The 144,179-nt window shown below is 42.1% G+C and overlaps 4 protein-coding genes, 1 long non-coding RNA gene and 1 pseudogene across 7 annotated transcripts in view; 3 read left to right on the top strand and 3 right to left on the bottom strand.

Moving 5' to 3' along the window:
- LOC110486981 (RNA-binding protein with serine-rich domain 1) overlaps positions 1–2,502 on the bottom strand; it is a 6,100-nt gene extending 3,598 nt beyond the window's left edge. The window contains exons 1-4 of the mRNA XM_036941784.1: positions 2,361–2,502; positions 1,932–2,078; positions 1,508–1,675; positions 1,093–1,198 (exon numbers count right to left, since the gene is read on the bottom strand). Of these exons, the coding sequence (XP_036797679.1) occupies positions 1,093–1,198; positions 1,508–1,675; positions 1,932–2,078; positions 2,361–2,362 (423 nt within the window). The 5' untranslated portion in view covers positions 2,363–2,502. The remainder of the gene's footprint in view (positions 1–1,092; positions 1,199–1,507; positions 1,676–1,931; positions 2,079–2,360) is intronic.
- Positions 2,462–11,570, top strand: LOC118936527. 2 transcript variants are annotated; one of them, XM_036941783.1, is made up of 4 exons: positions 2,462–2,650; positions 3,260–3,986; positions 6,922–7,071; positions 9,640–11,570. In XM_036941783.1, exons 2-4 carry the CDS (start codon positions 3,330–3,332, stop codon positions 10,678–10,680), a joined length of 1,848 nt encoding a protein of 615 aa, XP_036797678.1. In that variant the 5' UTR covers positions 2,462–2,650; positions 3,260–3,329; the 3' UTR covers positions 10,681–11,570. The 2 variants fall into 2 exon arrangements, with proteins under 2 accessions (XP_036797678.1, XP_036797677.1); XM_036941782.1 differs by having other exon boundaries at positions 2,488–2,650; positions 3,233–3,986.
- A 10,861-nt stretch (positions 11,571–22,431) lies between these two features.
- On the bottom strand, positions 22,432–36,362 carry LOC110511221 (cytochrome P450 2K4-like). The gene is made up of 9 exons (XM_036941777.1): positions 36,013–36,362; positions 32,992–33,154; positions 31,787–31,936; positions 31,428–31,588; positions 30,042–30,221; positions 26,441–26,582; positions 24,884–25,068; positions 23,727–23,868; positions 22,432–23,614 (listed from the first exon to the last, which is right to left on the bottom strand). Exons 1-9 carry the CDS (start codon positions 36,214–36,216, stop codon positions 23,427–23,429), a joined length of 1,515 nt encoding a protein of 504 aa, XP_036797672.1. The 5' UTR covers positions 36,217–36,362; the 3' UTR covers positions 22,432–23,426.
- Positions 36,363–50,995: 14,633 nt separating this feature from the next.
- Positions 50,996–114,698, top strand: LOC110486987 (cytochrome P450 2K1-like). 2 transcript variants are annotated; one of them, XM_036941778.1, is made up of 9 exons: positions 91,758–92,024; positions 93,391–93,553; positions 96,517–96,666; positions 96,846–97,006; positions 105,573–105,752; positions 109,516–109,657; positions 111,023–111,207; positions 113,917–114,058; positions 114,171–114,698. In XM_036941778.1, the coding sequence occupies exons 1-9, from the start codon at positions 91,821–91,823 to the stop codon at positions 114,356–114,358; spliced, it is 1,515 nt and encodes a 504-aa protein (XP_036797673.1). In that variant the 5' UTR covers positions 91,758–91,820; the 3' UTR covers positions 114,359–114,698. The 2 variants fall into 2 exon arrangements, with proteins under 2 accessions (XP_036797674.1, XP_036797673.1); XM_036941779.1 differs by lacking the exons at positions 91,758–92,024; positions 93,391–93,553 and adding an exon at positions 50,996–51,188.
- LOC118938341 lies at positions 82,349–83,712 on the bottom strand. The gene is made up of 3 exons (XR_005035625.1): positions 83,652–83,712; positions 83,304–83,464; positions 82,349–83,139 (listed from the first exon to the last, which is right to left on the bottom strand). It is a non-coding gene; the product is annotated as an uncharacterized LOC118938341 (long non-coding RNA).
- Positions 114,699–126,593: 11,895 nt separating the features above from the next.
- LOC110486988 lies at positions 126,594–128,703 on the top strand (annotated as a pseudogene).
- Positions 128,704–144,179: the final 15,476 nt, after the last annotated feature.

Genomic DNA, 144,179 nt, shown 5'->3' with positions numbered 1-144,179 from the left:
ACACTGTCAGTGATTTATTTATAATTCAAGGCACACTTAACCAGCATGGCTACCACAGCATTCTGCAGTGATATGCCATGCCATCTGGTTTGGACTTAGTGATACTATCATTCATTTTTCAACAGGATAATGACCCAACACACCTCCAGGCTGTGTAAGGGCTATTTTACCAAGGAGAGTGGAGTGCTGCATCAGATGACCTGGCCTCCACAATCACACGACCTCAAAAAAGTTGAAATGGTTTAGGATGAGCCCGACCGCAGAGTGAAGGAAAAGCAGCCAACAAGTGCTCAGCATATGTGGGAACTCCTTCAAGACTGTTGGAAAAGCATTCCAGGTGAAGCTGGTTGAGAGAACGCCAAGCGTATGCAAAGCTGTCATCAAGGTAAAGGGTGGCTATTTGAAGAATCTCAAATATATTTAGATTTTTTAAACACTTTTGTTACTACATGATTCCAAATGTGTTATTTCATTGTTTGTCGTCACTATTATTCTACAATGTAGAAACCTGTAAAAATAAAGAACACATGCATTAGTAGGTGTTCTAAACTTTTTGACCGGTAATGTGCGTGTGCATATATCTTTATTTATCCACTGTACAACAATAATATGTATTTTTACAGCCGCAGTACCTAACCCCCTAATGTTCCTGGCTTATTTTGTAAAAGAACATGTTGTAAGCCTAACATACAATTGGTGCTTCAGAATTCACTCTAGGCCAGTTACTCTGTTAACTCCAGAACTGCCTTCTCCCAGATATCTTCAAAGAGTTCATAATTCAATACAATAATATTGACAATTCCAAGCACCCTGCAAAATTGTGAGATCATGAGAGGATACACAACTGCTACTAACCGCTAACACTGTGCTGCTCTCAGCCTGTTATTTATTTTTATTATTTACCTTTATTTAACTAGGCAAGTCAGTGAAGAACAAATTCTTATTTTCAATGACGGCCCAGGAACAGTGGGTTAACTGCCTGTTGTCAGCTCGGGGATTTGAACTTGCAACCTTTCGGTTACTAGTCCAACGCTCTAAACACTAGGCTACCCTGCCGCCCCATGTCAATAGCCGTGTCGTGTAGTCCCTCACCTTGGTCACATTTCTGGTCAGTCTTCCTAAGTGAACTTTGGTGGGCTTGGGGCTCGGGCTCCTTCTCCTTCGCTCCTTGTCATCTCCCTTCTTCTGTGTTTTGGACCTGTAGCACAATGGACAGTCATTACAAAACCATGAGAGTTTACTAAGTGAAAAGACACTATTTAAAGCAGGACAAAACTTGTAGTTTTTCCCACAACTGAACCATTTTGATCATGATAAAATGGCACTCAACCAGACCTAGGGTTCAAATAGTATTTGACATATTTCAACTACGTTCAGTGTGTGCCACTGGTTCCATTGTCCTAGACGAAGATAAAATATTTGTAGGTTTTCAAATACTATGTGAACCCAGGGAATTTCCCGATGAGCAGACACTGTTTAGGACCACAATCTATCAGCTAGTACTCACGCGGAGCGGGAGCGGCGACGGTTGTCGTGTCGGCGGCGGCCGGGGTCGGGTGACCCAGAGGAACTAGATGAGCTGGAGGAGCTGGACCGGGAAGACCCAGAGCGGCTGGTGCCAGAGGAACTAGAGCCGCTGGAGGAACCAGAGCTGGAGCCAGAGCTGCTGCTGGAGCTGGGTAGTAAGATATACATACACAAACAGGCCAGCAACAAGGGTTGTGTTCATTAGGCACACAATCGAAGGAAACTGAGCAAAACAGGGAAGTACCATCTGAAATTCGTGTCCAATTAACCTCTTGGCCCACTTTGGAACATAGGGCGTTCCAGCTTGGCTTAGCGTGAAAAGACCTAGCTAGTGTGTCCTAAAGCACTGTTTGAGGTAGTTAAAGACTGTACAGAGTCTGAAAGAGCAATGGGGGGCATCTCACCTGCTGCTGCTCCCAGTGGATGCACTGCGTCGTTTGTGGCCCTTCTCCCTCCCTCTCTCCTTGTCCCCCCCTTCCTTAGTGGCAGTCTTCTCTTTTCCCCTGTCCTTTGACTTTTCCTCCTCCTTACGCTTTGTGGGTGACGGTGCCCTAAGTAAGTGAAAAAAAATATGTAAATTAAGAACAGCATTATTATTAAGTTCCTTATCTTCAAACTCTAACTGTTTATATGTTGCGTTTATGCGACCGCCATTGCCTTCCTCCATTCATAGAACAAGCAAGGCCAGAAACGATAGCTAATTAGCAACGTTGTGCCCTGCTCTGTTTATGTAGCTCAAGCATTAAAATGTATCTAATGTAATGCCAAAATGGTCAACATTGAGAAGATCATAACATGGAATATAAATAGTTATATAAACCCAGAATACGTACATTTCGTTCGAGTCGGATGCAGGCTCAACCACTCGTTCCGCTGTGCTAAATCTGACGCGTAATGATGACGTATTCGCCTAAATGACGTTTTTCACTTTTTCACTTTGGTCAACATTCATATGAAAATCTTTAGCTAGCTATCAACCCTCGACCACTGGTTCTACCAGTAAGGTTAGCTAATAGTTACTTGTTAAAAATGTATGTTTTCCCCTAACGATTTAGCTTGCACTCTAAAGGAAACGATATGGGTCATTTTCAAATGAGCTGAAAACGTGCAGAATCGTATTGAGGTGAGTTGGCACCGCGATCAAATATTCTTAGCTAGAACTAACTCACGTTAGTTATCTATTTAGATGAAATAATTTCCTTTTTTCAGCGTTAAGGTAGGACCGTTAGGCTATGTGTTCACATTGTGGGACAGGTTTGATGCTATCTAGCTAAAATATTTACTTGCTAGACAATGGACAGTAAACTGTCCCAACGTTGATGCTAGACTGCTGGTACCGGTGGAGTAATGAAGGTAGACTACGCTACGGCTTCAAAGCTTAGTTCAGGTGGAAGTCTGGCAGAGGTTAGGATACACTGCCAGCCATGTTGTTCTATTGGCTTATGTATTATGTTTATTTAGTTTACTAAATCTAGCTAGTAATTGATGTATTTTGCCAAAAATAATCAGTCAATTTTGCCTGGAGTCCTGTCCTTCACAAGTTAAATTGCTTTTAATGTCAGTCTAGCTATCAATGTGAGGTTTCATGTGAATAAGATTATGTGATAGAATTGGTGCCATCTGTGTGATTTCTGATCAGTTTAACTACACTAGCTTAATGTATTTATGTTTGAAAGTCTAATTCCAAATGCCCTATTTACTACAGTTAGTAGTGAATTCTGTCTTTCAACAGATAGCAGTAGTCTAAGTCCCGATTGGAGAAGGGCTCTTCCAGTGGAGCAGCCTGGAGTGAGTGACCAACCATGGGCCGTCTGGACGATGCTGCCAAGCGCAAGGTGGTGGAGCTGCGGCAGGCGGGTCTGAGCTTCCGCAAGATCAAGGCGGTGCTGGAGCTGGAGAACATCCGGGTGTCTGCCCAGGCCATTTACCTGTACCTCAAGGAGTTCCAGAGGAAGAAGGTTCAGAGGGGTGGTGAAAGTGCTGCAGCCCCAGACCCACAGACCACACCTGGGGTTGGAGCAGGGAGGGGAGATGGTGTAAGCCGGGAGGGCTGGAACGACCAGCAAATACGGAATCTACTGAGGGAGGCGTCACGCCACGCAGGCTATGTTGCAGCGTCAGAGTTCGCCAAGCAGTGTCCTGGCTCCAATCCTCCTGAGGTCAGGGGTCAGGGGCCGTCTGGGACAGGAAGCGAAGGCGCCAGCAGAGGACAGAGCAACAGGACAGAGAAACCGGAGGAAGGGAACAAGAAGGAGGATGAGGATAAGGACATCCAGATTGTCAGTGTCACATCATTGGCTCAGAACTCTCAACAGAGGGGTCTTCCACCCGCAGGAGCAGCGGCTGTGACTGTGACAGGCGCCTACATGCGTAAGAGAGCCACGCCCTCGCCAGCTACTAACCCCATACTGGCAGCACGCAAAAGGCTTCTGGATAAGGCTTTGTCTCATAGAGCAAAGGTAGGCACGTCTCATAGTCGTGTGATTCACTAAGACCAAAAAGGGTGCAGAGACATCAAGTTTGAGTAGATATATACAGAAGGGGTTGGTAACTGGCGAGTGTATTTATGGGTGATTTTTTAAGTACAGAACCTTGTGTTTATTCATCCAATGGCAATTATGTCACCCTCAATGCCCAGTCCAGACTGACTGATTTTGTTTTTGGTGGGCCAAATTGAGGCCGCAAGCAATTGTATTTGGCCTACAGTTTTTTTTATATTAAAAAAATATAAAAAATATAAATTTCAGAAAAATATAAGAAAATTTGCTTCCAAATATTCAGACCAATAAATAGAGATGTGATAGTGTCTCAATGTAATGGAGGTATGTCATTATTCTGTTATTGTCAAATACAATATCAGTTTGGGATTACTTCAGGTCATTTTGCAGTGTACAAATGGATATTATTAGGCCTATGTTCCTGTACTGAGTACAGCACATTGAATTAATCAACGAGCCTCGGCATTTACAGTGCCTTGCGAAAGTATTCGGCCCCCTTGAACTTTGCGACCTTTTGCCACATTTCAGGCTTCAAACATAAAGATATAAAACTGTATTTTTTTGTGAAGAATCAACAACAAGTGGGACACAATCATGAAGTGGAACGCCATTTATTGGATATTTCAAACTTTTTTAACAAATCAAAAGCTGAAAAATTGGGCGTGCAAAATTATTCAGCCCCCTTAAGTTAATACTTTGTAGCGCCACCTTTTGCTGCGATTACAGCTGTAAGTCGCTTGGGGTATGTCTCTATCAGTTTTGCATATCGAGAGACTGACATTTTTTCCCATTCCTCCTTGCAAAACAGCTCGAGCTCAGTGAGGTTGGATGGAGAGCATTTGTGAACAGCAGTTTTCAGTTCTTTCCACAGATTCTCGATTGGATTCAGGTGTGGACTTTGACTTGGCCATTCTAACACCTGGGTATGTTTATTTTTGAACCATTCCATTGTAGATTTTGCTTTATGTTTTGGATCATTGTCTTGTTGGAAGACAAATCTCTGTCCCAGTCTCATGTCTTTTGCAGACTCCATCAGGTTTTCTTCCAGAATGGTCCTGTATTTGGCTCCATCCATCTTCCCTGTCCCTGCTGAAGAAAAGCAGGCCCAAACCATGATGCTGCCACCACCATGTTTGACAGTGGGGAGGGTGTGTTCTGCTGTGTTGCTTTTACGCCAAACATAACGTTTTGCATTGTTGCCAAAAAGTTCAATTTTGGTTTCATCTGACCAGAGCACCTTCTTCCACATGTTTGGTGTGTCTCCCAGGTGGCTTGTGGCAAACTTTAAACTACACTTTTTATGGATATCTTTAAGAAATGGCTTTCTTCTTGCCACTCTTCCATAAAGGCCAGATTTGTGCAATACACGACTGATTGTTGTCCTATGGACAGAGTCTCCCACCTCAGCTGTAGATCTCTGCAGTTCATCCAGAGTGATCATGGGCCTCTTGGCTGCATCTCTGATCAGTCTTCTCCTTGTATGAGCTGAAAGTTTAGAGGGACGGCCAGGTCTTGGTAGATTTGCAGTGGTCTGATACTCCTTCCATTTCAATATTATCGCTTGCACAGTGCTCCTTGGGATGTTTAAAGCTTGGGAAATCTTTTTGTATCCAAATCCGGCTTTAAACTTCTTCACAACAGTATCTCGGACCTGCCTAGTGTGTTCCTTGTTCTTCATGATGCTCTCTGCGCTTTTAACGGACCTCTGAGACTATCACAGTGCAGGTGCATTTATACGGAGACTTGATTACACACAGGTGGATTGTATTTATCATCATTAGTCATTTAGGTCAACATTGGATCATTCAGAGATCCTCACTGAACTTCTGGAGAGAGTTTGCTGCACTGAAAGTAAAGGGGCTGAATAATTTTGCACGCCCAATTTTTCAGTTTTTGATTTGTTAAAAAAGTTTGAAATATCCAATAAATGTCGTTCCACTTCATGATTGTGTCCCACTTGTTGTTGATTCTTCACAAAAACATACAGTTTTATATCTTTATGTTTGAAGCCTGAAATGTGGCAAAAGGTCGCAAAGTTCAAGGGGGCCGAATACTTTCGCAAGGCACTGTATGCGCTCTGCACAATTTGCCTGGGGATAGCTCCGGAAGCCCTTATACTCCAAAGTGTGATCAATGAGTTGGCCAGCTAGCTTTGATAAACCAGAACTGACTTTCTGGTTCATTAACAAATCTAAATGTAGATGTTTTTGTTTGTCAATTAGACCATGCCCATTTCAAGCTTATCTGTCTAAAAAATACGTTATTTCAAGTTGCTGACTAAGTCATTAATCCTGCTTTGTAGTATACCGCTCAGGCTTCTCACGTTCTGTTTGAAAGCCTGGGGAAGATGTCATAAGAGAAGATGATAAATAAAAGGGCTGTAGTATGGTGGAGACTACATGCTTGTGTAAATCTTTCAGAACAGTGTCATTTACATAAAAATCCAGAACCTGTTTTGCTAACATTCCACTCCTTGTACTCTTTTCTTATTTTGCATGTCAATGATTGGCAAGGAGTAGAAGTGTAGCAGAAACAGACTGGTAACCAGGCTCTAATTTACAATCCAATGATTGGCAAGGAGTAGAAGTGTAGCAGAAACAGACTGGTAACCAGGCTCTAATTTACAATCCTTTTGAAATGTTTCAGTAAAAGAAATTGCATTTGTTGTACATGTTCAGGTATTACCCCCACACGGTACACTCCGTTTCAAAATGTTTCAGTAAAAGAAATTGCATTTGTTGTACATGTTCAGGTAGTACCCCCACACGGTACACTCCGTTTCAAAATGTTTCCACTTTCTGAACCACCCTGGGTTGAAACAAATGATCGCATGAGAGGTGTTATTACTGTGGTGATCATGTAATGTAACTTTGATTGGATCTTTATTTTTCCCCAGATAAGAGACTCTTCTTATCAGTCCTACCAGCAAGTAGCAGCTCTGCTGAGAAGAGAACAGTCTAATGCTTCTGGTTCTGATGTACAGAGACCTGTGGCAGCAGATCAACCACAGTCCTATGACCCAGTCACTCAGAGGCTTACTCAAGTGGTGAGTACAAGGCGAAGGAAACTCACCATAATATACACAATTATTATAAATAGTGCCGATTCAATGTCACGAACCGGCTCGAAGTTCCTAACAAAAAGGGAGACAACGTGGAGATAAGGAATAACAAAATATATTTATTAATTGAACTAAATACAGTTAACAATGGTGTGTGTAGTCGGTAGTGTGAGTCGTTGCGTGCATAAGTGTGTTGAAAGGTGCCAAAGCAAACAAAACTGCCACAACCAAAGTCTAACTGTCTGCATGGAGAGAGTCTCAATGAATGGGGAAGAGGCGTATTTATCCAGGGACACACCCGAGCCCAGGTGTGTCCCATTTCGCTGACGACCCTCCCGGCTCCCACCGACATAGTCACAAGTAAATACAAAAAAAAGAATCTCGCTCTTCCCCTCAGCTGAGAACAAGAGAAATGAATCACACTGGGCACCACAGAAGAGAGATGATATATGGAGCTTCCCCAAAACCTACATTAACTCAACCCTAGTCTTCGTGAGGATTTGAGGTGGGTAATTACACACTGTAGCTGTCAAGGGAAAAAAGACACCCAGCACGCTGGCAGATTCCCTCAAGCCACAGATGTGCCCCGAGACAACTGCTCAGTCCACGGACACCAAACAAAATAACCATGCCCAACATATAGTGAAACACGTCACTAAGCTTAACGGAGGGAAAAGAAAAGCTATAGCTCTGGGTAGCAAGTTTCACTACCCTACCCAAATCTCCCACTGAGGTACACAGCCGATTGTGCTCACCTCAGACCGATGTCCCAACAGCATGTAGAGCAAGATTCTCCAGCCTGGGCAGGGGCCTGGAAACTAACCAATGTACTCTCTCCAACGCAGCAAACTATCCACCGCAGTGGCAAGTTTACCAAACAAAAAAGGCAACCAACACTGGGCACCAAACATTACAACTCAAAAGCTGTAACAAAAGATGCAAACAAAGTACCAACGGAGTTCACAAACCTTAACGCCACTTTCTCCCAAACACAACACCCATACTAGTAAGCCCAATGACACGAGTGTTAGTCCTTCATAATGCAGCAAAGTGCTATACGCCAAAATGTCTAGGAACCAACCTTCAGATCCCAGACGAGCCCCCACTTGTCACGAACCAGCTCGAAGTTAACAGAAAAGGGAGACAACATGGAGATAAGGAATAACAAACTATATTTATTAACAGACGTAAACTAAATACAGTTAACAATTGTGTGTGTAAGTGATTGATTGGACGCATAAATATGATGAGGGTTGTTGAAAGGTGCCAAATAAAACTGGCACAATCAAAATCTAACTGTCTGTATGGAGAGAGTCTCAATGAAAGGGGAAGAGATGTATTTATCCCGGGACACACCCGAGCCCAGGTGTGTCCCATTTCGCTGACAACCCTCCTGGCTCCGCCCACCGACATCCTATTAAGGAAAACAAGAGCAAAGAGAGAGAATTTGGCAGACAGAGTGGGAGGGTCGTCACAATCACCTATTTATCTTTAAGTTGTCTTTTGAAATGAACAGCATTACAAAAGTTTAACAGTGGTACATCTTTCAGTCTAACAAAAGGTTGAGCAAACACTCGCTTCGATCGGTTTACCTCAGGCAATGCAGTTCCACCCAACACGTGGCATGCCCTGAGTGTTTGTTCATCCTTTTGTTGGATTTCTGTTCATTTCTTGGAAAGACTATGACAGTTAGTGTTTTGTTACAGTATATCAGTAGGGAAGGTCAGGGACAGTAGTAACACATTTTGAAGTTGTTTTAAACATCTTTATTGAACACTGTTTGATTGAAAGATGTCAGAATTTCACATGAACAACTTACATTTTGTCTGCTAACTACAGGCTACAGTTACATGTATACTTTTCACAATTCTGGCTTGGACCCAAGGTCTGAACGTTACCCCAATAGCAGGGACAGTTGTAACACTGTCTTTAATGGTAAACCATTACGGGTAATTCAACAATGGTATGATTTACCAGGCTTGTCATATTGACCAGAAACTGAATAGCTGACTATATATAAAACTACATTTAGTATTAGCGTTCAAAAGAAATATATATTGTTTTTTCCTTTTTTTCTCCAAAGGTTTTTATCATAGTTGCATTGCCAAAGTTGATGTAAAGAAGTGAAATTTGATATGTTCATGTGTCTAAAAAGCTATATAATTTTAGGTAAAGGGGTAAGTTGTAACAATGAGTTACAACAACTAACCCCAGTCATGGGAGTCTTGTGAAAAAATAAAATTATTGTCATCAACTATACCAATCAAAAGGCCTTATCTTACTGATAAAATATGTGTCGATACATAGAGAATGTTCCAAAGGTCAATAATAAAAATAGAGAGGCAGCAAAAATATATTTTAAAACATGGCCTCAAAACAAATCTGTCAATGAAACCAAAGATTGATGGATAAATGTGTTTTTAAATTAAACTTCATAGTTATGTAAAGACTAACCAATCATTGGCACATGGAACAGCTTTCTAAGTAGGTTTTAATTTGATGTATTTATCCTGTTACAACTGACCCATGTTACAATGGACCTGTACTCTGCAGAGGAATTTGGATGGCCAGCAAGGAGGCAGTGTTCCCAGACAGATGTTCCAGCAGAGAGTCGGTGGCCAAGCTGTCCGCTCCCCACACCCTGCTCCTCCCCGTGTGGGCATCCGGCTCCCCAACCCCCCACCACCACCACCACCCACCTCCCAGGGTAGTAGCCCTGTCATCCGCCTCCAAAGCCCTGGGAGCCAGGGCATGAACCAGGGCCTTCTCAGGAGAGACAGGAACCCCAGCCCTCAGCAGGCAGCTCACCAGGAGGCTGGAGGGAGATGCGGGGGAGGGGGTGGTGGAGGTGGGGGTCTCCAGGAGCAGGTCCAGACCCTGGGCTCTGAGATCCACAGCCTGAGCCTGGCGGTGCGCATGCTGGTGGAGCAGCAGTACCGGCTGGAAAGGGAGCAGGTCCAGCAGACCCAGGTCCAGAAGCAGATTCTCAGCACCCTGCAGACCCTGGCCTCAAGACTGGAGGCACCCTGTACCAGCCTCCACCAGCAGCGACAGCATCCCAAAACTCCCCCACCCCCGGTCTTACCTGCCTTAGGCTCTGCCTCCTACAGCCAGGACACATTCCCCTTCAGCCAAGGAGGGTATGCTCAGTGCAGCCAGGCCCAGCCCAGCTACAACGGGATGGACAGCTCCAGCCTGGAGAACATAGAGACCTTCAAACTGTCCGGACAGAGCCCCCATGGCATCAACGGCTTCCAGACGGGCAGCAGCAGTAGTACCACCGATAGCCTCCTGCTCACACACACCCCTACATACACGCTGGCGCACACACAGCCTTACTCGTCAGCCTACACACAGCAGCCACACACTCAAACACACATGCCCTCATGCACACAGTCTTACGCCACCACATACACGCAGTCACACACACAGTCCTATAGAGGAACAGACAGTACAGACTGTCCCAGCACCAGCACAGAGGGAGCTCTCCAGGACTGCATGGCCCCCACCCAGGCCTCTGTTGACCTGGACTCAGACATCACAGTCTCCCCACAGGAAACCCAGCTCAACATCATTAAAGTGGAGGCACTCTAACATGCTGACCAGACCGTGCGTGCGCCATCGTGGGCATGTTGATTTTGTCCACCCACGCCAGACGCAATCAGGGCACGCAGGTTGAAATATCAAAACGAACTCTGAACCAACTATATTCATTTGGGGATAGGTCGAAAAGCATTAAACATTTGTCAATTTAGTTAGCTAGCTTGCTATTGCTAGCTAATTTGTCCTGGGATATAAACGCAAGCGGTGTGGTCAGCATGTAAGGCTTCAGTTCACTCGTATCCAGACTTATAGGGACAGTTCTCTAGACACAGATTAAGCCTAGTCCGAGACTTAAAAGCATGTTCAATGTATAATGGAAATTCTGGAGATGGTGCTTTAGTCCAGAACTATGCTTAAATTGGTGTCTGGGAAACCAACCACATATAGGGTTCAGTTCCATAGTTTAAATCCAAAGTTGCTTCTGCTCTGTTCACATTTGTACATTTGATTATCCAATACCTCTCCTTTAGCCAAATGCTTCATTCAGTACATGTTATGTCTTGGGTTTTTAAGGGATTTCTTGTGTTTTTGTGTCATTGTGTCATTATGTATGTGTCATTATTTTTAGAACCGTGAATATCCCCGTAGAAATGAATACCACTTCATTGTCCATTCTGAAAGGAACATTTGTCCTCGAGACTATCTACCATTTTTACATGAAACAGTTATTATCAAATCACAAAGAGCAATACAGAAGAAGCATGTCTTATCGTTTTAATAATGCATTTGGATTATGTTGCCATCAGTCTTTACAGAGCATAAAACTCTTCACCAATGCAAGGTCTCTGCTGCCTTCTGCTAGATCAGCCTTAAAGTGCAGAATGTCCTGTCTGTACAGAACTAAATGTACTTGAATAAAGTGCTACATAATATCCAACAAATTAAGAAGTTCTTCATATTTATGGCAGTGTTACAGTGGAACTGATAGCCTTTTAACTACTTTGCAAATATGAAACAAACGGACAATCATATCAGTCAAAAATATCAAATTCCCAGTCATGCTTCATAACCAACTTTACAAGACTTTTTAAAAATAGGTTATATTTTACTAAAAAATACATGACCTAAGGCATTGTTTGCAGAATATATGAATGCAGTTCAATGCATAATTAATATAATTCACCAATATATTTTTTGGTAGTCCAAAACATCTTGTTATCAGGTTGTAAATGACAGCTGGTCTGGTACATTGTTTGCTACCGCCACCCATTCGGGATGCACCGTTTCAGTTTCATTGACTCAATATTTTTTTTTACAAAAACGGACGACTAACTAAGGCTGGGAATGTCAATACAAGGGCAATGATCCCAATTCAGTCATAACGTGGCTAATATCCTGTCGTACATGTGTCAAACACAAGGCCCGCGGGCCGAATAGAACACACAAGCGAGTAAATGAGTCGAGCTGTCATTTACTTTATGAAATTATAGCCCGATGTGCTCACATTGGTGTGTCCGGTTTACAGTGGCAGCGTGGGGGGGAAGTGACAGACATGCCACAATCCAGGCTAGGCTTCTCAAATGTTGCAGTCCCGGCTTCGGGTTTTTAAAGCTTGACAATGATTAACTAAAAAACTAAACCTTCAACAAAACACAACATGAAGGAGTTACATGTAGGCCTATTACAGCAACATTTGAGCAGTAATCTGGCTACTCAACTACAATACACAGTATTTTGAGTGCTGCAGTCAACTGCACCGGGTATCCATGCAGTGCAAAAAAAAGGAATAACATCTTTTAAGTTTAAATGTTACAACAATCCAAAGCTAAGTTGTCATTTGGAGTTAATACTTTTTGATATTGGTTGCAGCATATTGTACACATCTCTGCAATCATAGTACCACGGCTAGAATAATATTATTTATCTCTGGTTTTAATATGTTAAATTGCGACAGCATCCTATGTACATAAGTGGACATTATAAAAGGCCATATTTCAGTTTGGGTTGCAGATGCACGAAGAAAACAAAAAACAAATGGGCTATGTCTGGTCCGTGATTTCATTGGAGGAGTGGGTGAGTGACCGGCTTTCCCCCCCTCATATTGTTTTTCGTTGGCTACAACTAGAGATGCTGCAGCTGTTATTTGGTTAGCTAGCTATGGTGAACTTGAACGACTGTTATCCACAGTTATCTCTTAGTTGTCAAATGTATTTGGCATCGATCAAAAGGGTGGGCAGGCCAGTTCCCATTCCGTTGTCAAAACGTGGGTAGGGACATGCTTGGATTGACAGGTAAACTGCAGAAGGACAAGCAGGCTACTATTCCCCAACTTTTATCAGGGCAATTTTGACGGCCAACTAGCTGAAAAAGTTTGAGGGCGTTTATCTAATGTTCCCTCATTAGATTTTAGCTCATCTCACTATGGCTAGCATTAGTTGTTGATGTGCATAGGTAATTGAGGGAGAGTGAAAATACAGTTTCATGGCTGTTTGATCAAAATTATTGTTTAGTTCCCTAATGTAAGAGGACTCCTGTGCTATTTACATTTTTGCAGAAATTCATTCAGTGGCTTTTGGCGAATGTGTTCAAATGATCTAAAGTCGTGCTACTGCCTGTAAACACATAGTTAAGTTCAAAGTGAATGATTGCAGGCCCTTGCAGTGTTGCCAACTCCTCAGTAAGGAAAGTAGCTATTGGCTGTCCTAGAAGTCGCTAAATGACGTCATCACATAATTTGCATAATTGGCCATGTGCATGTAATTGTGATGGACGTGATGGCTTGGGACCGGCAAGTGACCCAAAAAAGACACTCTGTCAGAGTTACTTGTTTTTATTTTTGGTTTTGAACCTTATGGTCCACTTAGGAGTCTACAACAAGTCAAGGTAAAACATAAACATTTTTAACCATAATTTTTTTACATGTTTTTGTATACAATCTAAATGGACCAAAAAGAGACAATAGAATAAAATGTCAATGGCAATGTGAGAAAATTATGGTAACTAGTCTGGCCCTAATTCAGGTTCATTGTTTTTTTTATGTAAGCCAGGGTGGGATCAGCCAGCGGGGGCTTCCCGCATGCGCGATTCATTTGCAGTCTGGAAGCAGAGGGGTGAGCATCTCCTGCTCTGACTGCAGTTGGGAGGGACTGCTGCGCGAGGACTGGACCACCTGTGAGTGCTTTGGGACAGCACCCGCTGCTCGTTGAGAAGCATCAGTCTCCAAAAGTCTCAAATAACACCATAAAAAGTCACTAGATTTGTCGCTAGATGCTTTTTGGAAAATTTGTCGCTAGAGGGTTCTGAATACTCGCTAAATATAGCGACAAAGTCGCTAAGTTGGAAACACAGGCTTATTTGCATATAGGCCTACTGTAGCTCTGATTGGCTATGGAGCACCGGTCTGTGTAGAATCCGATCCTGCACAGGACAGACGTTTTTATTCGGTTTTATTTAATGCAGTGTCTATTCATTGTCCAAACACACGGCCGCTTTCCGACTATTGCTATATTATTTTCACAAATGCCTTACTATACGTCATTCCCAAACATTGTATACATTTATGATAATGTAAAAATGACCATATCTAAGTACTCGCTTGTCAGAATATTTAAAAAAGGTGTTACAAATATTTCATGTTGCTAAATGCTGTCAATTCCACTTTAAGCTTTTAACAGTTTTGATGAAATCTTCTAGTTGAATGTTCTACATAGTGATTGCTTCCCACTGAGCGCAGACAGCAATTCAACATCTATTGCACATTGGTTCAATGTAATTTGTAATTTATCAATGGACAAGGAGAAGATTAAATTAGCCACCAGCCAGCTAGAGAACAGTTCGTAAACAACTTTACTTCAAGCAAGACTTTTTGGCTGCGTTTACACAGGCTGCCCAATTCTGGTCTTTTGCCAAATTGTTGGCAAAAGAGCTGATCTGATTGGTCAAAAGACCAAATAGTGGAAAAAGATCAGAATTGGGCTGCCTGTGTAAATGCAGTCTTTGTTTCAAGTGTCCTTTCATAACTGATAGCGCTCACGGAGAGAAAGTAGGCAGCCAGACTTCCACTCCTGCTGGTTCTAGCTAGTTAGTGTTAACCATATTTGCTACCTAGAACTAAGAAGTATGCTTGCTAGTCATATATATATATATATATATACTGCTCAAAAAAATAAAGGGAACACTAAAATAACACATCCTAGATCTGAAAGAATGAAATATTCTTATTAAATACTTTTTCTTTACATAGTTGAATGTGCTGACAACAAAATCACACAAACATTATCAATGGAAATCAAATTTATCAACCCATGGAGTTCTGGATTTGGAGTCACACTCACAATTAAAGTGGAAAACCACACTACAGGCTGATCCAACTTTGATGTAATGGCCTTAAAACAAGTCAAAATGAGGCTCAGTAGTGTGTGTGGCCTCCACATGCCTATATGACCTCCCTACAACGCCTGGGCTTGCTCCTGATGAGGTGGCGGATGGACTCCTGAGGGATCTCCTCCCAGACCTGGACTAAAGCATCCGCCAACTCCTGGACAGTCTGTGGTGCAACGTGGCGTTGGTGGATGGAGCGAGACATGATGTCCCAGATGTGCTCAATTGGATTCAGGTCTGGGGAACGGGCGGGCCAGTCCATAGCATCAATGCCTTCCTCTTGCAGGAACTGCTGACACACTCCAGCCACATGAGGTCTAGCATTGTCTTGCATTAGGAGGAACCCAGGGCCAACCGCACCAGCATAGGGTCTCACAAGGGGTCTGAGGATCTCATCTCGGTACCTAATGGCAGTCAGGCTACCTCTGGCGAGCACATGGAGGGCTGTGCGGCCCCCCAAAGAAATGCCACCCCACACCATGACTGACCCACCGCCAAACCGGTCATGCTGGAGGATGTTGCAGGCAGCAGAATGTTCTCCACGGCGTCTCCAGACTCTGTCACGTCTGTCACGTGCTCAGTGTGAACCTGCTTTCATCTGTGAAGAGCACAGGGCACCAGTGGCGAATTTGCCAATCTTGGTGTTCTCTGGCAAATGCCAAACGTCCTGCACGGTTTTGGGCTGTAAGCGCAACCCCCACCTGTGTACGTCGGGCCCTCATACCACCCTCATGGAGTCTGTTTCTGACCGTTTGAGCAGACACATGCACATTTGTGGCCTGCTGGAGGTAATTTTGCAGGGCTCTGGCAGTGCTCCACCTTGCACAAAGGCGGAGTTAGCGGTCCTGCTCCTGGGTTGTTGCCCTCCTACGGCCTCCTCCACGTCTCCTGATGTACTGGCCTGTCTCCTGGTAGCGCCTCCATGCTCTGGACACTACGCTGACAGAAACAGCAAACCTTCTTGCCACAGCTCGCATTGATGTGCCATCCTGGATGAGCTGCACTACCTGAGCCACTTGTGTGGGTTGTAGACTCCGTCTCATGCTACCACTAGAGTGAAAGCACCGCCAGCATTCAAAAGTGACCAAAACATCAGCCAGGAAGCATAGGAACTGAGAAGTGGTCTGTGGTCACCACCTGCAAAACCACTCCTTTATTGGGAGTATCTTGCTAATTGCCTATAATTTCCACCTGTTGTCTATTCCATTTGCACAACAGCATGTGAAATTTATTGTTAATCAGTGTTGCTTCCTAAGTGGACAGTCTGATTTCACAGAAGTGTGATTGACTTGGAGTTACATTGTGTTGTTTAAGTGTTCCCTTTATTTTTTTGAGCAGTGTATTTCAAGGCCTACCTTCAAACTCAGTGCCTCTTTGCTTGACATCATGGGAAAATTAAAAGAAATCAGCCAAGACCTCAGAAAAAAAATTGTAGACCTCCACAAGTCTGGTTCCTCCACAAGTCAGCAATTTCCAAATGCCTGAAGGTACCACATTCATCTGTACAAACAATAGTACGCAAGTATAAACACCATGTGACCACGCAGCCATCATACCGCTCAGGAAGAAGATGTGTTCTGTCTCCTAGAGATGAACATACTTTGGTGTGAAAAGTGCAAATCAATCTCAGAACAACAGTAAAGGACCTTGTGAAGATGCTAGAGGAAACAGGTACAAAAGTACCTCAATCCACAGTAAAACGAGTCCTATATCGACATAACCTGAAAGGCCGCCCAGCAAGGAAGAAGCCACTGCTCCAAAACCGCCATAAAAAAAAGCCAGACTACGGTTTGCAACTGCATATCGTACTTTTTGAAGAAATGTCCTCTGGTCTGATGAAACAAAATAGAACTGTTTGCCCTTAATGACCATTGTTATGTTTGGAGGAAAAAGGGGGAGACTTGCAAGCCGAAGAACACCATCCCAACCGTGAAGCAGCATCATGTTGTGGATGTGCTTTGCTGCAGGAGGGACTGGTGCACTTCACAAACTAGATGGCTGCATGAGGAAGGAAAATTATGTGGATATATTGAAGCAACATCTCAGGACATCAGTCAGGAAGTTAAAGCTTGGTCGCAAATGGGTCTTCCAAATGGACAATGACCCCAAGCATACTTCCAAAGTCGTGGCAAAATGGCTTAAGGACAACAAAGTCAAGGTATTGGAGAGGCCATCACAAATCCCTGACCTCAATCCTATAGAACATTTTTGGGCAGAACTGAAAAAGCGTGGGTGAGCAAGGAGGCTAACAACCCTGACTCAGTTACACCAGCTCTGTCAGGAGGAATGGGCCAAATTCACCCAATTAATTGTGGGAAGCTTGTGAAAGGCTACCCGACACGTTTGGCCCAAGTTAAACAATTTTAAGGCAATGCTACCAAATACTAGTTGAGTGTATGTACACTTCTGACCCACTGGGAATGTGATGAAATAAATAAAAGCTGAAATACAGTGCCTTGCGAAAGTATTCGGCCCCCTTGAACTTTGCGACCTTTTGCCACATTTCAGGCTTCAAACATAAAGATATAAAACTGTATTTTTTTGTGAAGAATCAACAACAAGTGGGACACAATCATGAAGTGGAACGACATTTATTGGATATTTAAAACTTTTTTAACAAATCAAAAACTGAAAAATTGGGCGTGCAAAATTATTCAGCCCCCTTAAGTTAATACTTTGTAGCGCCACCTTTTGCTGCGATTACAGCTGTAAGTCGCTTGGGGTATGTCTCTATCAGTTTTGCACATCGAGAGACTGAAGTTTTTTCCCATTCCTCCTTGCAAAACAGCTCGAGCTCAGTGAGGTTGGATGGAGAGCATTTGTGAACAGCAGTTTTCAGTTCTTTCCACAGATTCTCGATTGGATTCAGGTCTGGACTTTGACTTGGCCATTCTAACACCTGGATATGTTTATTTTTGAACCATTCGATTGTAGATTATGCTTTATGTTTTGGATCATTGTCTTGTTGGAAGACAAATCTCCGTCCCAGTCTCAGGTCTTTTGCAGACTCCATCAGGTTTTCTTCCAGAATGGTCCTGTATTTGGCTCCATCCATCTTCCCATCAATTTTAACCATCTTCCCTGTCCCTGCTGAAGAAAAGCAGGCCCAAACCATGATGCTGCCACCACCATGTTTGACAGTGGGGATGGTGTGTTCAGGGTGTTGCTTTCACGCCAAACATAACGTTTTGCATTGTTGCCAAAAAGTTCAATTTTGGTTTCATCTGACCAGAGCACCTTCTTCCACATGTTTGGTGTGTCTCCCAGGTGGCTTGTGGCAAACTTTAAACAACACTTTTTATGGATATCTTTAAGAAATGGCTTTCTTCTTGCCACTCTTCCATAAAAGCCAGATTTGTGCAATATACGACTGATTGTTGTCATATGGACAGAGTCTCCCACCTCAGCTGAAGATCTCTGCAGTTCATCCAGAGTGATCATGGGCCTCTTGGCTGCATCTCTGATCAGTCTTCTCCTTGTATGAGCTGAAAGTTTAGAGGGACGGCCAGGTCTTGGTAGATTTGCAGTGGTCTGATACTCCTTCCATTTCAATATTATCGCTTGCACAGTGCTCCTTGGGATGTTTAAAGCTTGGGAAATCTTTTTGTATCCAAATCTGGCTTTAAACTTCTTCACAACAGTATCTCGGACCTGCCTGGTGTGTTCCTTGTTCTTCATGATGCTCTCTGCGCTTTTGACGGACCTCTGAGACTATCACAGTGCAGGTGCATTTATACGGAGACTTGATTACACTCAGGTGGATTGTATTTATCATCATTAGTCATTTAGGTCAACATTGGATCATTCAGAGATCCACACTGAACTTCTGGAGAGAGTTTGCTGCACTGAAAGTAAAGGGGCTGAATAATTTTGCACGCCCAATTTTTCAGTTTTTGATTTGTTAAAAACGTTTGAAATATCCAATAAATGTCGTTCCACTTCGTGATTGTGTCCCACTTGTTGTGGATTCTTCACAAAAAAATACATTTTTATATCTTTATGTTTGAAGCCTGAAATGTGGCAAAAGGTCGCAAAGTTCAAGGGGGCTAACTTGGCTAATGAATGGCAAGGAGGTAAAAACAAGTTGGCTACTATTAGCAACAAACATTTCCATTCCTCTCTCTTTTAAACTATTTGGAGAATTTTGCAATTCTTCCACATCATTGTTTTGTTTAAAGTATTTTTTATTAAAGGGTGAATAGTCAATTGCATTTTCAAATAAAATAATTACTTTAGTGAGATCAGGTAAAATGGAAAACGTTTTGCAATGAAAACAAATGTTTCTTATTGGACAAATTTACATTAGTTCTGCCCAGTTTTGGCCCGTTTACTTTTGTATGGTTCCTAGTAAATACAGCCCTGATAATCCCACTGTGTTAAATTAAATATTAGTCTACATTTTCAAATGGAGCTGTTCTTTTCATTATACAGCATCTGAGAAATAAGACCACTTTATATAAAGTGCAGCATTCTTAATCTTACCTAGCCTGCACATGCAGCAGGAATTTTTCATTCGTTTGGTATCTACAATAGACTTTGTGTGCAATAACAATATCCGACTTCAGCACAGTCTTAACTCCAGGTCTTCTTATTTGAGTGTATAAAGTCTACAAACTTATCTAAGGTCCACTATATGCATGTTTTAATTATTCACATATAAAATGTGGCCTCCAACACTGAAAAACAAGTCAAATGTTCTTTATTATTACTACTGGAAACATAGTCAATATAGATATGCGGTGCCTTCGGAAAGTATTCAGACCCCTTGACATTTTCCACATTTTGTTAGGTTACAGCCTCATTCTAAAATGGATTAAATCGTTTTTTCCCCCTCAATCTACACACAATACCCCATAATGGCAAAACAAAAACAGGTTCAGAAGATATTTTCTCCTCGCTCCCCTTTTATATCACATTTACATAAGTATTCAGACCCTGTACTGAGTACTTTGTTGAAGCACCTATGGCAGAGATTACAGCCTCGAGTCTTCTTGGCTATGACGCTACAAGCTTGGAACACCTGTATTTGGGGAGTTTCTCCCATTCTTCTCTGAAGATCCTCTCAAGCACTGTCAGGTTGGATGGGGAGCGTTGCTGTACAGCTATTTTCAGGTCTCTCCAGAGATGTTAGATTGGGTTCAAGTCCGGGCCCTGACTCGGCCACTCAAGGACATTGAGACTTGTCCCAAAGCCACTCCTGTGTTGTGTTGGCTGTGTGCTTAGGCTCGTAGTCCTGTTGAAAGTTGAAACTTCGCCCCAGTCTGAGGTCCTGAGGGTTCTGGAGCAGGTTTTCATCAAGGATCGATCTGTACTTTGCTCTGTTCATCTATCCCTCAATCCTGACTAGTCTCCCAGTCCCTGCCTCTGACAAACATCCCCCCCGAAGGGATGGTGCCAGTTTCCTCCAGACATTACTTTTGGCATTCACCCCAAAGAGTTCAATCTTGGTTTCATCAGACAATAGAATGTTGTTTCTCATGGGCTGAGAGTCTTTAGGTGCCTTTCGCAAACTCCAAGCGGACTGTCATGTGCCTTTTACTGAGGAGTGGCTTCCGTCTGGCCACTCTACCATAAAGGCCTGATTAGTAGAGTGCTGCAGAGCTGGTAGTCCTTCTGGAAGGTTCTCCCATCTCCACAGAGGATCTCCAGAGCTCTGTCAGAGTGACCATCGGGTTCTTGGTCACCTCCCTGACCAAGGTCCTTATCCCCCAACTGCTTAGTTTTGTCGGGCGGCCAGCTCTAGGAAGAGTCTCTGTGCCTCGACACAAATTTGTCTCTGAGCTCTACGGACAATTCTTTCAACCTCATGGCTTGGTTTTTGCTCTGACATGCACTGTCAACTGTGGGACCTTAATATAGACAGGTGTGTGCCTTTCCAAATCATATCCAATCAATTTAATTTACCACAGGTGGACTCCAATCAAAATGTAGAAACATCGAAGATGATCAATGGAAACAGGATGCACTTAAACTCCATTTAGAGTCTTATAGAAAAGTTCTGAACACTTATGTAAATGAGGTATCTGTTTGTGGTTTAATACATTTACAAAAATGTCTAAAAACCTGTTTTTGCGTTGTCATTCTGGGGTTGTGTGTAGATTGATTTTTATTTATTTAATCCATTTTAGAATACGGCTGAAACGTAACAATGTGGAAAAAGTAAAAGGGGTCTGAATACTTTCTGAAGGCACTTTATAATACACAGCTGGAGACATTTTACACTTCTGCATTGTGATACCAAAACAATGTGCTAAATGTATAGTTTGTGTATTTAAAATCTGATATTGTCCACAATGATCAACCTAACATCTTGCAGGGAAGATAAATTGTGGATTAGCATGAAAATATATTATTGCCGCTAAGACGAAGTTATTGAATGATTTTAATGAAATATATATATATATATTCTTTTTTACAGTACCAGTCTAACCAGTACCATTCTCTAACCAGAATAGAAAGAGGAGTGAGAGGCCCCGGTGCACAACTGGGCAAGAGACAAGTACATTAGTGTCTAGTTTGAGAAACAGACGCCTCACAAGTCCTCAACTGGCAGCTTCATTAAATAGTACCCACAAAACACCAGTCTCAACATCAACAGTGAAGAGGCGACAACGGGATCCGTCCTTCTAGGCAGAGTTCCTCTTTTCAGTGTCTGTTCTTTTGCCCATCTTAATCTTTTATTTTTATTGGCCAGTCTGAGATATGGCTTTTTCTTTGCAACTCTGCCTAGAAGGCCAGCATCCCGTGGTCACCTCTTCACTGTTGACGTTGAGACTGGTGTTTTGTGGGTACTATTTAATGAAGCTGCCAGTTGAGGACTTGTGAGGTGTCTGATTCTCAAACTAGACAATAATGTACTTGTCTCTTGCCCAGTTGTGCACCGGGGGCCTCCCACTCCTTTCTATTCTGGTTAGGGCCAGTTTGCGCTGTTCTGTGAAGGGAGAAGTACACAGCGTTGTACGAGATATTCAGTTTCTCGCATGGAATAGCCTTCATTTCTCAGGACAAGAATAGATTGACAAGTTTCAGAAGAAAGGTGTTTGTTTGTCTATTTTGAGGCTGTAATCGAACCCACAAATGCTGATGCTCCAGATACTCAACTAGTTTAAAGAAGACCAGTTCTATTGCTTCTTTAATCAGTACAGCAGTTTTCAGTTGTGCTAACAATTGCAAAAGGGTTTTCTAATGATCAATTAGCCTTTTAAAAGTATAAACTTGGATTAGCTAACACATGGCATTGGATCACAGGAGTGATGGTTGCTGATAATGGGCCTACGTAGATATTCCATAAAAAATCCAGCTACAACAGTCATTTACAACATTAATGTCTACACTGTATTTCTGATTAATTTGATGTTATTTTAATGGACAAAAATGAGCTTTTCTTTCAAAAACAAGGACATTTCTAAGTGACCCCAAACGTTTGAGCGGTAGTGTATATATTTATTTATTGAGGAGACCTTTTCTAGAGCAAACTCATGGTCAGGATAACAGGAGACAGTGGTTTTATCAGAGTAGAACATGTTATGTAAAAACCCTTCAGCAGAAACATTTAAAAAATATATATTCTTAATTAAACCATGATTAATATTTTGCCGTGTAGTATCTCTAATACATCCTATGGGACAATTATCACTGAGATCATATGCAAATACTCCACTACACAAATATTTATGGGGGTTATTAGTAAGAATTAACTCAATCAATGAAGAGTTAACAGGGCCACATGGGTTTTGAGATCAATTGAGTAAGATACAAATCTATGCATATAAACGTAAATTGATCTGCAGCCAGGGATAGCTAATCCAGATTCAAATCCCCTAAAATGACCAACTCCGAGGACAGAACAGGTATTAAACATTCAAAGTATAGCACCAATAGCATCCGCGATGGCAGCAGGGGGGCAGTACATACCAGCAACAAATACATTTGTATTTTGGTTTATCGACAACCAGGTCGTCAAATTTCTTGAGAACAAAAATATTTATTTAATAAGTCACTTTCTGAGCACTTTTACAATTGGCAAATATGTGTGGAAGGTTTCGTTCAAATCAAAAAGGGGTGTTGTCAAAAAAGCAGACAGGCGGATGCAACTACCCTCAGAACGTGTTGGACTGCGTCCCAATACTCTTAGCAATACTTAGCAATACTGCAGACCGATGCTGAAAATGAAGTAAAATAGACTTCACTCTATAAAAATATGTTCCACTACCGTAGTCTTCAGTGTAATTAAATGTAAAAGATATTGGAAGGTGCCTATGAACCGATCATAAACTAAATATAATAATGTTTGTGTGTCGCGCAAACTCATTTCTGGGATTATTTATTATAATGGTACATTTAATGTGTAGTGGTTTCGATGCATTTTAGCTTTTTTGATTGAGTTTTTGCCCCACCAATATTTTCATGTTCAAATCTCAGACCCGGCTCACAGCACACAGCTGGTGAGGTGAAGGGTGGAGGGTGAACCCCACGGATGGTGTGAGGTCCAGATCATCCTCTGTTACTCCAGGAGGAGGAGAGAAACGAAAGCGCTGCAGGAGGGAGGTGAAGAAGAGGAAGAGCTCCATCCTGGCCAGACCCTCCCCAAGACACACCCTACGACCTGCGAGAGAGACCAAATATACAGAAAATAGCATGAAGTCTGTCCACAAGGCAACCTGAATTGATCTACTTCTTGCAATTAAATAATTTGTTATATAATGAAGTTAATCTACCTGCAGAGAAGGCCATGAAGGCGTCCCTCTTGACAAATCCTCCCTGCTCATCCAGAAAATGTGAGGGGTTAAAGGTGTTGGGGCTCTCCCATTCGTTATCATCCTGTAGGACCGACATCAGTAGAGGAATCACAGATGTCCCCTGCAGTAAGGGTGAAGCATAGAACCCCTTATTTTCAGAGTAAAGGTGATGAAACTTTGTTTAATAGGAATGGATTGCAACTTCAGGCAGAAATATATACATATGGCATGCCCATACTCCAATATTTCACAATAACGTGTTGTGCCGTCTTTTTGCATCCCCCAAATGTGGAATCCTTACCGATATCATAGACAGTTATGGTTTGAGAACATTCCAAGATTTGAAAGATACATACAACTCCTTTTTTTCTATATTTACAACTAAAGTCAGATATGCTGGTCTACAGAGTCTCTTGGGAAACCCAACTACCAAACCTTCCAGTGATGGATTTATAAATACATGATCTAGGTTCCCAAAAGGACTGATCTCTATAATATATAAACAACTTTTGGAAAGCTCATATTCTGAGCTAGCCATTTAAACAGTATGGTCCACAGATCTAACTCAATCGGAACAATCATTTAACTGGAACAGAATATAGATGTCACGTATACTCCCTCTCCGGCGCACTAGGTCACCAGGCTGCTCATTATTATACACACAAACCTGTCACCATCATTACGCACACCAGCACCTCAGACTCACCTGGACACCATCACCTGCCTGATTACCTTCCATATATTACTCCCTTTGGTTCCTTCCCAGGCGTTATTGTTTCTGTTTCAGTTTCATGTCTGTGCGTTGTTCGTTCTTGTTTTGTATTATGTTTCGTTTATTGATTAACTCCCTAAACTTGCTTGCCGACTCCCAGCTCACATGTTACAATAGAAAAATATGACCTTGGCATCCTGTAATCCCAACCATCAATTTATACAGGCGGGGTGGGAGACATGGTTTCCAGGTGGGGAAGGAGGATGCGGGGTTGGATAGGGACTGAAGGGGGGAATGGATTGGGCTTCTCTTTATATGCATTTCTTTTATTGTTTTTTGAACCTGTAACTTCGCTTCAGGAAAAAAGACAATTTGAAGTTGGTCACAAAATAAACACAGAGATTTGGATATCCAGGTATCTGACCTTTTTGATGAAATATCCCTGGAAGGTGACATCTCGGCTGGTGGTGTGAGGGACGGCCATGGGTGCAATGTTGGCCAGTCTCTGGGTCTCATGGATCACTGCATCAGTGTAGGGCAGGTTCTTCCTGTCCTCTACCAAGGTTTGACGACTTCCTATAACCCTGCTGATCTCCTCCTGGACCTGATCTGAGACAGAAAGGAGGGAGGGTTGGAGTTAATACAGTGAAATGTACACTGAGTAGACAAAACATTAAGAACACCTGCTCTTCTTTCCATGACAGACTGACCAGGTGAAAGCTATGATCTCTTACTGTCTCTTGTTAAATCCACTTAAATCATTGTTAATGAAGGGGAGGAGACAGGTTAACAATGGAGTTAAGCCTGAATACAATTTAGACTTCATTTAACCAGGCAAGTCAGTTAAGAACAAATTCTTATTTACAATGACGGCCTACCAAAAGGCCTCCTGAAGGGACAGGGACTGGGATTAAAAATGAGTAAAAAATAAATACAGGACAACAAACACCACGACGAGAGAAAACAACATTACATAAAGAGAGACCTAAGACAACACAGCATGGTAGCAGCACAACATGGTACTAACATTATTGGGCAGACAACAGCACAAAGGGCAAGGTAGAGACAACAACACATCATGCAGAGCAGCCACTGTCAGTAAGACAGTCCATGATTGAGTCTTTGAATGAAGAGATTGCGATAAAACTGTCCAGTTTGAGTGTTTGTTGCAGCTCGTTCCAGTTGCAGCTAGCTGCAGCGAACTGAAAAGATGATCGACCCAGGAATGTATGCGCTTTGGGGACCTTTAACAGAATGTGACTGGCAGAATGGGTGTTGTATGTGGAGGATGACGGCTGCAGTAGTGAGAGGGGGGAGGATGGAGGATGACGGCTGCAGTCTCAGAGAGGGGGGAGTGAGGCTTGAGGGTTTTATAAATAAGTTTCAACCAGTGGGTCTTGCAACATGGATTGTGTATGTGTGCCATTCAGAGGGTGAATGGGCAAGACAAAAGATTTAAGTGCCTTTGAATGGGGTATGGTGAAGGTGCCAAGCGCATCGGTCTGTGTCAAGAACTGCAACGCAGCTGGGTTTTTCACACAACAGTTTCCAGTGTGTATTAAGAATGGTCCACTGCCCAAAGGACATCCAGCTAACTTGACAACTGTCAAAAGCATTGGATTCAACATGGGCCAGCATCTCTGGAATGCTTTCGAAACCTTCTAGAGTCCATGCACCAACAATTTGAGACTGTTCCTCAGTTAACGTTTAACCTTCATTAACCAAGCCATCCTTGTCTAGTTTCATAATATATTCTTCAATCTGGGTCTTTGCCAATGTTTATAACTTGTAACACTATGAGTGCTTTACTGTTTCATGTCTGTGTGTCACAGGTGGCACATTAATTGGGGAGGACGGGCTCATAATGGCTGGAATGGAATCGGATCACATGGTTTCCATATTTTTGATACCACTCCACTCCACAGCAGCCTCCTGTGGTGTGTGTGTGCGTTCATGTGTTTGTGTTTATATAAATCCTTACCCTGTATATGGGGGTACTTGGCCATTAGCAGCAGACCCCAGCGCAGTGTTGACCCGGTGGTGTCGGTACCAGCACCAAACAGGTTACCAATACTAAATAGCAGGTTGTCGTCATGGTAGAAAGAATCCATTTTGCCAGATTCCTAACAGAAACAGACCCTCAGATGACATGAGTTATGTACAGTCAGTCTTTCCTCAACTCTTAGCCAAGAGAAACTGGCATGCATAGTATTGATATTAGCCCTCTGATTACAATGAAGAGATAAATGTGTCATGCTGTTCTGGGCAGATTAAGTTGCCCCTTCTTTTGACTGGACAATAATTAAGATAAGATCAAACTAGAGCTTGCTTTGTGGAGAGTGGTGCTTCTACACCTGCATTGCTTGCTGTTTTAGGCTAGGTTTCTTTACAGCACTTTGACATCAGCTGATGTAAGAAGGGCTTTATAAATACATTTGATTGAAAAAAAGCAGAGCATCTATTTATCATGGACAGTCCTCTTCAAATCTTTACAATCATTGAATCAATATGTTCTGACCATGAGCGTTTACAATCTAAAGTAACACCAAGGAATTTAATATCCTCAACAGCCACACCATTGATTACCAGATTCAGCTGAGGTCCAGAACTTAGGGAATGATTTGTATCAATACAATGCTTAGTTTTGGAGATGTTCAGGACCAGTTTATTACTGGCCACCCATTCTCAAACTGACTGCAACTCTTTGTTTAGTGTTGCAGTGATTTCACTAGCTGTGATTGCTGACGGGTTGAATCATCAGCATACATGGACACACAGGCTCTGTTTAATGCCAGTGGCAGGTCATTGGTAAAAATAGAAAAGAGTAGAGGGCCAAGAGAGCTGCCATGAGGTACACCACACTTTGCATGTTTAACATTAGAGAAGCTTCCATTAAGGAAAATCCCTTGGGTTCTATTAGATAGATAGTTCTGAATCCACAATATGGCAGAGGTTGAAAAGCCATGACACATAGGATTTTTCAACACGTTATGGTCACTAATATTAAAGGCTGCACTGAAATCTTTTTATTATAAATCTATTTAAACCAATCATCAGTCATCTGTGCCAGTGCATGTTCAGTGCCCTTCTCTATAAGCATTCTGAAAGTCTTAATTTGTTTACAGAGAAATAGCATTGTATTTGGTCAAACACCATTTTTTCCAACAGTTTGCAAAGAGCTGCCAGTAAGCTGACAGGTTGGCTGTTAGAACCAGGCCTGAGGACAAACACTTCTCTGGGGTCAGATTAAAGACATGACAGTTGTCAATGCCAGGAGGTTTGCCATTATTGATCGACAATAATTTCTTCACCTCACCTTCAGCCAGTCAGATGTGCAGCCAGACTTATTAGCCACTCCTTTTGCCCCATATCTATCAACTATACAGTTATTAAATTCCTCATCAATCCACGGAGCCATTTCTAAAAAATGTACATGTTTATCAATAACTAGAAGAAGCAATTTCATAAAATGCATCAAGTGCAGCGTCTGGATGCTCCTTATTAATCACATCAGACCAACAAATATTTTTTAACATAATCCACATAAGAGTCACAGCAAAATGTTTTATATTTTTTATTTTTCTTAAAACTGCATTATTGATTAAGGGCTTGTAAGTACGCATTTCACTGTAAGGTCTACACCGGTTGTATTCGGCATGTTACAAATATAATTTAATTTGAAAATAATTTGTATGATCACACACTATTTTAGTCCCATCTTTTATTATTTATTATTAGTACCCCGGCCAAACCCTAACAATGCTGGCCCAATTGTACGTCGCCCTATGGGACTCCAATCAAGGCCAGTTGTGAAACAGCCTGGAATCGAACCAGGGTCTGTAGTGATGCCTCTAGCACTGAGATGCAGTGCCTTAGAACTCTGCGCCACTCAGGAGCCCCCATCAAGAATTTCACACACATTCTCTGGATACTGACCTTTAGAACTCGGTGGCCTATAGTAGCTACACTAAAATAGGCTTTAGAGGAGGCAGGTGAACCTGCAACCACAACACTTCAATAACACAAGATCCTCTCTAAGCATTACAGGGATATGGTTCTGAATATGTACAGCAACAACTCCCCCATACGCATTCCTGTGTCTTCTGTAGATGTTATATCATTGTATTGCTAATGATGTATCAAATGAATTATCGACGTGAGTCTCATAAATGGCTAATATATGAATATATATCTGATGTTAGCAAGTTATTAATTGTATTAACCTTTCTAAGGCTACATATGTTAACTTCTTAAGGGCAGGTGGGACGGTAGTTACATCACAAATGGTCCTTTTGTTCGATAATGTCCTTTATATCAAGAAAAACTCGGTTTAGCTGGCACGCTAAAGTCAATAATTCATCCAGTTTCCCTCGTTCAAAATGCATACAAAATTAATCCCAAACATTAATAATAAACTTTTCCAAACAAGGCAAACAATGTTTATAATCAAACCTTAGGTACCCTAATACGTAAATAGACAATAACATTTTAGACGGAGAATCGTTATTGTCTTTACCGGAGAAAAATACCAAAGAACGCGCTCTCTTCCACACGCTTGGAAACACTAAAGCCAAATGGGAGTCACCTAGAAAAAATACAATTTCTGGCTAATTTTTCCAAAAACCCAGCATGAAACTCTTTCTAAAGACTGTTGACATCTAGTGGAAGCCCTAGGAACTGCAATCTGGGAGGACTTATATTAAAAGTGATAGCCATTGAAAATAGTGGTAGGCTGAATGTATTTTTTTTGGGATGGTTTGTCCTCGGGGTCGCCTACCATATCAGTTCTGTTATACACAGACATAATTTGAACAGTTTTAGAAACTTTAGAGTGTTTTCTATCCAAATGTACCAAAAAATTATATGGTTAATATAATATGGGCTATTTTTTTGCCATTTCCTGTGTAGCTTATCAGAGATAGAAATAATATGGAAAAATGACAAAAAAGCAAACAAAACAGATAATCAACACATTCTTTTAAATCTGCTTGAGGAACTGTTTTAGTGTTTGAGTCTGAGTTTACATGTGATTCTACTGATACAGAGAACTAGTTAGATCCTCCCTCAGCTGGCATTCAGTCAAACTGGTTGAATCAACATTGTTTCCACGTCATTTTAATTAAATTATGTTGAATCAACGTCGAATAGATGTTGAATTGACTTCTGTGCCCAGTGGGATGTTAGTGTTGGACAACTGAAGTTAGTTGTGTTTTTCAGCAGTAAAGTGAACCACAAGGTGGTGTAATAAGTACTATAAACCCGGCAGTTTGGTTCCTGGATACTGATTATCCGAATGTCTTGGTAACTTAGACAATATACCACTATTGTGGCGCAAAATTACTTATTTACTGTTCTAATTATGTTGGTAACAAGTTTATAACACCAGCAAGGCACCTCTGGGTTTTGTGGAATTTGGCCAATATACAAGGACTGTATACAGGCACTGCACTTAGCTGTGGTAAATTGATCATATACCACACCCCCTCGGACCTTATTGATTCATTCTATTCTGTATAGTCATACTGAGCAATATTAATTGCTATGAATGAGTGAGATGCAGATTCTGCATGAAGTCTTTATACCTCCAGGGTTTGCTTTCGGACGAGGAACGAGTCCACAAAGCCTCTACACATGTGAGGGTTCAGAGTCTCCTTCAGGCCCCTCACCAGCTCTATCACCTCCATCTTCAAATCAGCAACATTCTTTTTCAGACGTGTCAGGTTGTTTATCCACGGACCCAACCAGGGAAACATGTTGTACATCTACACAGAGATTCAGGTAGAATACACAAAAAACAATATTATATTAATTATAACACACCACAACTATGATTAGATAATTAAATACAAATGTGATGCACATAAATATGTAATTATTAGTTGTGAGCACCAATAGTGATATTCAATATTATTTGATATCGATATGAGCAAGGCATATTGTAATGTCAGTTTATTATTTTTACTATTCTGTAAAAAGAACACAATTTACAACATACTTTTCCTGCATACACAAAACTCTAACAGACCTCACAGGCTCTCAATTTAGCATATTTCATTAATTGCCTGTTGATGGTCCTATAATATAGGCCTCCCTAACTAACCAGTATGAATACAATATTAAAATACCAGAATATTCACGCCTGGCCCAACGGACAATCTGCTAACAGTTGTCTGAACTTCAAAGAGCCATGGAAGTGAACAGAAAAGTGAACATGCACAGGTGCAATATATTTTATGCAAACCGATACGATATGGAATCACAAAAATGGTACTGATAGTGATATAATTTTGTATATCGGTGCCCATCACTAGTTATTATGTAACCATATTATATATAATAATTACAATGATATAATTAATTGTACAAAATATTTTAGCAATTTAGCAGACGCTCTTATCCAGAGCGATTCACAGTTAGTGCATTCATCTTAAGATAGCTTGGTGGGACAATCACATGTCACAGGCATAGTAAGTGCACTTTTCTCAAAGTAGTTTTGAGGAAAAAGTCAGCAAAGTCAGAGCTAGAAACCTGTTGTTCAGGAACTTTTTTGGGGGGGTGGGGGCGAGAGTTTTATTTTAAGATACTTTTTGAGGAGGTAGAGTTTCAGGGGCTTTCGGAAGATGGGCAGGGACTCTGCTGTCCTAGCTTCAGGGGAAGCTGGATCCACCATTGGTGTGCCAGGACAAAGAGCTTGGACTGGGCTATGAGGATTTTATTTGATATGTTATACATCATGAATATTGTATATAATGATTTATAAGCAGCATAGTAATGGGTTATAAACGGTACAATAATGGTTTATAATAAGTTTACTGGCACATCAAGTAAAGTATAACTGAGTAAGTACATTCTAATTTGCAAGAATTCATAACAGGCGTCTGTTTCCTTGTTTTATTGATTGCACTGAGACAGACATTATTTTCTCAGAAAATACAGTAAAAACAAAATGGTCTAAATAAGCAGACTACCTGAATTGATGCAGAACCTATAAGGTGAACATTCTCATTGACCCTGTCCACCATGCCTGTGAATAGGGGGTCAGTGTATTCAAACCTGCTGCCGTAGACAATGGCAGAGATTATGTTGGAGACGGCATGATGCACAGACTGGGTGGTGTCAAATGCCTTACCTGTAATAGACAAAACATCTAATTAATTACAAAATAAGCTTTCCAGAACCCACACGATCATTTAGCAAGCCAATTAGCTATTTACTAATAATGTGGTTTAAAATAGCCTGATTTTTAACCAGGCAATTAAGCCTAGGCATCCCCTATAAATACATCATACTACTTCTACTACTAGTGAAAAGATACTGATTCTCTTACCCTCATGTTTTTCCAACACTTCGATCAGGTAGGGGACTTCCTCTAAGATTTTCTCCTCACTCCCTTTCTTGCCCATCCCAAAGTCTCTAAGGTTTGTCAGGGCAAAGCGCCTCATCTCTTTCCATGAGTCTCCATTGGTAAACAGAATCCCTGTAAAGAATGTAGTTTGTTTCCATGACAATTCAAAGTGTAATATTAATCAATAATTTTTACTATAATATGCCATTTAATAATGATTATGTACACACACATATACATATATATATATATATATATATGTATATATATATACATATATATATACATATATATATATATACACATACATACATATACATACATACATATACACATATATTCATATATACATACATACATATATATATATATATATATATATATATACATACATATATACATACATATATACATATATATATATATATATATATATAAATAATCTGCCAAGGAATCTCTGCATCCTTTCTGGTCATGATCATCTGTAACTATTTTAGACATTTATATTATAAGCAGAGGATGACAGCCTGATTTCTGCCTTCAGCATTCTAGTCTGATCTCTGCATTCACCATTCTAGTCTGATCTCTGCATTCACCATTCTAGTCTCAAATGTCAGAAATGAGTGGTATTATTAAAAATGAAATTGTCAGCTATTGGATCACTTTCAACACAGTATTTGGCAACATTGGTTGTTAAACCCAACCACTGTTTCTGCGAGGGCACTGATTGGACCAGACATGTTCTGGCTTATTCCAAACGCCAATCTATTGGATAAAGGGCAGGCTGATATACATGCAGCAAAACAGAACGGTGAATGCAGCAATCAGACTTGTTCCACCAGGCTAGAATAAGACTTTCAACAGATTGTAATGCATTTAATTTCCAACTCATCTCAACGTGTCTGAAATTGATTGTGTAGCTCAATAACGTTTATTTAAAGTAACTGTTAGGTGAAAATCTCACTTTTAAAACTTCATAATTTGTTAACTTATACCCACAATGTTGTTGACTCATCCTATGCTCATATGTGGCCAACACATACATTGGAGAACAAACACATGGATTACTGTTTAGCTTGTTCATAGACTGCTTACAGATTAAGGAAATCAATAAGACAGGTTGTAATTTGGGTGAACTATCCCTTTAAGAATGGGACATAGCCAGCAGAAGAGTAAAATATCATTACCATGTCCTTGGTTGAAATCATAGAACGCAGGTGTGATGTCCCTGTCCCCAAAGTCCTCTGCCTGGTTGACCAGCGCCTGCTTGACCGTCTTGTATCCTGCCAGAACAACCACTTTCTTGGGTCCAAAGTGAACCGTGAAGATGGAACCATATTTCTTGGAGAGCTGGACAGATAAAGTTGACATAAAGTACACCATAGACTCAGTTATGTCTCGTAATATTATATGACTAAGCACATAACTGGACACCACATACAGCTTGTTTAACATGTATCAGTCAAGAAAAAGCATGAAGACAGTGGTTTACAGTTGATGTCAGACCTAGGTTCAAATACCAGAGTACATTTAGAAAGTATTGGTGTCAAGCTCCCGCTCCCAATGTCACCGGTCTACTAACCACTGGTCCTGGCAACCATCATTATGCACACCTGGAAACCCATCATTATGCACACCTGGCAACCCATCATTATGCACACATGGTAACCCATCATTATGCACACCTGGAAACCCATCATTATGCACACCTGGCAACCCATCATTATGCACACATGGTAACCCATCATTATGCACACCTGGCAACCTATCATTATGCACACCTGGCAACCATCATTATGCACACCTTTGACTCATCAGTCACACCTGGACTTCATTACTCCCTTGATTACCTACCCTTTAAAAAGCACTCTTCTGTTATCCGTCATCAGATAGTATTGTTTATGTTTCCATGTCAGAAGTCTGGTCATGTCATTAACACCGGTCATTAACTGCACCTATGTTACAAGTGGCATGTATTTACAACTACTTGTTGTTTTATTTGATGTAGTTGTTTTTGGCTGTGTATTACAAAATACTCAAACACAAAAATATCAAATACTTAAGTACACTATGTACTTGAACCCAGGTCTGTTATAACAAGATCCCTGAAGGAATATTCCAAGGGTACATCTCGGGCGCCGAAGACGTGGATGTTGATTATGGCAGACCCCGCACCTCCGATTCAGAGGGGTTGTGTTAAATGCGGAAGACACATTTCAGTTGAATGAGTTCAGTTGTACAAATGACCAGGTATCCCCCTTTACTTTCAATATTCTAAAGTGACCTCATCTCTTTCCTTGCAACACATTGGTCACTGTCACAAAGTATTTTGTCCATAGCCTGGTTCCCAACAAAAAACAGATCTGGGACCAGGCTACTTGGGCAGGACATATCTATTGAAATACACTACAGAATAGAACACTAAACAACATTAACCAGCTAAAAGCATATACAGTGCCTTGCGAAAGTATTCGGCCCCCTTGAACTTTGCGACCTTTTGCCACATTTCAGGCTTCAAACATAAAGATATAAAACTGTATTTTTATGTGAAGGATCAACAACAAGTGGGACACAATCATGAAGTGGAACGACATTTATTGGATATTTCAAACTTTTTTAACAAATCAAAAACTGAAAAATTGGGCGTGCAAAATTATTCAGCCCCCTTAAGTTAATACTTTGTAGCGCCACCTTTTGCTGCGATTACAGCTGTAAGTCGCTTGGGGTATGTCTCTATCAGTTTTGCACATCGAGAGACTGAAATTCTTTCCCATTCCTCCTTGCAAAACAGCTCGAGCTCAGTGAGGTGGGATGGAGAGCATTTGTGAACAGCAGTTTTCAGTTCTTTCCACAGATTCTCGATTGGATTCTGGACTTTGACTTGGCCATTCTAACACCTGGATATGTTTATTTTTGAACCATTCCATTGTAGATTTTGCTTTATGTTTTGGATCATTGTCTTGTTGGAAGACAAATCTCCGTCCCAGTCTCAGGTCTTTTGCAGATTCCATCAGGTTTTCTTCCAGAATGGTCCTGTATTTGGCTCCATCCATCTTCCCATCAATTTTAACCATCTTCCCTGTCCCTGCTGAAGAAAAGCAGGCCCAAACCATGATGCTGCCACCACCATGTTTGACAGTGGGGATGGTGTGTTCAGCTGTGTTGCTTTTACGCCAAACATAACGTTTTGCATTGTTGCCAAAAAGTTCAATTTTGGTTTCATCTGACCAGAGCACCTTCTTCCACATGTTTGGTGTGTCTCCCAGGTGGCTTGTGGCAAACTTTAAATGACACTTTTTATGGATATCTTTAAGAAATGGCTTTCTTCTTGCCACTCTTCCATAAAGGCCAGATTTGTGCAATATACGACTGATTGTTGTCCTATGGACAGAGTCTCCCACCTCAGCTGTAGATCTCTGCAGTTCATCCAGAGTGATCATGGGCCTCTTGGCTATCTCTGATCAGTCTTCTCCTTGTATGAGCTGAAAGTTTAGAGGGACGGCCAGGTCTTGGTAGATTTGCAGTGGTCTGATACTCCTTCCATTTCAATATTATCGCTTGCACAGTGCTCCTTGGGATGTTTAAAGCTTGGGAAATCTTTTTGTATCCAAATCCGGCTTTAAACTTCTTCACAACAGTATCTCGGACCTGCCTGGTGTGTTCCTTGTTCTTCATGATGCTCTCTGCGCTTTTAACGGACCTCTGAGACTATCACAGTGCAGGTGCATTTATACGGAGACTTGATTACACACAGGTGGATTGTATTTATCATCATTAGTCATTTAGGTCAACATTGGATCATTCAGAGATCCTCACTGAACTTCTGGAGAGAGTTTGCTGCACTGAAAGTAAAGGGGCTGAATAATTTTGCACGCCCAATTTTTCAGTTTTTGATTTGTTAAAAAAGTTTGAAATATCCAATAAATGTCGTTCCACTTCATGATTGTGTCCCACTTGTTGTTGATTCTTCACAAAAAAAATACAGTTTTATATCTTTATGTTTGAAGCCTGAAATGAGGCAAAAGGTCGCAAAGTTCAAGGGGGCCGAATACTTTCGCAAGGCACTGTACAATGTGCCAGAGTTCATTCATCAGTTTGCTTACTGAACTTTTCAAACCAGGTGAAATAGCAAAAAACAGATCAAATCTCACAGATCAAGTCAACCTCAACATGTTTTGTTCTGAAAGCAACGGATGACTTCATCTTACCTCGCAGAGAGTGCAGTAGGGCTTCTTGAGGTCCAGCTGGAGCATGTTACCAAGCAGGGGCAGCGGCCTGGGTCCTGGAGGCTCCTTCCCCTGTTCCTCAGAGCTGGAACCAGAGGAGCGGAGGTAGAGGACCAGCAGAAACAGCACAGTACCCAGCAGTGTCACTGTGCTTGATGTCTGTAGAAGACCTTCTATAAGAGACATCTTCAGACTGAGCTCATACACCTTATACTGGGCTAAAAATACAACACACCAATGCTCCGTTATGGAACAAGTGTGTGTGCTCAGAGAACTTCCACGACAACAGAACTCCAATGAATGCTATTTGTATAACCTCCCCACACCACCCTATTTGAGCAAGATGAGAAGAGGGAGGGTACAACCTCAGAGGAGGAGCTAAACAATGCAACTCCAGCAGGTCTGTCAACATATAATTGTGAAACACATGATCTCACCTGCAGGTCATTGACAAACTCTCCATATGATTTGTGTCCTGGTCTGTCCAAAAAAGGTAATATATCGAAAGGCATTTATACGCCCGGTGAAATGGAATTAGACTGATAGACCAGATTAACACATAAACTTTATTCCATCACCAAAGGGATGGTGAGGGTTACATAGATAGAATGAGGTTAAATCTAATCATATTTGGGATTTGATTGTGTTACTAAAGATCTTCAGAAATCCCCCTCTGTTGTCTATATTCTTTGAAAACTCTGTAAATATCATATAAAAAGATAATAAATTACTGATTGACATATATTTACATCTCCAATCATATATAAGAACTTTTTAGACACTTGAAGGTGTTCCACATTTGATGTTTTATTTGTTTAGTGCGAGTCAATGATGATCAGGTAAATGGTCTGGTAAAACTATCTTCAGTGCAGATGCCATTAATAAGTACAAATTCACAGCGCCGACTCGTCCAAGTAGGAGAGGAAAGGCTGCCAGATTTGATCAAATGTTGATCATTTATTGTTCAGAATATATCTAATTCTTTCTAAGTGTACAGTGTTTGCCAATTCACTGAGACATAATTTGGTAGAGGGCGCTTCCCTCCTTTTCCAAAACAACAAGATTCGTTTTTTTGCCGAAATGAGACCGTAAGAGATTAGTTGTTTTTGGGGGTTGGTTAATCCGTTTAGGGACTCAGACACTCCCAGAATTATCAGAAGAGGGTCTGGGTCTATTGAAGTCTCCAAAACTTCAGAGAGAATCCCAAAAATTCCACACCAATAACCATGCAAGCTAGAGCATAGGGCAAAGCAGTGGAGTAGTGTACCCTGCGCAGCCTGACATTTATCACATGTAGGGGATGTATCAGGAAATATCCTATGCAGTTTAGTTTTGGAATAGTGTAATCTGTGTAATACCTTGAATTCTATGAGACGATGTCTGGAGTTAATGGAGCATGTGTGGATATACTCCAAGCTCTCTTCCCAGTCTGCCACCGAAATGTCAGTCCCTAGTTCTTCCTCCCATTTTGCCTCAACGCACTCTCAAATTTTAATATATTAATCTACCTTTGGGCAAGATGTGCTGGCCCTGCCACGCAAGCTGTTGGGAGGGGGGGGGGGGGGGTGTGACATCTACCCTCTTTCTTTCTACGTGTCCTTGTTCTGTATGTCGTGTTTTGTATTATTTGTTCTGCACCCAGAACTCTGGGTCTTGTTCCTGTCTGCTCTTTTATGTTTAGATAAGAATTGTATACCTGTCTTGTATACCTACCTATACACCATTCTTGTGTGTGTTCAATAAAAAATATTTGAAACATAAAACTATCTTCAGTGCAGACAGTGGGAGAAAGAACAGGTGAGGCTGGATCCCAATAATCCTTCTGCCACGAGGTTACAAAGGTCAGTTTACACATTCCAAAGACAGAATACATTTCCAATCTCTGTAAAAGTCTGAAAACCTCTTCTTGAATAGAGGGAAGCATAACTAACAGAAGTCACCTTCGCCCTGCATATACAGATACTTCAATTAAACAATGCTTTTTCATCATAGTCCTATATAAGTATATCATGTGTAGTCTAAGCCAGAAGTCGACCCACGATTTAATTTGCTCTCCAAAAGTTTTGTCATTTCTTTTTTAAGATTTTCAAGGATTTCGGTGGAGATCTGCTTCCCCAACCTCCCACTCTCGATGGGTTAGTATGTCTCATCTCTCCTTTAAATTGATCAAATGAGGTTCACTACCCATGGTGCTACTGACAAATCTACAAAGGTATGGCAGCTTTTCATTTAATTTGTAATCAGATCCACATCTCTGGCTTTTGAGTGACTAGAGATTATTCTTCCCGAGAACTTCATGACTCAAGCATTGCATTTGTTAATAAATGTTGACGTGGCAAATACAAAGTGTTCCAATTGCATTTGTTAATAAATGTTGAAGTGGCAAATACATAGTGTTCCATTTGCTACAGTTTAAAAAATAAATGTTTGTTGACAGAAGAAACCTCTGACACATTTTATCCACAAAACATAACTTGTGTTCTTTAACCTCAAAAGTAAACTGACTTCAAGTTGTCTTTATCAGTATCTATAGAACGTGTCAAGTAGTTTCTGTGGACACTCCCCTCAAGGTCTGAATACCCACACTTGCATCGTAAATATAATGAACAAAAATATAAACACAACATGTAAAGTGTTGGTCCCATGTTTCATGAGCTGAAATAAAAGATGCCGGAAATGTTCCGTATGCAGAAAAAGCTTATTTTTCATAAAATCTGAGCACAAATGTGTTTACATCCCTGTTCGTTAGCACCACAAATACCTGAAGCTTCCGCGGTTGTGTTCAAATGTAGGCCTTAGCACTCATTCTGATCTCATTCCTGATGATCAGTGCTTTAGTTTATTATCTTGCTGTCCAATGGTACTGAATTTGAGATGCACCCGACTGTCCACGTTGTTCTGTGCATTAGCCTTTTGATTTGAAAAGTTTTAGTGTTTGTACTAGGCTATTTGATTTAATGTATATACACTATATATACTAAAATATGTGGACACGCCTTTAAATTTGTGGATTTGGCTATTTCAGCCACACCCGTTGCTTACAGGGAAATAAAATCGAGAACACAGCCATGCAATCTCCATAAACAAACATTGACAGTAGAATGGTTCTGACTGAAGAGCTCAGTGACTGTAAACGTGGCACCGTCATAGGATGCCACCTTTCCAACAAGTCAGTTTGTGAAATGTCTGCCCTGCCAGAGCTGCCCCGGTCAACTGTAGGTGCTGTTATTGTGAAGTGGAAAGGCCTAGGAGCAACAACGTCTCAGCTGCGAAGTGGTAGGCCACACAAGCTCACAGAGCGGGACCGCTGAGTGCATAGCGTGTAAAATCCGCTGTCCTCGGTTGCAACAACTCACTACCAAGTTCCACACTGCCTCTGGAAGCAACGTCAGCACAATAACTGTCCATCAGGAGCTTCATGAAATGGGTTTCCATGGCCGAGTACCCACACACAAGCCTAAGATCACCATGCGCAATGCCAAGGCTAGAGTGGTGTAAGGCTCACTGCCATTGGACCGGAGCAGTGGAAACGCGTTATCTGTATTGATGAATCACGTTTCACTCCCTGGCAGTCCAACTGATGAATCTGGATTTGGCGGATGACAGGTGAATGCTACCTGTCCAATGCATAGTGCCAACCGTAAAGTTTGGTGGAAGTGGAATAATGGTCTGGGGCTGTTTTTGATGGTTCAGGCTTGGCTCCTTAGTTCCAGTGAAGGAAAATCTTAACGCTACAGCATTCGGCATTCAGATAATTCTGTGCTTCCAACTTTGTGGCACAGGTTTGGGAAAGGCTCTGTCCTGTTTCAGCATGACAATGCCCCCATGCACAAAGTGAGGTCCATACAGAAACAGTTTGTCGAGATCGGTGTGGAAGAACTTGACTGACCTGCACAGAGCCCTGACATCAACCCCATCGAACACCTTTGGGATGAATTGGAATGCCGACTGTGAGCTAGGCCTAATCGCCCAACATCAGTGCCCGACCTCACTAATGCTCTTCTGGCTGAATGGAAGCAAGTCCCTGCAGCAATGTTCCAACATCTAGTGGAAAGCCTTCCCAGAAGAGTGGACTGTTATAGCAGGAAAGGGGATTATTATTTTTTTTAATCAATAATGACTATCAATAATAGTCAATAATCAATAATGACAATAATGTATACATTTCAATCAGGACTGACTAATCAGAATACTATTATGTTACTGTATAGATGTATGAATTTTATTTTAATCCTAGTACTGAATATAATGTGTGTAAATATAATCAAGAATTAGAACAATGACTGTCTGTTCCTTGGTAGAAATTAATTAACTTATCGTCAGACTGGCTAGAATGCTTATCTACACAGGGAGACCTTGGCTTGGTCATAAATTATATTAAATTGGTCGGATACGATGTGGGAAGGCTTGAGATACTGCCTTTGTACCAGGGTGGGAGAAGAGATGGGACAGTTCGAAAACTAATGACGTCATTTTCAGTTTATAACCTGTGGTAAACTGTATCGTGTTCAGTACTCTCGAGAATAAACGTTACAGATTGGTTTTGAGACTGGTCTCTGTCCATTTTATGCAAATAATAGTCATACAAATTCTTAGGAGTGGACAGAGTGTTTAATTTAATTGGGTATTAAAACATATCGGAATTTAATTCCCGTAACAATTGGTCCTTCGAACCGGGATCTAAAATACCCGTCTCTGTCATCTGAAGGTCGTACGCCGAAAATCGTGCACGAGCGGGTCTGGTCCCGTTATTTAAGACCTGGCCTCTGAATTGAGGTTAAAGACCAGGCCGGTGTACACCCCAGACCGACAGGGACGGTGACTAGATCCAACAAACATTGCTTTTCCCAGTCGGCGACAAGGTCAGTAGCCTATATTCTCGATTCTTGGGGAATGATTTAAGTTCTTTGATTTGATGTTAATTTTTTTTTAGAATTAATCAATAATGGGAGCTAACTATTCCCACAGGGTTTTGTATGACCAACATACACTGGGTTTTGTATGACCGATATACACTGGGCAGGTTCGCAAAAACCTGCGGCAACGTGCACTACCGTAAATAAACTAAACTTAATCATGAGAGGCATGTTCGCCCGAGATGAATTAAATGAGGCCTCACCTCCTGGTTACACTAGTGACCATATCCCCCGCGCATCCAGCAAAGGCGGAGGTGTTGCTAACATTTATGATAGCTAGTTTCAATTTACAAAAAACAAAGACTGCGTTTTCATATTTTGAGCTTCTAGTCATGAAATCTATGCAGCCTACTCAATCACTTTTTATAGGTACTGTTTACAGGCCTCCTGGGCCATATACAGCTTTCCTCACTGAGTTCCCTGAATTCCTATCGGACCTTGTAGTCATGGCAGATAATGTTCACATTTTTGGTGACTTTAATATTCACATGGAAAAGTCCACAGACCCACTACAAAAGGCTTTCTGAGCCATCATTGACTCAGTGGGTTTTGTCCAACATGTCTCCCGACCTACTCACTGCCACAGTCATACTCTGGACCTAGTTTTGTCCCGTAAGAATAAATGTTGTGGATCTGAAGCGAACTTAAAAGCAGCATTCCCCAAGAGAGGATGGCTTTCACTTCAGCATTGATAAATTCATGAACTTCTTTGACGAAAAGATCATGATCATTAGAAAGCAAATTACGGACCACTTAAATCTGTGTATTCCTCCAAAGCTCAGTTGTCCTGAGTCTGCACAACTCTGCTAGGACCTAGGATAAAGAGAGACACTCAACTTGTTTAATACTGTATCCCTTGACACGTTGAAGAAAATAATCATGGCCTCTAAACCTTCAAGCTGCATACTGGACCCTATTCCAACTAAACTACTGAAAGAGCTGCTTCCTGTACTTGGCCCTGCTATGTTGAACATAATAAACGGCTCTCTATCCACCAGATGTGTACCAAACTCACTAAAAGTGGCAGTAATAAAGCCTCTTTTGAAAAAGCTAAACTTTGACCCAGAAAATATAAAAAACTAATCAAATCAAAGTGTATTTGTCACGTGCGCCGAATACAACAGGTGAAACCTTACAGTGAAATGCTTACTTACAGGCTCTAACCAATAGTGAAAGAAAGGTGTTAGGTAAGTAAAGAAATAAAACAATAGTAAAAAGACAGGCTACATACAGTAGCGAGGCTACATACAGACACCGGTGAGTCGGGCTGATTGAGGTAGAATGTACATGTAGATATGGTTAAAGTGATTACGCAAATATGATGAACAGAGAGTAGCAGTAGCGTAAAAGAGGGGTTGGCGGGTGGTGGGTGGAGGGACACAATGCAGATAGCCCGGTTAGCCAATGTGCGGGAGCATAGGTTGGTCGGCCCAATTGAGGTAGTAAGTACGTGAATGTATAGTTAAAGACAATATTCATATATGATAAACAGAGAATAGCAGCAGCGTAAAAAGAGGGGTTGGGGGGGGCACATAATGCACATTTTTAGGGCCTTCCTCTGACACCGCCTGGTGTAGAGGTCCTGGATGGCAGGCAGCTTAGCCCCAGTGATGTACTGGGCTGTGCGCACTACCCTCTGTAATTCCTTGCGGTCAGAGGCTGAGCAATGGACGAACCAGGCAGTGATGCAACCATGCTCTCGATGTTGCAGCTGTAGAACCTTTTGAGGATCTCAGGACCCATGTCAGGACCCATGTCAAATCTTTTTAGTTTCCTGAGGTGGAATAGGCTTTGTCATGCCCTCTTCACGACTGTCTTGGTGTGTTTGACCCATTCTAGTTTGTTGTTGATGTGGACACCAAGGAACTTGAAGCTCTCAACCTGCTCCACTAGAGCCGCGTCGATGAGAATGGGGGCGTGCTTGGTCCTCCTTTTCCTGTAGTCCACAATCATCTCCTTAGTATTGGTTACATTGAGGGATAGGTTGTTATTCGGGCACAACATAGCCAGGTCTCTGACCTCCACCCTATAGGCTGTCTCGTCGTTGTCGGTGATCAGGCCTACCACTGTTGCGTCATCTGCAAACTTAATGATGGTGTTGGAGTCGTGCCTGGCCATGCAGTCGTGGGTGACCAGGGAGTACAGGAGGGCATAGAAGTGATTTTGCTCGTCTGGTAGGCCTGCGTCACTGGGCAGCTCGCAGCTGTGCTTCCCTTTGTAGTCTGTAATAGTTTGCAAGCCCTGCCACATGAGACAAGTGTCGAAGACGGTGTAGTATGATTCAATCTTAGCCCTCTATTGACGCTTTGCCTTTTTGATGGTTTGTCGCAGGGCATAGCAGGATTTCTTGTAAGCTTCCGGGTTTAGAGTCCCACACCTTGAAAGCGGCAGCTCTACCCTTTAGCTCAGTGCGAATGTTGCCTGTAATCCATGGCTTCTGGTTGGGTTATGTACGTACAGTCACTGTGGGGACGACGTCCTCAATGCACTTATTGATAAAGCCAGTGACTGATGTGGTGTACTCCTCAATGCCATCGGAGGAATCCCGGAACATGTTCCAGTCTGTGCTAACAAAACAGTCCTGTAGTTTAGCATCTGCTTCATCTGACCACTTATTTTATAGACCAAGTCACTGGTGCTTCTTGCTTTAATTTTAGCTTGTAAGCAGGAATCAGGAGGATAGAGTTTTGGTCGGATTTATCAAATGGAGGGCGAGGGAGAGCTTTGTATGCGCGTCTGTGTGTGGAGTACAGGTGATCTAAAATGTGTTTCCCTCTGGTTTCACATTTAACATGTTGATAGAAATTTGATAGAACTGATTTTAGTTTCCCTGCATTAAAGTCTCCAGCCACTAGGAGCGCCGCCTCTGGGTGAGTGGTTTCTTGTTTGCTTATTTCCTTATACAGCTGACTGAGTGCGGTCTTAGTGCCAGCATCTGTCTGTGGTGGTAAATAAACAGCCACGAAAAATATAGCTGAAAACTCTCTAGGCAAGTAGTGTGGCCTGCAATTTATCACAATATACTCTACTTCCGGCGAGCAAAATCTAGAGACTTCCTCAGATTTCGTGCACCAGCTGTTGTTTACAAATATGCACAGACTGTTTTCTGTGAGTCTGATACTAATTACTGACAGCAATCTCTTTTGTCAAAAGGTCACTGTCCTTTCCGGCAAAGTATGGCATCAAGAAATGGGTGGCCTGTGACGCACAATCCAGCTACCCTTGGAAGATGCAAGTCTACAGTACATAGGGAAGCCGACCAGTGGAGGCCAGGAGAAGAACCAGGGGATCCTGGTTGTGCTTGATGTGACAGATGGACTGAGGGGGCGCAATGTCACGTGTGACAATTTCTTCACCTTTTATGAACTCAGCCAGCAGCTCCTGAAGAGGAAGATCACCATGGTTGGAAAGAAACTACTGGAAAGAACAAGCCTGAGCTCCCTCTACACTTCTCACAACAAGGGGAAGAGAGACCTTATCAAAGTTTGCGTCCAACCCCACCACCACTCTAGTTTCTCACCGCCCAAAGAGGAACAAGAATGTGGTCTTCCGGAGCACAGCCATCATCCTGGACTACAACCAGGATGCCAGCAATCATCCTGGACTACAACCACAACAAAGGAGGCATGGACAACCTGGGCAAGATGTTTAGTTTATTAATTAAAAAACAAGCACACATAAAACTTAAAAGCCATACTTGCACATGAATAAAATCATTGAGGATAACACACAATGAAGTCTGGGACTTATTTCCACTGTGGTCCTCTTGAGACAAGATGGCTAGACAAGATCAAACACAGTATGGCAGTGAAATAATAAAACAAAAACATAGAAGTAAAACATCTCATCATTCCAGTTACATCATAGGGATTATTCATATGGGCACAGAAGACATCAAACATATTTGTACTTTATTTTTTAAAGCTGCCCAGAGAGGATGTTGTTTTTATAGGCAGAGGCAACTCATTCCATTCTGAGGCTCCAGTATACAAGAAAGTACCTTCCCCAGCATTACTACTACCTGTATTATTACTACCTGTATAAGCACACATCAGCAACACCTGATCTGGTGCTGTGATTGTGTGCATCCCTAACATGAGGAAAGTAATCACTTAGATATCTGGGCGCAGGACCATAAATACTCCTGTAAACCAAACCTAGTCAAATCTGGGACACCCTAGCCTCAACAGGCAGCCAGTTTAGTTTCTGAAAGCAGCTCCAGCCTATGTGAGTATGTGGACTCACCTTCAATATTACCCTGATCAGCTTATTCTGGGCAATCTGGAGCTTCCCCTTCATAAGTTTGGATAAGCCCCAAACCAGGAAGTACTAGCATAATCAAAATGGCATTGAATGAGGGCAGTAGCTAGTACTTTCATGGAGTCCTTATCAAGCAGCTTGGACTTTCTAGCCAAAAACTTAGCCCTGGCATTAACCTTCCCTAGCACCTTATTGGCCATGCTCACACCTCCCAAGCTTCCATCAAGGATACATCCCGTGTAGCTAACAGAGGTTTTAGTAGTCAGCACCTCACCCCCTAACTCCACTCTGAATTCAGACGACCTACACACTTTAGGTCTGGATCCAAAAATAATTGCTTCAGTTTTCCCTAAGTGCAGAGATAGCTTATTATCTCCAAGCCATTTGCTAATGTTAGTAAGCTCTGTGCTAAGCATGCTCTCCAACATAGTTTTACTTTTGTGAGACACCAGAAGTGTACAGTCATCCGCATAAAGAAAAAGACGGCAAGAACGAGCATCTTTCATATGGTTAATATACAATAAAAACAGCAGAGGCCCAAGCACGCGCCACTGCGGAACGCCACAACTCATTGGTTTTGCCTGAGACGGTGAACCATTAACCTCTACTGATAAATAGGACTTTACCCAGCCTAGAGGGATACTGCCTCCAGTTTGGAGATTAGGAGACAGTGGTTAACTGTATCAAAGGCCTTCTGTAGGTCAAGCAGTACCATTCCACACAGATTTCCCTCATCAATCTCTTTCCTGATGAAGTCAGTCAAGTAAAGTAGACATGAATCAGTGGAGTATGTTTTTCTAAAACCTGACTGAAAATCATACATTAGACCCTGTTTGTTAACATATTCATACATTTGCTCATGTACAATTCTCTCCAGGATCTTTGATGTTACACAGAGGATAGATACAGGCCTATAATTCCCAGGGTCAGACTTTATCCCCTTCTTATATAGAGGTATAACTTTAGCTTGTTTCATGTCCCTGGGAAAGGTACCTAGTACAAGAGTGAGATTAATGAAATGTGTAATACAAGGGCCAATTTGCTCAGCAGAATCTATTAGAAACCTTGCAGGAATATTATCCAGGCCTGTGACTCTCATGCCGTCCCTGGAGGGGGTGCGTCACCTGAGTGGGTTGATTCACTGATGTGGTCATCCTGTCTGGGTTGGCCCCCCCCCCCCCCCCCCCCCCCCCCCCCCTTGGGTTGTGCCGTGGCGGAGGTCTTTGTGGGCTATACTCAGCCTTGTCTCGGGATGGTAAGTTGGTGGTTGAAGATATCCCTCTAGTGGTGTGGGGGCTGTGTTTTGGCAAAATGGGTGTGGTTATATCCTTCCTGTTTGGCCCTGTCCGGGGGTGTCCTCGGATGGGGCCACAGTGTCTCCTGACCCATCCGGTCTCAGCCTCCAGTATTTATGCTGTTATGTGTCGGGGGGCTAGGGTCAGTTTGTTATATCTGGAGTACTTCTCCGGTCCTATTCGGTGTCCTGTGTGAATCTAAGTGTGCGTTCTCTAATTTTCTCCTTTCTCTCTCGGAGGACCTGAGCCCTAGGACCATGCCCCAGGACTACCTGACATGATGACTCCTTGCTGTCCCCAGTCCACCTGGCTGTGCTGCTGCTCCAGTTTCAACTGTTCTGCCTTATTATTATTCGACCATGCTGGTCATTTATGAACATTTGAACATCTTGGCCATGTTCTCTTATAATCTCCACCCGGCACAGCCAGAAGAGGACTGGCCACCCCACATAGCCTGGTTCCTCTCTAGGTTTTTTCCTAGGTTTTGGCCTTTCTAGGGAGTTTTTCCTAGCCACCGTGCTTCTACACCTGCATTGCTTGCTGTTTGGGGTTTTAGGCTGGGTTTCTGAACAGCACTTTGAGATATCAGCTGATATATGAAGGGCTATATAAATAAATTTGATTTGATTTGATTTGAGATGACCTGGAGCCAGTGGGTCTGGTGACGAATATGTAGCGAGGGCCAGCCAACGAGAGCATACAGGTTGCAGTGGTGGGTGGTATAAGGGGCTTTAGTAACAAAACGGATGGCACTGTGATAGACTACATCCAGTTTGCTGAGTAGAGTATTGGAATCTGGTTAAATCCGATCTGACGTTATAAGCAATGTCTGATATTACAAATGCACATATTCCCTCACCGTTCCAATTCCGAACCTTCCTGACAACAGAGTAATTACCTATCTCAATTTCTGATTCACAAACAGATGAATCCAACCATGTCTCAATAAAACACAAGACACCTACCTCTGATTTGCAAACCAACAGGCGTATCTCATCGATCTTCGGTAGTAGACTTCGGATGTTTAAGTACACAAAATGTAAGCCCTTCTTCCCAAAGGCCCCATTGAATTCCCGATCCACTTGTAATTCGCCTCCCACTGCCCTGCCATCTTCCCACTGCCCTGCTTCCGGTGGCCTCTCTGTCGCCATGGAGCACCCCTCCCCAGGTGCCACTCCATCGTCCTCACCACCATGTCCCCCGTCACTCGCCTCTGGTTGCTTCCACTCTGCTGTGGTCCCCCTCCTCCTCCGGTGCACTCTCCACCCTCGGTAGGTCCTCTGGTCCCACTCCACCTTCAATGCTCACACACCCCGCGGGTACAGCACACCGACAGCAACGGTAGGCTTCATTGACCCCTTGCCCAAAGCTAGAATCGCTGCATTTTAAATGAATCCACTGCGCGCATTCCAAACATACCAAAGCTTTGCTGTTACTCTTTATCCACCGCATGGGTGCATAGTCCGTTTGATGGGGTTCGTGATAAAATGAGGTCCAGGGCATTGATGGATATCAACAGATAAGAGAAGGCATAGAGTTATAAGATCTCCACCATTAATTTGTGATTTCAGACTGGATTTTGATGATCATTTTGGTTTGTGCCAAAGTGCTATGAAAGTTTGGTATATAACATTCTTTCCAAATCCGAAGTGCTGGATGCCATTAAAAGTGTTTGCATGACTGAGAAGTTGCTGAGAATGTACTATTCTTTCATCTAAATAGCAGATGCAATTATTTCCAGTAACATTTTAAATAATTGGAGATTGGATTGGAACTTACAACTGCAGGAGGATGACTGCCCACTGGCCCCTGGTCATCTTCCATAACATCATTGATGTGTCTTACAATGCCTTCTCAATATGGAACAAGATCAACCCTACCTGGATAAGCTGTTCAGGGGCTGAATATTATAATATCCACCTGAGGCTGCAGCAGACAAGAGGAGGAGATGCCAATTCTGCCCCTCACAAAGAAGGACTTTATAAACCAATACTGTGCGCTGCTCATGAGAAATACATCTAGAAAGTCTGTGCAAACACACGTGCATACTGTCCTACATGTACTAATTAGAGTTGATTTATTAATGTTCTTTACGTATCTATTATCTTATTTCATTCATATTTATTGTTGTTGTTTATACACCTTGTGGGTAGGGGTAATGGTTTAAAAAAATGGGAGAAGACTAATATTTTGTATTTTTCATTGTACAGTATATAAGAATATATCACTATGTTGCCAAAAAAAATACTGTTATTGTTTCCCTTCAATAAAATGCATTCAAAATTACTTTCTGCACATTTCTGCTACATTCTCCAGGCTGAATGCCCACTTTAGCCCGGCCCCTCCAGAATGCAGGCACAGGTCGAACCGGGCTGTGGGGGAGCACTGGAGATCTGGTGCTTACCACTCACACCTCTCCATTAGGCTCAATGCCCACTTTCGCCTGGCACGGGCGGAAAGCAGAAACACGCTGGGCTGGCACAACCCACCCTGGCTGGATGCCTACTCTCGCATGGCACTTGCGGGGGGCTGGCCTATAGCGCTCCGGGCTATGAGCGCGCACTGGCGACACCATGCGCTTCAACGCATAACACGGTGCCTGACCAGTACTACGCTGCTTCCGGTAAGCACGGGGAGTTGGCTCAGAACTATCGCCTGACTCCGCCAATCTCCCCGTGTTACCCCCCCCCCCCCCCCTCATTCAACTGAAATGTGTCTTCCGCATTTAACACAACCCCTCTGAATCAGAGAGGTGCGGGGGGCTGCCATAATCAACATCCACGTCTTCGGCACCCGAGATGCTCCCTCGGAATATCCCTTCAGGGATCTTGTTATAACAGACCTGGGTTCAAATACATAGTGTACTTAAGTATTTTATATTTTTGTGTTTGAGTATTTTCTAATACACAGCCAAAAACAACTACATCAAATAAAACAACAAGTAGTTGTAAATACATGCCACTTGTAACATAGGTGCAGTTAATGACCGGTGCAGTTAATGACATGACCAGACTTCTGACATGGAAACATAAACAATACTATCTAATGACGGATAACAGAAGAGTGCTTTTTAAAGGGTAGGTAATCAAGGGAGTAATGAAGTCCAGGTGTGACTGATGAGTCACAGGTGTGCATAATGATGGTTGCCAGGTGTGCATAATGATGGTTGCCAGATGTGCATAATGATGGTTGCCAGGTGTGCATAATGATGGGTTGCCATGTGTGCATAATGATGGGTTGCCATGTGTGCATAATGATGGGTTGCCATGTGTGCATAATGATGGGTTGCCATGTGTGCATAATGATGGGTTGCCAGGTGTGCATAATGATGGGTTGCCAGGTGTGCATAATGATGGTTGCCAGGTGTGCATAATGATGGGTTGCCATGTGTGCATAATGATGGGTTGCCAGGTGTTCATAAAGATGGGTTGCCATGTGTGCATAATGATGGGTTGCCATGTTTGCATAATGATGGGTTGCCATGTGTTCATAATGATGGGTTGCCATGTGTGCATAATGATGGGTTGCCAGGTGTTCATAAAGATGGGTTGCCATGTGTGCATAATGATGGGTTGCCATGTTTGCATAATGATTGGTTGCCAGGTGTTCATAAAGATGGGTTGCCATGTGTGCATAATGATGGGTTGCCATGTTTGCATAATGATGGGTTGCCATGTGTGCATAATGATGGTTGCCAGGACCAGTGGTTAGTAGACGGTGACATTGGGAGCGGGAGCTTGACACCAATACTTTCCAAATGTATTTCCAATAAAAAACGTTGTCTAAATACTAATTTTGTTAGTAATTTAATTACATTGACTGGTATTTGAACCAAGGTCTGACATCAACTGTAAACCACTGTCTTCACTCTATTTCTTGACTGATAAATGTTAAACAAGCTGTATGTGGTGTCCAGTTATGTGCTTAGTCATATAATATTACGAGACATACAGTGGGGCAAAAAAGTATTTAGTCAGCCACCAATTGTGCAAGTTCTCCCACTTAAAAAGATAAGACCAAGCTGCTTACCTATTGCAGATTCAGTCTTCCCAGCCTGGTGCAGGTCTACAATTTTGTTTCTGGTGTCCTTTGACAGCTCCTTGGTCTTGGCCATAGTGGAGTTTGGAGTGTGACTGTTTGAGGTTGTGGACAGGTGTCTTTTATACTGATAACAAGTTCAAACAGGTGCCATTAATACAGGTAATGAGTGGAGGACAGAGGAGCCTCTTAAAGAAGAAGTTACAAGTCTGTGAGAGCCAGAAATCTTGCTTGTTTGTAGGTGACCAAATACTTATTTTCCACCATAATTTGCAAATAAATTAATAAAAAATCCTACAATGTGATTTTCTGGATTTATTTTCCTCATTTTGTCTGTCATAGTTGAAGTGTACCTATGATGAAAATTACAGGCCTCTCTCATCCTTTTAAGTGGGAGAACTTGCACAATTGGTGGCTGACTAAATACTTTTTTGCCCCACTGTAACTGAGTCTATGGTGTACTTTATGTAAACTTTATCTGTCCAGCTCTCCAAGAAATATGGTTCCATCTTCACGGTTCATTTTGGACCCAAGAAAGTGGTTGTTCTGGCAGGTTACAAGATGGTCAAGCAGGCGCTGGTCAACCAGGCAGAGGACTTTGGGGACAGGGACATCACACCTGTGTTCTATGAGTTCAACCAAGGACATGGTAATGATATTTTACTCTTCTGCTGGCTATGTCCTATTATTAAAGGTATAGTTCACCCAAATGACAACCTGTTTTATTGATTTCCTTAATCTGTAAGCAGTCTATGAACAAGCTAAAATAGCAATCCACGTGTTTGTTCTCCAATTTATGTCTTGGCCACAAATATGAGCATAGGATGAGTCAACAACATTGTGGGTATAAGTTAACAAATTATGAACTTTTAAAAGTGAGATTTTCACCTAACAGTTACTTTAAATACACTTTATTGAGCTACACAATCAATTTCAGACACTTTGAGATGAGTTGGAAATGAAATGCATCACAATCTGTTGAAAGTCTTATTCTAACCTGGTGGAGCAAGTCTGATTGCTGCATTCACCATTCTGTTTTACTGCATGTATCAGCCTGCCCTTTATCCAATAGATTGGCGTTTGGAATAAGCCAGAAAATGTCTGTTCCAATCAGTGCCCTCGCAGAAACAGTGGTTGGGTTTAGGACAACAACCAATGTTGCCAAATACTGTGCTTGAATTAGGCTGAACTCTGATTGGTTGAAAGTGATCCAATAGCTGACAAGTTAATTTTTAATAATACCACTCCTTTCTGACATTTGAGACTAGAATGGTGAATGTAAAGATCAGAATGGTGAATGCAGAGATCAGACTAGAATGCTGAATGCAGAGATCAGGCTAGAATCGTGAATGCAGAGATCAGGCTAGAATGGTGAATGCAGAGATCAGGCTAGAATCGTGAATGCAGAGATCAGGCTAGAATGGTGAATGCAGAGATCAGACTAGATTGGTGAATGCAGAGATCAGGCTAGAATGGTGAATGCAGAGATCAGACTAGAATGGTGAATGCAGAGATCAGGCTAGAATGGTGAATGCAGAGATCAGGCTGTTTCCACAATTCATCAAATGTTCTTACTCTAATCTGCTGCAAATAGTATAGATGTCTAAAATGTCTTAAATAGACACGGATTATCTTGACCAGATAATTTGGTACATGCTCATTATGAAATAGCATATTATAGTAATTTATTTATAATTATTACTTTGTATTGTCATGGAAACAAACTACGTTCTCTACAGGGATTCTGTTTGCCAATGGAGACTCATGGAAAGAGATGAGACGCTTTGCCCTGACAAACCTTAGAGACTTTGGGATGGGCAAGAAAGGGAGTGAGGAGAAAATCTTAGAGGAAATCCCCTACCTGATTGAAGTGTTTGAAAAACATGAGGGTAAGAGAATCAGTATCTCTACGCTAGTAGTAGAAGTAGTATGATGTATTTATAGGGGATGCCTAGGCTTCATTGCCTGGTTAAAAATCAGGCTTTTTCTAACCACATTATTAGTAAATAGCTAAGTGATTGTGTGGGTTCTGGAAAGCTTATTTTGTAATTAATTAGATGTTTTGTCTATTACAGGTAAGGCATTTGACACAGCACAGCCTGTGCTTTATGCCGTCTCCAACATAATCTCGGCCATTGTCTACAGCAGGTTTGAATACACTGACCCACTATTCACAGGCATGGTGGACAGGGTCAATGAGAGTGTTCACCTTACAGGTTCTGCATCAATTCAGGTAGTCTGCTTATTCAGACCATTTTGTTTTTACTGTATTTTCTGAGTAAATAATGTCTGTTTCAGTGCAATCAATACAACTAGGAATCAGACGCCTGTTATGAATTCTTGCAAATTAAAATGTACATACTCATTTAAACTTTACTTGATGTGCCAGTAAACTTATTATAAACCATTATTGTACCGTTTATAACCCATTACTAAACTGCTTATAAATCATTATATACAATATTCATGATGTATAACATATCAAATAAAATCCTCATAGCCCAGTCCAAGCTCTTTGTCCTGGCACACCAATGGTGGATCCAGCTTCCCCTGAAGCTAGGACAGCAGAGTCCCTGCCCAACTTCCGAAAGCACCTGAAACTCCATCTCCTCAAAAAGTATCTTAAATAAACCCCTTCTTGCCCCCCCCCCCCCCCCCCTGCCACCAGTGACTACTTTACTGAGAAAAGTGTACTTACTATGCCTGTGACATCTGATTGTCCCACCAAGCTATCTTAATATCATGTGTCAATGTGCAGCGGTTAGGACAGAGTCAGGTGCAGGACACAGAACTGAGTAAAATACATACTTTACTCGAAAATAAACAAAATATTTCCACGCGGGGAAAACACACCAGCTCACAGAAGTATTGAACACTAAACAAACAACAAACACGCACAAAACCATGTGGGAAGCAGCGGGTTAAATAGGGAATAAATATTAACATAATGGGAACCAGGTGTGTACAATCAAGACAAAACAAATGGAAATGTAGATCAGTGGCAGCTAGAAAGCCGGGGACGACGACGAAGTTATGACAGTGATGGCCCGTTGCAGGCGCACATGGGCAGGGTCCTATGTCTCCTCCGAGCGCCAAAACCATTCATCCACCGCAGGTGCCTCGATCTGACGCTGATGCCACGGTTCCAGGACCGGATGATAACCTAGTACACACTGAAACTGAGAAAGGTTAGTGGAGGAGTGGCGGAGGGAGTTTTGGGCCATCTCTGCCCAGGGGATGAAAGCCGCCCATTCTCCGGCCAGTCCTGGCAATAGGACCGCAGAAACCTACCCACATCCTGGTTTTAACTCTCTCCACCTGCCCATTACTGTCAGGGTGAAACCCTTAGGTCAGGCTGACCGAGACCCCCAGACGTTCCATGAACGCCCTCCAGACCCTCGATGTGAACTGGGGACCCGATCAGACACTATATCCTCAGGCACCCGTAGTGCCGGAAGACGTGTGTAAACAGGGCCTCTGCAGTCTGTAGGGAGACCGGAGGGAGACCGGGCAAAGTAAGGAGACGGCAGGACTTAGAGAACTGATCCACAATGACCAGAATGGTGGTGTTTCCTTGTGACGGAGGATCTGTCACGAAATCCACCAATAGGTGTGACCACGGCCATTGTGGAATGGGTAGGGGTTGTAATTTCCCTCTGGGCAGGTGTCTAGGTGCCTTGCACTGGGCGCACACCGAGTAGGAGGACACATAAACCCTCACGTCCTTAGTTAAAGTGGGCCACCAGTACTTCCCACTAAGACAGCGCACTGTCCGACAGATGCCAGGATGACCAGAGGAGGGTGACATGTGGGCCCAACAGATCAATCGATCACGGACATCAGACGGAACGTACAGACACCCAACTGGGTGGGAGTTGGCTCCGCACGTAACGCCCGCTCGATTTCCGCGTCAACATCCCATACCACCGGTGCCACCAGGCAAGAAGCCGGAAGTATGGGAGTGGGATCCGTGGACTGCTCCTCTGTGTCATACATCTGGGACAGTGTGTCTGCCTTAGCGTTCTGGGAACCTGGTCTGTAGGGTAGGGTGGAAACAAAACGGGTGAAAAACATGGCCACCTTGCCTGGCGAGGGTTCATTCTCCTCCTCATTCTCCTACTCCAGATTGCGGTGGTCAGTCCAAATAAGAAAAGGGTGTTTTGCCCTTCAGAGCCTTGACAACAGCCAACAGCTTCCGGTCCCCCACATCAGAGTTTTGCTCCGCTGGGCTGAGCTTCTTCGAAAAGAAAGCACAGGGGTGGAGCTTTGGTGACGTACCCGAGCGCTGAGACAGCACAGCTCCTATCCCAGCCTCGGACGCGTCCACTTCTACTATGAATGCCAAGGAGGGATCAGGATGAGCCAGCACGGGAGCTGAGGTAAACAGCCTTCAGGTGACGAAAAGCCCTGTCCGCCCCAACTGACCACTGCAGTCGCACTGGTCCCCCCTTCAGCAAGGTGGTAATGGGAGCCGCTACCTGACCAAAGCCCCGGATTATCCGGTAGTAGTTGGCGAACCCTAAGAACCTCTGCACCTCCTTTACCGTGGTTGGGGTCGGCCAATTACGCATGGCTGAAATGCGGTCATTCTCCATCTCCACCCCTGACGCTGACAGGTGGTACCCTAGGAAGGAGACGGACTGTTGGAAGAACAGACATTTCTCAGTCTTGACGTACAGGTCATGCTCCAACAGTCGACCAAGCACCTTGCGCACCAGGAACACATGCTCGGCATGTGTAGCTGAGTATATTAGAATGTCATCTATATACTGTACACCACTACACCCTGCCCGTGCAGGTCCCTGAAAATCTTGTCTACAAAGTATTGGAAGACTGATGGAGCATTCATCAACCCGTACGGCATGACGAGGTACTCATAGTGCCCAGAGGTGGTACTATGCCGTCTTCCACTCATCCCCCTCCCGGATACGCACCAGGTTGTAAGCGCTCCTGAGATCCAATTTGGTGAAGAAGCGTGCCCCATGCAATGACTCTGTCACACTGGCTATGAGAGGCAGCGGGTAACTATACTTCACCGTGATCTGATTTATACCTCTATAGTCAATGCAAGGGCGTAAACCTCAAGCCTTCTTCACAAAAAAAACCTCAAGGAGGCAGGTGAAGTGGAAGGCCGAATGTATTCGGAGACATACAGTATGTTTCCATAGCTGCCGTCTCCTCCTGTGACAGAGGATACACGTGACTCCTGGGAAGTGCTGTGTCTACCAGGAGATTTATCGCACAATCCCCCCGTCGATGGGGAGGTAGTTGAGTCGCCTTCTTTTAACATAAGGCAAGAGCCAAATCGACATATTCAGGGGGGATGTGCGTGGTGGAGACCTGGTTTGGACTCTCCACCGTAGTTGCACCTATGGAAACATCTATACACCTCCCTGAGCACTGATGTGACCATCCCTTGAGAGCCCTCTGTTGCCACGAAACAGTGGGGTCATGATAGGTCAACCAGGGAAGCCCCAACACCACAGGAAACGCAGTAGAATCGATCAAGAAGAGACTCTCCTCATGACCCTCCTACGTTATCATACATAGTGGAGCCATGACCTCCTAAATCAGGCCCGACCCCAAAGGACGACTATCTAAGGCATGTACAGGGAAGGGAACATCAACAGGAACAATAGGGATCCCTAATCTAAGTGCAAATTAACGGTCAACAAAGTTCCCAACTGCGCATGAATCTACTAGCGCCTTATGCTGGGAATGCGGGGAAAACGAAGGAAATTCTATACATACACACATGTGCTCAATAGGGAGCTCTGAGTAAGTCGGTTGCCTACTCACCTGGGATGATCCACCAGTGCCCTGCCTGCTGCCTCGACTCCCTGGGGAACCTCCCCAGCACCGACCAGCAGTGTGCCCTCTGCCGCCACAGGTAGTGCAGGAAACGGCCCCCCTTCCAGTCACCCTGAGAGCAGCAACTCCGAGCTCCATAGGTGTAGGATCGGAGGTGCTGGGGGATGGAATGGACGTACCCCGATCCGGACGTCCGCGGGTGGCCAACAGGTTATCCAGCCGGATGGATAAATCCACCAGCTGGTCGAGGGTAAGGGTGGTGTCCCTGCAAGCCAGCTCCCGACGAACATCCTCACGTAGACTACACCGGTAATAGTCGATCAGGGCCCTCTCATTCCATCCCGCGCTGGCAGCCAGGGTCCTGAAGTCCAGTGCGAAGTCCTGTGTGTTCCTCATCCCCTGTCTGAGATGGAACAAGCGTTCCCCCGCCGCGCTCCCCTCAGGTGGATGACCGAAGACCGCCCGGATGCGGCGGGTGAAATCCTCATAGCGTACCAACGCTGCGTCTATTCTGGGTCCAGGTGACGTCTACACTGGGTCCAGGTGACGGAGGGGTGGACAGCGGTGTGGGTTGGGGTGAAGTTGATTGGGGTGTGGGAAAACCCCCTCTCTCCCATCGCTTCATGGTGTGCAGCACGCGATCCATGGCTGTGCCAAGATTTTGGAGCATTGTCGCGTGCTGCTGGATATATATTTTATTAATTATATCATTGTAATTATTATATATAATATGTAATCACTAGTGATGGGCACCGATATACAAAATTATATCAATATCAGTACCGTTTTTGTGATTCCATATCGTATCAGTTTGCATAAAATATATTGCACCTGTGTATGTTCACTTTTCTGTTCACTTCCATGGCTCTTTGAAGTTCAGACAACTGTTAGCAGATTGTCCGTTGGGCCAGGTGTGAATATTCTGGTATTATAATATTGTATTCATACTGGTTAGTTAGGGAGGCCTGTATTACAGGACCATCAACAGGCAACTAATTAAATATGCTAAATTGAGAGCCTGTGAGTTCTGTTTGAGGGTTTTGTGTATGCAGGAAAATAATGTGTTCTTTTTACAGAATAGTTGTCACAACTTCCACCGAAGTCGGCTCCTCTCCTTGTTCGGGCGGCGATCGACGATCGACGTCGCCGGCTTTCTAGCCATCGCCGCTCCATTTTTCATATTTCCATTTGTTTTGTCTTGTTCCATACACACCTGGTTTTCATTCTCTAATCACACAGCATGCATTTAGTCCTCTGTTCCCCTCCGTGTGAAATTGATTTTATGTTATGTGGGTGTTGTTACACGCCATACTTTTTGTCTATGTTCCGTGTTTGGGCACATTTATGTACTGTTGTGCTTTCGTTGGACCGGAATAAAAGTGCGCCTGTTCACTACACTCTGCTCTCCTGCACCTGACTTCGCCTCCAGTACACACACTCAACAATAGTAAAAATAATAAACCGACATTACAATATGCCTTGCTCATATCAATATCAAATAATATTGAATATCACTATTGGTGCTCACAACTAATAATTACATATTTATGTGCATCACATTTGAATTTAATGATCTATTCATAGTTGTGGTGTGTTATAATTAATATAATATTGTTTTATGTGTATTCTACCTGAATCTCTGTGTAGATGTACAACATGTTTCCCTAGTTGGGTCCGTGGATAAACAACCTGACACGTCTGAAAAATAATATTGCTGATATGAAGATGGAGGTGACAGAGCTGGTGAGGGGCCTGAAGGAGACTCTGAACCCTCACATGTGTAGAGGCTTTGTGGACTCGTTCCTCGTCCGAAAGCAGACCCTGGAGGTATGAAGACTTCATGCAGAATCTGCATCTCACTCATTCATAACAAAGTGTTGCATTAATATTGCTCAGTATGACTATACAGAATAGAATTAATCAATAAGGCCCGAGGGGGTGTGGTATAAGATCAATTTACCACAGCTAAGTGCAGTGCCTGTATACAGTCCTTGTATATTGGCCATATTCCACAAAACCAAGAGGTGCCTTGCTGGTGTTATAAACTTGTTACCAACATATTTAGAACACTAAACAAGTTATTTTGCGCCACACTCGTGGTATATTGTCTAAATTACCAAGACATTCGGATAATCAGTATCCAGGAACCAAACTGCTGGGTTTATAATACTTATTACACCACCTTGTGGTTCACTTTACTGCTGAAAATCACAACTAACTTCAGTTGTCCAACACTAACATCCCACTGGGCACAGAAGTCAATTCAACATCTATTTGACGTTGATTCAACATAATTTAATTAAAATGACGTGGAAACAATGTTGATTCAACCAGTTTGACTGAATGCCAGCTGAGGGAGGATAGAACTAGAGTTTTCTCTGTATCAGTAGAATCACATGTAAAGTCAGACTCAAACACTGAAAATGTTCCTCAAGCTGATTTAAAAGAATGTGTTGATTATCTGTTTTGTTTGCTTTTTTGTTATTTTCCATATTATGTCTATCTCTGATAAGCTACACAGGAAAGGGCTAAAAATAGCCCATATTAATAATACATGTAGGCTTAGAAATAAGGTTAATTACAATTAACTTGCTAACATCAGATATATATTCATATATTAGCCATTTATGAGACTCACGTCGATAATTCATTTGATACATCATTAGCAATACAATGATATAACATCTACAGAAGACACAGGAATGCATATGGGGGAGTTGTTGCTGTACATATTCAGAGCCATATCCCTGTAATGCTTAGAGAGGATCTCGTGTTATTAAAGTGTTGTGGTTGCAGGATCACCTGCCTCCTCTAAAGCCTATTTTAGTGTAGCTCCTATAGGCCACCGAGTTCTAACTGTCAGTATCCAGATAATGTGTGTGAAATGCTTGATGAGGGCTCCTGAGTGGCGCAGAGGTCTAAGGCACTGCATCTCAGTGCTAGAGGCATCACTACAGACCCTGGTTCGATTCCAGGCTGGCTCACAACCGGCCATGATTGGAGTCCCATAGGGCAACACACAATTGGGCCAGCAATGTTAGGGTTAGGCCGGGGTACGCCGTCATGGTAAATAATAATTTGTTCTTAACTGACTTGCCTAGTGAAATAAAAAAATAGTTTATGTGATATAAACAGAGAGGTCTTCTATCTTGGTTGTCATCAAGCTCTCCGCTGAAGAGGAAGCATCTCACTGTAACCAGTGACTGTAATCTGGTTCAGGTTATTAATCAACCTACTAGTGTGTTTACAAACAGAACAGGAACGATCATCCACATGCACTGTATTGATTACATTTGTCCTAATAATATAGATCTTTGTTCTAAGGCTGTATCTGTACCATTGGATGCAGTGATCACAATATCCAGTGGTTATTTCCAGGAAAGCGAAGCTTCTAAAAGATGGGACTAAAATAGTGTATGAGATAATACAATTTCATTTGATTTGAAAATCTTTTGTATTTGTCACATGTGCCGAATACAACAGTGAAATGCATATTTACAAGCACTTAACCAACAATGACGTTTTAAGAAAAATACCTAAAAAAATAAGAAGTCACATTTTGCTGTGACTCTTAAGTGGATGATGTAAAAAAATATTTGTTGGTCTGATGTGATTAATAAGGAGCATCCAGACGCTGCACTTGATGCATTTATGAAATTGCTTCTTCTAGTTATTGATAAACATGAACCTTTTTAAGAAACTGTCTCCATGGATTGATTAGGAATTGAAAAACTGTATAGTTGAAAGAGATGGGGGCAAAAGGAGTGGCTAATAAGTCTGGCTGCACATCTGACTGACTTACTGCAAATTGAGAAATAATGTGACTAAACTCAACAAAGAGTAGACACTGTATTATGAAGCCAAGATCAAGGATATAAAGAATGATGGGGGGGGGGGGGGGGACTTTGGAGTACTTTAAATTGGGGCGGCAGGTAACCTAGTGGTTAGAGCGTTGGGCTAGTAACTGAAACGTAGCTGACTTGAATCCCCGAGCTGACCAGGTCGCTGACCATCTGTCGTTCTGCCCCTGAACAAGGCAGTTAACTCACTGTTCCCCAGTAGGCTGTTATTGTAAGTAAGAATTTGTTCTTAACTGACTTGCCTAGTTAAATAAATAAAAGGAAATTATGGTCAGAAAGACTAATTCTATTAAAATGGAATCAGATGGCTTATTTATCACAACAATTTGACGTTGCCAATTATTTTAATGATAAATTTGCCACCATGCAAATGAAGTTAAGCAGGAAATGCCAGCAAAACAGTGAGCCATCATATTCATGCATTAAAAAACCCACATAATTCAAATTTACAATGCTTTTCTTTCATTTTGTGAAGTTAGTGTGGGAGAGGTGACGAAATGATTGTCGATCAATAATGACAAACCTCCTGGTATTGACAACTGTCATGTCTTTAATCTGAGCCTAGTGAAGTGTTTGTCCTCAGGCCTGGTTCTAACAGCCAACCTATCATCTTACTGCCAGCTTTTAGTAAACTGTTGGAAAAAAATGGTGTTTGACCAAATACAATGCTATTTCTCTGTAAACAAATTAAGACTTTCAGAATGCTTATAGAGAAGGCCACTGAACATGCACTGGCACAGATGACTGATGATTGGTTTAAATAAATGTATAATACAAATATTTCAGTGCAGCCTTTAATATTAGTGACCATAACGTGTTGAATAATCCTATGTGTCATGGCTTTTCAACCTCAGCTCTGAATCCACAATATGGCAATCTATCTAATAGAACCCAAGGGGGGTTTCTTTAATGGAAGCTTCTCTAATGTTAAACATGTAAAGTGTGGTGTACTGCATGGCAGCTCTCTTGGCCCTCTACTCTTTTCTATTTTTACCAATGACCTGCCACTGGCATTTAACAGAACCTGTGTCCATGTAAGCTGATGATTCAACCCGTCAGCAATCACAGCTAGTGAAATCATGGGTGGCCAGTAATGGGTGACCAGTAATAAACTGGTCCTGAACATATTCAAAATGAAGCAAGGTATTGATACAAATCATTCCCTAAGTTCTGGACATCAGCTGAATCTGGTAATCAATGGTGTGGCTGTTACTTGGTGTTATTTTAGATTGTAAACTCTCATGGTCAGAACATATTGATTCAATGATTGTAAAGATGAGGAAAGGACTGTCCGTGATAAATAGATGCTCTGCTTTTTTTAATCAATGTATTTATAAAGTTCTTCTTACATCAGCTGATATCTCAAAGTGCTGTAAAGAAACCCAGCCTAAATCACCAAACAGCAAACAATGCAGGTGTAGAAGCACCACTCTCCACAAAGCAAGCTCTAGTTTGATCTTATCTTAATTATTGTCCAGTCAAAAGAAGGGCCAACTTAATCTGCCCAGAACAGCGTGACACATTTATCTCTCCATTGTAATCAGAGGGCTAATATCAATACTATGCATGCCAGTTTCTCTTGGCTAAGAGTTGAGGAAAGACTGACTGTACATAACTCATGTCATCTGAGGGTCTGTTTCTGTTAGGAATCTGGCAATATGGATTCTTTCTACCATGACGACAACCTGGTATTTAGTGTTGGTAACCTGTTTTCTGCTGGTACCAACACCACCGGGACAACCCTGCGCTGGGGTCTGCTGCTAATGACCAAGTACCCCCATATACAGGGTAAGGATAGATATAAACACAAACACATGCACACACGCCACAGGAGGCTGCTAAGGGGAGGACGGCTTATAATAATGGCTGGAATGGAGTGGTATCAAAAATATGGAAACCATGTGTTCGATTCCATTCCAGCCATTACTATAAGCCCGTCCTCCCCAATTAAGGTGCCACCTGTGACACACAGACATGAAACACTAAAGCACTCATGGTGTTACAAGTTATAAACATTGGCAAAGACCCAGATTGAAGAATATATTATGAAACTAGACAAGGATGGCTTGGTTAATGAAGGTTAAACGTTAACTCAGGTTTATACACTGAGTGTACAAAACATTAGGAACATCTTCCTCAGAACAGCCTCAATTCGTTGGAGCATGGACTCTAGAAGGTGTCGAAAGCATTCCATAGAGATGCTGGCCCATGTTGAATCCAATGCTTTCCACAGTTGTGTCAAGTTGGCTGGATGTCCTTTGGGTGGTGGACCATTCTTGATACACACGGGAAACTGTCGAGTGTGAAAAACCCAGTGGCGTTGCAGTTCTTGATACAAACCGATACGCTTGGCACCTTCACCATACCCCATTCAAAGGCACTTACATCTTTTGTCTTGCCCATTCAACCTCTGAATGTAACGCATACACAATCCATGTCGCAAGACCCACTGGTTGACGCTTATTTATAAAACCCTCACTCCCCCCTATCTTAGATATCTACTGCAGCCCTCATCCTCCACATACAACACCCATTCTGCCAGTCACATTCTGTTAAAGGTCCCCAAAGCGCACACATCCCTGTGTCGCTCGTCTTTTCAGTTTGCTGCAGCTAGCGACTGGAACTGTAACGGTTCGCGTCTTCGTCACCTGAAGAGGAGTAGCAAGGATCAGACCAATGTGCAGCGTGGTAAGTGTCCATATATTTAATAAAGAAATAGAACACTGAACAAAAACAACAAAGTGAACAAACGAAACAGTTCTGTCTGGGGCAGATACAAACACTCAACAGAAAACAATCACCTACAACTCAAAGGTGAAACCAGACTACCTAGGTATGGTTCTCAATCAGTGACAATGATTGACAGCTGCGTCTGATTGAGAACCATACCAAGCCAAACACAGAAATTATTATTAAAATAACATAGACAGCCCACCCCAACTCACGCCCTGACCATACTAAAACAAAGACAAAACAAAGGAACTAAGGTCAGAACGTGGCAGTACCCCCCCCCCCCCCCCCCCCAGCTCAGGACAGACGGGCGTCTCTGGCAGCTCAGGACAGACGGGCGGCTCTGGCAGCTCAGGACAGACGGGCGTCTCTGGCAGCTCAGGACAGACGGGCGGCTCTGGCAGCGCTGGACAGGCGAGAGCACCTGTAGGGAGAAGATGGAGAGACAGCCTGGTGCGGGGGCTGCCACCGGAGGCCTGGTGCGTGGAGGAGGCAACGGATAGACCGGACCGTGGAGGCGCATGGAGGTCTCGAGCACCAATACTCCCCGTAGCCAGGCCAGTGGGGCGAGGTGGAATAGAACGCACTGGTCTGTGTTGGCGAACTGGGGACACCCTGCATAGGGCAGCCAGTCACAACAAAGACAAAACAAAGGAACTAAGGTCAGAACGTGACAGGAACGAGCTGCAACAAACACTCAAACTGGACAGTTTTATCTCAATCTCTTCATTCAAAGACTCAATCATGGACAGTCTTACTGACAGTGGCTGATTTTCATGATGTATTGTTCTCTACCTTCCCCTTTGTGCTGTTGTCTGTGTCCAATAATGTTAGTACCATGCTGTGTTGTCATCTTATAGGTCTCTCATTATATAGTGTTGTGGTCTCTCGTCGTGATGTGTGGTGTCCTATATTTATATTTATTTTTATCCCAGCCCCCGTCCCCGCAGGAGGCCTTTTGGTAGGCCGTCATTGTAAATAAGAATTTGTTCTTAACTGACTTGCTTAGTTAAATAATGTCTCAATTGTCTCTAGGCTTAAAAATCCTTTGTTAACCTGTCTCCTCCCCTTCATTTACACTGATTGAAGTGGATTTAACAAGAGACAGTAAGAGATCATAACTTTCACCTGGTCAGTCTGTCATGGAAAGAAGAGCAGGAGTTTTTAATGTTTTGTATACTGAGTGTACATTTCATTGTAGTAACTCCAACCCTCCCATCTTTCTGTCTCAGACTGGGTCCAGGAGGAGATCAGCAGGGTTATAGGAAGTAGTCAGCCCTTGGTAGAGGACAGGAAGAACCTGCCCTACACTGATGCAGTGATCCATGAGACCCAGAGACTGGCTAGCATTGTAACTATGTCCATCCCTCACACCACCAGCCGAGATGTCACTTTCCAGGAATACTTCATCAAAAAGGTCAGATACGTGGCTGTCCAAACCAGATTTTTGAAATAATTCTGCCTGAAATGATTGCAATCCACTCCTTTTTAAGTGTGCACTTCATTTATTAAACAAAGTTTCATTACTTTTACTCTGAATATAAGTGTCCTATGCTTCACTCTCACTGCAGGGGACGTCTGTGATTCCTTTATTGATGTTCGTCCTACAGGACAATAGCGAATGGGAGAGCCCCCACTCCTTTAACCCCTCCCACTTTCTGGATGAGCAGTGATGATTCGTCAACAGGGATGCCTTCATGGCCTTTTCTGCAGGTATATCAACTTCATCATTTAGCGAATTATTTCATTGCAAGAAGTAGAGAAATTGTGGTAGCCTCTTGGACAGACTTCATGCTATTTCCTATTTCTTTGGTCTCTCGCATGTCTGGGGGAGGGTCTGGGCAGGATGGAGCTCGTCCTCTTCTTCACCTCCCTCCTGCAGCGCTTTAGTTTCTCTCCTCCTCCTGGAGTAACAGAGCATGATCTGGACCTCACACCATCCGTGGGGTTCACCCTCAATCCTTCACCTCACCAGTGTGCTGTGAGCCGGGTCTGAGATGAGTCTGGACCAATGTACAGTATATTACACACTGTTTAGAACAACTTCTTTACTTTAGCCAAACAAAGGGCTATGCTGAATTTTAAAAAACATGGTGTTGTGAATGATCTGTAAGTCACTTTGGACAAAAACATCTGCCAAATGACATTATTTTTTACTGAAGAAATACCTTGCTAGGTACAGTAAATGTGTTTGTACATTTTGCATCGCAACACCGGCGAGGAAGACGAATCAGATGTTTAAGTCAATTATAGAGAACAAACCATTTCCTACTAATATATATATTTTTAAAAAATGTGAGTATCTTAAAACGTGTATATTTGTGATAGTGGATTTTCCTGTAGTAATATCAGTGTAACAGGTTTGTCCAGTTAGGGTAAAGAGGACCAATAGAAGCACTCCACCTTTCTTTATGTAGGGACCTTTAGACTGCATAAAAACAACCAAGACCTTTTACACAGAAACACAGAGACTGGTGTTATCAGCTGTAAATGTTGTCAAAGAGCCAACCTGAAGCATATGTTATTGACCCAAGCTAAAGATCATTCTCTCTAATCCTGTGTTTGTTTTAGATGTGTTTGTTAACTATTAATGAATTAAAATACACTTTATCTAGTATTGAACTGAACTGGTGCAACTGAATTCCTGGAAAAGCAAACTGAGCCAAGACTTAACACTAACAAAAAACAAAATAGGAATTAAAAAAGATTTGCCTGCGCATCAGAGGCCCATGTTGTCCAAAGGTGAGGAGGTGATAACTAATGTTTGGAAACTGTTGTCTGCCTCTGAGTAACTTGCCTGTCCAACCCAAATCTAAGAGCCTGTGTGTAGTTTGAATCAGAGCTCTCTGTTGTCTTTGGTACACACTTATAGGGTGGTGTAGGAGGAACCATGTGACATCAGAAACAAACATATCCTAGCTATTGCATAACCCCCCCCCCCCCATTACAGATAGGCTTTTAATTAAGCTTTTCTAGTCTATTTAATGAAAAAAGCATCTAATTAACGTGCACAGATGCAGAAGAGTAGGGAGGTAAGGCAATAAATAGGCCATAGAGGCGAAATAATTACAATTTAGCGTTAACACTGGAGTGATAGATGTGCAGATGATGATGTGCAAGTAGAGATACTGGGGTGCCAAAGAGCAAATGGATAAGTAACAATATGGGGATGAGGTAGTGGGGTGTGCTGTTTACAGATTGGCTGTGTACGTTCAGGTACAGTGATCGGTAAAGGAAGTGTTGGCTTTGGGGATGACCAGTGAAATATACCTGCTGGAGCGCTTGCTACCGGTGGGTGTTGCATACACACCCACACACAGGTCCAGAGGAAGAGAGACAGAGAGAGCCTGAGATTTCATTAAAGGTCAATTACATTTTAAAACCCTTCATTTCCTCAAATGTTACTACCAGCATTTAAACACATTACCATTATTAAAAGTTACTATGCAATATTAAGCTATACCTCAAATGTTTTCTTACTAAACATTTATATAAATCCTACATATTACAACACAATACTACATTTTAATAGCCTTTAAATGTTTATGTATAATTGTTTTTGAACTGTGTTCATATAAAATAATGCCTTTGCTCCTTGATCAGGGCTTCTAAATCCACAGCTCGTAACTTGATGCAACCAGAGGGCCAAGGAAGAGACAGAAGACCAGAGGAAGAGCTGTCATTAGTTGAAGGTAAATACAGTACATGCTTCTTTTTAAAACCCTTTATTTTTTCCTGCAAAATGTTACTACCCCCATTTAAACATGTTACTACTATTATTATGTTGTAGGAAAGATTCTAAATGTGTTATGTTCATAGAAATAATGTTTCGAGTAACTTTTTCTCTGCTTGTAACCTAGCACCCTGCTCTCACACGCACACACACACACACACACACACACACACACACACACACACACACACACACACACACACACAAAAACAACCTTTGAGGGAGAAACATAGGTCCAGAGGAAGAGAGAGAGCCTGAGATTTCATTAAAGGTACATTTCATTTTTTAACCCTTTATTTCTTAAAACATGTTACTACCCCCAATTAAACGTATTACTAGTATTATTTTGTTGTAGGAACGATGCTAAATGTATTTGTCTTAGAAAGAACGTCTTGGGGCCTGGCTCTCTCTCTCTCTCTCTCTGAATGTAAGCCCACAGCTTGTAACCGGACACCAACCATGCAGCCAGGTCTCACACACCCCAAGGGGGAGAGACAGAGAGACATAATTTAATTTATTGAAGGCAAATCACAATGCACCTAGAATTGGTCTAGGATACATGTTTTCTGTAGTTTTCTATGGTTTATCAGTGTTAGACCGGTCATAGGACAAGTCTAACACTTAGTTATAGTCAGGCAGACCTACCCGGAAAATACTTTTTCATTTTACAAGGGGTCACAAGCTCCCTCCATAAGTTTACGACAAAACTTTACCAACTGTTTCAAATGGTCAAACTCAGGCCTCCCCCATTCTCTACATAAATACCTAACTGTTTAAAATTGTCAAACTCAGGCCTCCCCCATTCTCTACATAAATACCCAACTGTTTCAATGTTTACACTTAGGCCTCCCCCATTCTCTACATACATTCCCAACTGTTTCAATGTTTACACTTAGGCCTCCCCCATTCTCTACATAAATACCCAACTGTTTCAATGTTTACACTCAGGCCTCCCCCATTCTCTACATAAATTCCCAACTGTTTCAATGTTTACACTTAGGCCTCCCATATTCTCTATATAAATACCCAACTGTTTCAATGTTTACACTTAGGCCTCCCCCATTCTCTACATAAATACCCAACTGTTTCAAATGGTCAAACTTAGGCCTCCCCCATTCTCTACATAAATACCCAACTGTTTCAAATGGTCAAACTTAGGCCTCCCCCATTCTCTACATAAATTCCCAACTGTTTCAATGTTTACACTTAGGCCTCCCCCATTCTCTACATAAATTACCAACTGTTTCAATGTTTACACTTAGGCCTCCCCCATTCTCTACATAAATTCCCAACTGTTTCAGTGTTTACACTTAGGCCTCCCCCATTCTCTACATAAATTCCCAACTGTTTCAATGTTTACACTTAGGCCTCCCCCATTCTCTACATAAATTCCCAACTGTTTCAATGTTTACACTTAGGCCTCCCCCATTCTCTACATAAATTACCAACTGTTTCAATGTTTACACTTAGGCCTCCCCCATTCTCTACATAAATTTCCAACTGTTTCAGTGTTTACACTCAGGCCTCCCCCATTCTCTACATAAATTCCCAACTGTTTCAATGTTTACACTTAGGCCTCCCCCATTCTCTACATAAATTCCCAACTGTTTCAATGTTTACACTTAGGCCTCCCCCATTCTCTACATACATTCCCAACTGTTTCAGTGTTTACACTTAGGCCTCCCCCATTCTCTACATAAATTACCAACTGTTTCAATGTTTACACTTAGGCCTCCCCCATTCTCTACATAAATTCCCAACTGTTTCAATGTATACACTTAGGCCTCCCCCATTCTCTACATAAATTCCCAACTGTTTAAAATTGTCAAACTCCGGTCTCCTCCATTCACTACATGAATTCCCAAATGTTTCAAATGTTCAAACACATTCAACAAGGTCACTACACATCAATCACCAGGACATTTCTATTACAAAAATATGCCTTGCTTCAAAGAAACAACTGCACGATCATGTTACATAAGCACTCACTCTATAGCATGAGAAAATCTGGACAGGATGTCCATAGCGTGAGAACATCCGTCCAGGATGTCCATAAAAGGGCATAAACAAGTGACACTAAAAATAGATCATCAATCACTTTTTGACACATGCCGTCTACTATATTCTCTCTGACAACATATAACAATTAGGTCTACATAGATTTCCTATAGTTGACATATCAATAGATGTCAAATTGTACACACATTTCTATAACAAACTATACCATCAACTCTCTGGGTCAAAGCAATGGCCAAAAATGTTAGAGCACCATAGATGGATTCTGAATGAGTCGCTTAGTGTTATATGTATCTATATTTGTCACAGACCCGTCCATCCCCTCAACTCTCTCTGGGCCAAAGTAATGAGCACAATATAATGTATGATTGAGTTAATTGCTGAATGATAGTGTAAATTAAGAAACAAACATTGGAATTGCCTGCAGAGTAAGGCATGAAGGCATCCCTCTTGACAAATCGACCTTTCTCGTCCAGAAAGTGGGTGGGGTTAAAGGTGTGTGAGCTCTCCCATTCACTCCCGTCTTGTAGAACAAACGTCAGTCGAGGAAACAAAAGTGCCCTTCTTGAGGGAGTGGAAGATGATGCCCTGGAAGGTGATGTCTCGCCTAGAGGTGTCAGGGATGGCCATGGGTAAAATGTTGGCTAGTCTCTGGGTCTCATGGATCACTGTATCAGTGTAGAGCAGGTTCTTCCTAGATTTTTCTCACCTGAAGTAGAGTATATTGTGATAAATTGCAGGCCACACTACCTGCCTAGAGAGTTTTCAGCTATATTTTTTGTGGCTGTTTATTTACCACCACAGACAGATGCTGGCACTAAGACCGCACTCAGGGCAATAAGCAAACAATAAACCACTCACCCAGAGGCGGCGCTCGTAGTGGCTGGGGACTTTAATGCAGGGAAACTAAAATCAGTTCTAACAAATTTCTATCAACATGTTAAATGTGCAACCAGAAGGAAACACATTTTAGGTCACCTGTACTCAACACACAGATGCGCGTACAAAGCTCTACCTCGCCCTCCATTTGGTAAATCCAACCACAACTCTATCCTCCTAATTCCTGCTTACAAGCAAAAATTAAAGCAGGAAGCACCAGCGACTTGGTCTATAAAATAAGTGGTCAGATGAAGCAGATGCTAAACTACAGGACTGTTTTGCTATCACAGACTGGAACATGTTCCGGGATTCTTCCAAAGGCATTGAGGAGTACACCACATCAGTCACTGAATTTATCAATAAGTGCATCGAGGATGTCATCCCCACAGTGACTGTACGTACATACCCCAACCAGAGGCCATGGATTACAGGCAACATTCGCACTGAGCTAAAGGGTAGAGCTGCCGCTTTCAAGGTGCGGGACTCTAACCCGGAAGCTTACAAGAGATCCTGCTATGCCCTGCGACGAACCATCAAACAGGCAAAGCGTCAATACAGGGCTAAGATTGAATCATACTACACTGTCTCCGAGTGCTCGTCTCATGTGGCAGGGCTTGCAAACTATTACAGACTACAAAGGGAAGCAGAGCTGGAAGCTGCCCAGTGACACAGGCCTACCAGATGAGCTAAATCACTTCTATGCTCACTTCGAGGCAAGCTGAGGCATGCATGAGAGCATCAGCTGTTCCGGACGACTGTGTGATCATGCTCTCCGTAGCCGACGTGAGTAAGACCTTAAAACAGATCAACATGCGGGGCCAGGCGGATTTCCAGGATGTGTGCACCGGGCCAGACCACCATAGTCCCTGTGCCCAAGAACACAAAGGCAACCTGCCTAAATGGCTACAGACTCGTAGCACTCACGTCCGTAGCCATGAAGTGCTTTGAAAGGTTGATAATGGCTCACATCAACACCAATATCCCAGAAACCCTAGACCCACACCAATTTTCATACCGCCCAAACAGATGCACAGATGATGCCATTTCAATTGCACTCCACACTGCCCTTTCCCACCTGGACAAAAGCAAGACTAAAGAGATGATTGTGGACTACAGGAAAAGGAGGACCAAGCACGCCCCCATTCTCATCGACGGGGCTGTAGTGGAGCAGGTTGAGAGCTTCATGTTCCTTGGTGTCCACATCAACAACAAACTAGAATGGTCCAAATACACCAAGACAGTCATGAAGAGGGCACGACAAAGCCTATTCCCCCTCAGGAAACTAAAAAGATTTGGCATGGGTCCTGAGATCCTCAAAAGGTTCTACAGCTGCAACATCGAGAGCACTGGTTGCATCACTGCTTGGTTCGGCAATTGCTCGGCCTCTGACCGCAAGGAATTACAGAGGGTAGTGTGTACAGCACAGTACATCACTGGGGCTAAGCTGCCTGCCATCCAGGACCTCTACACCAGGCGGTGTCAGAGGAAGGCCCTCAAAATTTGCATTATGTGCCTCCCCACCCCCAACCCCTCTTTTTAAGCTGCTGCTATTTTCTGTTTATCATATATGCATAGTCACTGTAACTATACATTCACATACTTACTACCTCAATTAGGCCGACCAACCTGTGCTCCCTCACATTGGTTAACCGGGCTATCTGCATTGCGACCCGCCACCCACCACCCAGCAACCCCTCTTTTACGCTACTGCTACTCTCTGTTCATCATATTTGCGTAGTCACTTTAACCATATCTACATGTACATTCTACCTCAATCAGCCTGACTAACCGGTGTCTGTATGTAGCCTCGCTACTGTATGTAGCCTGTCTTTTTACTATTGTTTTATTTCTTTACTTACCTATTGTTCACCTTTCTTTCACTATTGGTTAGATCCTGTAAGTAAGCATTTCACTGTAAGGTTTCACCTGTTGTATTCGGCGCACGTGACAAATACACTTTGATTTGATTAGTTTTTTATATTTTCTGGGTCAAAGTTTAGCTTTTTCAAAAGAGGCTTTATTACTGCCACTTTTAGTGAGTTTGGTACACATCTGGTGGATAGAGAGCCGTTTATTATGTTCAACATAGCAGGGCCAAGTACAGGAAGCAGCTCTTTCAGTTGTTTATTTGGAATATGGTCCAGTATGCAGCTTGAAGGTTTAGAGGCCATGATTATTTTCTTCAATGTGTCAAGAGATGCAGTATTAAAAAAGTTGAGTGTCTCTCTTGATCCTAGGTCCTGGCAGAGTTGTGTAGACTCAGGACAACTGAGCTTTGGAGGAATACACAGATTTAAAGAGGAGTCCGTAATTTGCTTTCTACTGATCATGATCTTTTCATCAAAGAAGTTCATGAATTTATCAATGCTGAAGTGAAAGCCATCCTCTCTTGGGGAATGCTGCTTTTAAGTTAGCTTCAGATCCACAACATTTATTCGTGCGGGACAAAACTAGGTCCAGATTATGACTGTGGCAGTGAGTAGGTCGGGAGACATGTTGGACATGTGGACTTTTCCATGTGAATGTTAAGTCATCAAAAATGTGAATATTATCTGCTATGACTACAAGGTCCAACAGGAATTCAAGGAACTCAGTGAGGAAAGCTGCATATGGCCCAGAAGGCCTGTAAACAGTAGCTATAAAAAGTGTTTGAGTAGGCTGCATAGATTTCATGACTAGAACCTCAAAATACTTTTTTTTTGTAAATTGAAACTAGCTATCATAAATGTTAGCAACACCTCCGCCTTTGCGGGATGCACAGGGATATGGTCACTAGTGTAACCAGGAGGTGAGGCCTCATTTAACACAGTAAATGCATCAGGCTTTAGCCATGTTTCAGTAAGGCCAATCACATCAAGATTATGATCAGTAATTAGTTAATTGACTATAACTGCCTTGAAAGTGAGGTATCTTACATTAAGTAGCCCTTTTCTTAGATGTGAGATATCACAGTCTCTTTCAATGATGACAGGAATGGAGGAGGTCTATATTCCAGTGAGATTGCTAAGGAGAACACCACCACATTCAGTTTTGCCCAAACTAGATTGAGGCACAGGCACTGTCTCAATGGGGATAGTTGAGCTGACTACACTGACTGTGCTAGTGGCAGACTCCACTAAGTTTGCAGGCTGGCTATCTCATTGTGAGCTAGGGGAGTTAGAGCCCTGTCTATGTTAGTAGGTAAGATGAGAGCACCCCTCCAGCTAAGATGGAGACTGTCACTCCTCAGCAGGCCAGACTTGGTCCTGTTTGTGTGTGAGTCCCAGAAAGAGTGACAATTATGTACAAATGCTATCTTTTGGGAGGGGCAGAAAACAGTTTTCCAACAGCGATTGTTGTGAGACTCTGCTGTAGAGCTCATCACTCCCCCTAACTGGGAGGGGGCCCAGAGACAATTACTCAATGCCGACACATCTTTCTAGCTGATTTACACGCTGACGCTATGTTGCGCTTGGTGACCTCTGACTTTTTCATCCTAACATCGTTGGTGCCAACGTGGATAACAATATGCCTATGCTCTCTACACTCGCCAGTTTTAGCTTTAGCCAGCACCATCTTCAGATTAGCCTTAACGTTGCTAGCCCTGCCCCCTGGTAAACAGTGTATGATCGCTGGATGATTCGTTTTAAGTCTTATATAGTGGGTAATGGAGTCACCAATGACTAGTGTTTTCAATTTGTCAGAGCTAATGGTGGGAGGCTTCGGGGGTCTCAGACAGGAGAAGGAGAGAACAGAGAAGGCTTGGCCTCTGACTCCAACTGTTATGAATTTTATGAATAATGACCAAATGATGTATACATTTAACGTAGAACTATAACTAACAGAATACTACCCTGTCACTGTATGATTGTATGAAACTTATTAGAACCGTAAAACTAAATCTGATGTGTGTGGGTTTTAGTCAAGAATTAGAACAAGGACTTTCTGTTCCTTTTTAGTATGTAAGCAGGGTGCAAGTATGAAACAAATTGAGCTATCGTCAGACAAGCTGTACTACTGTGTTCTTTACAGGACATTCTGTCCCCACTCAGGGAGGTTAGAGACCTGGGCTTGTAGTAGATTGCATAACAGGTGGCAGACAATGTATGAGTAGGAGAAGACTTGTGAACTATATTGCCATTGTATCTGAGAGGAGGAGGAACATTTATGACAAAATGTGAGGTATATAGACCAATGTACAGGAAATGATAAGCAGAGCTCTCTAAATAAACATTCACGACTATTGTAACTGGGCTTCCATCTGATTCATTCCATCCAGTTGCCTACAAATTCTGGGTTTCAGGCTGAGTTATCAATTCAATTGGGTTTATGAACACTGAGAACATAATTCTCTTGACACCGACCCATTGCTTAATGGGGAGAACCGGTTGAAAGTTTCTGTCTGCTGAATGAGCGACAACGGTTGAGCGTTCCTACAGCATTTCCTTCCAGAAGCCATGAGAAAGTTGTCCGGCTGCGGGGACTGTGCGAGGGGATTTATACTACTATCTGTACTTATTGGTGGGATAGACGCTGTTTTATCCTTTCCTACACTAAAATTACCCCTGCCTATTGATTGTGTCTGAAGCTGGGCTTGCAGCACAGCTATCCTCGTCATAAAGCGACCGTTCTCCTGTATATTATGAGTACAGCGACTGCAATTAGAAGACATAACATTAATGTTACTACTTAGCTTCGGCTGGTGGAGGTCCTGATGAACCACGTCCAGATAAAAAGTCCGGAGTGAAAAAGTTGAGAGAGGGAAAAATTAGTGAGCTGGGTGCGCAAATACGAAGGTACTTTCCCGAAATGGACGACACAAACAACTGGATTCATTATCCCTTTCATGCCGTTCCTCCAGTCCACTTACAGATGTCTGAACAAGAGAGCCTCATTGAAATTGCAACAAGCGGTACTGTGAAAATGTAATTTAATCAGAAGCCACTGCCAGATTTCTGGATTGGGCTGCACTCAGAGTATCCTGCCTTTTCAAATTGAGCTGTTAAGACAGTGATGCCCTTTGCAACCACGTACCTATGTGAGAGTGGATTCTCGGCCCTCAATAATATGAAACCTAAATACATGCACAGACTGTGTGTGGAAAATTATTTAAGACTGAGACTCTCTCTAATACAACCAAACATTGCAGAGTTATGTGCATCCTTTCAAGCACACCCTTCTCATTAACCTGTGGAGATGAACAAATAAGGTTTTATATGTAAGATGGCTAAATAAAGAGCTACATCGTTTTATTATTGTATTATTATTGGTGCCCTGGTCCTATAAGAGCTATTTGTCACTTACCATGAGCCAGATTGTGACAAACACTCACTCATTCGTATTAATAAATGTATCGTATCCTGTGTGTTTGGCAGGCTACAATGTTGAGTGTGCTAACCCTGGTGATAGAGGGGGTATGCAGCAGGGGGTGGAATGTTTGAAGAGTTACGGAACTATAAAAGTTTGGGAACCACTGCTCGACACTATTTCTTGTCACATAAACTGAAATTAGGTGAACTATTACAGCAATTTCTGCATATTGCACTTTAAAAAGTACATTTTCACATACCTTCACATACTGTTGTCAAAACAGAAATTAGTATGACATCCAGGCATGTAGAGTATACTCTAATTTCCTAAATGTTGTATACTATAAAATAAAAAATGTTGCGTACTCGAATGGCAAACTATACTGAAGAAAAATATAAACGCAACATGCAACAATTTCTAAGATTTTACTGAGTTACAGTTCATTTAAGGAAATCAGTCAACTGAAATATGAATTTGGCCCTAATCTATGGATTTCACATGACTGGGCAGGGGTACAGCCATGGGTGGGCCTGGGAGAGCATAGGCCCACCCACTTGGGAGCCAGTCCCAGCCAATTGGAATGAGTTTTTCCCCACAAAGGGCTTTATTACAGACAGAAATAGTCCTCAGCACACCCCTTCCCCCTCATCAGACGATCCCGCAGGTGAATAAGCCGGATGTGGAGGTCCTGGGCTGCCGTGGTTACATGTGCTCTGCGGCTGTGAGGCTGGTAGGATGTACTGCCAAATTCTGTTGGAGGCAGCTTATGGTAGAGAAATCAACATTCAGTTCTCTGGCAACAGCTCTGTTGGACATTTCTGCAGTCAGCATGCCAATTGCATGCTCCCTCAAATCTTTAGACATCTGTGGCATTGTGTTGTGTGACAAAACTGCACATGTTATTTTTATTTTGGGGAGGGGGGGCAAACTCCAACCTTGAGGGGGGTGTCCACAGAAACTACTTGACACGTTCTATAGATACTGATATTGACAACCTGAAGTCAGTTTACTTTTGAGGTAGAAGAACACAAGTCATGTTTAGTGCATAAACTGTGTCAGAGGTCTTTTCTGTCGACAAACATTTATTTGTAAAACTGTAGCAACCGGAACACTATGTACTTGGCACTTGAGTCATGACGTCCATTGGGAAAAAAACATTAGCCAACTAAATGCAGGCATAATGTGCTGAAATCCATTCTATAATTTTACTTACTGAATGTTTGAAAACTGAAAACATTAGCCAGATAAAACAATCTTACAAATCACATCAACAACCTAGGACTGGGTGGTATGGCCAAAATATATATGATTATTTATTATTATAATAATTATTATTATAATAAAAGTTCTACATTTGCTGTATGACTTGTGCATTACCCTAGGGAAGCCACATACATTCTAATTGATTTCAGTGGGGCTTTTCCATTTGGATTAATTTTATACTGTTTATAGTTCAACCAGAAGTTGAACTCATTTGAGATCATTTCCACACTGCCACATAGTGCTGCACGATACAGGCAAAAAATCTAGGCCTTATTTTTTCAAAAACTTTGCAACTGTGATTTGACTTGCAATTTAGATCAAAACACTTGGTTGAACTGTTGGTACATGTTCTAATTCTATATTTAGAATGTGATAGTGGGCAAAGAGCCAAGAGGTGTTCAAAGAATTAGAATACTAACAGGATCTCTATGGAGGAAGTACACTATATATGCAAAAGTATGTGGACACCCCTTCCAATTAGTGGTCTCGGCTCTTTCAGCCACACCCATTGCCGATAGGTGTAAAAATCAAGCACACAGCCATGCAATCTCCATAGACAAACATTGGCAGTAGCATGGCCTCACTGAAGAGCTCAGTAACTTTCAATGTGAACCGTAATAGGATGCCACCTTTCTAACAAGTAAGTTTGTCAAATTTCTCCTAGAGCTGCCCCGGTCAACTGTAAGTGCTGTTATTGTGAAGTAGAAATGTCTAGGAACAACAACAGCTCAGCCTCGAAGTGGTAAACCACACGGGACTGCCGAGTGCTGAAGCGTAAAAACTGGTTGCAGCACTTACTACCGAGTTCCAAACTGTCTCTGGAAGCAACTTCAGCACATTAACTGTTTGTCGGGAGCTTCATGAAATGGGTTTCCATGGCAGAGCAGATGCACACAAGCCTAAGATTGCCATGGTGTAAAGCTTGCCGCCATTGGAGTCTGGAGCAGTGGAAACGTGTTCTCTGGAGTGATGAATCACGCTTCACCATCTGGCAGACCGACGGAGACGAATCTGGGTTTGGCGGATGCCAGTAGAACGCTACCTGCCCGAATGCATGGTACATTTTGGTGGAGGAGGAATAACGGTCTGGGGCTGTTTTTCATGGTTTGGGCTAGGTCCCTTAGTTCCAGTGAAGGGAAATCTTAACGCTACAGCATACAATGACATTCGAGACGATTCTGTGCTTCCAACTTTGTGGCAACCGTTTGGGGAAGGTCCTTTCCTGTTTCAGCATGACAATACCTCATTGCACAGATGCAGAAGAGTAGGGAGGTAAGGCAATAAATAGGCCATAGAGGCGAAATAATTACAATTTAGCGTTAACACTGGAGTGATAGATGTGCAGATGATGATGTGCAAGTAGAAATACTGGGGTGCCAAAGAGCAAATGGATAAGTAACAATATGGGGATGAGGTAGTGGGGTGTGCTGTTTACAGATTGGCTGTGTACGTTCAGGTACAGTGATCGGTAAAGGAAGTGTTGGCTTTGGGGATGACCAGTGAAATATACCTGCTGGAGCGCTTGCTACCGGTGGGTGTTGCATACACACCCACACACAGGTCCAGAGGAAGAGAGACAGAGAGCGCCTGAGATTTCATTAAAGGTAAATTACATTTTAAAACCCTTCATAACCGCAAAAATGTTACTACCAGCATTTAAACACATTACCATTATTAAAAGTTACTATGCAATATTAAGCTACACCTCAAATGTTTTCTTACTAAACATTTATATAAATCCTACATATTACAACACAATACTACATTTGAATAGACTTTAAATGTTTATGTATAATTGTTTTTGAACTGTGTTCATATAAAATAATGCCTTTGCTCCTTGATCAGGGCTTCTAAATCCACAGCTCGTAACTTGATGCAACCAGAGGGCCGAGGAAGAGACAGAAGACCAGAGGAAGAGCTGTCATTAGTTGAAGGTAAATACAGTACATGCTTCTTTTAAAAAAATGTTTTGCTGCAAAATGTTACCATAGCGTGAGAACATCCGTACAGGATGTCCATAAAAGGGCATATTACTACTATTATTATGTTGTAGGAAAGATACTAAATGTGTTATGTTCTCAGAAATAATGTTTCGAGTAACTTTCTCTCTGCTTGTAACCTAGCACCCTGCCTATCTCACACACACACACACACGCACGCGCGCACACACACACACACACACACACACACACACACACACACACACACACACACACACACACACTTGTCATAGGACAAGTCTAACACTTAGTTATACTCAGGCAGACCTACCTGGAAAATACTTTTTCATTTTCCAAGGGGTCACAAGCTCCCTCCATAAGTTCACGACAAAACTTTACCAACTGTTTCAAATGGTCAAACTCAGGCCTCCCCATTCTCTACATAAATTCCCAACTGTTTAAAATTGTCAAACTCCGGTCTCCTCCATTCTCTACATAAATACCCAACTGTTTCAAATGGTCAAACTCAGGCCTCCCCCATTCTCTACATAAATACCCAACTGTTTCAAATGGTCAAACTCAGGCCTCCCCCATTCTCTACATAAATACCCAACTGTTTAAAATGGTCAAACTCAGGCCTCCCCCATTCTCTACATAAATACCCAACTGTTTCAAATGGTCAAACTCAGGCCTCCCCCATTCTCTACATAAATACCCAACTGTTTAAAATGGTCAAACTCAGGCCTCCCCCATTCTCTACATAAATACCCAACTGTTTAAAATGGTCAAACTCAGGCCTCCCCCATTCTCTACATAAATACCCAACTGTTTAAAATGGTCAAACTCAGGCCTCCCCCATTCTCTACATAAATACCCAACTGTTTCAAATGGTCAAACTCAGGCCTCCCCCATTCTCTACATAAATACCCAACTGTTTCAAATGGTCAAACTCAGGCCTCCCCATTCTCTACATAAATACCCAACTGTTTAAAATGGTCAAACTCAGGCCTCCCCCATTCTCTACATAAATACCCAACTGTTTAAAATGGTCAAACTCAGGCCTCCCCATTCTCTACATAAATACCCAACTGTTTAAAATGGTCAAATTCAGGCCTCCCCCATTCTCTACATAAATACCCAACTGTTTAAAATGGTCAAACTCAGGCCTCCCCCATTCTCTACATAAATACCCAACTGTTTAAAATGGTCAAACTCAGGCCTCCCCCATTCTCTACATGAATTCCCCAATGTTTTAAATGTTCAAACACATTCAACAGTTCAACAAGCTCACTATACATCAATCACCAGGACATTTTTATTACAAACATATGCTTTACTTCAAAGGAACAGTTGCACGATAATGTTACATAAGCACTCACTCTATAGCATGAGAAAATCTGGACAGGATTTCCATAGCGTGAGAACATCCGGACAGGATGTCCATAAAAGGGCATAAACAAGTAACACTAAAAATAGATCTTCAATCACTTTTTGACACATGCCGTCTACTATATTCTCTCTGACAACATATAACAATTAGGTCTACATATATTTCCTATAGTTGACATATCAATAGATGTCAAACTGTACACATTTCTATAACATAAACTATACCATCATCTCTCTGGGTCAAAGCAATGGCCAAAAATGTTAGAGCACCATAGATGGATTCTGAATGAGTCGCTTAGTGTTATATGTATCTATATTTGTCACAGACCCGTCCATCCCCTCAACTCTCTCTGGGCCAAAGTAATGAGCACAATATAATGTATGATTGAGTTAATTGCTGAATGATAGTGTAAATTAAGAAACAAACATTGGAATTGCCTGCAGAGTAGGGCATGAAGGCGTCCCTCTTAACAAATCAATCCTTCTCATCCAGAAAGTGGGCGGGGTTAAAGGTGTGTGAGCTCTCCCATTCACTCCCGTCTTGTAGAACAAACGTCAGTCGAGGAAACAAGCGTCCCCTTCTTGATGAAGTGGAAGATGATGCCCTGGAAGGTGATTTCTCACCTAGAGGTGTGAGGTTTTAACTGTAACCCTGTTCCTGTAGTAGAGCTACTCTCCTGTAGGTTTTAACTGTAACCCTGCTCCTGTAGTAGAGCTACTCTCCTGTAGGTTTTAACTCCAACCCTGTTCCTGTAGTAGAGCTACTCTCCTGTAGGTTTTAACTGTAACCCTGTTCCTGTAGTAGAGCTACTCTCCTGTAGGTTTTAACTGTAACCCTGCTCCTGTAGTAGAGCTACTCTCCTGTTAGTTTTAACTCCAACCCTGTTCCTGTAGTAGAGCTACTCTCCTGTAGGTTTGAACTGTAACCCTGTTCCTGTAGTAGAGCTACTCTCCTGTAGGTTTTAACTCCAACCCTGTTCCTGTAGTAGAGCTACTCTCCTGTAGATTTTAACTCCAACCCTGTTCCTGTAGTAGAACTACTCTCCTGTAGGTTTTAACTCCAACCCTGTTCCTGTAGTAGAGCTACTCTCCTGTAGGTTTGAACTCCAACCCTGTTCCTGTAGTAGAGCTACTCTCCTGTAGGTTTTAACTGTAACCCTGTTCCTATAGTAGAGCTACTCTCCTGTAGGTTTTAACTCCAACCCTGTTCCTGTAGTAGAGCTACTCTCCTGTAGGTTTTAACTCCAACCCTGTTCCTGTTGTAGAGCTACTCTCCTGTAGATTTTAACTCCAACCCTGTTCCTGTAGTAGAGCTACTCTCCTGTAGGTTTTAACTCCAACCCTGTTCCTGTAGTAGAGCTACTCTCCTGTAGGTTTTAACTCCAACCCTGTTCCTGTTGTAGAGCTACTCTCCTGTAGATTTTAACTCCAACCCTGTTCCTGTAGTAGAGCTACTCTCCTGTAGGTTTTAACTGTAACCCTGTTCCTGTAGTAGAGCTACTCTCCTGTAGGTTTTAACTGTAACCCTGTTCCTGTAGTAGAGCTACTCTCCTGTAGGTTTTAACTGTAACCCTGTTCCTGTAGTAGAGCTACTCTCCTGTAGGTTTTAACTCCAACCCTGTTCCTGTAGTAGAGCTACTCTACTGTAGGTTTTAACTGTAACCCTGTTCCTGTAGTAGAGCTACTCTCCTGTAGGTTTTAACTGTAACCCTGCTCCTGTAGTAGAGCTACTCTCCTGTTAGTTTTAACTCCAACCCTGTTCCTGTAGTAGAGCTACTCTCCTATAGGTTTAAACTGTAACCCTGCTTCTGTAGTAGAGCTACTCTCCTATAGGTTTTAACTGTAACCCTGCTCCTGTAGTAGAGCTACTCTCCTGTAGATTTTAACTCCAACCCTGTTCCTGTAGTAGAGCTACTCTCCTGTAGGTTTTAACTACAACCCTGTTCCTGTTGTAGAGCTACTCTCCTGTAGAGTTTAACTCCAACCCTGTTCCTGTAGTAGAGCTACTCTCCTGTAGGTTTTAACTGTAACCCTGTTCCTGTAGTAGAGCTACTCTCCTGTAGGTTTTAACTGTAACCCTGCTCCTGTAGTAGAGCTACTCTCCTGTTAGTTTTAACTCCAACTCTGTTCGTGTAGTAGAGCTACTCTCCTGTAGGTTTTAACTGTAACCCTGTTCCTGTAGTAGAGCTACTCTCCTGTAGGTTTTAACTGTAACCCTGCTCCTGTAGTAGAGCTACTCTCCTGTTAGTTTTAACTCCAACCCTGTTCCTGTAGTAGAGCTACTCTACTGTAGGTTTTAACTGTAACCCTGTTCCTGTAGTAGAGCTACTCTCCTGTAGGTTTTAACTGTAACCCTGTTCCTGTAGTAGAGCTACTCTCCTGTAGGTTTGAACTCCAACCCTGTTCCTGTAGTAGAGCTACTCTCCTGTAGGTTTTAACTGTAACCCTGTTCCTGTAGTAGAGCTACTCTCCTGTAGGTTTTAACTCCAACCCTGTTCCTGTAGTAGAGCTACTCTCCTGTAGGTTTTAACTCCAACCCTGTTCCTGTAGTAGCGCTAATGTCCTGTAAGGTTTTAACTCCAACCTTGTTCCTGGAGAGCTACCCTCCAGTAGGTTTTCGCTACAACCCCAGTTATAACTAACCTGATTCAGATTATCAACCAGCTAATTATTTGAATAAGGTGTGCTAGTTAAGTTTGGAGTGAAAACATCCCGGAACTGGATTGGAGAGCCCTGCTCTATTACATGGACCATATAGTTATTTCTCAATACCCACTGAACCCCTAGACCACAGGTGTCAAACTCATTCCACAGAGGGCCGAGTGTCTGCAGGTTTTTGCTTCTCCCTTAATTGATGAATTAAGATCACTAATTATTAAGGAACTCCCCACACCTGGTCGTTTAGGGCTTAATTGAAAGGAAAAAACAAAAACCTGCAGACAGTAGGCCCTCCAATGAATGAGTTTGACACCCCTGCCTTAGATGCAAGTTATTCATTTCAAGAATTTTAACCCTTGTATTATCAAAAAGTTTATACACGGTTGAAGTTCTGGGTCTTCTTCAGCCCACACACCAGTTCCCTCATTTCCTTCTTGTTGTCAATATTCTTTAACAAAAGCTTATTGGTTTTCAGCCAAGGCCCCAGCCATGGGAACATGTTGTACCACTATCTTCCCATAAACAAAAAGTAAAGCATGAATGTAGCCTACTACAAATGGAATATTTATTTTATTTTCCTGGTTTAGTCAAGTGTGAACAGTTTGGCATTATTCTCTAAGAGTGAGAAACAAAGTAAACATCATGTACCTGCATTGAAACAGAGCCACTAATTCTGGAGGTTCTCATTGGCTTGGATCTTGGGGTCAGAGTATTCAAACCTGCTGCCATACACAATGTTGGAGATTACATTGGAGACATCATAATTCATTGGCTGGGTTGTGTCAAATGCTTTACCTGTCACAAAGCCCAACAGAAAGAGAATTAGCAAAACTAAGAACATGTATATATTTGTTATCTTATTTGGGTATTCAAAAATCGTAACTTCAAATTTTTCCCTCATGTTTTTTCTAACAATTGAATAAGGTAGCGAATTTCCTCCTGACTTCCTTTCTTGCCCATGCCAAAGTCTAAGGTTCGCTACGGCAAAGCATCTCATCTCTTTCCATGAGTCTCCATTGGCAACCAGAATTCCTGTAGAAAAGTCACATTGTGCAGGTGTCAGGAATTAATCATGTCAGGAGAGAATAATATCTTTGTCAAATATTTGGGTCTGGAGTTACAGCACCAACTATGCCTGCTTGACAGACCATTGTGTAGAATGCAACAGTTAACTGGATTACAGGTTTGGACATTACCATGTCCACTGGTGAAATCTTAGAACACAGGCGGCGTTCCCCTGTCCCCAAACTCCTCTGCATGGTTGACCAGCGCCTGCTTGACCATCTTGTATCCTGCCAGAACAACCACTTTCTTGGGTCCAAAGTGAACCATAGATGGAGCCATATTTTTTGGATAGCTGGAGGGATAAAGCATACAGATAAAGTCTACCTATAGATACTGGTGTACCGGACTGTAACGAATCTATTCTTCGTCTGAGGAAGAGTAGTCAAGATCAGACCAATATGCAGCGTGGGAAGTGTCCATGTTAATTTATTAGAACTGAACACACAAAACAACACCGTGAATGAAAGAAATAAACAAACCAGTCCTGTCAGGTGAAACAACACACTAAACAGAAAATAACTACCCACGAATCAGTGGGAACACAGGCTACCTACAGTGCCTTGCGAAAGTATTCGGCCCCCTTGAACTTTGCGACCTTTTGCCACATTTTAGGCTTCAAACATAAAGATATAAAACTGTATTTTTTTGTGAAGAATCAACAACAAATGGGACACAATCATGAAGTGGAACGACATTTATTGGATATTTCAAACTTTTTTAACAAATCAAAAACTGAAAAATTGGGCGTGCCAAATTATTCAGCCCCCTTAAGTTAATACTTTGTAGCGCCACCTTTTGCTGCGATTACAGCTGTAAGTCGCTTGGGGTATGTCTCTATCAGTTTTGCACATCGAGAGACTGACATTTTTTCCCATTCCTCCTTGCAAAACAGCTCGAGCTCAGTGAGGTTGGATGGAGAGCATTTGTGAACAGCAGTTTTCAGTTCTTTCCACAGATTCTCGATTGGATTCAGGTCTGGACTTTGACTTGGCCATTCTAACACCTGGATATGTTTATTTTTGAACCATTCCATTGTAGATTTTGCTTTATGTTTTGGATCATTGTCTTGTTGGAAGACAAATCTCCGTCCCAGTCTCAGGTCTTTTGCAGACTCTATCAGGTTTTCTTCCAGAATGGTCCTGTATTTGGCTCCATCCATCTTCCCATCAATTTTAACCATCTTCCCTGTCCCTGCTGAAGAAAAGCAGGCCCAAACCATGATGCTGCCACCACCATGTTTGACAGTGGGGATGGTGTGTTCAGCTGTGTTGCTTTTACGCCAAACATAACATTTTGCATTGTTGCCAAAAAGTTCAATTTTGGTTTCATCTGACCAGAGCACCTTCTTCCACATGTTTGGTGTGTCTCCCAGGTGGCTTGTGGCAAACTTTAAACAACACTTTTTATGGATATCTTTAAGAAATGGCTTTCTTCTTGCCACTCAGCCATGGGAGTGGATTACAGGTTTGGACATTACCATGTCCACTGGTGAAATCTTAGAACACAGGCGGCGTTCCCCTGTCCCCAAACTCCTCTGCATGGTTGACCAGCGCCTGCTTGACCATCTTGTATCCTGCCAGAACAACCACTTTCTTGGGTCCAAAGTGAACCATAGATGGAGCCATATTTTTTGGATAGCTGGAGGGATAAAGCATACAGATAAAGTCTACCTATAGATACTGGTGTACCGGACTGTAACGAATCTATTCTTCGTCTGAGGAAGAGTAGTCAAGATCAGACCAATATGCAGCGTGGTAAGTGTCCATGTTAATTTATTAGAACTGAACACACAAAACAACACCGTGAATGAAAGAAATAAACAAACCAGTCCTGTCAGGTGAAACAACACACTAAACAGAAAATAACTACCCACGAATCAGTGGGAACACAGGCTACCTAAGTATGGTTCTCAATCAGAAACAACAATTGACAGCTGCCTCTGATTGGGAACCATACCAGGCCAAAAGCAGAAATACAAAACATAGAACAAAAACATAGAATGCCCACCCCAACTCACACCCTGACCAAACTAAAATAGAGACATAAAAAAGGAACTAAGGTCAGGACGTGACACGGACAGCCGCACAATAAAAATCACAGTGGGACTAAGTGCAAACCAGATGGGAAAGTGTATCGCTGCAGAATGCTGTGGTAGCCATGCTGGTTAAGTGTGCTTTCAGCACCCCCTCACCATCATACCTACTCCTCCATGCTTCACGGTGGGAACTACTACTCCTCTCCATCTCACAAAGACACAGCGGTTGGAACCAAAAATCTCACATTTGAACTCATCAGACCAAAGGACAGATTTCCACCGGTCTAATGTCCACTGCTCGTGTTTCTTGGCCCAAGCAAATCTCTTATTATTGGTTTCCTTTAGTAGTGGTTTCTTTGCAGCAATTTGATCATGAAGGGCTGATTCATGCAGTCTCATCTGAACAGTTGATCTGGAGATGCATCTATTATTTGAACTCTGTGAAGCATTTATTTGGGCTGCAATTTCTGAGGCTGGTAACTCCAATGAACTTATCCTCTAACTCTGGGTCTTCCTTTCCTGTGGCAGTCCTCATGAGAGCCAATTTCATCTTAGTGCTAGATGGGTTTTGCGACTGCACATGAGGAAATATTCAAAGTTCTTGAAAAGTTCCAGATTGACTGACCTTCATGTCTTCAAGTAATGATGGACTGTCCATTCTCCTTGCTCAGTTGAGCTGATCTTGCCATAATAAGGGCTTGATCTTTTACCAAATAGGGCTATCTTCTGTATGCCACCCCTACCTTGCCACAACACAACTGATTGGCTGAAACGCATTAAGGAAAGAAATTCCACATATTAACTTTTAACAAGGAACACCTGTTAATTGAAATGCATTCCAGGTGACAACCTCATGAAGCTGGTTGAGAGAATGTGTGCAAAGCTGTCATCAAGGCAAAGGGTGGCTAATTTGAAGAATCTCAAATATAAAATATATTTTGATTTGTTTGACACGTTTATGGTTAATACATGATTCCAAGTGTTATTTCATCGTTTTTATGTCTTCACTATTATTCTACAATGCAGAAAATAGTACAAGTAAAGAAAAACCCTGGAATGAGTAGGTGTGTCCAAACTTTTCACTGGTACAATACATGCGAAGACACAGACATTGAAACAAACAATTCAAAGAATCTACCTGCAACAGAGCATGCTGGGAAATATGACAATAACGCCCCTCCCACATATGTGGATACTCCATAATTTTAACTCCCTGTCTCTGATTACTCTTAAAGACAGGAAGCAAACCAAAAAGGTGGAGCAAAATCAAATCAAAGAAATCAGACAAAATAATGTTTTTCTAGAAATCATCTTCTGAGAGCCCACTAAAGGTGTTGACCCTCCACATCTCTCAAGACAACTGGAGCACTGTAACAGCCAGTCTTAAATTGCACCTTGGCCAACACAGGTTAAATTCCTTCCTTCTAAGAAGATAGCAACCAACACAGGTGTAACACATACTGACTAACGAGGTGACACCAATTGGTGCGCCCTACGTGCTGAAGTCCAACCTCAAAACATATATGGAAAAACCAAAATATTACCTATTTTGGGGTGGTGTGTAGGTTTGGAGTGGTTATAGTCGGTTAGAGTGAGTACTATATTACTGTAGTACTATATATATATATATATATATATATATATACTGTTTTTAAAACAAACATGTTTTAAGTGAGAAGTAGGCATTGGTCTGAACCCAAAAAAGAAAGGAAATTCACAAGCACCAAAATGCCTACTCCACCTATGCTCTACCAACGTTTTCCAGCCCATAGTTTTGGTATATTGTACTATAAACAATGTGTATGCAGGTTTCTCAGGATTCAAACCTCCTCAAAAAATCAGGAAAATACATATTTTAAACTTCAGGAAAATACGTATTTTCACCTTTCATTCAAAACTTAAAATGAGCCCAACTTCAACATCTGGAATAGACGTATTTTGAACGCTTACTGCTTACTGGGTTCAGATTTCTGGGAACACACTGAAAACTAACATCACACTGTTGATCAGTCAGCGCAAATTGGGATTAAAATAGCATGAGGAAAATGGCATTGACTGAAGAGAAGAGGGTGTACTGAATCAATGCATCATAAAGATAGGGCTGGAATTTGTTCTGGATGCTCGAGCAGGAACGTGTCTGTCTCGTGTGTTTATCTAGATAATTAGGTAGCTAGCATGTGTACACTCACTGCAATGCACAGCCAATGCGCTACTTGCTTGTACATTGGCTGGGTTTAGATTCAACTTTGCCAACTGTTTCTTATCAAGAAGATTTGTTTAATTATTTTCAGTTTGTGTTGTGAGAGGTTGATCTTGGTTGAGGAAATGTAGAATATCTATCAGTGTTTGTGCTGAAACTTACATCTGGCTGCACACGTAGCCATCTAGCCAATTTTGAGCTTAAACAATTTAAGCTATTAAAAACCTCTTCAGGATTGGTGGGTCCCCTGCGAGATGGTTGAGCTAAAGTAGGCTAATGCGATTAGCATGAGGTTGTAAGTAACAAGAAAATGTCCCAGGACATAGACATATCTGATATTGGCAGAAAGCTTAAATTCTTGTTAATCTAACTGCACTGTGCAATTTACAGTAGCTATTACATTGAAAGAATACCATGCTATTGTTTGAGGAGAGTGCACAGTTTTGAACATGCACAGTTATTAATGAACAAATTAGGCACATTTGGGCAGTCTTGATACAACAAGAACAGAAATGCAATGGCTCATTGGATCAGTCTAAAACGTTGTACATACACTGTTGCCACTAGTGGCCAAAATCAAAATTGCACGTCGGCTGGAATAATACATGTTGTACCGTTTCAAAGATGGTACAAAAAAATACAAATAAACTCGTTTTTTTCTTTGTATTATCTTTTACCAGATCTAATATGTTATATTCTCCTACATTCCTTTCACATTTCCACAAACCAAACTTCAAAGTGTTTTCTTTCATATGGTACCAAGAATATGCATATCCTTGCTTAAGGTCCTGAGCTACAGGCAGTTAGATTTGGGGATGTCATTTTAGGTGAAAATTGAAGTAAAAGGGTCCGATCCTTATAACCAACTTTCAAATGTCCAACTGCCCCAACTCGGATTGCTTGAGAAAATATTTTTGATAGACATATCACAATTTCAGAACCATGGACAGTGATATGTATACTATACTTGTAGCAGGCGTCATCCGAATACCCATACTAGCATACCACATACTTAAACGGCATACTATTTCGCATCGACCGCAACGTAGTAGTGGCTCCTAATTGGCTGAGTAGCTGGGGCGGGGCCGAATGAGGAAGGATTCTTCCATATTCAACAGACATGAATCGCATTAACCCGCCTGATAATAACTCATTTCCAATGTTGATTGATTTCTTTAAACTCAGAATAGAATAGGAATGGAGTTATAGGCCTACTCAGGCTGGTTATAGACAGACTATCACATTCGACCTATACCGTAGTAGACAATAAATATAGCCCATCTAGCCTATTTAAAAAGGACTGAAGACAGAAACAGATTTGGTTCCATTTCAACATATTTATTAGTGAAACATACACTATATGACCAAAAATATGTGGACACATGTCATTGAACATCTCATTCCAAAATGATAGGTATTATTATGGAGTTGGTCCCCCCTTTCCTGCTATAACAGCCTCCACTCTTCTGGGAAGGCTTTCCACTAGATGTTGGAACATTGCTGCGGGGACTTGCTTCCATTCAGCCAGAAGAGCATTAGTGAGGTCGGGCACTGATGTTGGGCAATTAGGCCTAGCTCACAGTCGGCATTCCAATTCATCCCAAAGGTGTTCGATGGGGTTGATGTCAGGGCTCTGTGCAGGCCAGTCAAGTTCTTCCACACCGATCTCGACAAACCATTTCTGTATGGACCTCACTTTGTGCATGGGGGCATTGTCATGCTGAAACAGGACAGAGCCTTCCCCAAACTTGTGCCACAAAGTTGGAAGCACAGAATTATCTGAATGCAGAATGCTGTAGCGTTAAGATTTTCCTTCACTGGAACTAAGGAGCCAAGCCTTAACCATCAAAAACAGCCCCAGACCATTATTCCACTTCCACCAAACTTTACGGTTGGCACTACTATGCATTGGACAGGTAGCATTCACCTGGCATCTGCCATACCCAGATTCATCAGTCGGACTGCCAGAGGGTGAACGTGATTCATCAATCCAGATAACGCGTTTCCACTGCTTCGGTACAATGGCGGTGAGCTTTACACCACTCTAGCCTTGGCATTGCTTATGGTGATCTTAGGCTTGTGTGTGGGTACTCAGCCATGGAAACCCATTTCATGAAGCTTCTGATGGACAGTTATTGTGCTGACGTTGCTTCCAGAGGCAGTGTGGAACTTGGTAGTGAGTTGTTGCAACCGAGGACAGCGGATTTTACACGCTATGCGCTTCAGCACTCAGCGGTCCCGCTCTGTGAGCTTGTGTGGCCTACCACTTCGCAGCTGAGACGTTGTTGCTCCTAGGCCTTTCCACATAACAACACTTACAGTTGACCGGGGCAGCTCTGGCAGGGCAGACATTTCACAAACTGACCTGTTGGAAAGGTGGCATCCTATGACGGTGCCACGTTTACAGTCACTGAGCTCTTCAGTCAGAACCATTCTACTGTCAATGTTTGTTTATGGAGATTGCATGGCTGTGTTCTCCATTTTACTTCCCTGTAAGCAACGGGTGTGGCTGAAATAGCCAAATCCACAAATTTGAAGGGGTGTCCACATATTTTAGTATATATAGTGTATATACATTAAATCAAATAGCCTAGTACAAACACTAAAACTTTTCAAATCAAAAGGCTAATGCACAGAACAACGTGGACAGTCGGGTGCATCTCAAATTCAGTACCATTGGACAGCAAGATAATAAAACTAAAGCACTGATCATCAGGAATGAGATCAGAATGAGTGCTAAGGCCTACATTTGAACACAACCGCGGAAGCTTCAGGTATTTGTGGTGCTAACGAACAGGGATGTAAACACATTTGTGCTCAGATTTTGCGAAAAATAAGCTTTTTCTGCATACGGAACATTTCCGGCATCTTTTATTTCAGCTCATGAAACATGGGACCAACACTTTACATGTTGTGTTTATATTTTTGTTCATTATATTTACGATGCAAGTGTGGGTATTCAGACCTTGAGGGGAGTGTCCACAGAAACTACTTGACACGTTCTATAGATACTGATAAAGACAACTTGAAGTCGGTTTACTTTTGAGGTTAAAGAACACAAGTTATGTTTTGTGGATAAAATGTGTCAGAGGTTTCTTCTGTCAACAAACATTTATGTTTTAAACTGTAGCAAATGAAACACTATGCATTTGCCACTTCAACATTTATTAACAAATGCAATGCTTGAGTCATGAAGTTCTCGGGAAGAATAATCTCTAGTCACTCAAAAGCCAGAGATGTGGATCTGATTACAAATTAAATGAAAAGCTGCCATACCTTTGTAGATTTGTCAGTAGCACCATGGGTAGTGAACCTCATTTGATCAATTTAAAGGAGAGATGAGACATACTAACCCATCGAGAGTGGGAGGTTGGGGAAGCAGATCTCCACTCAAATCCTTGAAAATCTTAAAAAAGAAATGACAAAAACTTTTGGGGAGCATATTAAATCGTGGGTCAACTTCTGGCTTAGACTACACATGATATACAAATATAGGACTATGATGAAAAAGCATATTTTAAATGTTGTATTTTAATGAAGTATCTGAATATGCAGGGCTAAGGTGACTTCTGTTAGTTATGCTTCCCTCTATTCAAGAAGAGGTTTTCAGACTTTTACAGAGATTGGAAATGTATTCTGTCTTTGGAATGTGTAAACTGACCTTTGTGACCTCAAGTGGCAGAGGGATTATTGGGATCCAGCCTCACCTGTTCTTTCTCCAACTGTCTGCACTGCAGATAGTTTTACCAGACCATTTACCTGATCATCATTGACTCACACTAAACAAATAAAACATCAAATGTGGAACACCTTCAAGTGTCTAAAAAGTTATTATATATGATTGGAGATGTAAATATATGTCAATCAGTAATTTATTATATTTTTTATACGATATTTATAGAGTTTTCAAAGTATATAGACAACAGAGGGGGATTTCTGAAGATCTTTAGTAACACAATCAAATCCCAAATATGATTAGATTTAACCTCATTCTATCTATGTAACCCTCACCATCCCTTTGGTGATGGAATAAAGTTTGTGTTAATCTGGTCTATCAGTCTAATTCCATTTCACCGGGCGTATAAATGCCTTTCGATATATTACCTTTTTTGGAGAGACCAGGACACAAATCATATGGAGAGTTTGTCAATGACCTGCAGGTGAGATCATGTGAGTTTCACAATTATATGTTGACAGACCTGCTGGAGTTGCATTGTTTAGCTCCTCCTCTGAGGTTGTAACATCCCTCTTCTCATCTTGCTCCAATAGGGTGGTGTGGGGAGGTTATACAAATAACATTCATTGGAGTTCTGTTGTTGTGGAAGTTCTCTTAGCACACACACTTGTTCCATTAAGGAGCATCAGTGTGTTGTCTTTTTAGCCCAGTATAAGGTGTATGAGCTCAGTCTGAAGATGTCTCTTATAGAAGATATTCTACAGACATCAAGCACAGTGACACTGCTGGGTACTGTGCTGTTTCTGCTGGTCCTCTACCTTCGCTCCTCTGGTTCCAGCTCTGAGGAACAGGGGAAGGAGCCTCCAGGACCGAGGCCGCTGCCCCTGCTTGGTAACATGCTCCAGCTGGACCTCAAGAAGCCCTACTGCACTCTCTGCGAGGTAAGATGAAGTCATCCGTTGCTTTCAGAACAAAACATGTTGATGTTGATTTGATCTGTTTTATCTCACTTACGGTATGTCGTTTTTTTGCTATTTCACCAGGTTTGAAAAGTTCAGTAAGCAAACTGATGAATGAACTCTGGCACATTGTACATGCTTTTAGCTGGTTAATGTTGTTTTAATGTTCTATTCTGTAGTGTATTTCAATAGATATATATGTCCTGCCCAAGTAGCCTGGTCCCAGATCTGTTTTTTTGTTGGGAACCAGGTTATGGACAAAATACTTTGTGACAGTGACCAATGTGTTGCAAGGAAAGAGATGAGGTCACTTTAGAATATTGAAAGTAAAGGGAATACCTGGTCATTTGTAGAACTGAACTCATTCAACTGAAATGTGTCTTCCGCATTTAACACAACCCCTCGACATCCACGTCTTCGGCGCCCGAGATGTACCCTTGGAATATTCCTTCAGGGATCTTGTTATAACAGACCTGGGTTCAAGTACATAGTGTACTTAAGTATTTGATATTTTTGTGTTTGAGTATTTTGTAATACACAGCCAAAAACAACTACATTAAATAAAAACAACAAGTAGTTGTAAATACATGCCACTTGTAACATAGGTGCAGTTAATGACCGGTGCAGTTAATGACATGACCAGACTTCTGACATGGAAACATAAACAATACTATCTGATAACAAAATAGTGCTGACTGGTATTTGAACGTAGGTCTGACATCAACTGTAAATCAAATCAAATCAAATTTATTTGTCACATACACATGGTTAGCAGATGTTAATGCGAGTGTAGCGAAATGCTTGTGCTTCTAGTTCCGACAATGCAGTAATAACCAACAAGTAATCTAACTAACAATTCCAAAACTACTGTCTTGTACACAGTGTGAGGGGATAAAGAATATGTACATAAGGATATATGAATGAGTGATGGTACAGAGCAGCATAGGCAGGATACAGTAGATGGTATCGAGTACAGTATATACATATGAGTATGTAAACAAAGTGGCATAGTTAAAGTGGCTAGTGATACATGTATTACATAAGGATACAGTCGATGATATAGAGTACAGTATACACGTATGCATATGAGATGAATAATGTAGGGTAAGTAACATTATATAAGGTAGCATTGTTTAAAGTGGCTAGTGATATATTTACATCATTTCCCATCAATTCCCATTATTAAACCATTATTAAACCACCACTGTAAACCACTGTCTTTACTCTATTTCTTGACTGAAACATGTTAAACAAGTTGTATAGGATGTTCAGTTATGTGCTTAGTCATATAATATTACGAGACATAACTGAGTCTATGGTGTACTTTATGTCAACTTTATCTGTCCAGCTCTCCAAGAAATATGGTTCCATCTTCACGGTTCACTTCGGACCCAAGAAAGTGGTTGTTCTGGCAGGATACAAGACGGTCAAGCAGGCGCTGGTCAACCAGGCAGAGGACTTTGGGGACAGGGACATCATGCCTGTGTTCTATGATTTCAACCAAGGACATGGTAATGATATTTTACTCTTCTGCTGGCCATGTCCCATTCTTAAAGGGATAGTTCACCCAAATGACAACCTGTCTTATTGATTTCCTTAATCTGTAAGCAGTCTATAAACAAGCTAAACAGTAATCCATGTGTTTGTTCTCCAATGTATGTGTTGGCCACAAATATGAGCATAGGATGAGTCAACAACATTGTGGGTATAAATTAACAAATTATGAACTTTTAAAAGTGAGATTTTCACCTAACAGTTACTTTAAATAAACTTTATTGTGCTACACAATCAATTTCAGACACTTTGAGATGAGTATAATGCATTTCATTTCCAAATCTGTTGAGTCTTATTCTAGCCTGGTGGAGCAAGTCTGATTGCTGCATTCACCAATTTGTTTTAATGCATGTATCAGCCTGCCCTTTATCCAATAGACTGGCGTTTGGAATGAGCCAGAAAATGTCTGGTCCAATCAGTGCCCTCGCAGAAACTGATTTGTCCTAAACCCAACCACTATGTTGCCAAATACTGTTTTGAATTAGGCTGTCCTCTGATTGCTTGAAAGTGACCCTGTAACGGTTTTCTTCCTGGGAAGGAGAGGAGGACCAAAATGCAGCATGATTATTTCTAAACATCTTTCATGAAAGATGAAACCGTGAACACTATACAAAATAAGAAAACGTGGAAAAAAAACCAAAACAGTCTTAACTGGTGCAAAACACAGAGAGAGGAACAATCACCCACAAGATACCTAAAGAATATGGCTGCCTAAATATGGTTCCCAATCAGAGACAACGATAAACACCTGCCTCTGATTGAGATCCACTCCAGGCAACCATAGACTTACCTAGAACACTCCACTGAACACAACCCCATAGACTACAAAACCCCTAGACAAAACAATACACATAAATCACCCATGTCACACCCTGGCCTAACCAACATAATAAAGAAAACACAGAATACTAAGGCCAGGGCGTGACAGATCCAATAGCTGACAAGTTCATTTTTAATGATACCACTCATTTCTGACATTTTGAGACTAGAATGGTGAATGCAGAGATCAGGCTAGAAAGGTGAATGCAGATATCAGGCTAGAATGGTGAATGCAGAGATCAGGCTAGAATGGTGAATGCAGAGATCAGGCTAGAATGGTGAATTCAGAGATCAGGCCAGAATGGTGAATGTAGAGATCAGGCTAGAATGCTGAATATAGAGATCAGGCTAGAATGGTGAATGCAGAGATCAGACTGTTTCCACAATTCATCAAATGTTCTGACTCTAATCCTCTGCAAATAAAATAAATGTCTAAAATAGTTACAGATGATCATGACCAGAAAGGATGCAGAGATCATTTGGCAGATATATACAGTACCTTGCGAAAGTATTCGGCCCCTTTGAACTTTGCGACCTTTTGCCACATTTCAGGCTTCAAACATAAAGTTATAAAACTGTATTTTTTTGTGAAGAATCAACAACAAGTGGGACACAATCATGAAGTGGAACGACATTTATTGGATATTTCAAACTTTTTTAACAAATCAAAAACTGAAAAATTGGGCGTGCAAAATTATTCTGTATTAACCTGTATTAACTGCACCTGTTTGAACTCGTTACCTGTATAAAATGCACCTATCCACACACACAATCAGACTCCAACCTCTCCACAATGGCCAAGACCAGGGAGCTGTGTAAGGATATCAGGGATAAAATTGTAGACTTGCACAAGGCTGTGATGGGCTTCAGGACAATAGGCAAGCAGCTTGGTGAAAAGGCAACAACTGTTGGCGCAATTATTAGAAAATGTAATTAGTTCAAGATGATGGTCAATCACCCTGTCAATCACACCTTGTGGGGCATCAATGATCATGAGGAAGGTGAGGGATCAGCCCAGAACTACACGGCAGGACCTGGTTAATGGCCTGACGAGAGCTGGGACCACAGTCTCAAAGAAAACCATTAGTAACACACTACGCCATCATGGATTCAAATCCTGCAGCGCACGCAAGGTCACCCTGCTCAAGCCAGCACATGTCCAGGCCCATCTGAAGTTTGCCAATGACCATCTGGATGATCTAGAGGAGGAATGGGAGAAGGTCCTGAGGTCAGATGAGACAAAAATAGAGCTTTTTGGTCTAAACTCCACTCGCCGTGTTTGGAGGAAGAAGAAGGATGAGGACAACCCCAGGAACACCATCCCAACCGTGAAGCATGGATGTGGAAACATCATTCTTTGGGGATGCTTTTCTGCAAAGGGGACAGGACGACTGCACCGTATTGAGGGGAGGATGGATTGGGCCATGTATCGCGAGATCTTGGCCAACAACCTCCTTCCCTCAGTAAGAGCATTGAAGATTGGTCGTGGCTGGGTCTTCCAGCATGGCAACGATCCGAAACACACAGCCAGGGCAACTAAGGAGTTTCTCCGTAAGCAACATCTCAAGGTCCTGGAGTGGCCTAGCCAGTCTCCAGACCTGAACCCAATAGAAAATCTTTGGAGGGAGCTGAAAGTCCGTATTGCCCAGCGACAGCTCCGAAACCTGAAGGATCTGGAGAAGGTCTGTATGGAGGAGTGGGCCAAAATCCCTGCTGCAGTGTGTGCAAACCTGGTCAAGAACTACAGGAAACGTATGATCTCTGTAATTGCAAACAAAGGTTTCTGAACCAAATAATAAGTTCTGCTTTTCTGATGTATCAAATACTTATGTCATGCAATAAAATGCAAATGAATTACTTAAATCCAGAAATCACATTGTATGATTTTTGTTTTAGATTCAGTCTCTCACAGTTGAAGTGTACCTATGATAAAAATGACAAACCTCTACATGCTTTGTAAGTAGGGAAACCTGCAAAATCGGCAGTGTTTCAAATACTTGTACTCCCCACTGTATATACGTACATGCTCATTATTATAGTAAATATTCTTTATTAATATTACACTTTGAATTGTCATGGAAACAAACTACATTCTCTACAGGGATTCTGTTTGCCAATGGAGACTCATGGAAAGAGATGAGGCGCTTTGCCCTGACAAACCTTAGAGACTTTGGGATGGGCAAGAAAGGGAGTGAGGAGAAAATCTTAGAGGAAATCCCCTACCTGATTGAAGTGTTTGAAAAACATGAGGGTAAGAGAATCAGTATCTCTACGCTAGTAGTAGAAGTAGTATGATGTATTTTCAGGGGATGCCTAGGCTTCATTGCCTGGTTAAAAATCAGGCTATTTTTAACCACTTTATTAGTAAATAGCTAAGTGATTGTGTGTTCTGGAAAGCTTATTTTGTAATTAGATTTTTGTCTATTACAGGTAAGGCATTTGACACAGCACAGCCTGTGCTTTATGCCGTCTCCAACATAATCTCGGCCATTGTCTATGGCAGCAGGTTTGAATACACTGACCCACTATTCACAGGCATGGTGGACAGGGTCAATGAGAGTGTTCACCTTACAGGTTCTGCATCAATTCAGGTAGTCTGCTTATTCAGACCATTTTGTTTTTACTGTATTTTCTGAGTAATTAATGTCTGTCTCAGTGCAATCAATAAAACAAGGAAACAGACGCCTGTTATGAATTCTTGCAAATTAGAATGTACTTACTCAGTTATACTTTACTTGATGTGCCAGTAAACTTATTATAAACCATTATTGTACCGTTTATAACCCATTACTATGCTGCTTATAAATCATTATATACAATATTCATGATGTATAACATATAAAATAAAATCCTCATAGCCCAGTCCAAGCTCTTTGTCCTGGAACACCAATGGTGGATCCAGCTTCCCCTAAAGCTAGGACAGCAGAGTCCCTGCCCATCTTCCGAAAGCCCCTGAAACTCTACCTCCTCAAAAAGTATCTTAAAATAAAACCCTCGCCCCCAACCCCCCAAAAAAGTTCCTGAACAACAGGTTTCTAGCTCTGACTTTGCTGATAACTACTTTGAGAAAAGTGCACTTACTATGTCTGTGACATGTGATTGTCCCACCAAGCTCTCTTAAGATGAATGCACTAACTGTGAATCGCTCTGGATAAGAGCGTCTGCTGAATTGATCAAATATTTTGTACAATTAATTATATAATTGTAATTAAACCTTCAGCGAGCAGGCCTTTCTAATAGACCTGGCCGTGGTATCCTGGAACGATATTGATCTCATCCCGTCAGTAGAGGATGCCTGGTTATATTTTCAAAATGCCTTCCTCACCATCAGCTGCAACCCTTTGTTCTCAATTTCCGCCTGAAGACATACCCAAATCTAACTGCCTGTAGCTCAGCCCCAGAGGCAAGGATTTGCATATTCTTGGTATCATTTGAATGGAAACATTCTGAAGTTTGTGGAAATGTTAATTGAATGTAGGAGAATATAACACGGTAGATCAGGTGGAAGAAAAGAGAAAGAAAGAGCATACGTTTTCTGTTTTTTATTGTTGTAGTATCGTCTTTCACATGTACTATAATAGCCACACAGTCAGATAGGATGCTGGAGATAATTTTGATGGATAACACAAGAGGGCAACTGTAGGTGTGCAAAGTTTGAGACTGATAACTTCAGGAATGGGTGAGCTACATGACATTTAGCATGAAGTCACCCAGGTGTCCCACACAAGTTGCCCAAATGTACCCAAGTGGCCGAATTGGTGAAATGACCTATAACTATATACAGCAGTGCAAATAACTATATACAAATCAAAAAGCAATTCTAACACACACACAAAAATGTTTACAAAAATATTAGAAAATAAATATTTAAAAAAAAACAGTACATACCTCTTGGAAGTCCTCGTCATAATATTTTGCTGCCTGTGCCATGTCCCATAGCAGTCTCTTTCTGATGTAAAGCAGAGGCAAACTGAACAAGTGGTGCATTTCATGCGACACAGAACACAACGACACCTCCATGCTGTGCCCTTTTGGCTCTGAGGCACAGTCATGCCTGCAGTAATGAACTGTGGCATATGAACACCACTGGGGGCACAGGTAGAGCGGGCAGCTTGGCACCAGGGGCTCCCAGTCGGAGTCGCTATCACTGTGAAAGAAAACATAAAATAAATATTTGTATTGTATGAGCCTTTTATCATCACATAAAATATACAGATATGTATTGATTGTATAGAGCAGAGGGAACAGTCACTAAGGTGTTCCATTCAACTCCGGCCATTGTTGTGTGTGTGTGTGTGTCTGTATGTGTGTGCACACACACCCAAACAAACCAACACACACACACACAAAAACAAACAACACATTTCATTGCAAAAAAAAATATTTAAAAAATTCTCAGTTTCACTTTTACTTTAGAGTTTGACTTCGCTTTACATGAAGTATTCGCCAGGATATCTTCAATGAAATTGTTGAAACTTAAAAAGCCTTACAGCAACCCCTCTGATCGTTTCCTGCGCGTGCGATTACAACCAAGGAATTGTGGTCCAACCCCAAACCATTACATGCTGGCGTTTACCTCAGCTCATTGGCTATCTACCCAGCTAGATTTCAAGAAGATCAGTGGTCATTGGGCAGAAATATAGTCAATCAATGAAGCTTCGCTAAAATGATTGGTGCGTCAGGTAGTCATTTATCATTGTCTTCAAATCAGCTCACTTCGGTCAATTCTCCCTGCAAAAAAAACAAAGTTGTTTGACTGTGTTGCGAACATCCAGAGGAATGCACTGAAACCCACCATGACTATATAAACGATTGTTTACATGGGCGAATCACGCCGAATGCTCCGTAAAAAAATGGAATTCCCGGCACAAATAGTTTACAAAATGTTTAGATTTAGGCTATAAAAATGGATTTTATCAAAGAAAACGGCACTTCATTTGATCAATGGGATACTCAGGAAGAGAAATAAGAGCAAGATATCAGAATGTAAGTCATAATTTTACCTTCAGATGTGAAAGTCTAAAAACTGTCATGGCGGAAAATGTTTCTGTTCTTGATTGCTCTTCTCAAACAAAAGCATGGGATTTGTTCTCTGTAATAGCTATTTTAAATTGGAAAACGTAGTTTGATTACCAAGATTCTAATCTTTTGAAGGGTGTAAGACACTTGCATTTTCAAGAATGTTTAATGTTACGAAATTGTATTTTTAGTTGTCACTCTGAAATTTCCCCCTGATGTTGGTCCCTGTACGGGGACAGCAGCCAGAACAGGTTTGTTGAATCTAGGGGTCATTTTTTTATTTTTGGGAAAACAACGTTCCCAAAGGGCTATTTTTCAGGACCAGAAAATAGAATATGCCTATAATTGACAGTTTAGGATAGAAACCACGCAAGTTTCCAAAACTGTAAAGATATTGTCTGTGAGTATAACAGAACTGATATTGCAGGCAAAAGAATGAGAAAAATCCAATCAGGAATGCAGCGGTTTCTAAATAAGAGTCCCTTCCTATGCTTCCCTATTGAGCAGTGAATGGGATATCAACGAGATTCCCTTTTCTATGGCTTCCTTAATGTGTCTAGTATCACAAGACATAGTTTCAGGATTTTATTTTGAAAAATGAGCGTGGTCAACAACATTGCGTCAGTGTCCACCTGATGGCTCTTTGTGTATTTCTTGCGCAAAAGAGGTAGCCATTTTTCCACCCGGGTCTTACTGAAAAAAGGTCTGTCCGGGTTGATATATTGTTAGTTGCGTAAATTCGAATCTGGTATCAGGATAAATATAACAATGAGTCACCAATTTTATACTATGTATTTTTTATTAGCTAACTAATAAATGGCAAATGCAACTTTCATATATACGGGCTCACTGTAATGCCACGCAGGGCAGAACAGAGAACTGACAAGATGTATGTAAACAGTGTTCTTATACTGTGAAGGACATAGATGAACCCGTCTGTTGGCCTATCACAGTAGAAACTGGGCGTGGTTTAAACTTGCCCAGCCTATCGCAGGCACTCAGGCGGGCCCCCACCTCTTGGCGCTTCTTGGAGTCCTCCCTCCTTCGATGTATAGATCCTTACTGTTCTGGTATCGCAGCCTAGTTATAACAGTTGCTCAGTTCCTGCTATTGTGTTGTTCAGTATTTTTCCATCTCAGTTAAACCTCGTGATGACCACCCCTCCCTGTCACAACTTTGTAAGATACAGCAAGTCACACCATGTGCTCAATATTGTTACATACAAACACAAGGACAACAGCCCAGCAGATGCTTTATCTACAGTTTTGCAACATGCAGGTCACACCATGTTACTCAGTTCTTGTCACACACAAACAGGCAAGTCGCAAGCAGTTGTTTAATCTCATAATGATGCTCCAGTGCACAAATGCAGACACCTCACACAACCAACATCAGATAATATGTAATCATATATATGCGAATGGCTATAATGTAAAATACAGAATCCAACAATATTATCGAATAGATATTTGAAAAACACCTTGAGGATTGATTATAAACAACATTTGCCATGTTTCTGTCGATATTATGGAGCTAATTTATTTTTCGCCATTGTCGTGACCGTAATTTCCGGTCGTTTTCTCAGCCAAACGTGAAGAACTAACGGAGCTATTTTTGGCTACAAAAAAAATATTTCTGGAAAAAAGGAACATTTGCTATCTAACTGGGAGTCTCGTGAGTGAAAACATTCGAAGCTCATCAAAGGTAAACGATTTAATTTGATTGCTTTTCTGATTTTCGTGAACAGATTGCCTGCTGCTAGCTAGGCACAATGCTATGCTATCGATAAACTTACACAAATGCTTGTCTTGCTTTGGCTGTAAAGCATATTTTCAAAATCTGAGATGACAGGGTGATTAACAAAAGGCTAAGCTGTGTTTGAATATATTTCACTTGTGATTTCTTGAATATTAATATTTTCTAGTAAGATTTTTTTGTCCGTTGCGTTATGCTACCTAGTGTCAGTTGATGACAATTCTCCCGGGTCCTGGATGGGTAGATCCAAGAGGTAAATGAGCATGCCCCATTCATGAAATTTAGAACCAGGAACAGATATAGCCCTTGGTTCTCTCCAGACCTGACTGCCCTTAACCAACACAAAAACATCCTATGGCGTTCTGCATTAGCATCGAACAGCCCCCGTGATATGCAACTTTTCAGGAAAGCTAGAAATCAATATACACAGGCAGTTAGAAAAGCCAAGGATAGCTTTTTCAAGCAGACATTTGCTTCATGCAAACTCAAAAACGTTCTGGGACACTAAAGTCCATGAGAATAAGAACACCTCCTCCCAGCTGCCCACTGCACTGAGGATAGGAAACACTGTCACTACCGATAAATCCACTATAATTGAGATTTTCAATAAGCATTTTTCTACGGCTGGCCATGCTTTCCACCTGGCTACCCCTACCCCGGTCAACAGCACTGGTCAACAGGCTCTAACCAATGATGCCAAAAAAGAGGTGTGTGTGTGTAAGTAAAGAAATAAAACAACAGTAGAAAGACATTTGAAAAAAGAGTAGCAAGGCTACAGTGCCTTGCGAAAGTATTCGGCCCCCTTGAACTTTGCGACCTTTTGCCACATTTCAGGCTTCAAACATAAAGATATAAAACTGTATTTTTTTGTGAAGAATCAACAACAAGTGGGACACAATCATGAAGTGGAACGACATTTATTGGATATTTCTAACTTTTTTAACAAATCAAAAACTGAAAAATTGTGTGTGTAAAATTATTCAGCCCCCTTAAATTAATACTTTGTAGCGCCACCTTTTGCTGCGATTACAGCTGTAAGTCGCTTGGGGTATGTCTCTATCAGTTTTGCACATCGAGAGACTGAAATGTTTTCCCATTCCTCCTTGCAAAACAGCTTGAGCTCAGTGAGGTTGGATGGAGAGCATTTGTATATACAGACACCTGTTAGTCAGGCTTATTGAGGTAGTATGTACATGTAGGTATCGTTAAAGTGACTGTGCATATATGATGAACAGCAGAAGCGTAAAAAGAGGGGTTGGTGGGTGGTGGGACACAATGCAGATAGCCCGGTTAGCCAATGTACAGGAGTACTGGTTGGTCTGGCCAATTTAGGTAGTATGTACATGAATGTATAAGATAAACAGAGAGTAGCAGCAGCGTAAAAGAGGGGTTGGGGGGGGGGGGGGGGGTCACACAATGCAAATAGTCCGGTTAACCATTTGGTTACCTGTTCAGGAGTCTTATGGCTTGGGGGTAAAAACTGTTGAGAAGCCTTTTTGTCCTAGACTTGGCACTCCCGTACCGCTTGCCATGCGGTAGTAGAGAGAACAGTCTATGACTGGGATGGCTGGGGTCTTTGACAATTTTTAGGGCCTTCCTCTGACACCGCCTGGTGTAGAGGTCCTGGATGGCAGGCAGCTTTGCCCCAGTGACGTACTGGGCCATACGCACTACCCTCTGAAGTGCCTTGCGGTTGGAGGCCGAGCAATTGCCGTACCAGGCAGTGATGCAACCGGTCAGGATGCTCTCAATATTGCAGCTGTAGAACCTTTTGAGGATCGCAAAAGGTCTTCGAAAGCCAAGTCAACAAACAGATTACCGACCATTTCGAATCCCACCATACCTTCTCCGCTATGCAATCTGGTTTCAGAGCTGGTCATGGGTGCACCTCAGCCACGCTCAAGGTCCTAAACAATATCTTAACGCCATCTATAAGAAACAATACTGTGCAGCCGTATTCATTGACCTGGCCAAGGCTTTCAACTCTGTCAATCACCACATCCTCATCGGCAGACGCTATAGCCTTGGTTTCTCAAATTATTGCCTCGCCTGGTTCACCAACTACTTCTCTGATAGAGTTCAGTGTGTCAAATCAGTGTTGTCTGGGCCTCTGCCAATCTGTATGGGGGTGCCACAGGGTTCAATTCTTGGACCTACTCACTTCTCTATACGTCAATGATGTCGCTCTTGCTGCTGGTGAGTCTCTGATCCACCTCTACGCAGACGACACCATTCTGTATACTTCTGGCCCTTCTTTGGACACTGTTAACAACCCTCCAGACGAGCTTCAATGCCATACAACTCTCCTTCCGTTGCCTCCAATTGCTCTTAAATACAAGTAAAACTTAATGCATGCTCTTCAACCGATCGCTGCCTGCACCTGCCCGCCCGTCCAACATCACTACTCTGGACGGTTCTGACTTAGAATATGTGGACAACTACAAATACCTAGGTGTCTGGTTAGACTGTAAACTCTCCTTCCAGACTCACATCAAACATCTCCAATCCAAAGTTAAATCTACAATTGGCTTCCTATTTCGCAACAAAGCATCCTTCACTCACTTCATGCTGCCATACATACCCTTGTAAAAATGAACATCCTACCGATCCTCGAATTCGGCTATGTCATTTACAAAATAGTCTCCAATACCCTACTCAATAAATTGGATGCAGTCTATCACAGTGGCATCCATTTTGTCACCAAAGCCCCATATACTATCCACCACTGCGACCTGTACGCTCTTGTTGGTTGGCCCTCGCTTCATACTCGTCGCCAAACCCACTGGCTCCAGGTCATCTACAAGACCATGCTAGGTAAAGTCACCCCTTATCTCAGCTCGCTGGTCACCATAGCAGCACCCACCTGTAGCACGCGCTCCAGCAGGTATATCTCTCTGGTCACCCACAAAACCATTTCTTACTTTGGCCGCCTCTCCTTCCAGTTCTCTGCTGCCAATGACTGGAATGAACTTCAAAAATCACAAACTGGAAACACTTATCTCCCTCACTAGCTTTCAGCACCATCTGTCAGAGCAGCTCACAGATTACTGCACCTGTACATAGCCCATCTATAATTTAGCCCAAACAACTACCTCTCCCCCTACTATATTTATTTATTTATTTTGCTCCTTTGCACCCATTATTTCTATCACTACTTTGCACATTCTTCCACTGCAAATCTACCATTTCAGTGTTTTACTTGCTATATTGTATTTACTTCACAACCATGGCCTTTTTTTTGCCTTTACCTCCCTGATCTCACCTGATTTGCTCACATTGTATATAGACCTATTTTTCTACTGTATGTTTGTTTTACTCCATGTGTAACTCTGTTTTTGTATATGCTGAAAATCACAACTAACTTGAGTTGTCCAACACTAACATCCCACTGGGCACTGCTTTGCTTGCCTACCTGGTTAAATAAAGGTTCTTTTTTTAAATATTTTTTTTATATATAATATGGTTACATAATGTCACGGTCGTTGTAAGGAGGAGACCAAGGCGCAGCGTGCTAAGCGTACAGTCTTCTTTATTAAAGAATGGAACACTGAACAAACTAACAAAACGATACGTGAAGCTAATATGGATAGTGCAGCCAGGCAACTAAACATAGAACAAGAACCCACAAAACCAAAAGGGAAAATGGCAACCTAAATATGATCCCCAATCAGAGACAACGATAAACAGCTGCCTCTTATTGGGTACCAATTCAGGCCACCATAGACTTACATAAACCTAGACCTACCAAAACCCTTAGACAATGCAAAAACGAACATTCACACCCTGATCTAACCAAAATAAAACAGAGATATCAAAGGTCAGAGCGTGACAAATAACTAGTGATGGGCACCGATTTATATAGAAAATGATATCACTATCGGTACCATTTTTGTGATTCCATATCGTAGTGGTTTGTATAAAATAATGCAACTGTATGTTCACTTTTCTGTTCACTTCCATGGCTCTTTGAAGTTCAGACAACTGTTGGCAGATTGTCCGTTGGGCCAGGCGTGAATATTCTGATATTATAATATTCTATTCAAACTGGCTAGTTGGGAGGTCTATATTATAGGACCATCAACAGGCAATTAATAAAATATGCTAAATTGAGAGCCTGTGAGGTCTGTTAGAGTTTTGTGTATGCAGGAAAAGTATGTTATAAATTGTGTTCTTTTTACAGAAAAGTAAAAAATAATAAACCGACTTTACAATATGCCTTGCTCATAACGATATCAAATAATATTGAATATCACTATTGGTGCTCACAACTAATAATTACATATTTATTCATATGTGTATTTAATAATCTAATCATAGTTGTGGTGTTATGTTATAATTAATATAAAATTGTTTTATGCGTATTCCACCTGAATCTCTGTGTAGATGTACAACATGTTTCCCTGGTTGGGTCCGTGGATAAACAACCTGACACGTCTGAAAAAGAATATTGCTGATATGAAGATGGAGGTGATAGAGCTGGTGAGGGGCCTGAAGGAGACTCTGAACCCTCACATGTGTAGAGGCTTTGTGGACTCGTTCCTCGTCCGAAAGCAAACCCTGGAGGTATGAAGACTTCATGCAGAATCTGCATCTCACTCATTCATAACAAAGTGTTGCATTAATATTGCTCAGTATGACTATACAGAATAGAATGAATCAATAAGGTCAGAGGGGGTGTGGTATCTGGTCAATTTACCACAGCTAAGGCACTGCACGACGCAAAGTGCAGTGCCTGTATACAGTCCTTGTATATTGGCCATATTCCACAAAACCCTGAGGTGCCTTGCTGGTGTTATAAACTTGATACCAACATATTTAGAACAGTAAATTAATAATTTTGTATCACACCTGTGGTATATTGTCTAAGTTACCAAGACATTCGGACAATCAGTATCCAGGAACCAAACTGCTGGGTTTATAATACTTATTACACCACCTTGTGGTTCACTTTACTGCTGAAAATCACAACTAACTTGAGTTGTCCAACACTAACATCCCACTGGGCACAGAAGTCAATTCAACATCTATTCGACGTTGATTCAACATAATTTAATTAAAATGATGTGGAAAATGTTGATTCAACCAGTTTGACTGAATGCCAGCTGAAGGAGGATCTAACTAGTTCTCTGCATCAGTAGAATCACATATACACTCAGACTCAAACACTAAAACAGTTCCTCAAGCTGATTTCAAAGAATGTGTTGATTATCTGTTTTTTTTTGTTCTTTTCCATATTATGTCTATCTCTGATAAGCTACACAGGAAATGGCAAACAAATAGCCCATATTAACCTCTCTTGGGTAGTGAGCAGTATTTTTACGTCCGGATGAAAAGCCCAAGGTAAACTCAGTAACTCTGTTACTCAGGCCCAGAATCTAGGATATGCATATCATTTTATAGGTACATTTGGATAGAAAACACTCAAAAGTTTCTAAAACTGTTCAAATTACGTCTGTGTATAACAGAACTTATGGCAGGCGAAACCCCGAGGACAAACCATCCCCCAAAAAATAAATTCAGCCTACCACTATTTTTAATGGAAATAACTTTTATTATAAGTCCACCCAGATTGCAGTTCCTAGGGCTTCCACTAGATGTCAACAGTCTTTAGAAAGAGTTTCATGCTGGGTTTTTGGAAAAATGATCCAGAAATTGTAGTTTTTCTAGGTGGCTCCCATTTGGCTGTAGTGTTTCCAAGCGTGTGAAAAGTGTGCCTCCTTTGGTATTTTTCTCCGGTAAAGACAATAACGATTCTCCGTCTTAAATGTTATTGTTTATTTACGTATTAGGGTACCTAAGGTTTGATTATAAATGTTGTTTGACTTGTTTGGAAAAGTTTATTAGTAATGTTTGGGATGCATTTTGATGGAGGGAAACTGGGTGGATTATTGACTGAAGCGCGACAGCCAAACTGAGTTTTTATGGATATAAAGGACATTATCGAACTAAGGGACCATTTGTGATGTGACTGGGAAGAAGATCATCAAAGGTAAGGCATTTTTTACATCGCTATTTCTGACTTTCGTGTCGCACCTGCCTGGTTGAAATATGTTTTTCATGTGTTTGTATGCGGGGCGCTGTCCTCAGATAATCGCATGGTGTGCTTTTGCCGCAAAGACTTTTTGAAATCTGACACAGCGGCTGGATTAACAAGAAGTTAAGCTTTATTTTGATGTATTACACTTGTGATTTTATGAAAGTTAAATATTTATAAGACTGTAGTTTGAATTTCGCACTCTGCAATTTCACCGGATGTTGGCCAGGTGGGACGCTACCGTAGCCTTAGAAATAAGGTTAATATAATTAATAACTTGCTAACATCAGATATATATTAGCCATTTATGAGACTCATGTCAATAATTCATTGGATACATCATTAGCAATCCAATGATGTAACATCTACAGAAGACACAGGAATGCGTATGGGGGAGTTGTTGCTGTACATATTCAGAGCCATATCCCTGTAATGCTTAGAGAGGATCTTGTGTTATTGAAGTGTTGTGGTTGCAGGTTCACCTGCCTCCTCTAAAGCCTATTTTAGTGTAGCTCCTATAGGCCACCAAGTTCTAACGGTCAGTATCCAGATCATGTGTGTGAAATTTTTGATGGGGGCTCCTGAGTGGCGCAGAGGTCTAAGGCACTGCATCTCAGTGCTAGAGGTGTCACTACAGACCCTGGTTCGATACCAGGCTGATTCACAACTGGCCTTGATTGGAGTCCCATAGGGCGACGTACAATTGGGCCAGCATTGTTAGGGTTTGGCCGGGGTACGCGGTCATGGTTAATAATAATAAAAGATGGGACTAAAATAGTGTATGAGATCATACAAATGATTTTCAATTCAAATGAAATTGTATTTGTCACATGCCAAATACAACCGGTGTAGACCTTAGAGTGAAAGGCGTACTTACAAGCCCTTAATCAATAATGCAGTTTTAAGATTTAAAAAAAAAAAAAACATTTTGCTGTGACTCTTATGTGGATGATGTTAAAAAATATTTGTTGGTCTGATGTGATTAATAAGGAGCATCCAGACGCTAAACTTGATGCATTTATGAAATTGCTTCTTCTAGTTATTGATAAACATGTACCTTTTTAAGAAACTGGCTCCGTGGATTGATGAAGAATTTAATAACTGTAAAGTTGATAGATATGGGGCAAAATGAGTGGCTAATAAGTCTGGCTGCACATCTGACTGGCTGAAGGTGAGGTGAAGAAATTATTGTTGATCAGTAATGACAAACCTCCTGGCATTGACAACTGTCATGCCTTTAATCTGAGCCTAGAGAAGTGTTTGTCCTCAGGCCTGGTTCTAACAGCCAACCTGTCAGCTTACTGGCAGCTTTTAGTAAACTGTTGAAAAAAATGGTGTTTGACCAAATACAATGCTATTTCTCTGTAAACAAATTAAGACTTTCAGAATGTTTATAGAGAAGGCCACTGAACATGCACTGGCACAGATGACTGATGATTGGTTTAAAGAAATGTATAATAAAAATATTTCAGTGCAGCCTTTAATATTAGTGACCATAACGTGTTAAGCTTTTAAACCTCAGCTCTGAATCCACAATTTGGCAATCTATCCAATAGAACCCAAGGGGGGTTTCTTTAATGGAAGCTTCTCTAAACATGTAAAGTGTGGTGTACTGCATGGCAGCTCTCTTGGCCCTCTACTCTTTTCTATTTTTATGACCTGCCACTGGCATTAAACAGAACCTGTGTCCATGTTAGCTGATGATTCAACCCGTCAGCAATCACAGCTAGTGAAATCATGGGTGGCCAGCAATAAACTGGTCCTGAACATATTCAAAATGAAATATTGTATTGATACAAATCATTCCCTAAGTTCTGGACATCAGCTGAATCTGGTAATTAATGGTGTGGCTGTTACTTGGTGTTATTTTAGATTGTGAACTCTCATGGTCAGAACATATTGATTCAATGATTGTAAAGATGAGGAGAGGACTGTCCGTGATAAATAGATGCTCTGCTTTTTTTAATCAATCAAATGTTTTTATAAAGCTCTTCTTACATCAGCTGATATCTCAAAGTGCTGTAAAGAAACCCAGCCTAAATCCCCAAACAGCAAACAATGCAGGTGTAGAAGCACCACTCTCCACAAAGCAAGCTAGTTTGATCTTATCTTAATTATTGTCCAGTCAAAGAAGGGGCAACTTAATCTGCCCAGAACAGCGTGACACATTTATCTTTTCATTGTAATCAGAGGGCTAATATCAATACTATGCATGCCAGTTTCTCTTGGCTAAGAGTTGAGGAAAGACTAACTGTACATAACTCATGTCATCTGAGGGTCTGTTTCTGTTAGGAATCTGGCAATATGGATTCTTTCTACCATGACGACAACCTGGTATTTAGTGTTGGTAATCTGTTTGGTGCTGGTACCGACACCACCGGGACAACCCTGCACTGGGGTCTGCTGCTAATGGCCAAGTACCCCCATATACAGGGTAAGGATTGATATAAGCACAAACGCATGCATGCACACACACCACAGGAGGCTGCTGAGGGGAGGATGGCTCATAACGGCTGGAATGGCGTGGTATCAAAAATATGGAAACCATGTGTTCAATTCCAGCCATTACTATGAGCTCGTCCTCCCCAATTAATGTGCCACCTGTGACACACAGACATGAAACAGTAAAGCACTCATGGTATTACATGTAAACATTGGCAAAGAGCCAGATTGAATAATATATTATGAAACTAGATAAGGATGGCTTGGTTAATGAAGGTTAAACGTTAACTGAGGAACATCTTCCTCAGAACAGCCTCAATTCGTTGGAGCATGGACTCCAGAAAGTGTTGAATGCATTCCACAGAGATGTGGCCCATGTTGAATCCTGGTTGGCTGGATGTCCTTTGGGTGCTGGACCATTCTTGATACACGCGGGAAACTGTTGAGTGTGAAAAACCCAGTGGCGTTGCAGTTCTTGATACAAACCAATGCGCTTGGCACCTTCACCATACCCCATTCAAAGGCACTTAAATCTTTTGTCTTGCCCATTCACCCTCTGAATGGAACGCATACACAATCCATGTCGCAAGACCCACTGGTTGACTCTTATTTATGAAACCCTCTTAAGCCTCACTCCCCCCTATCTGAGATATCTACTGCAGCCCCCATCCTCCACATACAACACCCATTCTGCCAGTCACATTCTGTTAAAGATCCCCAAAGCACACACATCCCTGGGTTGCTCACCTTTTCAGTTCGCTGCAGCTAGCGACTGGAACGAGCTGCAACAAACAATCAAACTGGACAGTTTTATCCCAATCTCTTAATTCGAAGACTCAATCATGGACAGTCTTACTTACAGTGTCTGCTTTGCGTGATGTGTTGTTCTCTACCTTGCCCTTTGTGCTGTTGTCTGTGTCCAATAATGTTAGTACCATGTTTTGTGCTGCTAGCATGCTGTGTTGTCATCTTAGGTCTCTCTTTATGTAGTGTTGTGTTCTCTCTTCGTGATGTGTGTTGTCCTATATTTATATACATTTTTATCCCAGCCCCCGTCCCTTCAGGAGTCCTTTTGGTAGGCCGTCATTGTAAATAAGAATTTGTTCTTAACAGACTTGCTTAGTTAAATAAAGTCTCAATTGTCTCAAGGCTTAAAAATCCTTTGTTAACCTGTCTCCCCCCTTCATTTATCCTGATTGAATTTGATTTAACAAAAGACATCAATAAGGGATCATAGCTTTCACCTGGATTCAGCTGGTCAGTCTATGTCAGCGAAAGAGCAGGTGTTCTTAATGTTTTGTCTACTCAGTGTACATTTCACTGTATTAACTCCAACCCTCCCTCCTTTCTGTCTCAGATCAGGTCCAGGAGGAGATCAGCAGGGTTATAGGAAGTCGTCAAACCTTGGTAGAGGACAGGAAGAACCTGCCCTACACGGATGCAGTGATCCATGAGACCCAGAGACTGGCCAATATTGCACCCATGTCCATCCCTCACACCACCAGCCGAGATGTGACCTTCCAGGGATATTTCATCAAAAAGGTAAGATACCGGGGTATCCAAATCTCTTTGTTTATTTTGAGACCAACTTCAAATTGTCTTATTTTTTCCTGAAGGGAAGTTACAGGTTCAAAAAACAATACAAGAAATGCATATAAAGAGAAGCCCAATCCATTTCCCCCTTCAGTCCCTATCCAACCCCCGCATCCTCCTTCCCCACCTGGAAACCATGCCTCCCACCCCGCCTGTATAAATTGATGGTTGGGATTACAGGATGCCAAGGTCATATTTTTCTATTGTAACGTGAGCTGGGAGTCGGGAAGCAAGTTCAGGGAGTTAATCAATAAACAAAACATAATACAAAACAAGAACGAACAACGCACAGACATGAAACTGAAACAGAAACAATAACGCCTGGGAAGGAAGCAAAGGGAGTAATATATGGAAGGTAATCAGGCAGGTGATGGTGTCCAGGTGAGTCTGAGGTGCTGGTGTGCGTAATGATGGTGACAGGTTTGTGTGTATAATAATGAGCAGCCTGGTGACCTAGTGCGCCGGAGAGGGAGTATACGTGACATCTATATTCTGTTCCAGTTAAATGATTGTTCAGATTCAATTAGATCAGTGGACCATACTTTTTTAATGGCTAGCTCAGAATATAAGCTTTCCAAAAGTTGTTTATACATTATAGAGATCAGTCCTTCTGGGAACCCAGATCATGTATTTATAAATCCATCACTGGATGGTTTGGTAGTTGGGGTTCCCAAAGGACTCTGTAGACCAGCATAGCTGACTTTAGTTGTAAATATAGAAAAAAAGGAGTAGCCCGGTAATGTGTATGTATCTTTCAAATCTAGGAATGTTCTCAAACCATTACTGTTCATGATATCGGTAAGGATTCCACATTTGGGGGATGCAAAAAGACGGCATCCAGATCACAACACACGATTGTGAAATATAGGAGTATGGGCGTGCAAGAAATATATATGTATATATATACATACATACAGTGCCTTGCGAAAGTATTCGGCCCCCTTGAACTTTGCGACCTTTTGCCACATTTCAGGCTTCAAACATAAAGATATAAAACTGTATTTTTTTGTGAAGAATCAACAACAAGTGGGACACAATCATGAAGTGGAACGACATTTATTGGATATTTCAAACTTTTTTAACAAATCAAAAACTGAAAAATTGGGCGTGCAAAATTATTCAGCCCCTTTACTTTCAGTGCAGCAAACTCTCTCCAGAAGTTCAGTGAGGATCTCTGAATGATCCAATGTTGACCTAAATGACTAATGATGATAAATACAATCCACCTGTGTGTAATCAAGTCTCCGTATAAATGCACCTGCACTGTGATAGTCTCAGAGGTCCGTTAAAAGCGCAGAGAGCATCATGAAGAACAAGGAACACACCAGGCAGGTCCGAGATACTGTTGTGAACAAGTTTAAAGCCGGATTTGGATACAAAAAGATTTCCCAAGCTTTAAATATCCCAAGGAGCACTGTGCAAGAGATAATATTGAAATGGAAGGAGTATCAGACCACTGCAAATCTACCAAGACCTGGCCGTCCCTCTAAACTTTCAGCTCATACAAGGAGAAGACTGATCAGAGATGCAGCCAAGAGGCCCATGATCACTCTGGATGAACTGCAGAGATCTACAGCTGAGGTGGGAGACTCTGTCCATAGGACAACAATCAGTCGTATATTGCACAAATCTGGCCTTTATGGAAGAGTGGCAAGAAGAAAGCCATTTCTTAAAGATATCCATAAAAAGTGTTGTTTAACGTTTGCCACAAGCCACCTGGGAGACACACCAAACATGTGGAAGAATGTGCTCTGGTCAGATGAAACCAAAATTGAACTTTTTGGCAACAATGCAAAACGTTATGTTTGGCGTAAAAGCAACACAGCACATCACCCTGAACACACCATCCCCACTGTCAAACATGGTGGTGGCAGCATTATGGTTTGGGCCTGCTTTTCTTCAGCAGGGACAGGGAAGATGGTTAAAATTGATGGGAAGATGGATGGAGCCAAATACAGGACCATTCTGGAAGAAAACCTGATGGAGTCTGCAAAAGACCTGAGACTGGGACGGAGATTTGTCTTCCAACAAGACAATGATCCAAAACATAAAGCAAAATCTACAATGGAATGGTTAAAAAATAAACATATCCAGGTGTTAGAATGGCCAAGTCAAAGTCCAGACCTGAATCCAATCGAGAATCTGTGGAAAGAACTGAAAACTGCTGTTCACAAATGCTCTCCATCCAACCTCACTGAGCTCGAGCTGTTTTGCAAGGAGGAATGGGAAAAAAATTCAGTCTCTCGATGTGCAAAACTGATAGAGACATACCCCAAGCGACTTACAGCTGTAATCGCAGCAAAAGGTGGCGCTACAAAGTATTAATTTAAGGGGGCTGAATAATTTTGCACGCCCAATTTTTCAGTTTTTGATTTGTTAAAAAAGTTTGAAATATCCAATAAATGTCGTTCCACTTCATGATTGTGTCCCACTTGTTGTTGATTCTTCACAAAAAAATACAGTTTTATATCTTTATGTTTGAAGCCTGAAATGTGGCAAAAGGTCGCAAAGTTCAAGGGGGCTGAATACTTTCGCAAAGCACTGTATATTGCTGCCTGAAGTTGTAATCCACTCCTTTTGAATGTGCACATTTATTAAACCAGGTTTCATCACTTTTACTCTGAAAATAAGGGATCATATGCTTCACCCTTACTGCAGGGGACGTCTGTGATACCTCTACTGACGTCGGTCCTACAGGACGATAGCGAATGGGAGAGCCCTCACACCTTAACCCCCTCCCACTTTCTGGATGAGAAGGGAGGATTTGTCAAGAGGGACGCCTTCATGGCCTTCTCTGCAGGTATATTAACTTTATTATACAACAAATTATTTAATTGCAAGAAGTAGAACAATTCTGGTAGCCTTTTGAACAGACTTCATGCTATTTTCTGTATATTTGGTCTCTCTCGCAGGTCGTAGGGTGTGTCTGGGGGAGGGTCTGGCCAGGATGGAGCTCTTCCTCTTCTTCACCTCCCTCCTGCAGCACTTTCGTTTCTCTCCTCCTCCTGGAGTAACAGAGGATGATCTGGACCTGACACCATCCGTGGAGTTCACCCACAATCCGTCACCTCACCAGCTATGTGCTGTGAGCCGTGTCTGAGATTAGAACATGAAAATATTGGTGGGGCAAACTCAATCAAAAAAGTGAATAATCCCAGAAATTAGTTTCCGCGAAATACACAAACATTATTATATTTAGTTTATGATCGGTTCATAGGCACCTTCCAATATCTTTTACATTTAATTACACTGAAGACTACGGTAGTGGAATTATTTTTATAGAGTGAAGTCTATTTTACTTCATTTTCAGCAATGGTCTGCAGTATTGCTAAATTGCTAAGTATTGCTAAGAGTATTGGGACGCAGTCCAACACGTTCTGAGGGTAGTTGCATCCGTCTGTCTGTTAATAAAATAATCCTGTTAAGAATAAAGCAACAAAGTTTATAAAGCTTCTCCTTCGTTTCAATCATTGCATTGTAAGTTTCATGGGTCATTAAAACAGGGTGTTATCCTGTTCTAACAGTGCCTAATAAAACAGGGTGTTATCCTGTTCTAACAGTGCCTATTAAAACAGGGTGTTATCCTGTTCTAACAGTGTCTAATAAAACAGGGTGTTATTGTTACGGTGCGTGAATGAGGACCCCGTAAGCGAATCAACTTAAACAGAGCTTCTTTAATTACCAAACATAGGTAGGCTCAGATGGACCGGCAGATTCCGACAGGACAGGACAAGGTTACAGCAAACATGACGACAGTCTGGTTCAGGCATGAATGACACAAACAAACAAGAATCCGACAAGGACAGGAGCAGAAACAGAGAGAGATATAGGGACCTAATCAGAGGGAAAAAGGGAACAGGTGGGGAACGGGGTGAATGGGTAGTTAGAGGAGACAAGGGACAGCTGGGGGAAAGCGGGGGAGAAAAGGTAACCTAACACGACCAGCAGAGGGAGACAGGGTGAAGGGAAAGGACAGAGACAAGACAACATGACAGTACATGACAGTACCCCCCCACTCACCGAGCGCCTCCTGGCGCACTCGAGGAGGAAACCTGGCGGCAACGGAGGAAATCATCAATCAGCGCACGGTCCAGCACGTCCCGAGAGGGAACCCAACTCCTCTCCTCAGGACCGTACCCCTCCCAGTCAACTAGGTACTGATGACCACGGCCCCGAGGACGCATGTCCAAGATTTTACGGACCCTGTAGATAGGTGCGCCCTCGACAAGGATGGGGGGGGGGGGGGGGAAGACGAGCGGGGGCGCGAAGAACGGGCTTAACACAGGAGACATGGAAGACCGGGTGGACGCGACGAAGATATCGCGGAAGAAGAAGTCGCACTGCGACAGGATTAATGACCTGAGAGATACGGAATGGACCAATGAACCGCGGGGTCAACTTGCGAGAAGCCGTCTTAAGGGGAAGGTTCTGAGTGGAGAGCCAAACTCTCTGACCGCGACAATATCTAGGGCTCTTAGTTCTACGCTTATTAGCAGCTCTCACAGTCTGCGCCCTATAACGGCAAAGTGCAGACCTGACCCTCTTCCAGGTGCGCTCGCAACGTTGGACAAAAGCCTGAGCGGAGGGGACGCTGGACTCGGCGAACTGAGATGAGAACAACGGAGGCTGGTACCCGAGGCTACACTGAAAAGGAGATAGCCCGGTCGCAGACGAAGGAAGCGAGTTGTGGGCGTATTCTGCCCAGGGGAGCTGTTCTGACCAAGACGCAGGGTTGCGAAAAGAAAGACTGCGTAAGATGCGACCAATAGTCTGATTGGCCCGTTCTGCTTGACCGTTAGACTGGGGGTGAAAGCCGGAAGAGAGACTGACGGAAGCCCCAATCAAACGGCAAAACTCCCTCCAAAATTGAGACGTGAATTGCGGACCTCTGTCCGAAACGACGTCTGACGGAAGGCCATGAATTCTGAAAACATTCTCGATGATGATTTGTGCCGTCTCTTTAGCAGAAGGAAGCTTAGCAAGGGGAATGAAATGAGCCGCCTTAGAGAACCTATCGACAACCGTAAGAATAACAGTCTTCCCCGCTGACGAAGGCAGTCCGGTGACAAAATCTAAGGCGATGTGAGACCACGGTCGAGAGGGAATAGGAAGCGGCCTGAGACGGCCGGCAGGAGGAGAGTTACCGGACTTAGTCTGCGCGCAGACCGAACAAGCAGCCACGAAACGACGCGTGTCATGCTCCCGGGTGGGCCACCAGAAACGCTGGCGAATGGAAGCAAGCGTACCCCGAACGCCAGGGTGGCCGGCTAACTTGGCAGAGTGAGCCCACTGAAGAACGGCCAGACGAGTAGGAACGGGAACGAAAAGAAGGTTCCTAGGACAAGCGCGCGGCGACGGAGTTTGAGTGAGTGCTTGCTTTACCTGCCTCTCAATTCCCCAGACAGTCAACCCGACAACACGCCCCTCAGGGAGAATCCCCTCGGGGTCAGTGGAGGCTACTGAAGAACTGAAGAGACGAGACAAAGCATCAGGCTTGGTGTTCTTAGAGCCCGGACGATAAGAAATCACGAACTCGAAACGAGCGAAAAACAGCGCCCAACGCGCCTGACGCGCATTAAGTCGTTTGGCAGAACGGATGTACTCAAGGTTCCTATGGTCAGTCCAAACGACAAAAGGAACGGTCGCCCCCTCCAACCACTGTCGCCATTCGCCTAGGGCTAACCGGATGGCGAGCAGTTCGCGGTTACCCACATCATAGTTACGTTCCGACGGCGACAGGCGATGAGAAAAATACGCGCATGGGTGGACCTTGTCGTCAGAGAGGGAGCGCTGAGAAAGGATGGCTCCCACTCCCACCTCTGACGCGTCAACCTCGACAATGAACTGTCTAGAGACGTCAGGTGTAACAAGGATAGGAGCGGATGTAAAACGATTCTTGAGGAGATCAAAAGCTCCCTGGGCGGAAACGGACCACTTAAAGCACGTCTTGACAGAAGTAAGGGCTGTGAGAGGAGCTGCCACCTGACCGAAATTACGGATGAAACGACGATAGAAGTTCGCGAAGCCGAGAAAGCGCTGCAGCTCGACGCGTGACTTAGGGACGGGCCAATCAATGACAGCTTGGACCTTAGCGGGATCCATCTTAATGCCTTCAGCGGAAATAACAGAACCGAGAAATGTGACGGAGGAGGCATGAAAAGTGCACTTCTCAGCCTTCACAAAAAGACAATTCTCTAAAAGGCGCTGGAGGACACGTCGAACGTGCTGAACATGAATCTGGAGTGACGGTGAAAAAATCAGGATATCGTCAAGGTAAACGAAAACAAAGATGTTCAGCATGTCTCTCAGGACATCATTGACTAATGCCTGAAAGACAGCTGGAGCGTTAGCGAGGCCGAAAGGAAGAACCCGGTATTCAAAGTGCCCTAACGGAGTGTTAAACGCCGTCTTCCACTCGTCCCCCTCCCTGATGCGCACGAGATGGTAAGCGTTACGAAGGTCCAACTTAGTGAAAAACCTGGCTCCCTGCAGGATCTCGAAGGTTGAAGACATAAGAGGAAGCGGATAACGATTCTTCACTGTTATGTCATTCAGCCCTCGATAATCTATGCAGGGGCGCAGAGACCCGTCCTTCTTCTTGACAAAAAAAAACCCCGCTCCGGCGGGAGAGGAGGAGGGGACTATGGTACCGGCGTCAAGAGCTACAGACAAATAATCTTCGAGAGCCTTACGTTCGGGAGCCGACAGAGAGTATAGTCTACCCCGGGGGGGGGTGGTTCCCGGAAGGAGATCAATACTACAATCATACGACCGGTGTGGAGGAAGAGAGGTGGCCCTGGACCGACTGAACACCGTGCGCAGATCGTGATATTCCTCCGGCACCCCTGTCAAATCACCAGGCTCCTCCTGTGAAGAAGAGACAGAGGAAACAAGAGGGATAGCAGACATTAAACATTTCACATGACAAGAGACGTTCCAGGAGAGGATAGAATTACTAGACCAATTAATGGAAGGATTATGACAAACTAGCCAGGGATGGCCCAAAACAACAGGTGTAAAAGGTGAACGAAAAATTAAAAAAGAAATGGTTTCACTATGATTACCAGAAACAGTGAGGGTTAAAGGTAGCGTCTCACGCTGAATCCTGGGGAGAGGACTACCATCCAGGGCGAACAAGGCCGTGGGCTCCTTTAACTGTCTGAGAGGAATGTCATGTTCCCGAGCCCAGGTCTCGTCCATAAAACAGCCCTCCGCCCCAGAGTCTATTAAGGCACTGCAGGAAGCTGACGAACCGGTCCAGCGTAGATGGACCGACAAGGTAGTGCAGGATCTTGAAGGAGAGACAGGAGTAGTAGCGCTCACCAGTAGCCCTCCGCTTACTGACGAGCTCTGGCCTTTTACTGGACATGAAGTGACAAAATGACCAGCGGAACCGCAATAGAGACAGAGGCGGTTGGTGATTCTCCGTTCCCTCTCCTCAGTCGAGATGCGGATACCTCCCAGCTGCATGGACTCAGCACCCGAGCCGGCAGAGGAAGATGGTAGTGATGCGGAGAGGGAGGCGACGGAGAGCGCGAGCTCCTTTCCACGAGCTCGGTGACGAAGATCAACCCGTCGCTCAATGCGAATAGCGAGTTCAATCAAGGAATCCACGCTGGAAGGAACCTCCCGGGAGAGAATCTCATCCTTTACCTCTGCGCGGAAACCCTCCAGAAGACGAGCGAGCAAGGCCGGCTCGTTCCAGCCACTGGAGACAGCAAGAGTGCGAAACTCAATAGAGTAGTCTGTTATGGATCGATTGCCTTGACATAGGGAAGACAGGGCCCTGGAAGCCTCCTCCCCAAAAACAGATTGATCAAAAACCCGTATCATCTCCTCCTTAAAGTCTTGATACTGGTTAGTACACTCAGCCCTTGCCTCCCAGATTGCCGTGCCCCACTCACGAGCCCGTCCAATAAGGAGAGATATGACGTAGGCGACACGAGCAGTGCTCCTGGAGTAAGTGTTGGGCTGGAGAGAAAACACAATATCACACTGGGTGAGGAACGAGCGGCATTCAGTGGGCTCCCCAGAGTAACACGGCGGGTTATTGATTCTGGGCTCCGGAGATTCGAAAGCCCTGGAAGTGGCCGGTGGATCGAGGCGGAGATGGTGAACCTGTTCTGTGAGGTTGGAGACTTGGGTGGCCAGGGTCTCAACGGCATGTCGAGCAGCAGACAATTCCTGCTTGTGTCTGCCTAGCATCGCTCCCTGGATCTCGACGGCTGAGTGGAGAGGATCCGAAGTCGCTGGGTCCATTCTTGGTCGGATTCTTCTGTTACGGTGCGTGAATGAGGACCCCGTAAGCGAATCAACTTAAACAGAGCTTCTTTAATTACCAAACATAGGTAGGCTCAGATGGACCGGCAGATTCCGACAGGACAGGACAAGGTTACAGCAAACATGACGACAGTCTGGTTCAGGCATGAATGACACAAACAAACAAGAATCCGACAAGGACAGGAGCAGAAACAGAGAGAGATATAGGGACCTAATCAGAGGGAAAAAGGGAACAGGTGGGGAACGGGGTGAATGGGTAGTTAGAGGAGACAAGGGACAGCTGGGGGAAAGCGGGGGAGAAAAGGTAACCTAACACGACCAGCAGAGGGAGACAGGGTGAAGGGAAAGGACAGAGACAAGACAACATGACAGTACATGACAGTTATCCTGTTCTAACAGTGCCTAATAAAACAGGGTGTTATCCTGTTCTAACGGTGCCTATTAAAACAGGGTGTTATCCTGTTCTAACGGTGCCTATTAAAACAGGGTGTTATCCTGTTCTAACAGTGCCTAATAAAACAGGGTGTTATCCTGTTCTAACAGTGCCTAATAAAACAGGGTGTTATCCTGTTCTAACAGTGCCTATTAAAACAGGATACATCCATTAGAATTTAACTACTTTTTGACAACACCACTTTTCTATTTGAACAAAACCTTCCATACATATTTGCCCATTGTAAAACTGCTCAGAAAGTGACTTAATAAATATTTATTAAATAAATATTTTTGTTCTCAAGAAATTTGACAACCTGGTTGTAGATAAACCAAATGCAAATGTTATTGTTGCTGGGATTTACCACCGACCCCCCTGCTGCCATGGCGGATGCTATTGTTGCTATATCTGAGTGTTTAACACCTTTTCTGTCCTCGAAGTTGGTCATTTTAGGGGATTTGAATCTGGAGTAGCTATCCCTGGCTTCAGATCAATTTAAGTTTATATGCATAGATTTGTATCTTACTCAATTGATCTCAAAACCCACATGGCCCTGTTAACTCTTCATTGATTGAGTTCATTCTTACTAATAACCCCCATAAATATTTGTGTAGTGGAGTATTTGCATATGATCTCAGTGATAATTGTCCCATAGGATGTATTAGAGATACTACACTGCAAAATACTAATCATGGTTTAATTAAGAAACATTTTTTTAAATGTTTCTGCTGAAGGGTTTTTACATAACATGTTCTACTCTGATAAAACCACTGTCTCCTGTATTCCTGACCCTGAGTTGGCTCTAGAAAAGGTCTCCTCAATAAATAAATATATACACTACCGCTCAAACGTTTGGGGTCACTTAGAAATGTCCTTGTTTTTGAAAGAAAAGCTCATTTTTGTCCGTTAAAATAACATCAAATTGATCAGAAATACAGTGTAGACATTGTCAATGTTGGAAATGACTATTGTAGCTGGAAACGGCCGATTTTAACTTATTGACGCTACCCATCCCCTAAGTGGGATAATTGTCATCAGCAACCGCTGAATAGCATAGCGCCACAGTCAAATAATATGACAAAAAATATTCATATTCATGAAATCACAAGTGCAATATTGCAAAACACAGCTTAGCCTTTTGTTAAATCTGTCGTCTCAGATTTTGAAATTATGCTTTAATAATAATAATATCCTAAATGTCCACAAACATGTCAAACGTTTTTTATAATCAATCCTCAGATTGTTTTTAAAATATACACTGCTCAAAAAAATAAAGGGAACACTAAACTAACACATCCTTGATCTGAATGAATGAAATATTCTTATTAAAGACTTTTTTCTTTACATAGTTAAATGTGCTGACAACAAAATCACACAAATTATCAAGTTTGCGGACGACACAACAGTGGTAGGCTTGATTACCAACAACGACGAGACGGTCTACAGGGGGGAGGTGAGGGCCATCGGAGTGTGGTGTCAGGAAAATAACCTCACACTCAACGTCAACAAAACTAAGGAGATGATTGTGGACTTCAGGAAACAGCAGAGGGAACACCCCCCTATCCACATCGATGGAACAGTAGTGGAGAGGGTAGTAAGTTTTAAGTTTCTCGGCGTACACATCACAGACAAACTGAATTGGTCCACCCACACAGACAGCATCGTGAAGAAGGCGCAGCAGGGCCTCTTCAACCTCAGGAGGCTGAAGAAATTCGGCTTGTCACCAAAAGCACTCACAAACTTCTACAGATGCACAATCGAGAGCATCCTGTCGGGCTGTATCACCGCCTGGTACGGCAACTGCTCCGCCACAACCGTAAGGCTCTCCAGAGGGTAGTGAGGTCTGCACAACGCATCACCGGGGGCAAACTACCTGCCCTCCAGGACACCTACACCACCCGATGTCACAGGAAGGCCATACAGATCATCAAGGACAACAACCACCCGAGCCACTGCCTGTTCACCCCGCTATCATCCAGAAGGCGAGGTCAGTACAGGTGCATCAAAGCTGGGACCGAGAGACTGAAAAACAGCTTCTATCTCAAGGCCATCAGACTGTTAAAAGCCACCACTAACATTGAGTGGCTGCTGCCAACACACTGACTCAACTCCAGCCACTTTAATAATGGGAATTGATGGGAAATTATGTAAAATATATCACTAGCCACTTTAAACAATGCTACTTAATATAATGTTTACGTACCCTACATTATTTATCTCATATGTATACGTATATACTGTACTCTATATCATCTAATGCAACTTTATGTAATACATGTATCACTAGCCACTTTAAACTATGCCACTTTGTTTACATACTCATCTCATATGTATATACTGTACTCGATACCGTCTACTGCATCTTGCCTATGCCACTCTGTACCATCACTCATTCATATATCTTTATCTTTATCCCTTTACACTTGTGTGTATAAGGTAGTAGTTTTGGAATTGTTAGCTAGATTACTCGTTGGTTACTACTGCATTGTCGGAACTAGAAGCACAAGCATTTCGCTACACTCACATTAACATCTGCTAACCATGTGTATGTGACAAATACAATTTGATATGATTTGATTTGGAAATCAAATTTAGCAACACTTGGAGGTCTGGATTTGGAGTCACACTCAAAATTAAAGTGGAAAACCACACTACAGGCTGATCCAACTTTGATGTAATGTCCTTAAAACAAGTCCAAATGAGGCTCAGTAGTGTGTGTGGCCTCCATGTGCCTGTATGACCTCCCTACAACGCCTGGGCATGCTCCTGATGAGGTGGCGGATGGTCTCCTGAGGGATCTCCTCCCAGACCTGGACTAAAGCATCTGCCAACTCCTGGACAGTCTGTGGTGCAACGTGGCGTTGGTGGATGGAGCGAGACATGATGTCCCAGATGTGCTCAATTGGATTCAGGTCTGGGGAATGGGCGGGCCAGTCCATAGCATCAATGCCTTCCTCTTGCAGGAACTGCTGACACACTCCAGCCACATGAGGTCTAGCATTGTCTTGCATTAGGAGGAACCCAGGGCCAACCGCACCAGCATACGGTACCTAATGGCAGTCAGGCTACCTCTGGCGAGCACATGGAGGGCTGTGCGGCCCCCCAAAGAAATGCCACCCCACACCATGACTGACCCACCGCCAAACCGGTCATGCTGGAGGATGTTGCAGGCAGCAGAACGTTCTCCACGGCGTCTCCAGACTCTGTCACGTCTGTCACATGTGCTCAGTGTGAACCTGCTTTCATCTGTGAAGAGCACAGGGCGCCAGTGGCGAATTTGCCAATCTTGGTGTTCTCTGGCAAATGCCAAACATCCTGCACGGTGTTGGGCTGTAAGCACAACCCCCACCTGTGGACGTCGGGCCCTCATACCACCCTCATGGAGTCTGTTTCTGACCGTTTAAGCAGACACATGCACATTTGTGGCCTTCTGGAGGTCATTTTGCAGGGCTCTGGCAGTACTCCTCCTGCTCCTCCTTGCACAAAGGCGGAGGTAGCGGTCCTGCTGCTGGGCTGTTGCCCTCCTACGGCCTCCTCCACGTCTCCTGATGTACTGGCCTGTCTCCTGGTAGCGCCTCCATGCTCTGGACACTACGCAGACAGACACAACAAACCTTCTTGCCACAGCTCGCATTGATGTGCCATCCTGGATGAGCTGCACTACCTGAGCCACTTGTGTGGGTTGTAGACTCCGTCTCATGCTACAACTAGAGTGAAAGCACCGCCAGCATTCAAAAGTGACCAAAACATCAGCCAGGAAGCATAGGAACTGAGAAGTGGTCTGTGGTCACCAACTGCAGAACCACTCCTTTATTGGGGGTGTCTTGCTAATTGCCTATAATTTCCACCTGTTATCTATTCCATTTGCACAACAGCATGTGAAATGTATTGTCAATCAGTGTTGCTTCCTAAGTGGACAGTTTGATTTCACAGAAGTGTGATTGACTTGGAGTTACATTGTGTTGTTTAAGTGTTCCCTTTATTTTTTTGAGCAGTGTATATTCGATAATATATCAACCGGGAGTGTAGGTTTTTCAATAATGACAGGGAGAAACAATGACCCCTTTACTCTTTTGTGCAAAACTCACTCTGAGAGACCCCACCTATCCACTTACGCAATGTGATCTTTCGCGCGCATTTTTCAAAATAAAAGCCTGAAACTGTCTAAAGACTGTTGACACCTTAGGGAAGCCATAGAAAAAAGGAATCTGGTTGATATCCCTTTAAATGGAGGATAGGCATGCATAGGAACAGAAGTTTCAAAATAAGAGGCACTTCCTGATTGGATTTTCCTCAGGTTTTCGCCTGCAATATCATTTATGTTATACTCACAGACAATATTTTGACAGTTTTGGACACTTTAGTGTTTTCTATCCTAATCTGACAATTATATGCATATTCTAGTTTCTGGGGCTGAGAATAGGCAGTTTCAAAAACGAAAATACTGCCCCCTACACGCAAAAGGTTAATGGAATATCTACATAGGCGTAAATAGGCCCATTATCAGCAACCATCACTCCTGTGATCCAATGCCACATGTTAGCTAATTCAAGTTTATAATTTTAAAAGGCTAATTGATCATCAGAAAACCCTTTTGCAATTATGTTAGCACAACTGAAAACTGTTGTACTGATTAAAGAAGCAATAAAACTGGCCTTCTTTTGACTAGTTGAGTATCTGGAGCATCACCATTTGTGGGTTTGATTACAGTGTTACGTTCGTAGCCGGAATGAGGAGACCAAGGTGCAGCGTGGTAGGCGTACATCTTTCTTTTATTGATGACACCGAAAAAATAACAAATACAAAATGAAACGCACAGTTCTGTAGGGCTGGAAAGCAACAATACAAAAACAAGATCCCACAAACTAAGGTGGGGAAAAGGGCTGCCTAAGTATGATCCCCAATCAGAGACAACGATAGACAGCTGCCTCTGATTGGGAACCATATCCGACCAACCAAGAAATAGACAAACTAGAATGCCCACCCAAATCACACCCCGACCTAACCAAATAGAGAAATATAAAGGCTCTCTAAGGTCAGGGTGTGACATACAGGCTCAAAATGGCCAGAAACAAAGACCTTTCTTCTGAATCTTGTCAGTTAAATCAAATCAAATTTTATTTATCACATACACATGGTTAGCAGATGTTAATGTGAGTGTAGAGAAATGCTTGTGCTTCTAGTTCTGACAATGCAGTAATAACCAACAAGTAATCTAACTTAACAATTGTTCTGAGAGATGAAGTCTATTCCATCCGAGAAACTGAGATCTTGTGTACTTCTCCCTTCACAGAACAGCGCAAACTGGCTCTAACCAGAATCGAAAGGAGTGGGAGGCCCCCGGTGCACAACTGAGCCAGAAGACAAGTACATTATTGTCTAGTTTGAGAAACAGACGCCTCAAGTCCTCAACTGGCAGCTTCATTAGATAGTACCTGCAAAACACCAGTCTCAACGTCAACAGTGAAGAGGTGACCACGGGATGGAAAATGACCACCAAACTTTAACTTCCTGACTGATGTCTCGAGATGTTGCTTCAATATATCCACATAATTTCCCCTCCTCATGCAGCCATCTATTTTGTGAAGGGCACCAGTCCCTCCTGCAACAAAGCACCTCCACAACATGATGCTGCCACCCCCGTGCTTCACGGTTGGGATGGTGTTCTTCGACTTGAAATGCCTACCCTTTTTCCTCCAAACATAAGGATGGTCATTATGGCCAAACAGTTCTATTTTTGTTTCATCAGACCAGAGGACATTTCTTCAAAAAGTACGATATGCAGTTGCAAACTGTAGTCTGGCTTTTTTTTATGGCGGTTTTGGAGCAGTGGCTTCTTCCTTGCTGAGCGGCCTTTCAGGTTATGTCGATATAGGACTCGTTTTACTGTGGATATAGATACTTTTGTACCGGTTTCCTCCAGCATCTTCACAAGGTCCATTACTGTTGTTCTGGGATTGATTTGCACTTTTCACACCAAAGTACGTTCATCTCTAGGAGACAGAACACATCTTCTTCCTGAGCGGTATGATGGCTGCGTGGTCCCATGGTGTTTATAATTGCGTACTATTGTTTGTACAGATGAATGTGGTACCTTCAGGCATTTGGAAATTGCTGACTTTTGGAGGTCTACAATTATTTTTCTGAGGTCTTGGCTGATTTTTTAAAAATTATCCCATGATGTCAAGCAAAGAGGCACTGAGTTTGAAGGTAGTCCTTGAAGTACATCCACAGGAAAACCTCCAATTGACTAAAATTATGTCAGTTAGCCTATCGGAAGCTTCTAAAGGCATGACAATTTTCTGGAATGTTCCAAGCTGTTTAAAGGCACAGTCAACTTAGTGTATGTAAACTTCTGACCCACTGGAATTGTGATACAGTGAGAATAAACAATTATAAACAATTGTTGGAAAAATGACTTGTGTCATGCACGAAGAACATTACCTAACCGACTTGCCAAAACTATAGTTTGTTAACAAGAGTGGTTGAAAAACAAGTTTTAATGACTCCAACCTAAGTGTATGTAGACTTCTGACTTCAACTGTATGTAAGACAGTCATTATGTTGGGCACTCACTTTTCCCAATTCCACATCACTGTCTGATCTTACAGCACTGCTTGTGGAGATCCATGGCTCTTATGGGAGGTCTTCTCCTCCAGGCTCCCAGCACTGTGACACTGCTGGGGGCTGTGCTGTTTCTGCTGGTCTTCTACCTCTTCTTCTCTGGTTCCAACTCTGAGGAAAAGGGGATGGAGCCTCCAAGACCCAGGCCACTGCCCCTGCTTGGCAACATGCTCCAGCTGGATCTCAAGAAGCCCTATCACTCTCTCTGCGAGGTAAGATGAAGTCCTCCGTTGCTTTCAGAGAAAACTGTTGAGGTTATTGATTTGATCTGTAAGATGTTATCTGTTTTATCTCACTTATGTAGTTTTCTTGCTATTTCACCAGGTTTGAAAAGTTCAGTAAGCAAATTGATAGAAGACTTCCACACATTGTATATGCTTTTAGCAGGTTAATGTTGTTTAATGTTGTATTCTGTAATGTATTTCAATAGATATGTCCTGTCCAAATAGCCTGGTCCCAGATCTGTTTTTTTGCTGGGACCAGGCTATGGCCAAAATACTTTGTGACAGTGACCAAAGCATTGCAAGGAAAGAGATGAGGCCACTTTAGAATATTGAGATGCACCCTAGGAATATTCATTCAGGGATCTTGTTAACAAAACAGACCTGGGTTCAAATACATAATGTAAGAAGATTTGTCTAAATACATATTTTGAAATGTTTTTAAGGTCTTTAAAATACAGTGAATAGTATTTGAACCCAGGTCTGACCTCAACTGTAAACCCCTGTTTACCAAGCCATATGTGATGTCCTATTTTGTGCTTATTCATATATGACTACGAGGCATAACTGTGTACTTTATGTATGCTTTTTCTGTCCAGCTCTCCAAGAAATAGGGCTCCATCTTTACGATTCACTTTGGACCCAAGAAAGTGGTTGTTCTGGCAGGATACAAGATGGTTAAGCAGGCGCTGGTCAATCAGGCAGAGGACTTTGGGGACAGGGACATCACTCCTGTGCTCAGTGAACTAAACCAAGGACATGGTAATGATATTTGATTTATTCTGACTTTGTCACATTCTTAAAGAGAGTTCACCAAAATTACATATTGGGTTTCCTTACCCTGTATGCAGTCTATGGACAAGCTAAGACAGCAATCCATGCTTTAGTTTTGTTTACCTGGCCACTGTCTACAACAGCTAATCCAATACAAGTCAATGTCCCCATATATTAGCTTGTTTTGCATTTTATGTCCAAATCATCTTAAAATAATTGTCCAGTGTTTCCAGATATCTATGAAATATGACTGATAATTAGTTACAATATGAGTAACATATTTTCCATTCCAAAACAATTGTAATTGAGCATGTTAAATATAAGCTTTTCTGTGTTGGAATGATGTGGGCGTACCACAACAAAATTGTGTGGGCTTATACCAAAATATTAATGCGAGTCAACTACTTTTTGGCATTTTTATGTTAGGCATCAAGGTTGGAGTCAACAACATTATGTGGGTATAAGTTAACAGAATATTAACTTTTAAAAGTGGGATTTTCTCTGGAGTCTTATTTTAAAGCTGCAATGGGTACGTTTTTGGGCAACCTGACCAAATTCACATAGAAATGTGAGTTATAGATATATTATTCTCATTGAAAGCAAATCCATCAAAGGTTCTTATACTAATCCTCTGCAAATAATATAAATGTCTATGATTAATTAGCATTTACAGATGATCATGCCCAGAAAGGATGCATAGATCATTTGGTAGATTGTTAATTTTCTTGGTATATGATAATTATTATGAAAGAGTCAAATAATTATGAAATGGCATATTATTGTGAATATATTATGTTTTTACATTCTTTACAGGGATTCTGTTTGCCAATGGAGACTCGTGGAAAGAGAAGAGGCTCTTTGCCCTGACAGACCTTAGAGACTTTGGGATGGGCAAGATACTGAGCAAGGAGAAAATCTTAGAGGAAATTCACTACCTGATTGAAGTGTTTGTACAATACCGGTATCTCTACACTGTAGTAGTAGAATTAGCATAATGTATTTGTGTAAGAGATGTGTAGCCCTAATTGCCTTTAAAAATATATATATTATTAGTAAATAGATACATTAGTTAGCTTGTTTAGTGATTGTGTCAGTTCTAGAAAGATTATTTTGTACGACCACCCCCATCACCGCTCCCTAAAACACTTCTGCGAGCAGGCCTTTCTAATCGACCTGGCCCAGGTATCCTGGAAGGATATTGACCTCATCCCGTCAGTCTAGGATGCCTGGTCGTTCTTTAAAAGTAATTTCCTCACCATCTTAAATAAGCATGCCCCTATCAAAAAATGTAGAACTAAGAACAAATGTAGCCCTTGGTTCACTCCAGACCTGACTGCCCTTGACCAGGACAAAAACATCCTGTGGCGGACTGCAATAGCATCGAACAGTCCCCACAATATGCAACTGTTCAGGGAAGTCAGGAACAAATACACACTGTCAGTCAGGAAAGCAAAGGCTAGCTTTTTCAAACAGAAATTTGCATCCTGTAGCTCTAACTCCAAAAAGTTTTGGGACACTGTAAAGTCCATGGAGAACAAGAGCACCTCCTCCCAGCTGCCCACTGCACTGAGGCCAGGCAACACGGTCACCACCAATAAATCCATGATAATCAAAAATTTCAATCAGCATTTCTCTACGGCTGGCCATGCTTTCCTCCTGGCTAACCCGGCCAACAGCTCCGCACCCCCCGCAGCTACTTGCCCGAGCCTCCCCAGCTTCTCCTTCACCCAAATCCAGATCGCAGATGTTCTGAAAGAGCTGCAAAACCTGGACCCGTACAAATCAGCTGGGCTAGACAATCTAGACCCTCTCTTTCTAAAATGATCCGCCGCCATTGTTGCAACCCCTATTACCAGTCTGTTCAACCTCTCTTTCATATCGTCCGAGATCCCTAAAGATTGGAAAGCTGCCGCGGTCACCCCCCTCTTCAAAGTGGATGACACTCTAGACCCAAACTGTTATAGACCTATATCCATCCTGCCCTGCCTTTCTAAAGTCTTTGAAAGCCAAGTTAATAAAAACAGATCACTGACCATTTCGAACGCCGTACCTTCTCCGCTGTGCAATCCGGTTTCCGAGCTGGTCATGGGTGCACCTCAGCCACGCTCAAGGTACTAAACGATATCATAACCGGCATTGATAAAAGACAGTACTGTGCAGCCGTCTTCATTGACCTGGCCAAGGCTTTCGACTCGGTCAATCACCGTATTCTTATCGGCAGACTCAATTACCTTGGTTTCTCAAATGACTGCCTCGCCTGGTTCACCAACTACTTCGCAGACAGAGTTCAGTGTGTCAAATCGGAGAGCCTGTTGTCCGAACCTCTGACAGTTTCTATGTGGGTATCACAGGGTTCAATTCTCGGGCCGACTCTTTTCTCTGTATATATCAACGATGTCGCTCTTGCTGCGGGTGATTCCCTGATCCACCTCTATGCAGACGACACCATTCTGTATACATCTTTGGACACTGTGTTAACTAACCTCGAAACGAACTTCAATGCCATACAACACTCCTTCCGTGGCATCCAACTGCTCTTAAACGCTAGCAAAACCAAATGGATGCTCTTCAACCGTTCGCTGCCCGCACCCACCCGCCCAACTAGCATCACTACTCTGGACGGTTCTAACCTAGAATACGTGGACAACTACAAATACCTAGGTGTCTGGCTAGACTGTAAACTCACCTTCCAGACTCATATCAATCATCTCCAATCCAAAATCAAATCTAGAATCGGCTTCCTATTTTGCAACAAAGCCTCCTTCACTCACGCTGTCAAACTTATCCTTGTAAAACTGACTATCCTACCGATCCTCGACTTCGGCGATGTCATCTACAAAATAGCTTCCAATACTCTACTCAGCAAATTGGATGTAGTCTATCACAGTGCCATCCGTTTTGTTACCAAAGCACCTTATACCACCCACCACTGTGACCTGCATGCTCTAGTCGGCTGGCCCTCGCTACATATTCGTCGCCAGACCCACTGGCTCCAGTTCATCTATAAGTCTTTGCTAAGTAAAGCTCCGCCTTATCTCAGCTCACTGATCACAATAACAACACCCACCCGTAGCAAGCGCTCCAGCAGGTATATCTCACTGGTCATCCCCAAAGCCAACACCCCCTTTGGCCGCCTTTCCTTCCAGTTCTCTGCTGCCAGTGACTGGAACGAATTGCAAAAATCGCTGAAGCTGGAGACTTACATTTCCCTCACTAACTTTAAACATCAGCTATCTGAGCAGCTAACCAATCGCTGCAGCTGTACATAGTCCATCTGTAAATAGCCCACCCAATCTACCTACCTCATCCCCATACTGTTTTTATTTACTTTGCTGCTATTTTCCACACCAGGATCACTACTTACACACCATCATCTGCTCATCTATCACTCCAGTGTTAATCTGCTCTGTTAATCGGTTCTTACAGGTTCTGCATCAATCCAGGTACAGTCTGCTCATCCAGTCCACCATGGTTTTTAAAAGACTTTCTCACTAGACAATGGCTATTTCAGTGCAATCAATAAAACTGGGGGGGGGGGGGGGGGGGGGAATCAAGGACAAAAATGTGAAAATCTTCCCTGCTCTACAGACGTCTATATTGGTCCACTGATACAGGAGTATTAAAGGCCCAGTGCACTACTTTTGTGAAAAAATACGGCTTTTGTTTTTGTACATGTTTCTCAGCACCCCTACTTCCCACGGATGTGAATTTTTTGGTAGCATATTCCTACCTAACCAGTTTGATGGACCATCAACAGGCAATTAAATATAATAAGTGAAAGGTCTGTGAAAAAGTCTGAGAGTTTTGTGTATGCAGGAAAAGTAATGTATTCTTTTTACAGAATAGTATAGGTTAACAGGTTAAAGAAAACTGACATCACAATATGCCTTGCTGATATTGATATTAAACAATATTGATATCAAATTATCAATATTAAATTATCAGGAATTGTGAAAAACTGAGTTTAAATGTATTTGGCTAAGGTGTGTGTAATCTTCTGACCTCAACTGTATACGCTCAATTTATTATTGATATTTAACTCTGCGTCATTGTATTTCACTATGTACACTATTAATTGAAAATAACGGTTGTTCAGTGTTCTAATGTTAATTATTTAGAGCAATGTTTACTCACAGTATAATCACGAGTTAAACTTCTATTTAATCAAACAACACTATTTTGTGGTTTATATGGTCCCATTTCAGTTGCAAAATCAAATTTACATATTTCTTAATGTGTCATATTAGGGTGGCTTGTTTGTGAAATCCAATCTCTATTGGTATCAATTTAATTAAGATAAATAATTTCCAGCAATTTTACATTACCCACAATTTACATTCAGAATGCAAGTCAGCCTTCTCAGTAAAGGTTGCAATAAATCCAACCACCTACAGATTAGATTAGTTTATGAAAATGTATGTTACATGTCGTGGAAATGTCCTGTATTACAAAATCATGAGAGAGCAAACCACACACAAGTCAGAGTTATATCATAAAGTCCATATTTAAATTATATATGAGCTTCACCATAGCCCTGTGACTCTCAGGTCAATTCAGTGTCTATAAATTAATTATCTGAGTGTCAACATGATGGCAACTGAGATCCTTTCTAGCAAAGATCCACCCCTCTAGTCGACATGACAAACCACAGATAATAGGAACTTTCACGAGTTAAGATTTTACTTGAGAGAGGAGTATCCCATCGCCAGACAGTATTTAGCTATAAATTATTGTTCAGTTTGCTCACTTAGACAAAGTTCTATCTCATTCTTGGTACCACTTAGGACCAAAACATTACCTTATTCAATGGCATATATCAATTGTCAATTCTAGATATTCCCATCAAAAATACAACCCCTCCTGGACAAGCTTACGGAGAGGAGTGACTGGCACACAGACATTGTGGAGCCAACTAACTGCTTCCCCATTAATCACACCATCCCTTCACATGGTTTAGGAATAGGTACAGACACATTCACAGAGAAGACAAACCTGACCTCTCCCCTCTCTGGGGCCCAAGTAACTTTACCCACATAAGCATACTTATGAACATTCATAAAACATCTTATTTATCAATGTTACCTAAAGAATTCTGATTCTGCCACAACACATTGCATTGTGTAGCATAAGATAATAAAAAAACAATCAATGTACAGTACCAGTCAACATTTTGGACACACCTACTCATTCATTCAAAACTATTATCTACATTGTACAATAATAGTTAAGACATCAAAACTATGAAAAAAACACATGGAATCGTGTAATAACCAATAAAGTGTTAAACAAATCAAAATATATTTTAGATTTTAGATTTTTTAAAGAAGCCATCCTTTGCCTTGATGACAGCTTTGCTGGAATGCTTTTCTAACTGTCTTGAAGGATATTTCCATAGATGCTGAGCACTTGTTGGCTAATTTTCCTTTGCTTGCGTTTCTTGGCCCAAGCAAGTCTCTTCTTATTATTGGTGTTCTTTAGTAGTGGTTTCTTTGCAGCTATTCAACCATGAAGGCCTGATTCACACAGTCTCCTCTGAACAGTTGATGTTGCGATGTGTGTTACTTGAACTCTGAAGCATTTAATTGGGCTGCAATTTCTTATCCTCTGCAGCAGAGGAAACTGGGTCTTGCTTTCCTATGGACTTGTTCTTTTACCAAATAGGGCTATCTTCTGTATAAAACCCCTATATTGTCACAACACAACTGATTGGCTGAAATGCATTATTAAGGAGGAAAGAAATTAAACAAATTAACATGTTACACCTGTTGATTGAAATTCTAAGGCTGGTTGAGAGACTGCCAAGAGTGTGCAAATCTGTCATCATAAAGGCAAAGGGTGGCTACTTTGAAGAATTTAAAATAAATGTTGATTTATTTAACACTTTTTTGGTTACTACATGATTTCAAGTTTTATTTCATAGTTCTGATGTCATCACTATTATTCTACAATGTAGAAAATAGTACAAGTAAAGAAAAACCCTGGAATGAGTAAGTGTGTCCAAACTTTAGACTGGTACAATACGTGCGAAAACACAGACATTGAAACAAACATTTTTTTTTAAAGTCTACCTGCAACAGAGCATGCTGGAAAGTATGACAATAAGACCCCTCCCATGTCTGTGGATACTCCATATGTCACGTTCTGACCTCTATTTCCTTTGTGTTGTATTTATTTAGTATGGTCAGGGCGTGAGTTGGGTGGGCAGTCTGTTTGTTTTTCTATGTTGTGGGGCAGTTCTATGTTTTCGGCCTAGTATGGTTCTCAATCAGAGGCAGGTGTCATTAGTTGTCTCAGAGAATCATACTTAGGTAGCCTGGGTTTCACTGTGTGTTTGTGGGTGATTGTTCCTGTCTTTGTGTTTGCACCAGATCGGGCTGTTTTGAGTTCTCACGTTTCTTGTTTTCGTTAGTTTGTTCATGTATAGTGTCTTCATTAAAATACAATGAACAACCACCACGCTGCGTTTTGGTCCACCTCTACTTCACAACAAGAGAACCGTTACACCATAGTTTTAACTCCCTGCCTCTGATTACTCTTAAGGACAGGAAGCAAACCAAAACAGTCAGGGAAATCAGACAAAATATTGTTTTTCGAGAAATCAACTACGGAATGCCAACTAAAGGTGTTGACCCTCCACATCTCTCAAGACAACTGGAGCACTGTAAAAAAAAAATAGAAAAATCTAAACCTGTAACATTACCTATTTTGGGGTGGTGTGTAGGTGTGGAGTGGTTGTAGTCGGTTAGAGTGAGTACTATATTAAAAACAAACATGTTTTAAGTGAGAAGTAGGCATTGGTCTGAACCCAAAAAAGAAAGGAAATTCACAAGCACCAAAATGCCTACTCCACCCATGCTCTACCAACGTTTTCCAGCCGACAGTTTTGACCCACTTCAGTTGCTATGTCTATTGTAATTCAAACAATGTATGCAGGTTACTCAGGATTCAAACCGTATCAAAACAGATTACTTTTTACAGTCTGGAAAATACATATTTGTCACCTTTCATTCAGAAAGTAAAATGAACCCATCTTCAACGTCTGGAATAGACGTCTTTTGAACGATTGTTGCTTCCTGGGTTCAGATTTCTGGGGAAACACTGAAAAGTAACATGACACTGTTGATCAGTCAGCGCAAATCTGGAATAAAATGGCATGAGGAAAATTGCATTGACTGAAGAGGGTGTACTGAATTAATGCATCATAAAGATAGGGCTGGAATTTGGTCTGGATGCTCAAGCAGCAACGTGTATATCTTGTCTTTTTTTAGATAATTCAGTAGCTAACGTGTACACTCACTGCAATGCACAGCCAATGCGTTACTTGCATGTGCATTGGCTGGGTTTCAACATGGCCAACTGTTTCTTAGCAAGACAAAATGTATTATCTACAGTTTGTGTTGTGAGGGATTGATCTTGGTTGAGGAAATGTAGACTAGCTATCAGTGTTTGTGCTGAAACTTACATCTGGCTGCACACGTAGCATCGAGCCAGTTTGAGCTTCAACGATTTAAGCTAATAAATCAACTTTCAAATGTCCAACTGCCCCAACTGATTGCTTGAGAAAATATTTTTGATAGCATTTATAGACATATCACAATTTCAGAACCATGGACAGTGATTCTCTACTTTGAGTGGCAGGTGGCATCCGAATATCCATACTAGCGTACTACATACTTAAACGGCATACTATTTACTCATCGTCGCATGCTTTTTATCACGTACTGTTTAGCAAAAAGTATTGCATGGCCACAACGTGATAGATTTTTCCATATTCAACTTTGAATAGAATAGGAATGGAGTTACAGGCCTCCTCAGGCTGGTTATAGACAGGCTATCACAGTCGACCTATACCGTAGTAGACAATATAGCCCATCTAAAAAGGACTGAAGACAGATTTGATTCCATTTTAACATATTTATTAGTGAAACATACACTATATGACCAGAAGTATGTGGACACCTGTCGTCAAACATCTCATTCCAAAATTGTAGATATTAATATGGAGTTGGTCCCCCCCTTGCTGCTATAACAGCCTCCACTCTTTGTTTTATTTTTGGGGTGTCTGGTATCATCTGGCGGTGTTGTGCCAACTGGAATTATCTGGTCAAGTTGTCATAAGCCCCCCTGTCCTGTCCTCACCCATATTGTTTGAAGTGCCTGGTAACTGGTCCAATTAGCCCATATAATGGATCCATTCAGCTTAGGAGCCCAGTTCAGTAACACACACACACACACACACACACACACACACACACACACACACACACACACACACACACACACACACACACACACATATCTTGTCTTTTTTTAGATAATTCAGTAGCTAACGTGTACACTCACTGCAATGCACAGCCAATGCGTTACTTGCATGTGCATTGGCTGGGTTTCAACATGGCCAACTGTTTCTTAGCAAGACAAAATGTATTATCTACAGTTTGTGTTGTGAGGGATTGATCTTGGTTGAGGAAATGTAGACTAGCTATCAGTGTTTGTGCTGAAACTTACATCTGGCTGCACACGTAGCATCGAGCCAGTTTGAGCTTCAACGATTTAAGCTAATAAATCAACTTTCAAATGTCCAACTGCCCCAACTGATTGCTTGAGAAAATATTTTTGATAGCATTTATAGACATATCACAATTTCAGAACCATGGACAGTGATTCTCTACTTTGAGTGGCAGGTGGCATCCGAATATCCATACTAGCGTACTACATACTTAAACGGCATACTATTTACTCATCGTCGCATGCTTTTTATCACGTACTGTTTAGCAAAAAGTATTGCATGGCCACAACGTGATAGATTTTTCCATATTCAACTTTGAATAGAATAGGAATGGAGTTACAGGCCTCCTCAGGCTGGTTATAGACAGGCTATCACAGTCGACCTATACCGTAGTAGACAATATAGCCCATCTAAAAAGGACTGAAGACAGATTTGATTCCATTTTAACATATTTATTAGTGAAACATACACTATATGACCAGAAGTATGTGGACACCTGTCGTCAAACATCTCATTCCAAAATTGTAGATATTAATATGGAGTTGGTCCCCCCCTTGCTGCTATAACAGCCTCCACTCTTTTGGGAACTATATGTTGGAACATTGCTGCAGGGACTTGCTTCCATTCAGCCACAAGAGCATTTGTGAGGTCGGGCACTGATGTTGGGCGATTAGGCCTAGCTCGCAGTCGGCATTCCAATTCATCCCAAAGGTGTTCGATGGAGTTGATGTCAGAGCTCTGTGCAGGCCAGTCAAGTTCTTCCACACTGATCTCAACAAACAATTTCTGCATGGACCTCACTTTGTGCACCGGGGCATTGTCATGCTGAAACAAGACAGAGCCTTCCCAACTTTTGCCACAAATTTGGAAGCACAGAATTGTCTAGAATGCTGTAGTGTTAAGATTTTCCTTCACTGGAACTAAGGAGCCTAGCATGAACCATCAAAAACAGCCCCAGACTATTATTCCTCCTCCACCAAACTTTACAGTTTGCACTATGCATTGGGATAGGTAGCGTTTTCCTGGCATCCGCCATACCCAGATTCATCCGTCGGACTGCCAGAGAATGAAACGTGATTCATCAATCCAGATAACGTGTTTCCACTGACACCTCTCTAGCCTTGGCATTGCGCATGGTGATCTTAGACTTGTGTGCGGCTGCTCGACCATGGAAACCCATTTCATGAAGCTCCAGTTGTTGTGCTGACGTTGCTTCCAGAGGCAGATTGGAACTTAGTAGTGAGTGTTGCAACTGAGGACAGCGGCTTTTTATACTCTACGCGCTTCAGCACTCGGTGGTCCCGTTCTGTGAGCTTGTGTGGCCTACCACTTTGCGGCTGGGACAGGTCTGGCAGGGCAGAAATCAAACAAACTGACTTGTAAAGGTGGCATCCTATGACGGTGCCACATTTACAGTCACTGAGCTCTTCAGTAAGGCCATTCGACTGCCAATGGTTGTCTATGGAGATTTTATACCCCTGTAAGCAACGGGTGTGGCTGAAATAGCCAAATCCCCTAATTTGAAGGTGTGTCCACATATTTTAGTATATATAGTATATATACATTAAATCGCATTGCTTAGTACACACACTAAAACTTTTCCAATCAAAAAGGCTATTGCACAGAAAAACGTGGACAGTCGGGTGCATTTCAAATTCAGTACCGCTGGACAGCAAGATAATAAACTGAAGCACTGATCATTGGGAACAAGATCAAAATGAGTGCTAAGACTTGATACATGGATTAAATAGGTCGCCAAGAATACAAAACTAAAACAATCTGTTCCAATTCAAAGGCCTGATTAACATGACATCAATAACGCAGCCACATCCTGAGTCCCCGGTGCCGACACATTCAGGAATCAGAAGATGGTTTACCATTTAGTTTAACAGCTCTAACAAAGGCCAAGAGAACAAGTAACACTTTCAGTGGAAAACAAAAATCCACTTTGTCCCCAAAGACGTCTGTTTTCAAAGATGTAGACTACGCTGCAATACTTGGTCATTTTAAGGAGAAAAACTACTTAGCCTACATTTGAACACCATCACAATAAGCTTCAGGCATCTGTGGCATTGTGTTTTGTAACAAAAACTGCACATTTTAGAGTGGTCTTTTATTGTCCCCAGCAGAAGGTGCACCTGTGTAATGATCAAGCTGTTTAATCAGAATCTTGATATGCCACACCTGTCAGGTGGATGGATTATCTTGGCAAAAGAGAAATGCTCACAAACAGGGATGTAAACAGATTTAGAAAAAAAAAATGTTTTTTCTGCATATGGAACATTTCCAGCATCTTTAATTTCAGCTCATGAAACATGGGACTTTACAACATTTTACATGTTGTGTTTATATTTTTGTTCAGTATATTTAGGATGCAAGTATGGGTATTCAGACACATTCTATTCATTTTATTTAAGGGAGGTGGGGGGGTGAACTCCGACCTTGGGGGGGGGGGGGGGGGGGGGGTCCACAAACTATGTTACGCCAGTGTCTATAGATACTGATAAAGACAACCTGAAGTCGGTTTACTTTTGAGGAAGAACACAAGTCATGTTTTGTGGATAAAATGTGTCAGAGGTCTCTTCTGTCGACAAACATTTATTTTTAAAACTGTTGCAAATAGAACATTATGTATTTGCAACTTCAAAACATTTTAACAAATGGAATGCTTGAGTCATGAAGTCCTTTGGGAAGAAAACATTAGCCAGCTAAAAGCAGGGATAATGTGCTGAAGTCCTTTGGGAAGAAATCATTAGCCAGCTAAAAGCAGGTATAATGTGCTGAAGTCCATTCTATAATTTTACTTACTGAATGTTTTCAAACCTGATGAAAATGAAAACATTTGAACAACATTAGCCAGATTAAACAATCTTACAGATCACATCAACAACCTAGGACTGGGTGGTATGGCCAAAATATATATTAGCATTTATTATTATAATAAAAGTTCTACATTTGCTGTATGAGTTGTGCATTACCCTAGGGAAGCCACATACATTCTAATTGATTTCAGTTAGGCTTTTCCATTTGGATTCATTTTATACTGTTTATAGTTCAACCAGAAGTTGAACTCATTTGAGATCATTCCCACTCTGCCACATAGTGCTGCATGATACAGGCGAAATATCTAGGCCTTATTTTTTACAAAATATTGCAATTGTGATTTGACTTGTGATTTAGATCAAAACACTTGGTTGAACTGTTGGAATCATGGAAATATAATACCTGTTCTAATTCTATAGTTAGAATGTGATAGTGGGCAAAAAGCCAGGAGGTGTTCAAAGAATTAGAATACTAACAGGATCTCTATGGAGGAAATACTGTAGATCCATTCTTGTGTTACTGTTCTATTATTCTTAAACTCTGCATCAATGAAAAGGGCTCGTAAGCAAACATTTCTCAGTAAAGTCTACACCAGTTGTATTCGGCACATATGACAAGTACAATTTGATTTGATTTCATCTTGAATGACAAACCAAGAAACTGACCCTGGGACTGTATTCTTGATTGACAAACCATAAATATGATCCTTTGTGTAGGGGGTGGGGGAATAACTTCATTGGATCTCTGTGGGGGTAAGGGCACATCCAATAAAGAATAGGATTCTAACATCCAAGTTTGGTCTCTCAAGTTTAGCTGGAATTTAGCCCGAAAGGATTTGAGAAATATTGGTTGATGATAGGTTGATGAAAGCAAACTTTGTACATACAGTGGAGAGAACAAGTATTTGTTAACCTGCAAAATCGGCAGTGTTTCCTACTTATAAAGCATGTAGAGGTCTGTCATTTTTATCATAGGTACACTTCAACTGTGAGAGACGGAATCTAAAACAAAAATCCAGAAAATCACATGAATCACAGGATTCTTGACCAGGCCCGGTTGAAAAATTTGCCATTTTAGCAATACAGCCCAATGATACCTGGTGATCTCTGTGATAATGTTCTTATTCAAGATAGATTGGGTGACAACATACTTACTGTTTGCAGGCCTATGAAACCACAAAAGTCTATGGCCAAAGGGGTTCAGTCATAGGAGCAGAACACCACCCTGCATCCCACTGCTGGCTTACTTCTGAAGCTAAGCAGGATTGGTCCCTGGATGGGAGACCAGATGCTGCTGGAAGTGGAGTTAGAGGGCCAGTAGGGGGCACCCTTTCCTCTGGTCTAACAAATATCCCAATGTCATAGGCCAGTGGGGACATTGCCCTGTGTAGGGTGCAGTTTTTCAGATGGGACGTTAAACGTGTGTCCTGACTCTCTGTGGTCACGAAAGATCCCATGGGACCAGTGGAGGCTGGCGACTTGAAAAATTGAGGAGGATGGGAGTGAGAGGGCTACTTACATTGTTGGAATGGGATCACATCAAATCAAAAATCTAATTTTATTTGTCACATACACATGGTTAGCAGATGTTAATGCGAGTGTAGCGAAATGCTTGTGATTGAATGAGGGGATGTGGCATGAGTTGAGGTGTTCAGAGGCTTGACCAGTGCAGGACAGGATTTTACTGGGAACTAAAAACAATAACACAAGACATTGTTAGACAAAAGAGCTAAGAATGAGGTAGTCCAAGCAAGGAGTAAAATCTTTGATGTGTAATAATGTGATTGTGTATGAGATTGACTCTACATACAGTAATGAGAGAAAATTGATTGGGGTACTCACAGTGCTTGGAAGGGAAACATTCAATGCACCAGTGGATGAGAGGGCAGTTGAGACTTTGTGGCTTCAGTTCATGTCAGGAGAAAGTTGACAATGGTAGTGGAGTGGAGTATTCATCACCTCATAAATCAGGGAACGAGGGGACATAGCTGTAAATCCAAATAGCAGGTACGTTCCATTACAGCCTTCGTAGGTTTGGACGAATTTCTCTAGGAAGTTAAAACCTGTTAAAGATATGGCTGATTACTGCCCCCTTTGGAGAAATTGCGTGCCCATAGTAAAAAAAAAAAAAAATCTGTCATAAATTGATAATATATGCATATAATAAGTATTATTGGATAGAAAACACTCTAAAGCTTCTAAAACCGTTGGAATTATGTCTGTAAGTATAGCAGAACTCACAGGGCAGGCATTCTTCCAAACTAGTTTTGTGGTCATGAAAGTTGGGGCAACTTTGACATCATCGCCCCCACCCTTCCCAACCAGCTATGGATCTGGAGACACTTTCTATGTCTTCCACTAGATGTCTTCATTCAGTAGAGCGTTTAATCGTTCAAATCCCGCGAGAATTGGCCCTATGGGAGTGAATTGAGTGAGTGCCGCGAGAAAATACCTGTGCGTTAGGGCGCGAATTGGTCCCAGCCATTCCTTTGTTCCAGCACTCCGGAGAAGGACAAACAATGACCGGTTGAATTGAAAATAGTTTTGTATGTTTATAACATCATAAAGCTTGGTTCTGCACTTAGTTTGACCTGTTTAGTCAACATATAATATGTAATTTTGAAGTTTTGATGCGCAACTTTTCCGGACCAGAGGACATTTTGGGTGCATTTCAGCTGATGTTATTAGCAGTAGCTAATACAAAGACGCAAGACTTGAAACCAAACAATGTTTTGGGTAAGTATGAACCCTTCCAGTACATTCTGAACGAAGACCATCAAAAGGTAAGGGAATATTTATGCTGAAATCTGTGTTTCTGTTGACTCCAACATAGCGGAGAAATATAGCTTATATCTGAGCGCCGTCTCAGAATATTGAATAGTGAGCGATTTCTGTAACGTTAAAAAGAAATGTAACAAAGCGATTGCATTAAGAAGCAGTGTATCTTTCTAACTATATGTAGAACATGTATATTTAGTCAAAGTTTATGATGTCTATTTACGTTATCTTGCGGCGCTACCTACATTTTCTGCAGACATTTTTGAGTATTTTCTGAACATGAATTCAATGTAAATGGACATTTATGGATATAAATGCAATGTTATTGAAAAAAAAAATGTACTGTGTAACATGTCCTATTACTGTCATCTGATGAAGATTTTCAAAAGGTTAGTGAATTATTTATTTTTTAATCCTGCTTTTATAATTTTATATTTTCTGGGACAAAATGGCTGCCTCTTGTCTTGGTTTCGGTGGTGGTCTAATATAAATATGTGGTGTGTTTTCGCCGTAAAACATTTAAAAAATCTGACATGCTGGGTAGATGAACAAGGTGTTTATCTTTCATTTGAGCTATTGGACTTGTTAATGTGTGGAGGTTAAATATTTCTAAGAATATGTTTGCGTTCCATGCGCCACCGTTCCAGCTGAACGTGGGAGGGGATGTTCCCAAAGGGGATCCCTAAATCCTCATCAGGTTTTAAATGCAGACATCTCAAAATTCATAAAGTCAAACACAGACTGCGCATCTCGCCCACTTGACACATCAAAGTAGCCCAAGAAACGTTCCTGAATAAAGCCCTGAGCATCCACATACCTGACGGTGACAGACAACTGAAAGCAGACTGGTGGCCAGTGGTGTAGGTTTAGCCGGTGCGGTAAAACTAGGGCCTGCAATATATATGGGCCCTGTGATGGGCCCGGATCTGAATACCTCCCCACCACGCCTAAGTATTAATTGTTGACGCAGGTCCATCACGTCTACAATTTGATGAGAAGATCTTTCTTTAATGTAGGCCATATGATAAATGGTTTCACCAACAATTTTTTTTTTGCCACTACATAAGTCAGTATGATATTTTAGTGTATTGATGACAATAAATCTAATTAATTAGCTAAATAAATCATATTATTCAATAGCTTCAATACCAATAACCTCTTGAAGCTTGGGGGCACTATTTTTATGTTTGGAAAAATAACGTTCCCAAGTTAAACGGCCTATTTCTCAGGACCAGATGCTAGAATATTTATATAATTGACAGATTAGGATAGAAAACACTCTAAAGTTTCCAAAACTGTCGAAATATTGTCTGTGAGTATAACAGAACTGATATTGCAGGCGAAACCCTGAGGAAAATCAGTTGTGTAACTGTAATTGTGTAACTGGGAGTCTCGTGAGTGAAAACATCCGAAGATCAAAGGTAAACGGTTCATTTGATTGCTTTTCTGATTTTTGTGACCAAGCTTCCTGATGCTAAGTGTACATAATGCTGGGCTATCGATAAACTTACACAAATAGTTGGATTGCTTTCGCTGTAAAGCATAATTTCAAAATCTGAGACGACAGGTGGATTAACAAAAGGCTAAGCAATATTGCACTTGTGATTTAATGAATATAAATATTTTTTTGAATATTATTTGACTGTTGCACTATGCTATTCAGCGGTTGTTGACGAAAATGATCCCGCGACAGTGATGGGTAGCGTCAAGATTAAGATAATGAAATGCATTCTGGGATTCATTGTGCAGATGTTCTCCAAAGTGTTTCTGTCATCGTTTTAAGCAATAGTTGAACTAGCTAACAAGAGACAACAGCCCCAAAAAATTGAGAGAAAGTCGAGAATAGAAAATTACGGATTTAAAAATCAGCAATGTATCAACACAAAAGTGGAGCCCAAAAGAGGAAGGACAAAAATGAGAAAGCAAAGGAGGTATCAAAATGAATTAAATTAGATAGATTTTTCAAATGCAGTTCAAGTGCAGCCAGTATCGGCTTTGGGGATGACCAGTGAAATATACCTATTGGAGTGCGTGCTACGGGAGGGTGTTGCTAAGGTGACCAGAGATAAGGCGGATATTTACCTAGCAAAGACTTGTAGATGACCAGGAGCTAGTGGGATTGGCTACAAATATGTATTGAGGACCAGCCAACGAGAGCATACAGGTCGCAGTGGTGGGTAGTATATGGGGCTTTGGTGACAAAACGGATGGCACTGTGTTAGCAAACTGGATGTAGCCTGAGTAGAATGTTGGAGGCTATTTTGTAAATGACATCGCCGAAGTTAAGGATCGGTAGGATAGTCAGTTTTACGAGGGTATGTTGAGCAGCATGAGTGAAGGAGGCTTTGTTGCGAGAAAGGAAGCCGATTCCAGATTTAACTTTGGATTGGAGATGCTTAAAGTGAGTCTGGAAGGAGAGTTTACAGTCTAGCCTGACACCTAGGTATTTATAGTTGTCCACATATTCTAAGTCAGAACCA

This window comes from Oncorhynchus mykiss, chromosome 13 (assembly GCF_013265735.2).
Source record: "Oncorhynchus mykiss isolate Arlee chromosome 13, USDA_OmykA_1.1, whole genome shotgun sequence".
Lineage (NCBI taxonomy): Eukaryota > Metazoa > Chordata > Actinopteri > Salmoniformes > Salmonidae > Oncorhynchus > Oncorhynchus mykiss.
This window is presented reverse-complemented; position numbering and strand designations above follow the sequence as displayed.

Bases quoted from the DNA above. Each gene is read 5' to 3' on its own strand.
- LOC118936527 (XM_036941783.1), top strand. From the start codon at position 3,330: ATGGGCCGTCTGGACGATGCTGCCAAGCGCAAGGTGGTGGAGCTGCGG. The intron at 3,987-6,921 runs GTAGGCACGTCT...ATTTTTCCCCAG, and splicing joins CTTTGTCTCATAGAGCAAAG to ATAAGAGACTCTTCTTATCA. The intron at 7,072-9,639 runs GTGAGTACAAGG...TGTACTCTGCAG, and splicing joins CTCAGAGGCTTACTCAAGTG to AGGAATTTGGATGGCCAGCA.
- LOC110511221 (XM_036941777.1), bottom strand. From the start codon at position 36,216: ATGTCTCTTATAGAAGGTCTTCTACAGACATCAAGCACAGTGACACTG. The intron at 31,937-32,991 runs GTAATGATATTT...CATTCTTTACAG, and splicing joins TGATTTCAACCAAGGACATG to GGATTCTGTTTACCAATGGA. The intron at 26,583-30,041 runs GTATAAAGACTT...TGTTTCTGTTAG, and splicing joins TCCGAAAGCAAACCCTGGAG to GAATCTGGCAAAATGGATTC.
- LOC110486987 (XM_036941778.1), top strand. From the start codon at position 91,821: ATGTCTCTTATAGAAGATATTCTACAGACATCAAGCACAGTGACACTG. The intron at 93,554-96,516 runs GTAATGATATTT...CATTCTCTACAG, and splicing joins TGATTTCAACCAAGGACATG to GGATTCTGTTTGCCAATGGA. The intron at 114,059-114,170 runs GTATATTAACTT...TCTCTCTCGCAG, and splicing joins CTTCATGGCCTTCTCTGCAG to GTCGTAGGGTGTGTCTGGGG.